The sequence below is a fragment of the Adiantum capillus-veneris genome, chromosome 1 (genome assembly GCF_014529385.1).
Source record: "Adiantum capillus-veneris isolate H3 chromosome 1, ASM1452938v2, whole genome shotgun sequence".
In the NCBI taxonomy this organism is placed as follows: domain Eukaryota; kingdom Viridiplantae; phylum Streptophyta; class Polypodiopsida; order Polypodiales; family Pteridaceae; genus Adiantum; species Adiantum capillus-veneris.
In genome coordinates, this window is record NC_140931.1 from 183158787 (window position 1) to 183302965 (window position 144179).

Genomic DNA, 144179 nt, shown 5'->3' on the forward strand with positions numbered 1-144179 from the left:
TGGGGGACTGATCTATCACCTCCTTGTACATGTTCACATCATTCACTCTAGGGGGGTTTGTTACACTCACGTGTCCCTCGGGTAGTTTTGATGTGAAGCGTTTCCCTATACACGGGAACTTTTTACTCTAGTGCTGGCTACAGGTTTCCCCCCCGTGTAACCACATATACACAATATACGCATGTGTGGTGGTACGTTGTACTTAGGGAGACTCGTATCTTTCTCTCATACTCACACTTGAACTTTTCATAACAAAGTGAGGGAGCTTCAAGCTATCTAGCTTCTTGCTGTGTGTGTGTGTATCTACGGGTGTGTGTGCGCGCATCTATAGCTTCCCTCACTACCTTCTTCACCCAACATTTTAGCCCGGAATGACTTAAAGGAAGTTGGACTATTGTTGCCCGCACCCAAGGAAATTAATTTTTCATAGACGGGTTTGCATCTTGGCAAGGAGGAAACCTAGCGGAAACACTACTAGACTTTTTTAAATATGCAAGAATTTTGAATTGTTTTCTTGTATATTTTACGAGTTATTCTTGCCTTTACCTTGGTTTGCTTGATTTTCAAATGGTTCAAGGCTAAGGTGAAACAAACTTTTCCCAAACACTGCTTGGCCTACATGTCCCATTCAAAACAAACATGCCCATTAGCCTTGAAAAAATCATTGGCCTACATGTCCTTGGAAATAAGAACATGTGGAGGTCCATCATGTCAACCCCTACAACAATGCTTCTATAAGGTTCTAACATGCAATGCTTTTTGCTATCAGTATGCACATTTTTTCCCCATTTAAAGTAGGGAACGAATTTTAAGAGCAGCCAAGATTTGGTGGATTAGAGGGCGGAAAACCTTTAAGTTAGCTATTTGTGATGGCATTATTCCATTGAGCCAAAGACTAGAGGTCTATTTTTGGACACACCTAAACACGCTAGGTCCTCCCACTTTGTCATAAGAGCATGTAAAGCTTGAGTGCAAAGAAAATAATATGGGAGAGCATGTTTATGCTATTGATCATGAGGGTTCTTGTTCTACAAGGTTGTTCTATCTACTTCCCCATTGCAAAGCGATGTCAGTTTCAAGATTTCACCAATGTTTATCAAAGATGACCTCCAAGACAACGTTCATCATCAGGCATTGTTGTTGATATGGTAAGATGCTTGCCATTGCATACGTGCTGGAGGAGGAGAGCCATAGGCCTGAGTATTTTATAATCATGAGAGCACTTGGTGTATTTGGGAGTGGTGAGCCTGAAGGTTACACTTCACATCATATGTGGCCTGAGATACTTGTTAGATGGAGATCAAAGCTAACAAAATATTTTCAAGACAGGATTACACATGGAAGAAGCATGCAAGCCACATTGGTGTAGGAGGTAATTCTGGTCATCAATGCTTCACATGTGTTTCGTGTTAGTACAATTGGGCCATTGAAGAAAGGGTTTACTTATGCTATCACCCTTCCCAAATTTCCTCATTATATTTGTGAGGATTTCTAGAGGCGGGCCAACAAACATGCCACATATGTGCCTTGCAAACACATTGATCTACTTCATGTTCTTTCACGTCTTTAGTTTGGACTCCATTGCCCATGAGTTTGTGCAACTTGAAAGGCTACACTTAAAAAGGTGGAATTCTTTCAAGCCTTGGGAGGTACCCAAGTAGCCTCATAGACGGTGGAAGTTCTAACCTTTTTTGGTGTTTTTGACACACTTGTAATTAACTGCTTTATATGCACTTTTGTGACTTGGGGATTTTGTTGGGTCCTCATGTAAGGAGGTTTGAGATTTTGAAACCTCCACTACTTTGTGATGATTTTGGATGTATGGCCCTTTTGCGTTGAGGTGCTGATTGAATCTAGCATGACATGATATTTTCCTCAATATAGCTTACGTTTGCATCAATTTTTCAAGGGTGTTGCTCATATTTTCTCAAAAATTAGTTTCGCTCGATTTTCTTTGCTTGTTGATTGGGAACCCTCCTTCTTGAGTTCATTGAACCTCCTACTGAACTATGTTCTAGTGAAATGGACAGGTGGATCCATGAAGGATGCCACTATGGAAAACATTATAGCTTGTGCTCGCATCAAATTTTTTAGGGTGTTGCTCATATTTTCCCGGAAATTAGTTCCGCTCAATTTTCTTTGCTTGTTGATTGGGAATCCTCCTTCTTGAGTTCATTGAGCCTCCTATTGAACTATGTTCTAGTCAAATGGCAGGTGGATCCATGAAGGATGCCACTGTGGAAAACATTAGTGTTCTTTTGAAGATATTACCACTTTTGTTTTTGAGGATGAAATTCTCTCTAAGGGAGGTGTAATGTCAGGCCAAGGGTCAGAGGCCAGGAGGGCTAGTCTAAACCAAGCTCAGGGGTGCCTATATAAAGGATAGAGGTTGGGTAGGGAGAAGGGTTCAACACTCCTGTGGTCTCAGAGGCCTCTATCATCCTCTCTCTTCCTTGGGTGGCCTAAGCACCTTTTACTCTTTTTAGGATCGACTTTTTTCCCTAGCTTTTTTTATTTCATATAATTTTATGTACTTGCTCTCAAAATCCACACCGTGTGGGTATTCTAATTTTTTTTTCTATTATTTGAAATCAGTTTTATTGAGAAGGGGAGGGGGACGGAGAGAGAGAAGAAGAGGCGTTTTAACCTTGTAGGAAAACTCTCAAGAGACCTCAAAGATCCTTTCAACAAGTCTTGAACTCAAGGCATGTTATTCAAGAGGGAACTAGGATAACCAATCAACCACACTTGGGAGATAGAACACATGGTTGAAAAACCAATTAACCACACTTGGGAGATAAAACGATTATTCTGGCTTTCTCTTCTTGTTCACGCACGCACACACACACACACACACACACACACACACACACACACACACACACACACACACACACACACACACACACACACACACACACACATGCTGATGTTAATACAAGGATTAAACTCCTTCTGGTTACGGGAGTGGCTTGCTGCCACGGCCTCGGTGTAATTAACTGGGGATTAGTCAAAATACCTTGTATTGACCTAGGAAATCTCCTGTAAAAAAGAGGCATGTATTTACGAGGTGAAATTCTTAATAAGATATTTGTGGGTGTACCTAATACCTAGTGAGTTAAGGAAGATAATGGGTTTTAGACAAGCTACCAGTACCAGCAATATACGAAGTCAATGAATGACTTATGGGAATAGTTGGCTACTTCTTTTGACTAGCACTGGAAATCTGAGACTAGTAATAGTATAACAGTATTATAATGGTACCATTATACCGGTAAGAGTATAGCAGTATAGAACTCATACATATTCTTGACTATACTAAGTTGATGTATGATTGTTATGGTACTAGTACTATCAGTACCAGTACTAGCGGTGAAAATCTAAGACCAGTACTAGTATACCTGTATACATATACCAATATTGTAATATACAAATACCAGTATACCACTACCAGTATAGCAGTATAGGAGTCTAGAACTCATGCATATTCTTGACTATATGAAGTCGTTGTAGCTGTACTACCTGTACCAGTACTAGTACAAAAAATTTGAGACCAGTACCGGTGTACCGGTATACATATACCAGTATTGCAATATAGCACTACCAGTATACCAATATAGAACTCATGAATATTATTGACTATACTAAAGTGGATGTATGACTGTTATGGGTATAGTTGGCTACTTCTTTTGACCCTTATCTCATGAAATCTTGGGGCTCCATACGGTTTTCCCTCGTAAACAAAACCATATTTGAATATATGATTGGATCTACCATTTTTATTATTTACCTTTGAAAGAATATAGTTGGGTGACATCTATAACATGTGGGATACCCATGCATTGCCTGCATACGGTACAAATGCTAACTAAAAGTTGTGTTGTTTCCATGGGTGCAGGTGAGGGTTACCTTCTCAACTATGGTTTTCAAAGTTCCTTGGCTTGAAGACGGTGGACTTTTATATCTTCTGGCCTTGATTTCAGTAATGATGTATAAAGGCTGTTCTGTACTATAAATGGGAATTATACCACCTTTTCACTGACATAATTTCTAGTGTCTTTTGTAAAGGATTTTTTGGTATATATGTTATACTGTTATTGGAACACACACACACACACACACACACACACACACACACACACACACACGCACGCACGCACGCACGCACGCACGCACGCACGAGAAAAGAAGATATTGTAGGATAAATCCCAAGAGACCTCACATATCTATTCGCGTGCGCGCGCACACACACACACACACACACACACAGAGAGAGAGAGAGAGAGAGAGAGAGAGAGAGAGAGAGAGAGAGAGAGAGAGAGAGAGAGAGAGAGAGAGAGAGAGAGAGAGAGAGAGGATAGATAAATTTAATGCCTTATTGTCGTCGAAGGTCAAATATGACCTATGGGATAAGCTGAAGCATCTCGTATGCTCTATAGTGAGTTGTTCAATGAATCAATATACTTGAGGCTTATTGATATGAGGGTGGCAACTGAGAGTCCATGGAGTGATTGGGAGAGAAAGGTATGTAGTAAGTGGTATGGGTTGACAATGTGAGGGAAGCAAACTTGATGGAGCATTCAAGTAAGATATGATGCTCAAACTTTTGAAAGGGGCATTGACTGCATACATGAAGGGGCTATTCAATAGTGCCCCAAAGGCCTCATCTAACATTGAAGGGACTATTCACGTGTGTATAGTCTCCTATCTCAAAAATGTTCATGCTTTTGCATTGAGAGCAATGTGTGTGGTGTAATGGATAAAGCATAAGCCTTTGGATTTTTCCCATGCCGGGATAGATTGGCATTTCAAGAAAGTCTCATTCAATGCAAGGTCAATGATGCACCATGAAACAAGTGAGTTGCATTCCATCTTCCAAAGAAATCTTGCTATCAAGCATCCATCTTGACCTTTTTTTTAAATAGAAAAATTGCATGCAATCTAGCATGCAAAACAACTCCTTGTGTGGGTGGGGGAAGGTTGTAAGGCAGAAAAAAGGTATAAAACGTTATTTTTCAAATTGAGATGTGATGCAAAAGAAAGGGTTGGGGCGGGATAGGGATGATACCACCAAAGACATTTTGTCTTAAAATGAGCTCTTTAGTGGAGGCATTTTGGCATTGAGATAGATTGGGGTGGAAGGGTGTATGGGTTTATGTAGGGGGTTTAACTTGCTTGATCTAGGCATTCTTTAAAGAGGGGAAGCTTCTCATCCCCGTCACATGACTAATTTGTGTCCCAATAAGAATGTGGCCTTGTACTTTTGGAAAGCCATTGAGAAGCTCATGTACCATACCTACATGTATATCATTTGGTAGGTCAATATGAGTCAACGTTTTTGAACCTAGTTTTTGCAGCTGATCGCGGGAGAGGATGTTGCAAAGAGATGGACTAGGTGGCTTCTAGTGAAACTTTAGGGAGAACTTGTTTGTCTTTTGGTTTATGCATACCGGGCTAATCTCATGTCTCATTAATTGATTATTGCTCTTCTTTTTTCCTTTGGGATCTTCTTCTTGTCCGCTGGAACTACCTGATTTTGAGCTCAAATCCGAATTTGAAGCTTGTGCAGATGCCCTATAACTTTGTTTGTCTTTTGGTTTTTGCACACCGGGTACTCTCATGCCTCATTAATTGAGTATTGCTCTTCTTTTTTCCTTTGGGATCTTTTTCTTATACACTGGAGCTGTCTAATTTTGAGCTCAAATCCAAATTTGAATCTTGTGCAGATGCCCTATAACTTTTGTTACTAGTGGCACTTGAGGTCATGTCTCTAAGCCATGGCTATTATGTTTGGATTCTTCTTCATCTCCAAAACTAATATGTCTTTCAATAGGAGCATGCCTTTTCCTAAATGCTTCCCTGGGCGATTGCCTTCTTACATTATGGACATGGACCCATTGTAGACTATAGTACAATGACACATTGTAAACTCACTAGTAGACTGATGTATAAAATACATTGTTAGAAGGATGTACATTAGACTGCACTGTAGTAATATGAAGGTGCGCACAAGACCACAAAAGCTTACATAGAGCACTGTCAAATGCTGTCAAAACCCCACATTAGCATACATGGAGAGATTTACAAATTGGGCAATCCTAATGTCACGCTTTAAAATATCGTACAAAAAATGCTCGGTGAGAACTAGTAAGGTCGTGTCCTGCTCCAAAATTCTGTATAGAACTTGCTCAGTGAGAACTAGTAAGTCATCTTTGACACGTCGATGGATACAGATGGTGTGGGTAGGGATGAGAGAGAGAGAGAGAGAGAGAGAGAGAGAGAGAGAGAGAGAGAGAGAGAGAGAGAGATAGAGAGAGATTGTATTATCGTCCACAGAGGTCAAATATGACCCATGGGACCAAAATAAAACATGACAGTACAATGGTTTCTCCAACTGAAGGCATCGAATGCATATCAGTTAAGGATTAAGGGTCCATCTGAAAGAAAAAGGAAAGCAAAGACAAAACCTAAGGAGGGTCACGAGGAGGGGGAGCCGGACTTGGAGTCCGAAACTCTTGAATGATCGATTTGCCCCCTGCGTAAACTGCCCATTTGCCTTGTTTGCGGGCTTTGTGCATCTTCTTAAGCTCAATTGCTTTGCGTTTGAGTTGTTCATTGGTTAATTCCTCGGCAATCCAAAGCTTCCTCCCCTTGAGGAGGCGGGATTGTCATATTAGCTTCAACCGTTCCTCCTTGTCCTTAAAGGTGATGATCCAATGCTTGAGTGGTACTCGTTTCCTCGTGTTGTTGATCCAAGAGACTGTGCTTGACTTGATGGTGATTGGTTGGAGGATGTCATTGAGCTTGGCATTGACATCTTTGAGGGAGTTCTCTTTAGTGCACTACAAAGAGAGAGAGAGAGAGAGAGAGAGAGAGAGAGAGAGAGAGAGAGAGAGAGAGAGAGAGAGAGAGAGAGAGAGAGAGAGAGAGAGAGAGGGCGGGTGGACATAGGTGGGGAAAATAAAGCTAGAGATGGCAAGTACTAATAGTGCTCCTTTTTCTAGAGAGAGAAAATTTACTCAAGCAAAGAGCACTAGATCCTAGCCATCTTGTAGCTCTTCTCGGTGCTCACAAGGTACTCCAAAAATTTGTAGCGTTCTTTTGAAAAATCCACAGATAACATCTGGTGGATGACGCCTCTGCTAATCAGTTCAAGAGGTGAATAAACAACTCTGTTGCCCTTGAGAGGTGGATTTGCAAGCCGTTCAACCACTAGTAAGTTTTACAAGCCAATCTTTTGCAAATCAATGCTTGAATCTACTCTCCAAATCAAAAGCCCAGAAAACAACAACATTACAAGAACAAGCACATAAAACTCAAGGTAAGGAACAACCCAATGCCACGTATTGAGACGAGAAACTTTCGTACTTGAGATTAGTGGGAGCCCTTGAGGGAAGGCTAAACTATGGTGTGAAGGGTTGAGCAAGAGAATGGAATTTTAGTCACACTAGATGGAGATTGCATTAGTGGATGAATGGAGAATAAAAAACTAAGATGAGTGAACAAATGAGAGACATGATAGTGGATGACCGCATGGAGAATAAAAACCTCAGATGAGTGAACAAATGAGACACATTTGGAAGAGGAAGTTTGTATAGTTTGCCTAAGTTGAGATTGAATCCCGATGTGCAAGAAAGATAGGACATAAAAAAGAAAAAGATAAATACTGAAAAGAGTTAAAAAAATCAACTTACATTGTAAACAAAGCAGTGTTTGCACTATCAACAAGATTAGTTAGAGGAACACAACAAGTCATAAATGAGGACACTGTGGTTATAGATAAGCAGAGATGAAGGTGTGGTGAAGAGAAGCATGCTGGGTGACGACAAAGGAAGAGGGGCACAAGGATTAGTTGGCCATAGTTTTAAAATTCATCTAGAGAGGATAATAGCTTGCTGTATTGAGTGATAATAACACTTTACTCTAGATCCATTTACAAGCGGCAGAAGAACACTGTCTAAAGTGGTCAATTGCAATGCTCCTTGTGGTAAAAATTCATGCCCTCTATATGGACCTTGCCAAGGGAGGACTAGCTTCTTTGCTTTTTTTTTTTGGGGTACCATACTTTATAGAGCACCACCAAGGACCCTGGATGATTTTTGGCATGCAAAGATAACGATCATGCCACGCTTTGCGATCGGGCTGCTCTGCTTGGAGAGCATTGGAAGCTAAGAATCTACTTTCTTCAAGCATGGAGAGACAAGAGATATAGGTAGATTCCACACCACAATCAACATGAATATTGCCTACTCGAGGAGAACATGAGTTGAATTCAAAAGGGGCAATGAATTTCAGTCTGAATGCTAGTTGAAAAAGGACGTGATTGGTCGTTGTTTTCATATGCCTAGAGGGTTCCTAGGACTGCATGAGCCCATGAAGTTGGATGCAAATGGCATGCTTTTCGGAGGAGTGCACTTAGAGACTTAATACTGCTCTCTGCTTTCCCATTTTTCCGCAAGTAGTTTGAGCAAGACTTACGATGGAAGATCCTGTAGTTTGTGAGCAGGATTGAGATAAGCTCATTGACAAAGTGACTGCCTTGATCACTGGTGATCTCAAAGGGGCACTTGAACTTGCAAAATATATTCTTATACAAAAACTTGGCCAGAATGATACCTGTGGAATCAATGGTAGCCACTATCTCGGCCCGCTTGATGGCATAATTTATAATTACAGAAGATACTTCCGATTGCCTAGTTGAGCTGGGGAAAAAATTGGACCAACAACATCTAAAGCCCATCTTTCAAACGGCAACCATGCCATTGAAACCTGTAAAGGATGGGTGGACTACTAGTTGGGTTTAGGTTATGGCTTATTCAACAGATAACATAGAGCATGATGTCACTAATAATGGACTAGTGAAACCCTAATAAATAATGTCAATATTTTTATAGGCCATAACAATAGTCAAACCTCCCCTTTTTGTTTGGTGAATAGGCGACTGGCATAGTGGATAGGGAAATCTAAGTTGAATTCTTTGCTAGGATGAGTCAAAATAGCACCTACAGTAGTTTGAATAGCATCAACATGCACATGAAAGTGAGAGGAGACAAATCTGGGGCAACTAAAATGGGTGCCTCAGTCAGACACTTTTTTAAATAAGCAAAATCTTGGGCCTCATCCTTGGACGACTTGTATGGTACAACAACACTGGTTAGGCGGTTCAAGGGTTGTGCAACATTGACATACATATGAATGAAGCTATGATGATAGCTTGTGTGGCCTACAAAGCTATGAACATCCTTGGGGTTGATTGGCGGTTCAAGGGTTGTGCAACATTGGCATACATATGAATGAAGCTATGATGATAACTTGTGTGGCCTACAAAGCTATGAACATCCTTGAGGTTGATTGGGGGAGGCAACCTTAGAATGGCCACGAATTTATCAAGGCCAAGAGATAAACCTTTAGCAGACACCACATGACCCAAAAGCATACCTTGCATGACTAGAAAGTGGTATTTGTTAGGATTGAGCTTAAGGTGTGCCTCTCTGCACTTGAGGAAGACTTCAGAGAGTTGAGCTATAGATGCTCCTCCAAATTCTCCACTTGAGCATTGGAGAGTCTCAAAAAATCATCCATGAAGATTCAAAGTGGATCAATGAGTAGAGGATAAAAGAGGATGTAGAGTGTACGATTGAAAGAAGGAGGGGCGTTTTTCACCCAAAAGACACTCGTATAACTAATATAACCCATGGAGTCACAAATGCGGTCTTGATCTGGTCCGCAGGATGAATGTCCAATTGATTTGTAGCCATTGAACCAATCCAAATTTCAAAGCATGTGCCCAACCACATCTTTGAGCACATGTTCAGTGAAAGGTGTTGGAAAGCTATCCGGGATTGTCACCTTGTTCTGAAGCGCGGTAGTCGATGCATATGATTTTTTTTTTGGATTGCCTCTTAGGCGCAATGACCATGAGTGATAGCCACTCGGAGTACTCCACATGCACAATGATACTTGCTTCTTGAATTTTCTCTAGATCTAGTTTGAAAGCTTCTTCATACTTGGGGTTCAACTTGTAAGCACGACCTATGACAATTTAGCCCCTTGACCAGAGGGATAGTGTGGACGGCCAGTTATAGTGTGATTCCTTCAAAATTATTATAAGACTAGGAAAAAACATCCTTGAAAGAGTGCATAAAAGAAACTACTTGGTCGAGCAGTGTCGGGTGATCCCACAACCAAGCGGCTAGAAGAATGGGCCGAGGGTTGTCAGGGTCACTGAGGTTGACTTGCTTGACAAGTTCAGGAGGGGACACTGGTGAGGTTGTCTTAGAAAAGGACAAAGTTTTCGCTTCTTGGAGCTTTGAGACATCATTAGCGGATGTCTGATCAATATTGAAATCAACATATTCTTCTTGTAACCATCCTTGTGGAAATTCATCAAAAGGAAGTTCATCAGAGATAGAAGAGAGCTTTGCCTAGGTAGTGGAGTTAGACATAGAGGAACTTGAGAGTTGGGGGAACTCTTGTAAAAGAGATTTCTTGCCTCTTCAGTGGTCTTTGATAGGCTCACCAACCCGTAGACCTTGATAATAGGAGCATCTGAGTCAATAGCTCCCATGGCCTCGACACCTGCTTTTAGGCTAGGCAGCACATTGGGCGCGACTATTGTAAGGACAGGTGAAGATGGGGTATCTTAAAGAAAATATCAAATAGAAACCACGTAATAAGGCATAGACTTTGTAGCTTCCAACCACTCAATCAGGTCCTCCTCTAGCCCATTAAGTGGGGTAGGCTATTCCAGCTCGAGGTTGGACTCGAGTAACAAGGAACTATAATGCACCACTGGATCCAGCCCCTTCAAGGTGAATAGGTGTCCTTTGGGACCCAGGACTATGTATCCGCATTGCATCATTTCCCAATCATGTAGTGCTTTTGTGTGTTATAGCCATTGCTGGCCAATGAGCAAGGGAAATCCACCCTCATTGTGGGAAAGGGAGAAAGAAATGCAATTGCAAAGGGATCTTGAATATTTAGAGAGATTGCAAGGACTTGAACAAATACATCGTATTCAATACTGCCCATTGGCAAAGGAGAATCAAGCAACAATATAGAACCATTACCAATTCAACAACCTCGACATTAAACTCCCAAACTCCACGAAGAAGGGAAAATCAAAGTTGAAACAACTCAGGTCAATGTTGGTGGTCAACAAATTCATCAAGAAACTACTATGAGTTCTTCATTGCCAAGGCTCATGAGTACAAAAGAAGATTTTTTCAATTCTTATGAACATTTGAGAGACTAAAAGGCTACAATTAACATGACTTGAACGTTTCCATAGCAAGTAGAGTGCATATAAGAAGATCATGGCTACACTGATCAACCATCCTCAAATGTCAAATGCAATCTATCTAAGACAAGACAACAAGTACTACACGATCATGTTTACTTTACAAGAGCAATTTTTAAAAGAGGTACGACTTACCTTTGCTAAGGACTTGGAAAGAGAAGAAACTATTAGGTCTTCCCAATTTGACAAAAATACAAATTCTTTCAAAACATATTAAGTGCATAAGTGAAGGGTGAGTTTAAGAATTTAAAAGACAGATGAAGGTGAAAAGTCAAAATACATATGCATGTGGAAAGTCAAAAGACGTATGAAGGTGGAAAGTCAAAAGACTTTTTGTGTCCATATAAATAGGTGTTTCTCTTCTCTTTTATTTTTCCTTTAGTATTTTATTCTCTTTAAAGTGTCCTCTCTCTCTCTCTCTCTCTCTCTCTCTCTCTCTCTCTCTCTCTCTCTCTCTCTCTCTCTCAACGTTGTATCCATCCTTCCCAGCTAATACTGTTGCATATGTATGTGCTTCATCATTGCCCGTTGCTACGTGCTATAAACTAGCGCATCGTTTTTTTTGTTGAGGGAATCTTTGAATTAGGAATACCTTTTAACTTTTTTTAATCCATTAGGAATACCTTTTGGCTAATCCTTTATAATAGGTGATGAGCAAGGAAACATTTATGACAAGTTCTTTCCACCAAAGGAAGAAGTTGATTCAACACCTTCCCTTGTAGTTTCCACACTAAGAGAGATCCAAGTGGAGGAAAGGATAGTGTCAAAAGCTTCTATTTAATCTCCACAACCAAATCTAGCATATAGTGGAAACAAGCTCTACCTCTCCTACAATGTCTATGTTCACTCCACAAGTACCGAACAAAAATCCACTTTATAAACCAAAGTACCTGTCATCCAAAGCCATAGAGAAGAAAAAGAAGAAGCAGCTTCGTCAAGCACAACACTATTATGAGGGGAAAATGGCGCTCTGGCCCCAAGTTTCTTAACCCCAAGGAACAATTGTCTTTCCAAGGCACAAGTGCTCCAACAAGAAAGGCCAACCACACTAGCAATTCTCATGATTTTCCTTCAAGAATAGGGCACCGTAGGAGCATTTCACACCAACACCTATTGAATATCAAGGGTTCTAAAGACACAAGCACCACCACATGATTCAGCTCATAAGGACAAAGCACATCTTTCCATTGGATACTATTGTACGATCTTGGAATGTGCCGAAGCTTCACAAGTCCTATCTTTTGATAAGCATGCCAAGATACCAAAAACCCAAATTGATTCCCTAAAATTGGGATGGCATGTTGTCAAAGCCAAATATCTTGTCCCAAAATGACCGCGTCATAGATCACACCTCAATTTATATAGCTACTACTCTTCCTATATATGAATGCCATTATTCCATGGATTTTTTTCTATCATTTGGTGTGTTCTATTGGCCTTGTCTAATGAGAAAGTTCTAAGAAATTTGCTCATGCAGGACAATGAACATAAGAATTCAAAAATAAGAAGCCTGTTGCTAGGGTGAAATCTCGCCATCAACATCACCGTGCCTCTTCAAATTCCTTCTTCTTGCATCGCAACCCTCCCATCATTGCCTATAGAGCTTGCATCTTTCAAGGCATTATCTATGCATTTTTTTTAACTTCTTGTGCATTGCACACTTGCATACACGTAGTGGTGGTGTCAAGACTATACCTAGTAGCAACAAGGAGAAAAAGACAAGCAAGCAAGAACAAGGATATCTATTGGAAATTAGGAAATATAGAATCAAAAAGGAGAACAAGAGGATTAAGAATGAAGCTCGAAATGCGCATAAGCACATAAAAATTTGCTATCACAAAGGGGATCCATAACGGTAAGACCAAGTGCAAAGTAGGAGAGCTTGAGCTAGGAAAGTCCAAATCAGAATCTTAAAAGACTAACAAGAAACACAAGGCCAACACTTTACCAAGGAAGCTTCAAAGTTAGAACTAGGGCCAAGCTCCACAAAATAATTTGAGGCACTTATGGCAAAAATAAGAAGGCAAAACCCAAAAAAACACAGTAGAAAGACCCCAAATACGGAGAAAAATAGTATGGACCCACAAATGGTCAAAAGAAAAAAAAAACATGAGCGACAAAGGAGGTTTATAGGGCCCTAATCAGGTCGAAAATTGCATGTAGTGTACCAAAAAGGAAGGTGATTTTTGGGGGCAATGTCAGTAGATTCATCAATTGCATTTTACCCATGTAGATGCAATAGTGTAGTTCTCTCTAAAGGGCAAAAAATGATTGGAGCAAAGGACATAAACTATCACCAATTGGGACATAAGCAAGATTAGGGTTGAAGAAACTCATTTTTGGGGATCAAACTTGGTAAAAACTTGCCTAGCAAGGGTACATGAGTAGTTGGAGATCACTTGGTGCTCACAGTCTAGTCCGCGATTTTCTATGCGAAGCATGACGATGTGATTTCTGTTTTGAGGGGGATCAAGGGAGGTAAAAAATTGTTATTTCCCTATATGTACCAAGATGAAACAAGTGCTACATTATATTGCCTTTGGCCATTTTGGTTTTTGGGGTGCATGAACACTTGTGGATTTAGTCTTGTGTCAATGTGGCTTCAAGATAGCGATCGTGCCCTCCATTAAAGTTCTCAAAGTTGGTAATTTCTACCAAAACTCTGGAAAATCTCTTTTAGAAGAGTAACACTTAACCTATGGAATAATGCTAACAAGAAACACAAGGCCAACACTTTACCAAGGAAGCTTCAAAGTTAGAACTAGGGCCAAGCTCCGCAAAATAATTTAAGGCACTTATGGCAAGGCAAAACCCAAACAAATCACAATAGAAAGACCCCAAATACCGAGAAAAATAGTATGGACCCAAAAATGGTCAAAAGAAAAAAAAACATGAGCAACAAAGGAGGTTTCTAGGGCCCCAATCAGGTCGATTTAGTCTTGTGTCAATGTGCCTTCAAGATAGCGATTGTGCCCTCCATTAAAGTTCTCAGAGTTGGTAATTTCTACCAAAACTTTGGGAAATCTCTTTTAAAAGAGTAACACTTAACCTATGGAATAATGCTAACATAGCAACATGGATATAGACTCAAGATGATAAGCACACAAAGAGGAACAAGTGGTGGAGCATCCGATGGGAAGAGGAAAGAGAGCCTACCAATGTGCCTCCCCATAATAAATCCAAGGGAGAATCTCCAACTTCTCAAGGGGACGAAGCATAGTCTATTGTGAAGGCCTAAAATCTCTACAACAAGCTTTACATTACCAATTGCTTGATAGACAAAAATGAATTAGGTCACCACAATGACAACATCTTTAGAGGATGCATCAAGATGCCACAAGACAAAAAAGTGATCACCCAATCCCAAATCTTTGACTTGGAAATTACAAGAAGCACAAGAACTTGCAGAGTGCCTCCAGCAGTTATTTAGGCTCCAAGATTATTTCAAGCTTCACCCTTGGGGTCTTGATTACCATGTTCCTTCCTTTTTATTCAATTTAGCCTTTCCCTTATCTTTTGACGAGCTGATGGCTTCTTCCGTCGGTTTGAATGCCCTTTTCAAGTTCTTTGCTTTCTTTCCTTTTACTTTCGTCCCAATTTCTCACCTCCATTTATTCCCTTTACTCTCGTCCTTGGGGTCAAAAGATAAGGGAAAGGCTAAATTGGCCTATGAACAAGAGGAGGAAGCAAAACTCTAAGCCCACAAGAGATAAGGAACTACAAACATTGCAAGACAAAGTTGTTTAAGTGCAATACACAAAAAGCAGGTTGAAGCTTTCATTGGGGAATTTAAATATCTCATCAACTGCAACTTATTGGTAGAAGAAGCTCTGAAGTTCTCCTACCATGTCAGTCAAAAAGTGAAGGATCTCCAGCACATGATTGGAAAAGAACTAAATACATCTTAAAGGAAGTGTGGCCAAGCCAAGGAGAGCCCACTTATCTCACTGAACAACAACAAATCTCAGTGGACCTTATTGAAGCCACTCAGAGCTTTGGAAAGTGCTACAAAGAAAATGAAGAATTAAGGATCCGGCTGGTGGTTACGCTGCCCAAGACGTGAAGGAGATAGCTAAAGAGGATAATGCCTTATTTTGCAAACGCTGCCCATTTCCACGAAAGAAACTCTCATGAAGGCATTAGTTGCTCACATGATAGGGAGCCACTACCCCACCCATCAGCCACTAACATTGTCAAGTCACATGTATTGAAGTTGCTGATGTAGTCCAACACTAAAGCCCTTCGGGAGGAACAAGAAAAGAAGACTTTGTCCATTGTTATTCGGAGCAGGGCAGTGGTGTTGGATCATGCGAGGACACATGCAAAATTAGGTACTAATGCTTAGATAGTGGTAGTGCTTTGGGCACTTTCTTTATTGTGAGGTAACAAGAAGTAACGATGGTTGGATTATCTCCTTGAGGACATTCAAACATGGTGTGTGTGTGTGTGTGTGTGAGAGAGAGAGAGAGAGAGAGAGAGAGAGAGAGCATATGCTAACAGCGCAAATACATCCTACATATGTTTAAATCCTTATTGCGTGATTTTCCATCAAACAACCATCAACAAGTAGCTTTTTCATCCCCTACGAGCTTACATGCATGCATGTGTGTGTGTGTGTGTGTGTGAGAGAGAGAGAGAGAGAGAGAGAGAGAGAGAGGATAAATTTTTTAACGTTGTAGGAAACTATCCCAAGAGACCTTAAATATCTATCCGACGAGGAGAGTTGTGAACTCAAGAGCGAGAGATGTCTAAACATGACCTTAAGCAAGAAAAGAACATTGCAGGGCTTACTAGTCATCATTTTCAACTTGTTGGGCTCAAATCCACTACTACATACCATAAAGCACCAACAGTTTTATTCTCTGCAGTGGTACTTTTTCTCACATTGTAAATACATAATGCCTTATCGTCTACTTCTGATCAGTCCATTCACTCAAACATAGCACCTATTTTAAAACCAAAAGAATCAGAAGTCCTCCACTTTTTTATTTATACAAAAATTTTCAACTGGCAATCTGTGTACATATGACATTCTTTCCCTTCTGGCTTTAAGCAGACAATCACATCTTTTTAAGCTGATGCAGACTGTCGTTCGAGCAAGCTGGCTTTTGTCCAAACTGGCAGATTAACCATAACCCCTCTATTTATTATTGTTTGATTCCGCCCATGAAACTCTTGGGGTTAGGACAGGAGCCACTAAATTCTGCTTGAGAAAAGTCGAACCCTGGATGCTGCGCACACAAAATGGAGTGTTAGATAAATTTACTAACATATCTGGGCAATGAGCAGAGACACTAGGATAAATAAATTCGAAATTGCAAGATTATTGAGGTATATATTATAGTTTCAAGCACCGGTGGACAAACTTTAAACTCAATTCAATAATGAACTTCTTGGTATACTCAATCGCGTAAGCAAGTTACACAGTTGGGTAGAACGGAGCCTGAATAAGCTACCATTGGACAAAAGTCACCGTGATCAAATGAATACTAATCATGCAGGCTAAAATCTTATACACGGAAGACATGAGAGTGATCAGCCTCCATTGTCGGAGGGATGACGCATCTCCGCTTTTCAGTATAAGGAATGAGCCACAGAGCATCTCTCCTGTAACAAAAGTGTGCTGCAAGCCAGAGACCATAACTGGACTGAGCACATCTCAAAACTGCAAGAAAAGCTGTCGTGTCAACCCCTCCTCTCTAGGACAAAAAGCACCATCAATACCAACCACTGCATCATGCATCTCCTGCATCGTGAAAGGAGCTGGCAAACTGTGACCCATAGCCTCCGTAACCAATGGCTGAACATGAGACCACACCTCCTCTCTGGCATGCATAACATCATCAGTCAACTGATCTGCAGCAAACAAGTGCTCAAAATAATCTGAAGCAATGTCAAGAACCTTGTCAGAATCTGTGTGCAACCTGTTTACAAAATCAGGTCCTTAAACACCTAAAATGTGCAAAGAAATCCTTATTCATCCTATCCGCCTTGGATATCCGAGTCGATACTGAAGCACGATAGGAGAATTCGCATTTCTCTGTCTGAATGTGGCTGAGAGTCTCTCTGGTGTCAATCTCGCAGTCACCAATTCGCATTTCTCTGTCTGAATGTGGCTGAGAGTCTCTCTGGTGTCAATCTCGCAGTCACCGAGAAACCCATCTCCTTGAAACTCTCAAGTTGTCTAGAAGCCTGAGATGACGCCGTAATGCAGGAGTCACCGGATCTGAAGAACTATTGAGCGACCAAAAATATCCTGAATTGTCCAAGACGAGAGCATCCTGCAACAGTGAGTCAAGAATGCGCGATCCTCGTCTAAGCATAGAGGAAGTTTGGAATCCCAAACGCAGAGAAACTGGTGCATGATCTGATAGCACTGTAGCAGACCAAATCATAACAGTCCCACCATGAGATGCTGCCCAAGTGCCAACATAGAATATATCTAATCGCTCTAGCAAGCAACTGGATTGTCACTTGAAACCCCGTGAAAACTACGAGTGCAGTGTGCGAGTCAAGGATGGAACATGCCATGCATCTGTACCAGAAATTGCAAAAAAGAATCTTTAAGGTCTCTTGGGATAGTTTCCTACGATGTTAAAAATTCTCTTCTTCTTCCTCTCTCTCTCTCTCTCTCTCTCTCTCTCTCTCTCTCACACACACACACACACACACACACACACACACACACAGAGTTATCCTCAAGTTTGAAGCACATGCTTCCATGCTGCCACGATTTTGATGTGTTTGTGTATATGATTCTCTCTCCTTGCTGATTCCAGTTGCAGATGCGAAGAGTGACCAACCAAGGGGACCTCTGCCCTTGATTGGTTGCCACTCTTCATCCTAAGACACTACCTCTTCATCAAAAGCCACACCCTTCCGATGACTAGTCATGTCATTTCACCCAATGGTTGCAGCTGTTCGCTTAAAGACACGTTTAGTCGTCCAAAGGACGCGTCTCTTCGTGATTAGTCACGATTCTTCATTCGCGTCTCTTGATCTCCTATAAAAGGAGCCTATTGTACTCAATTTCAATCAATCAAGCAACAATGTTCTAGTCTCTTGAGTCTAATTTCAGCTTTTAGTCTTAATCACACAAGCATAAAACACCAAGTAGTAACTAGAATCCTCACAGTGGCAAAGGAGCCTATTGTACTCAATTTCAATCAATCAAGCAGTAGTGTTCTAGTCTCTTGAGTCTAATTTCAGCTTTTAGTCTTAATCAGACAAGTATAAAACACTAAGTAGTAAGTAACTAGAATCCTCACAATGGTATTAGAGAAAAATTTTCCTACCCGTGGGTGACGGTGTCCATTATCCTCTCACCCATCCCCTTCTCAACCCCGAAAATTTTTCTTATCCGTGGGTGACGATGTCCATTATCCTCTTCGTTGCACTCTACCCACCCTTCTCCGGGGTTGATAGAGGTAGAAGAAAAGTGGTGGCTTTTGAATAAAATGTCACCCCTTTATGTGGCCCAACCCACTAGTTTCTAACCAACCTCACTGTGCACACCAAGAGAGAGAGAAATGAAAATGAAATGTTATATTAACGTCTTCAAAAGGCCAGAGTGACCTATGACACCAGAAATTCACCATGTGGTGGATCTGATACAAAGTCAGAGTAACAAAAAATGACAAAATAAAATACTATGGAATCCTAAACTGCTAGGTGTCAGCTAAGCAGCTAGGTGGGATAGCTAAATCACAAAAGATCCAGCATCGGTCGCTCGGTTGATTAGTGTACCTCTCGTGTGAGGCGACGAGCTCTCCTGTGGTAGTAGCTCCTACGGGTGCCCAGTGTCTGCTCTAAAGAAGTTTGTGATCCGTCTATGAGACTGGCTAGCCTCTCCCCTCATCACGCTCTCTCTGTGTCTACGCAGCTCGAGCAAAAACAGACCCAAGCATCTCTGATCCTCGTACCGCATGACTATGGAGAGTGGTCCGAAGCCCTCTCTGAACAAGCAGTGGAAGCGGCCACGTATCTCGTAGTAGACGGGGCAGTGGCATGTGTAGTGCAAGTCTGTCTCAGGCTCCATGTCACACAGGAGGCATGTCCTGGCCTCTCCCGGTACTCCACTGTATCTCCCAGTCTTGATCCGCAGCTGGTGTGAAGATGTGCGTATCTTGCCAATAACACATCGTATCCCGTGAGACAAGTGGGACCTGGGTGTCCATGTATCTGGGCCTCGCCACAAAACCGTCCTCCGCATCTCTATAGAAAGCCATCTTCGTGCCCAACTCCTGTGCTGGCTGTATCCATGTCCTCCTGGTGTCTAGCTGAGTCAGGTCCTGGCGGATGAGCCAGGTGATCTCGGACTGTGTAAGAGTTAGAGAGGGTGCATCTAGTACGGGAAGGGGGGCAATTTGTCTATGCTGAACCCATGCGCTTGAAACCATGATGTCATCTCCCCATACCAGCATGCTGTATCTCCCTGCATGGCTAACTGTTGAGAGGACTCAAGTGCAAGGCGGGCATATCTGTCTCTGGGAAGTTCCCACATGCGGTGTATGAAGGAGAGAGATCTGGTGAGCGCCTCCACCACTAGTGGAGGGGCAGCTAGCTCTGCCCGGATAATGGCACGTGGTACTGAAGCCTTGGCTCTAATGAGCCGCGAGATCATAAAGACTAGTGGCTTCTCCATGTCCCCCCATCCATCAGTGCTACCTGCCCTCCCGTGATGGGTCATGAAGGTCCCCAAACCTCAGATCCATAGAGCAATGCAGAAGCCACCAAAGTGTCAAAGAGCCAGAGCTTCGTCCGAGGCTCCTGAAACTGAACACGTGAACACATCCTCTCCAATCTACCCAATGCTGCATGGGCTCTGGTCAGTCTAGTCTCTGCTGCTCTCCTCAATGAAAATGCTGGTCCACTGAAAACCACTCCAAGGTAAGTGTAAGCATCTGTATACTCCACTTTCTCTTGGCCGTATGTGAATGCGGGCGCTGACCTCTTGATCCACTGCGGGGTGGTATTAAATACCATGACCTTGGTTTTACCAAGGTTGACAGACAAACCACTTTCATGGGCGAACCTATGCAAAGCATCCAAGTGATGTTGCATCCCCTCCGGAGAGTCGGAGTTCAACACAATATCATCAGCATATAACAATAGTGGAATCCATGTCCCTGCCAGCTGTGCACCTCTATCACCATCTCTCTCAATGTAGTCAGAAACCTCATCCACATACATACCAAAAAGAGTAGGAGAGAGCAGGGAACCCTGCTTCACCCCAATAGTGGAGTGAACCGTTGTAGATAGGCCCTCTGAGGTGCGTACATGCCCCACTACTGACCTGTATAATGCCATGACCCCCCAAATGAGCTCTGTGGGTATTCCCATCTCCTGTAATCTGCGCATCAATCAAGCTCTGGGTACTCTGTCAAATGCTTTGCGGAAGTCCACAAAGCTACAATAGATCCGTCTCCGATGTGATTTGCCCTCCTCAATGATGGCTCTGAGTGTCAAGATATGGTCAAGAGTAGAAAAACCTCTCCTAAACCCTGCATGCCCGGCTGCGCGTATCCTCTCTCTCTTTGCCCATCTGCTCAGCTGCTGCTCAAGAATGGATGCGTACAACCGTGCCAATGTGTGTCCGATCATGATAGTGCGATAATTCCCAGGCTCCATAGGGTCTCCTGACTTGAAGATAGGTACAATAGTAGATAGGCTCCAAGTATCAGGCAAGCCCTCACACATGGCACGGTTAAACATAACTGCTAGAAGCTCTACTAGTAGATCTCTGGCATGCATGAAGTGCTTAACCACTAAGCCATCATGATCATATGCTCTCCCAGTCCTCATCTTGTCAATGGCCTTCCTCACCATCTCAACGGTGAAAAAAGTACATGTGTGGGGACATGGATCGGGGGGGTCGGGAAGGGGCGGTTGTCCAGGAACTATGTACAAAGATGACGCGTAATGGCCCCAGTCCTCTGTAGAGGTAATGGCCTAGGGAGGGGGGGGGGGGGGAGTGCTCATGAAAAAGCTGCCATGCCTCACGTGAGTCTTGACTCAAGAATAGCTGGTATAGGTCCTGCTCTGGGCGAGTCAAAAATGCCCTCTTCTTCCACCGCACTAGGCGCCGAAGTCAATCTGTGACTGTTTGTGAGTGATGACCCCCAAAAGCACCTCCCTCTTAAGTCTAGCTCTAGTCTCGCGGCATTCCTCATCATACCAGCTGTTCTGGGGCATGCTCCCAGAACGGCGTCTCTGCTCAGGCTGGGTGTGTGGGTATGCCTTCGCTGCTGCATCATGTAATGTCTGTGTCAGTATAGTAGTAAGCTCCTCTAGAGGTCCCCCTGGCTCTTCTGTACACAGGCGTCTGTAGATCCCATCTATGTATACACAGTCTGTCTCCACGTGAAAGTGTAGCGAGTAGGGGTTGTTGCCTGTGGCTTGTGTGCTACACTGAACTGGAAAGAGATGGTCAGCGACACAAGAGCATGATCCACTGCCACACCAATAGGTCTGGGTCCAACCGTGAGATCCTAGATACTAGAGATGAGACTCGGCTGTGCCATGAAATATCCAATGTGCTTGCTCCATGTCTGTGTGGACACTGGAAAGCATGTAAAACCCCCCGCAGCGGGAAATCTCTGTAGGACATTCAAGATGACCAATCCATGTGCAGTCCCCATGTCTATCAAGTGTTATCCATACTCAATATATTCCCCATTCTGTGATAGTTTGGATAGGCCCGTCTCTACAACATCCAGCTCTCTCAGCATCTCCTCTGAAGTATCATAAAAAACTGTCTCATGATGGGCAATCCTAGCATTGAAGTCCCCTAAAATGATGATGTCACCATCTCTAGAGAACTCCCAGATGTCATCATCCAAAATAGAAAAGGGGGACTGTTCTGTGGTGCATACATTGACGTACTCGGGGGAAAGTACCAAATAGCAATGTAAAGATATCTGTCTGTCTCTGCTCTCAGTCTCACCCACATGTACCTAGCTTGCTCATCCCTGCGAGCTATATGTATCAATGGTTGCAACTCCACCCTGAATAACACTGCCACTCCTCCTGAGCCCTGCCCTCTGTGCTCTGATCGCGTCTCCTGTCTACAGGCGGTCTCCCATCTGTATCCACTAATGTGAGGCATAGTCTGTCCAGGGGCCGGATGTGTCTCAAAGTAGAAGATGATGTCTCTCCCACTAAAAATTTCCTCAAAAGCACCCACATCAAGACGCATAGATCCATTACAATTCCAGGTAGCAACTTTGCATGTGGTCCCATAGGTCTCACACCGCATGTGGAGCGTGGCTCCAATATCACCATTCTTCAATCTCGGTAAAAACCAATCTTACCTTTTTCCCTTCCCGCTCTAATCTCTGGCATTACCTCCTGCATATGAGCGATCTGTGAGAGGGTAAGATCATCCCCGAGAAAGATGTCCGTTTTCTTAAGAGTTGGTCTCTTCTTCAAAAAGTCCTCCTTCGCTTCCATGGAGGAAAAACGAAGGATGAGTGCCCTTTCTTCCGAGGTTTCCCCCTTGCTTCCATTTTTCTTATGCCCACTCTCCATGCTCTTGAGTGCATCGGCTCATGAACCCCCATCAAAGCCATGAGTTCTTTTACCTCTTCGTCCACATTATCTTTGTCTTTAAGGCCGCAAATTCTCACATGTAGAGAGCGCACACGCCTTCTTTGCTCCTCTTCTAGTGTCAGGTTAATTATGGTGAGTGTGGATGTTGTTGTTTCCTTACTTTTCCCTTTCTTGGCAACCTCAATTCATTTCTCGGCCTCATCTGCCTTCTGTTGAGTCTTTGTAGTAATGTCCACCCAAGAGGTCGTCATTTCTTTTTGCTGCTCTTCCCCCTCTTTGATGGCTCGCATTTGTTCTTTGATTGTGTTGAGCTCTTCTATTACTGAAGGTTGCAATTCTCCTTCTTCAAGTGTATTTCGTGATCGTGCCTCAACGAGCTCCCTCTTGAGTGACCCAATCTCTTCGTCTTGGGCCGTCTCATGATCTCCCGGTGGAGTGATCTTGCTTTCTTGGGCCAGAACGCGATCTTCAAGCAGTTTTATTGTACCTAATAGGTGGCGGTTGATCTTGTTAATGGTCTCGACCATTTCTTCTTTGCACTTTTGGACTGCGTCCTCTAAGGGGTCGGGCTTGTCATTCTGCTTCCTCATGGTTGGTCGTTACTAACAAACGAGACGAAATGTTGCAGAGATTATGGGCTAAGGAATCACTGCCGCGATCACCAGGTATCAATACCTCCCTTGAATAACCAACTGCCAAGTGCGACGTGCGACTTCAGCACAAAATTGTCCAGCCCACTAAGGTGCATTCAGTGACACTAAGGCGCTGCAGGCTGTCGAGGTCTGTGGCAACTGCAGCCTGCAATGAAGGGGGAACTCCTTTTAACCGCTGACTCCTTGGATTGCCCACATTAGCTGAAGCCTCTGCAAATCGATTCCCTTCCCCAGTTAAAATGCCCTCAAGAATCAGTTCTTCTCAACTGTACTTAAATGATATCCTGCTGCAAGCGCACACGTGTGGGAGAGGCCCCTGCTTGGCTGCATGCCTTGTGTTCCTACCTGCCCTACGCTTTGAGTGAGTGCCAGTGCACACGTGAGAGAGGCCCCTGCGCGACCTGCTTGGTTGCACGCCTTGTGTTCCTGCCTGCCCTACGCCCTGGTGGTGGCGGCCCTCTTCACTACAGAAGAGTCTGCCCACACTGCGCGTGGCTCAACATGGGCGTTTGTTTCAATAACGTGAAATGTGCGCCCAGCTTCTCTGCGCAACCTACACGCTTGGTTACCCTGCGACCTGTACGCTTGGCCCTATTGCATGACCTGGGCTACTGCGATAGTATTTTCTTGCCATAGAAGACAGGGCTGCTCACGAGAGAGAGAGAGAGAGAGAGAGAGAGAGAGAGAGAGAGAGAGAGAGAGAGAGAGAGAGAGAGCGAGAGAGGTGCCTATATTGGGCTTCCACCAATGTTCTCAAAGGCAGTAACCTCGTCCACATCTACAAATATGCCCCGGACTCTTTACATGACGAGTCCTTGGTGGCCTGTTTTTCTCTGAATGTGACTCCTCTATGCTCGTGTGGCTCTTCATCAAGAGTAACCCCTTCATGCTGGCACCCTCTGCTTGTGGCCTTTTCAACCAGTGTGGCGATTGTCCCCTTACCAAACGGCATAGCCTTTTCGGCATTACGAACCCAACAACAGCTCGCAATTTAATTGCTAGCCAATTAAAAAGCACAACGACATCAGCATTAGTCTCTTGTGTTTCAATTTAATTTGAAGTATGAGGTCTTTGTCTTGATTCTAGGATTAGCACTACTAATCCTTACAATGGTATCAGAGATTGATTTCTAGTCCGGATATGACCAAATTCGCATTCGTATTCGTGATTAGTACAAGAAGGCTTTTCATACGAAGTACGGCCATTATGAGTTTTTGGTCATACCTTTTGGGTTAACCAATGCCCCAACCACTTTCATGACATTGATTTTGGCCCTCATTTGGACAAATTTGTTGTTGCGTACTTGGATCACATTCTCATCTTCAGCACAACAATGGCAGATTACAAAGAACGTTTGAAGATTGTCTTCCCAATTTTGCGTACCAATGTACTGTACATCAACAAAATAAAAATAAAAAATCAAGGACCATCTGGAGTACTTAGGTCTTGCGATTTCTGCTACCGGAATTGCAATGGATCCCAAGAAGATTCAAGTCATTATGGTTTGGCTTTTACCTCTTACCATTTTAGATGTCCGTTCTTTCTTGGGACTCGCCAATTTTTACCATACCAAAGTACAAAGATGGATAAGCTTCAATGGTCTCCTGAAGTGGAGCAATCGTTCAAAGATCTAAAACATGCCTTAACAACATCTATCTTGGCCATAGCTGATCCCACTCAACCATTCAATGTCATGGAAAATGCTTCTGATGGATAAGCATTCGTCATGACATCGAACATTGCTCCTCCTTTGACCAAATTGACAAAGTTAGCTTCAATGGTCTCCTGAAGCGGAGCAATCGTCTTGCCACAGCTGATCCCAGTCAGCCATTCAATGTGATCATGCGTCAGGTAGGGTTCTTATGCAGAATGATTGTGTCATTGCTTTTGACAATTGCAAATTTTCAGTCATTCAAATGAAAAATCCCCTGTATGACAAATAATTTTTGGCCATTGTTCATGTTTATCAGGCTCTAAAGCAATATCTCCTTGGAGCAAATTCAGTGGTTCAAACTGATCATAATTCTCTGCCGTATATTTTCACTCAACTAATCATGAATCAAGATGGGTTGAGTTTTTGACAAATATTCACATGGTCATATTCAATTATGTGCATGGTCTTCAGAATGTGGTTGCATATGCCTTAAGCTGCATGCCTTGAGCCACAAATTTTGCCATGACTAATGCGTAGATGGAAATTCCTGTGTGTTTCAAGAATGAATACTTCACAGATCAACATTTTGAAGATGCCTTTCGAGCTCTCAAGTCTTCTAATGCAACTCCTGCAAAGATGAACATGTTCGCAACTTATATAATTGTGGATGAGTTGCTATATTATGTTTATCGTGTTTTTGTCCCTTACAATGCACCATTGAGGAAGATTTTGATATAGGAACATCATGAGGTCCCTTTTGTTGCTCACCTTGGAATCAACAAGGCATGTCGCCTTTTGTCAGCGACATATTTTTTGCCTCAGATGCAACAGGGTTTGTAAAGGCTTGTCACTAATGTCAGATAATGAAAGCTTCTCGACGGCTTCTTCAAGGGTTACTTCAACCTTTGCCACCACCTCAAGAACGGTGGGAAAGCATCAGTATAGAATTTATCACCATTTTTCCTTATTCACCCAAAGGCAATGCTCAAATTCTAGTGGTGATGGATCAATTTCAAAAATGACACATTCCTTGGAAAAAAGAAGATTCTGCTCCAAATGTTACGATATTGTTTGTGCAACATATTTTCAGATTACATGGTTGCCAAAGTCCATTGTTTTAGACAAAGATCCAAATTCAATGCATATTTTTGGACGTCTCTTTTCAAGTCTCTTTATCTGTTGTTCCATTCAACCTATCGTTCTCAAATAGATGGTTAGACGGAGAAGAGTTAATCACATATGCTTCAACATTACACTCAAATTCAATTGGCATCTTGGGAAGCTCATTTGTCACTTGTAGAGTTTGCTTACAACAATTCTCCTCAATTAGTAACTCGCATACCTCTGTTTCAAGCAGCATATGGGCATACTCCTTGTAGGTCTATGAACTTTGCTCTTCAACACAAAGTGGTGTACACAGATCAACTTGTTCAAGAGATGTAAGATAAGCTTGTACAAGTTCGAAATCAATTGGTTTATGTTTAACAGAAACATTAGAAGTAGGCCAAGAAGCATCATCATCATGCAGAATTTCAAGGTGACTTGGTTTTGTTATATGTGGAACCTCATCACTCCAAAACTGTGAAGTCAAATTTTGCAAAGTTGCGACCTCGCTTCTATGGACCTTTCAAGATTATAAAAAAGAATTCACTTGTCATTTACAAGTTGGAACTTCCGCCTTCATAGGGAATGTCACGAGTGTGATGACGTGGCATGGTCCTAATGGCCACTTAAGAAGTCGGACCGAAACTCTCAAAAGAATTGATGCGTGATGTGACTGTCGATTTTATACATGTGCTAGATGTGTGTTCCTAGTACGTAGGTACTAACAGTCAGTGTCTGCTAAGACGGTTTATGGCTTTTGTCGGTTTTGCAGGCATAATCGCGGTCGATTACAATGCTTTCAAGAGGGGGGTATGTCACAAAGTGATGACGTGGCTACGGACAGCAGAAACCCTAATTTCTGCCAGAAACCCTAAAATTCTTGCAAACCCTACTTTCCGGAAATCGCGGAGGCTTTTATGAATTAAAAAAATAATATATATTTTTTAATAATGATGAGCGACGCGAATCTTGCTTTTTCTCCATGCCATGAGAAAGAGAGAGAACTTGCTTTTTTTTATAAAAAAAAAGAGAGTCTCTAAGAGAGAAAGAGAACTGATGCTTTTTATTTTCAAAAGCTTTTGGGGCTCTCCTTTTGGGCATCCCTTGTAACCTTTAAATTAGTGGTGAGGGCCTCACTTCTCAAAGCATCTGGACGCAGAGTCTGAGAGTGAAACCCTAGCCACACTCTTGTACTTTGATCTGATTAATATAAAAAGAAATACCGAAAGGGGGCGAGTCTTTGGGGCCAGTATCTCTACGCCCGGAACTCCGCCGGGCCAGTGCAAATCTATTGTGATCTGTGAATTGTTTTGAAGTGGTTATTTGGTGCTGTCACGGTTGATTCTTGACTTGGAGTGTCCAAGTTTGTTACACTCTATCCATTCCACCTCTCTCATGAAGTAAAAGGAACCTTGTGTAGGTGCGGAGCACTCATCCTAAGCTATCACCATCAACACTTTTGCTCCACCTAACAGCCCCTCTGTACTCTTTATAAGGCTCTCTCTCTTTGGCAGATGAGCTTGGGAGCACTATAGAGAGGAAAGATCTGTGGTCGTCGTACTTTTTGAACATTCTACAGTGCCTACACCTAGCAGACACTGATTGTGCTCATGTGCAATTAGAGGGTATGCAACTAACCTAAGTGCTTGGACACGCACGTCCTGCGTGCAGGCTCACAAGGATGCTAGAACACTTCCTAGGCTATCCCAAACCGTCCACATGCACATAGGGTTAGATGTGCATGTGGCATAAGCGAAGAATAGAAATTGGAATATCGAGGAGGTATGGGCCAATAGCTGGGTGACCATGTCCTCTAAATTGATTGGCTTTTCCATGTGAAGTATCTCCCACTTGAGTTCTTGCATCTTGTTGATGTGATTCCATCCTTAATATACATATATATATAATTTTTCCATCTTGCATAAATGACCTTTAAGTTGAAATGAAAGTCTATGCCTTCATTGTCTGTGAAAATAGTGGACCTACTAATCAATGATGTTGTCAACTCCTTACCCATGGGCCAAGCCTCAAGTTGTAGTCTCTTAGTGATGGTTACAAAAATTTGTTACAAAAGCTCACTGGTTTGAGTTCTTTCAAGGGAGCTTCTCTTGCTCTAACTTGCACTAATTGTTCACCATTTGCGTTTTGAAAAGAAACAATCCCTTTTTCAAAAAGATGAGGTGGACAAAATGTTCTAACATGGTCTCCTTTTCTCTTCTAGAGTTTCTACCTCCATTTCCTCTTGCACAATTTCAAGAACTCCTTCTCAAGAGTTCCTTGTCATTTTTTATTTTCGTTTACTCTTGCACCATGTTTTTGAGAAATTCTTCTTCTTGAGAGTTCCATGCCATTTTCTGTCTGTACCTCACTCTCTTCCTACAAAAGCTCTACTAAAATCTCTATCTGGCCAAGGATAGAAACTGCGCTCTGATACCACTTGTGAAGGCCATGCCAGAGACCGCCGGCTGCACCATCTTCAAATGGATACACACGGCTACACCATCTTCAAATGGATACACCACGGTTCTTGACATCTCTCCCGCTTGAGACCGACACCAAGACAGGACTCCTCCTGCTCTTCGATGCCAACTCAAGGGGGTGATAACATTCGCTTTTTTCCTACACGGATCCCTTAACCCCGAAATAATTTTCCTAATCGATTCAAACTGTCAAATCGAAGCCATCAGACTAAATTTGAACTCTATCTTCCAGGGTCAACTGTTGAGAGTTCTCTAATTTACCCTTGATTCAAGGTCACTGACGCTTTTTTCCTGGTTATGACCGAGCATAGCCATTAGTGCGTTCCCCTAAGATGAGTGCATTTACTAACTATACGAATCTCTTGTTTCCAAGTTTAATTCCTACTCCGTAGATCGGAACCCCTTTTCCCATTCTTGACCTAACTAATGCACAACATAAAATTGGATTCAACTTTCTGACCAACAATTAACCCTCCGAAATCTACCCTCCCACCGAACCATTTGATAAATGCACATTTTCAAGGTAGTAGATGTCACCAGCGTGTGACTACTATCTATCCTTTTTGTTGATTTCTTTCTTATTATCTATTTACTTTCACTTTTTGGAAACACCCCTCGGGAAATCTAACTGCCCTGCATTGCATAGCTAGTGTGGAACTGTCCAGAGGGAGTCCGGGCCTGAGGGCAAGAGAGCACTAAGGTTGGACAAGGACTATGGTTAGCCAAGTGGGGTCATTGACTAGCCAAAGTGGAATCCTTTGCTACAGAGGCTACATTTCAGTTTTGGATGTGGCCACAGTGTACAAAGAGGGTCGGATGACCTAGAAAGATATAATGGCAGCATCTCCTAAAATTTAGGGAACTGCTATTTTGGGACCTGAAAATGTCTTCGCGTCATTACGTGCAGTTTGACATGGGGATCATTTTGTTACTCTGTGGCCAAGTCAACAGAGGCTGCAGGTGAGATATTTTTAGACCCGAGGGTCTAAAGCGGGAAAATGCACAAATGAGTGACACTTGGCACTCTGAGGCCAGTTTACTACTTATAGAGAAGGCAAAAACGTGATTTATAGCTGGGAGGCTCATTTTGCAAGTCTCTGTCACAGGTTAAGAGCTATGGAGTGCTTGCTTTCCCTCTTATGCACAGTGCGGTGCCAGGAGTGATGCCCTGCACGCTACGCACTGCCCTCTCTCTCCCCTTTGGCAGTATGTTATGCCCCTCTAGTGGGCTTTTCATTTGACCAATGTACAGTTGTGTGGGTTCATGCGCGATTGCCGAGGCAAGAGCCTCTTGCACAGGTACTGGATTAGCTAGCGGCTAATCCCCCCGCAGGTACAGGTGAATTCGGAGAGGTTTCACGCCAGAAATCTCGTCCGATTCAAAGGGCAAGTAGCCCTACAGGTGCGGGAGCTCGAGGACTTGCTAGGGATGCGACCGGCACGCGAAACGGAGCCCGAAACAGTGAATTACAGCCTGCTGTGTATTTTTGCAGGTTTAGGGTTTTGGCCCTAAACGGACCCTAATACCCCCAGGAGGTTCGGGGACGCAAGGGGACCGCTGTACAGGCGATCTGGCGTATTTTCAGGGCTGAAAACAGAGAATTCAGCGTGCTGCAGATTCTCGCCAGGTTTTGCAAAGTGCCCGTAGGCGTCGGGAAAGTCAGTCAATGCGTGGGAATACTGACCGTGAAGGGTTCTAGTACAGTTATGCTGCCGAAATCAGGCTGGAACAGTGGAAATTCAGCCGAGTTTGTGCGGGGCAGCTTGTAGGGAACCACAACGTTTATTCCCTCTTTTGAACAATAAAGAAATACCGAAAGGGGCGCCTAAGTTAGGGGCCAATCTGGTGTCCGTCTACTCATACAGGTGCAATCTAGCAGCCTGTATCCCTCTCCCCTTTGTTGTGTCTTGAAAGTACAGGTAAAATAGACGACTAATAATGGGTGAAAGCTAAATCAAGGTTTAAAGTAAAGTCTACCGCCCTTTTTGGATTAAACAGGCCGGTTTCATGGTTCCATCGACGGGACTAAATCACTTTTTCCCATAGAAGTGAGCCTTGGGCAGTTTTCGGCTTGAAGACACAGGGGATCATAGACGAGACACAGGGAATTGTAATTATGGCTGACAGACCAGATGATGTGACTGAAGAGGTTTCCTCTTCACAGGGTCAACAGACACATGAAGTGGGTGAGTCCTCAAGACCACCACAGACTGATGATGATATATTCAGGACCCAGTTGGCTACTGCTGTGGCTATGTTCACACAAGTAATGCAGAATCCGAGGTTTTTAGCCTTTCTGCAACCTCCTGTTCCGTCTCAGCAAGTTGGGTCACTGGATCATATTCAAAAGCCTGTTAAGGCTCGAGCACAGGTGATTCATACCGCACAGTCAATGGAAACACCTGTACACTTGACGGAGAACATGCAGTCTCCACAACGTATGCCTAAGGTGCAAGAACAGGTGGCTGAGATGCCAGTTTTTCAAGCTGTACCAGTTCAGCCCGCCACCTTTCAGCAGCCTATAGCTGGTTCTAATGGGCAGGGAAGTAACCTACAGGCTATGCAACAGGTCTTCCCACCACCTTCAGTACACCCTGGCTATTTTGGAGGTGGATCGGTATTTCAGAGCATGGCTGGTCATGCACCTGGAAATCAGTTTTATACGCCAGGAACAGTGTTTGGGGGTGCTCAAACGATGATGCCTAACCCCATGTACAGTGTCATGGGTATGCAACCAGGGTTTCAAAGCACTCAGGGACAATTTGGGATGCCACAAGCAAATTTTGGTATGGCTGGAATTACAAATCAGCAGCCAAATATGGCATTTCCAGGTCAAGTTAATAGCGGCCAAGGAACACAGATGAACCCTAATAGTGTTCCCATGTTTCAGTCACTTCCATATGACAATTTAACGCCGCTGGAGAGGCCAACTCCATACAAAGAAGGTGGCAAAGGTGTGTCATTCACAACCTTTACAGGGTTTGATGACAGGAAGAAGGCTCTTTCATTCCTCCAGCAGTTTGACAAGGCCTATGCAGGGGGAAACTTTACAGAGGCTTCAAAGGTCCGCAAGGCAGCCACTTTCTTGACAGGGAATGCGGGACAATGGTGGACAACTTTATTGCTTCAAGGGCAAGCTCCGTCCACATGGATTTACTTTAAGCAGATTTTTGCAGCAGCTTGGTTATCTGATGATTTCGAAGCAGATGTCATGACAGAATGGCACCAGCTTAATGCTGCCACTTGCAGAAATCTGGATGATTACAATCGGAAGTTTTGGAAAGCTCTACTTCCAGTAACTTCCTATAGGTTTGTGCCATTGACAGAACAGATTGAAAAATACTGTTGTGGCCTACCTAAAGGATTGAGAAAGTACTGTACGAAGACAAAAGTCACTACTTTGACGCAGCTCATCGAGGTAGCAAACACTGGCAATGGTTTGCTCAAGGGAGAAGATTGTGAATTTAACACTGGCGTCAAGGCAGGATCAGGCAAGAAAAATTCAGCCAAGAAGCACGTTCCCAATGAGGCTCCTAAAGGGACTCAGGAGTCGGCCAACGCAGGGAAAGACAAAGCTACGGCTGAATCAGAAAAAGGACCCGCAAAGAAATGGAAAAGACGTTTTCCTCGCAAGTCAGAAGAGCAAAAGAAGGTCCTGAGGACAGAGAACAAATGCTTTATATGTGAGCAGCCTGGCCACATTGCTTACAACTGTCCTACAAAGAAAAGGCCAGCTGATTCTGAAGACAAGGAGGACAGGAAGGGAAAGAAGCCCATGGCTGGTCTAGTGCCAGATATGGTGGGCGACAAGCCAAATTCGGATGCAAGTGAGCTTTGCAGAGCATGGGGAAAGGTCAGGGATCAAACAGTGCTTATCTTCTTTGATCCAGGTGCCAAAGCCAACTTTATTTCCCCAGAATTGGCTTCAAAGTTGGGAATCAGACCTGAAGAGATGGGGTATACAGCAGAGGCAGGTTTGGCATGTCCTGGCCATACAGAGGCTGTGACACCCATCATTGGAAAGTTGCGTCTACATATCCAGTCCTATGTAGATGCTGAAGAATTTTACATCATGCCACTGGACGGATGTGATGTGTTGTTAGGTATTCCTTGGTTATTTCGTGTACAGGGAATCATGGATGCCTACAACAAAAAGATCACTGTACAGAGCAGGGGAAAGACTCATATTCTGGATGTAAAGCTTAAAGGGGAGTCTATTCCTACTGTATCAGCTTCTGCTATTACTTCTGTAATGAAAAAGCATCTTTCTGCGTACTTGGTTTTTGCACGTGAAGTGTCAGATTGTGATGAATCAAATTTATCTGTGCTAGATAAAGAAAGGTCAATGTTTTTACAACATTATAGTGACTGTTTTTCCGATTCATTACCGTCTCAATTACCGCCAGAGAGACCCGAGGACCATGCGATAGATTTGGTGCCAGGCTGTAGCCCACCAAATAAGCCTCCGTACAGGGTTAGTGCGGCTCAGCAGAAAGAGATAATGGGCCAAGTACAGGAGCTGTTAGAAAAAGGGCTGATTCAGCCCAGTTCATCTCCATTCTGTTCTCCAGTATTGTTGGTGCAGAAAAAAGATGGCTCATGGCGTATGTGCATCGACTACCGTGCACTGAACAAGAATACCATCAAGAATAGGTTCCCTATACCTAGAATTGATGATATTATGGACAAATTAGAAGGAGCAGCTATGTTTAGCAGGATAGATCTAAAGAGTGGGTATCATCAGATCCGCATTAGATCAGAGGATGTGCACAAGACTGCTTTTAGAACAACGTTTGGCCTTTACGAATTTTTAGTGATGCCCTTTGGTCTCACAAATGCTCCTGCTACGTTTAATAGGATGATGGACAGAATTTTCCGTCCACACCAGCAGTTTGTTGGTACGTTCTTTGATGACATGATAGTCTATTCAAAGAATGAAGAGGAGCATAGGCATCACTTGGCCATTGTGTTCAAAGAGCTACGCAGTCATAGGTTGCTCATCAATGCAAAGAAAAGTGAGTTTTTTCTGGAAGAGATTCACTTTCTGGGACACATTGTCTCAAAGGATGGTGTCAGAATGGATCCTGCAAAAGTCGAAGCGATCAAGTCATGGCCAAATTTGAAGACGGTGCATGATGTCCGAAGCTTCTTGGGACTATGCTCCTATTACAGAAGGTTTATCCGAAATTTCGCTGAGATTGCTTCACCTTTACATGCTCTTCAAAAGAAGGCAGTCACCTTTAGATGGACACAAAAAGAGATTTTAGCTTTTAATCTCTTAAAGGAAAAGATGACTTCCGATCCAGTCATTGTGTTGCCAGATCTTAGGAAGTCATTTGTGGTCCAGTGTGATGCCTGCGGTAGTAGCATTGGTGCTGTGCTAATGCAAGATGGCAGGGTAGTAGCCTATGAGAGCAGAATTTTGCAAGGGCCAGAGATGACCATGCAGGTCTATGAGAAAGAGTTACTGGCTGTGATTCATGCGCTCTTAAGTTGGAAACACTACCTGCTAGGTGCAGACTTTGTTGTCCAAACGGACCATCAGACCTTGCGATACTTCTTGACACAGACAAAGTTATCTGAGAAGCATATGCGATGGGCAAATATCTTGTCCATGTTCCATTTTCAGATTGTGCATGTGGAAGGCAAGAAGAACGTTGTGGCTGATGCCTTGTCAAGAAAGCCACAAATTTCAGCTGTGTCGATTCCTTATCATCATGAACTTGATGATATGAGAGAACAGTATGCAAATGATGAAGATTTTGCAAGGGTCTTCGAGCAACTAATGGATGGACAACGTCATGAACACTATCTTCTTAAAGACGGGTTCATGATGATGCATGGCAGATTGTGTGTCACAAAGCCATTGCGACGCAAAGTTATGGAAGAGAGTCATGTCCCACCGTATGCAGGGCATCGTGGTATCGATGCTACAGTGAAAGCGGTTGAGACATTCTTCTATTGGCCTACATTGAGAAGGGATGTGGATGCCTTTGTGCGAGAATGCCTAATATGCCAAAAGGTCAAGTTTGACAGGCAAAAGGCACCAGGGTTATTGCAACCACTACCTATTCCAGATAAACCATGGGAAAGTATTGCTATGGATTTTATCTTTGATCTTCCGAGAACGCAGACAGGAAATGATGGTATTTGGACCATTATTTGCAGATTCAGCAAACAGGCTCATTTTATTCCTGTCAGGAAGAAGATAAAGCCAGATCAGATGGCACGCTTGTTTATGAGCAATATTTTCAAGTATCATGGCATGCCACAGTCGATTATTAGCGACCGTGATCCACGCATGACTAGTTTGTTCTGGAAAGGCTTGTTTGAGAATATGGGTACCACGCTCAAATTCTCTTCGTCATTTCATCCTCAAACAGATGGGCAGTCAGAAGAGGCAAATTCTACTGTCCTAGATCTGCTGAAGTGCTATGTGTCAGAGCATAAAGGAAAGTGGGAGCAGTATTTGCCATTGGTGGAGTATGCATACAATAATACAGTGCATTCATCAACTGGCAAGGCACCTTTTGAGATAGTTGAAGGTGGCAAGAAAGTTCCTCCCATACTGCATACAAAGGATAAGATATTTGAAGCAGATAAGTATGTTCAAGACATGGATGAAATGTACAAGAAGGTCAAAGTGGCCTTAGAGAGAACTCAGGCAAAGCAAAAGAAAGCAGCTGATCGTCACCGTCGTGAAGTGGTATATTCACTTGGTGATTGGGTGCTTCTACGGTTTGAAAAGGCAAGGTTAAAGAAAATGAAGGGCAAGGAAAGAGTGTTTCCAAAGCTCAGCATGCGTTACTATGGGCCTTTTCAAGTGTGCGACATAATCAGTGATGTTGTATATAGGCTGAAATTGCCTGACAGTTGGAAGATTCACAATGCGTTTCATGTGAGTCTTCTCAGACCCTATGTGGGTGATGTGCCAGAAGATATGCCAGCTGAAGATCAGCCGGAAGTCGAGGAACTTGACGAGATCTTGGTCCCTGAACAGATTTTGGCACACAAAGAAAGGAAAGTGAAAGGCAAGGTTGCTAGGCGTTACTTGGTAAAGTTCATAAACTATCCACCAATGGATGCTAAGTGGATGGAAGAAGGTGAACTTGCAGAGTCACCAACTGTGTTATCACTTTACCTGGAAGCCTTCGATTTGCAACCTACCTTGACCCCTTGAGTTTCAAAGCTAAATGGATTGTCAGTGTGACAATGGCTTTTGAAACAAATGATGTACATGGTATTTAAAGTGAGCTCAAATCAAATACCTGTTACATGAATGTTAGAGCTGTACAGATTGTCAGTTTGGCAATTGCTCTTATGGAATGTCCAAAAGTTTGGTTAGTGCTATAGAAGTGAGTATTTCTTGTCAGTTTGTCAAGGATACAGTGATTGCTTCTATTGAAGAGTACATGTGTAACTGCATTCTTAAACTATTGGTTTGGGTATGCTCGAAAGTGTTACGGGATCCAACGTGTACTATAAGACAGTGGCAAAATGTGCAGCTACCATTTTGTCATTGGAAAGTTCGTGACTCAAAGCAATGGCAGAGTGCGAAGCTACCACTATGTCATTGGGACAGGGTTCACACGCAGGCAATACATGAGTCGACGAGGTGTTGAATACACCAGGGTTGACAATGAGCATGTATGTGTCGTATATGTGTCGACAGGTGTTGAATACATCAGTGTTGACAGTAAGCATGGACGACATAGATGCAAACGAGGACGTTTGAGATTTCAAGAGGGGGGTATGTCACCAGCGTGTGACTACTATCTATCCTTTTTGTTGATTTCTTTCTTATTATCTATTTACTTTCACTTTTTGGAAACACCCCTCGGGAAATCTAACTGCCCTGCATTGCATAGCTAGTGTGGAACTGTCCAGAGGGAGTCCGGGCCTGAGGGCAAGAGAGCACTAAGGTTGGACAAGGACTATGGTTAGCCAAGTGGGGTCATTGACTAGCCAAAGTGGAATCCTTTGCTACAGAGGCTACATTTCAGTTTTGGATGTGGCCACAGTGTACAAAGAGGGTCGGATGACCTAGAAAGATATAATGGCAGCATCTCCTAAAATTTAGGGAACTGCTATTTTGGGACCTGAAAATGTCTTCGCGTCATTACGTGCAGTTTGACATGGGGATCATTTTGTTACTCTGTGGCCAAGTCAACAGAGGCTGCAGGTGAGATATTTTTAGACCCGAGGGTCTAAAGCGGGAAAATGCACAAATGAGTGACACTTGGCACTCTGAGGCCAGTTTACTACTTATAGAGAAGGCAAAAACGTGATTTATAGCTGGGAGGCTCATTTTGCAAGTCTCTGTCACAGGTTAAGAGCTATGGAGTGCTTGCTTTCCCTCTTATGCACAGTGCGGTGCCAGGAGTGATGCCCTGCACGCTACGCACTGCCCTCTCTCTCCCCTTTGGCAGTATGTTATGCCCCTCTAGTGGGCTTTTCATTTGACCAATGTACAGTTGTGTGGGTTCATGCGCGATTGCCGAGGCAAGAGCCTCTTGCACAGGTACTGGATTAGCTAGCGGCTAATCCCCCCGCAGGTACAGGTGAATTCGGAGAGGTTTCACGCCAGAAATCTCGTCCGATTCAAAGGGCAAGTAGCCCTACAGGTGCGGGAGCTCGAGGACTTGCTAGGGATGCGACCGGCACGCGAAACGGAGCCCGAAACAGTGAATTACAGCCTGCTGTGTATTTTTGCAGGTTTAGGGTTTTGGCCCTAAACGGACCCTAATACCCCCAGGAGGTTCGGGGACGCAAGGGGACCGCTGTACAGGCGATCTGGCGTATTTTCAGGGCTGAAAACAGAGAATTCAGCGTGCTGCAGATTCTCGCCAGGTTTTGCAAAGTGCCCGTAGGCGTCGGGAAAGTCAGTCAATGCGTGGGAATACTGACCGTGAAGGGTTCTAGTACAGTTATGCTGCCGAAATCAGGCTGGAACAGTGGAAATTCAGCCGAGTTTGTGCGGGGCAGCTTGTAGGGAACCACAACGTTTATTCCCTCTTTTGAACAATAAAGAAATACCGAAAGGGGCGCCTAAGTTAGGGGCCAATCTGGTGTCCGTCTACTCATACAGGTGCAATCTAGCAGCCTGTATCCCTCTCCCCTTTGTTGTGTCTTGAAAGTACAGGTAAAATAGACGACTAATAATGGGTGAAAGCTAAATCAAGGTTTAAAGTAAAGTCTACCGCCCTTTTTGGATTAAACAGGCCGGTTTCAGTAGAAAACAATATTCAATCATGTCAAACCAAGAATCCATTTCAAGCATTTGAAAGCAGCATGCAAATTGTTGCATACCCTTGCAAGTGTGCATTTATCAAGTCGTTCTCATCTTTTTCCTTTTTAGAATATTTTACTTAAGTATTATTAACGTTAACTAATTATCTTTCAAGCAGTCACATATATTTCTCCAGACATATCCCTATCCTCGTCCTAAGACTCGGATATCCTATCTCCTCCGCCACGTGTGGAGAGGGCCACCTTTACACAATTTTCAATTCTTATTTTTCTTTATTTTGTTTGAGAAAGGCTTACAAAATTAATCTATTCTATGTTTCTTTTGGATAAATAGTCCAAAAAGCAAAGCAAAGATCCAACTGATGAGGACAAATGCAGCATAGCCCACTTAGATTCCTAGCCTTTCCAAGATTCTTTTTTACCAAACAATTAGAAGAGTTCCTTAATTAAATCACATCTTCTTCCCTTATCCGATTCCTTCTTGGATCCATTTTCATTTCTCCATTTACGTCGGCATCAGGCCTACCCGGACTAGGCCGATTTCCAAACGCATCCGTGGATCCTCCCACCCGGCCAAGATTCACTCCTATCCAATCCAAAGTTCCAGGGCCTTGAATAAACCCGAGCTCAAAATATAGACCGACAGTTATCAGTCCTAGCCAGGAAGGACCATCCCTCGTTGCATCCCACAGTTAAATAACTGCGCCGGCCTTTTTCCAAACATTTAAGTTAAATTTCAAAGTTAAAACTTCCATGTTATGCTAGGGCTATCCACGTCAAATCTTCTCGGTAAAGTTTTGATCGCAGTTGAAATTTAGATTAAGTTCATTGAGTTAAAATCTCTTCGTTTCTATCTTCTTTTAATATCTATCTTAAAAAAACAATCGACGTAAGTTTCAAGTTAACCCCGTTTTAGACGAATCCCATTTGTTTTCTATGCATCATTTGCCATCCATGGAACGTCTCCATGGAAGCGATGTGAGTTTTATGTTCAAACAACACGGTTGTCACTTCCATGAAGCTATCCCCTTACCACTCCCTCCCCTTCATAATTGCAAAACAAATTTGAAAGTTAAAAAGCTTGAAATAAACAATGCATATACTCTCTACAATGACCTTTGCTTTGGTATGAACCATGAGTTGTAGGCCCCTCGGCCAATGCTTCATAAGAATGCTTCATAAGTTCTTCAAGTCAAAAGGAGATTCGGTTTTTGATTCCTAACCCCCTTTAGGACTCTTGCCTAAATCTTCAAGGTTTAACTTCTTCTGTTATGCTAGATTCAGTTTCTCTTGTTCTCTTGGCCATTTCTTTCTAGTTGGACACGCCATGTCATCACTTTGTAACATTCCCCCTTCTTGAAAGAATTATAATCGCCTTCGATTATGCCTGCGAAACAACCAAAGGACAGAAACTTTCTTCAGTAAACACCAACTCTATGTACCTAAGTACCAGACTCCACCAATCAAGCACTTCTACATAGACACCATCAATCACATTTCTATCGAGGGTCTAAGATACAAATCATGATCATTCTAACCATTAACTAATCACATCTAAACTGCGCTGATCTTTTCACGGATACCTTGATCTACTAAATCTTGTTACTCTCAGATTCATATCCTTTCTTTTCACATTTCAATCAAGCAAACCATGTCCATGACCATTCCCACAAGACAATACATCCACATAGCATGCAATTCACAAAATCACATACTTAGTTCACACTGTAACAAACTTAGACACCCCAAGTCAAGATTCTGCCGCGACACAGCACAGATTCACTTCAAACTAACTGACAGAATGAGAAAGATGACACGGCCTGGCGTAGTTCCATGCCAAGAGGTATTGGCCCCAAAGACTGGCACCTCTTTCGGTATCTAGTTTTATATTAATCTGTGTGCAAAGTACAACTAAGTCCGCGGGTGCTCACTCTCAATCTCTGCGTCTAGATACTTTGAAGAGTGAGACCCTTGGGCTTATTTATTCTTACAAGGGATGCCAAAAGGAGAGCCCCAGAATTAGTGAAACTCAAAAGCAAAAGTTCCAAAAGCAACCAGTCTTCAAAAACTGCCAAAAGTAGTCGGTGCATTTTGCGAAGATCCCTGTGCTACCACGTCAGCATGTCAGCGTGTTTTGTGGCGTCCGTACTGTCCGTACACTGTCATATTAGCAGTCAGTGTATATCCCGGATGGCTCTGCCACGTCACCGGTTTGTGACATACCCCCCTCTTGAAAGAATTATAATCGCCCTCGATTACGCCTGCAAAACAGGCAGAGGCCATAAACTCTCTTAGTAGACACTGACTGTTAGTACCGACGCACTAGACACGACACAGCTAGCACTTGTACACAACGACAGTTACATCACTTGACATCACATAACAAATCACATACAAATTCATTCCAAATCTAAGACCATGACCATCGGCAACGTATTTAGTAATCGCATCTAGATCCATTCCGGACCTCACGGATGCTCAATTAACTAATCCTTATTGCAATCGTGTATATAGAGATTTATGAGACCGAAATGCTGCAGTCATTCCGTCTTTCAGTTCCTGCACTCAAACAAGTCAAGTACAAATCAATCATACTTATTTTCGAAAATTATTGTCATAAAGTCATACCACAGAATACTACTCAACCCATTAGTATCCCTGAAACCCAAAGGGGACATCAGTGACTATTCAAAATCGGGGTAATCCTTGACAAAGGAGCAGAGTGACTCTCCTCTTGTGCAAACCCGCTACACTAGATTCACCCTCACTGAATTCGGGGTTCTATCGGAGTAGACTATGCTAAAAGGTAAAGTTCCTAAACAGAATGCTTCAAGGCAAAGTTCCAAAATCTGAGAAGTATCTTCTAGGTCCTCTCCTCCATCCACTTCGCATCCAATGCAGGACAGTTCTTGAATTTAACCAAGAACTGCCTAACCGCTTTACCTTTTATCTTTCTGTCCTTGTGTGCCAAAATCTATTCTCGAACGAGTATCTCCTCGCTTTCCTCCACTTTGGGTTGCTCGTCAGGCTCCCCATCAACTGGCACATCCCTTTTAAAAAGCTTCAATAGACTCACATAAAATGCATTGTGAATCTTCCAAGTATCGGGTAGCTTGAGTCTAAAGGAGACATCATTTATCTTTTCTTTTATCTAGAAAGGGCCATAATACCTCATGCTAAGCTTTGGAAAAAGATGCTCCTTTCCTTTTCTTTTTCTTCGGCATGCCTTCTTAAAACGTAAGAGCACCCAATCGTCTTCCTTTAATTTCAAATCTAGTCGATGATGATATGCTGCCTTCTTATTCGTTCTTGAGATTTCGCTGAAGCCTCCCGGAACTTGGCAAAAGCTGTGTACTGGTCGGCTTCAAAAATATTATCTTTAGTGCTAAGGAAGGGCGGAACCTTCGGAGCACCTTCAATGATCTCAAATGGCGCCTTCCTCGTCGAAGAGTGGATCGTGTTATTGTAGGCAGACTCCACCAAAGGCAAATTTTTTTCCCATTGAGTCTTCTGATAAAAAATATAAGACTTCAATAAATCCAATACAATTGAATTTGTAATCTCATATTGCCCATCTGTCTGCGGGTGGAATGATAACGAGAATTGCAACCATGCGGCGTGTGCCAATGTTCTCCCAAATAGCCCTCCAAAACAAACTCGTGAATCGGGGATCTCTCTTGGAGACTGTTGTCTCAGGCATGCCATGTAGTCTAAAAATCTGTGCAATGAACAATCTCGCTAAATGATCTGGCTTGATTGTTTTCTTCACTGGAATGAAGTGAGCTTGCTTGCTAAATCTGTTGATGACAATCCAAATGCCATCATGCCCACTCTGTGTCTTCGGGAGATCAAAAATGAAATCCATTGCAATACTTTCCCAAGGGCGGGTGGGAATGGGTAAAGGTTGTAACAATCCCTATGCCTTATGCATGTCAAACTTGACCTTCTAGCATACTAAACTGATTTTTGTCGGAATCCATAAGTGTCGCGAGAAAAAGGATTGGATTTTCCGATAGAAGAGAAATCAGTCGTGCTCTGATACCACTGTAACAAACTTGGACACCTCAATTCAAGCTTCTGCCGCGACATAGCAAATATTCACTTCAAACTAACAGACAAAACGAGAGAGACGACACGGCCCGGCGTAGTTCCGAGCCAAGAGATATTGACCCCAAAGACTAACGTCCCTTTCGGTATTTATTTTTATATTAATCTGTGTGCAAAGTACAATCGAGCCAGCGGGTGCTCACTCTCAGTCTCTATGTCCAGATACTCTGAAGAGTGAGGCCCTTGGGCTTAATTATTCTTACAAGGAGAGCCCCAAAATCAGTTAAACTCAAAAGCAAAAGTTCCAAAAGCAACTAGTCTTCCAAAATTGCCAAAAGCAGTCAGTGCGTTTTGCGGAGATCCGTACGCTGCCACGTCAGCATGTCAATGCATAATGTGGACGTCCGTACTGTCCATACACTGCCACGTCAGCACTTAGCGCATATCTCGGATGGCTCTACCACGTCACCACTTTGTGACACACACTGAACACAGTATTTCAATCTTTCAATCTAGCCATCTCAGCTCGTCCAGAACTCTTGATGTACCTAGATCACTGTGCAACCATCTCATCCTTTCCGAACGCTGATGCACTCACAACAATATCTAGTCATCTCATCCAGATAGACTCATTTAGTTCTCATTCACTTAGCCATCACATACAGACCTCGCTCACCTCTAGCAGATGTCCAGATACACTAAGTTCAAATCATTCATCAAACAAAATTCTTCAGATATTTCATCTTTCTCTACATGTCTTTAACAAGATACACATGAAAGATGTCAGGCGCAGCGGAATAAAAATGGTGAAGATCTAGTTTTACACTTTCACAAAATCCTTTCCTTCTTTCCTTGCGTTAGTGAATGTTTTGTGTTTTATGTTCCCCTGAAGAGAGGGGTTGAGAGAATGCAATAGAGATGTGTAGAGGGAGAGAGAAAGAGAGAGAAGAAGAGAGCGACACCCGATGGGGTCCAACCAACCCTCTCAAGGGCCCCCACATTGTTACCGATGTAGTATTTGCTTTAGATTGCGTAAATGGAATGTATACACAATGCAATACCTCAATGCAGACTCTACCGACTCGATTAGGGAATGTCGCCGCGGTAACTCCTCAAGATGAGGCACCTCCGGGGCTGATTTGATGCACCTTGGATCCTTCTCGATGTGGGAATTGCGGATGACCACCACAGGCTGATTGCACTTCCGATGTGAGTAGGATGATGGGCTGAAAACGCAAACCTCGACGAGGCCGATGATGGACAGCAATGGAGCACTCGATTTCGGCGAGGGAATTGCCGAGAGGAGGGATCAATGGCTGCCGAAGTACCGGACCGCATCCGTCAATGAGGACCGCTACGGATCTCTTGCACACCCGGCGGGGGATGGGCTGAAAACTGAAAAACGCAGGGCTGATCTGCTGCTGCTGCAGCGCTTGGGCTGGAAACCAAAAACGATGGCTGGTAGGGCTGAGAATTGCCGGCGATGGGCTGAATTCTAGAAACGCTGGCTGCTGGCTGAACTTTGCAAAAACGTTGGATGTTCTTGCGGAGAAAACGCTGGCTGAATTGGGCGCTTCCTCCTCCTTGCTCCAAGTGTTGGCAGATGATTTCCTTTATAGGTGGGGAATGGGCCTTAAGTAATTATTAAGGCCTAGGTAGGGCAACTGTCCACCAGGATTTCCAACAAATAAATCATAAAAATGATTTATTAGAAATAAGTCAAGGGGGTCCAAATCTGGGTGCAACTGTCGCACATCCGCCCACCCAGGAATCCGATTGACGTGCGGTCTGGCACGTCGGATTCCTCTAACCTAGAACTATATGCTCGTCATGCCAGATGCCCACCGTAGTGTAATAACATATGTCAAAACGCGTATACAAACCATTTATGCAAGAGGGTTCCAAACTGGAAAACCTAATCTAATGGATTTGTCCGGACATGCAGGTCCTGCAAACAGGCTCACAAAATTGCTGGTACTAATCCCCCTAGAATTCTAGACATCCCTATCTAGGAAGGGGAAAACTGGCTCTGGAAGTCGATGAAGTATGTCCACGTGGCACACAGAGCCATGTGCACGTGACATCCCCTCCTGCTTAAGGTGAGGTACGGGTACCGATCTGCATGGCCTCCTTGTATGAGGCTAGCAAATCCGGGTAATCGATGAAGACCACCCACGCCGCTTCATATGTCCCTCGATCCTTGAATTTGAGGAAATATTGTCATGCTTGCTTCTTCATGCCGTGCTTGAATCGATGAAGGATCTGCTCGGACTCCATCACCTCGGCTTCATCAACAATCTCCGGTTGGTCCTCGTCAGGAACGCTCCTTGGAGGATCACCCTGGAACAATTTAAGCCAAGAAACATGGAAAACATTATGCATTGTCCAAGAAGATGGCAAACGTAATTGCATGGAAACATCATTTACCTTTTTTACGATTGGAAACGGACCATACATACGAAAAGAGAGTTTAGGACACCTCTTACCAACTTGCTTGAGTCGTTGCTTCATGATCCTTAAATACACCCAGTCACCTTCCTTAAATGAGACATCCTGTCGATGCCTATTAGCATGCCTAGAATAGGACTCTCGAGCCTTGCTAAGCCTAAGCTTAACACTCTCGAGTACCTCCGCATAGGTTTGACTAACACAATTAGCATCATTAACCTTGGAAATTGACCTAGTCAACAATGATTGCAAAGGTCGGCCAAATACAGCCTCTTATGGAGTGCGACCAATAGCACTAGAAAAAGAATCATTGAGGACAGCTTGAACTAATGGCAAATATTGCTCCCACTTAGATTGCTTATCATGCACATACGATTTGAGAACATAAATGCCAATTGATTGTAAATTTCAGTTTGTCCATCAGACTGTGGATGAAATGCAGACGAAAAATTCAACTAAGTGCCAAAATTTTCAAACAAAGCACGCCAAAAATGGGATGTGAACTTAGTATCATGACCCGACACAATAGACTTGGGTAGACCACACAATGGATACCAATGCTTGATGAACAGTCGTGCAACATCTTGTGCAGTAACATTAGCCTTGCAAGGGATTAACATGCAAAATTTGCTTAACCGATCAATGATGGTTAGACATTGCGTGTTCCGTGCAGACGTGGAAGGAGGTAAATTAGTTACAAAGTCCATGCTAATGTCCTCAAATGGTCCGTCAGGGATAGGCAACAGAGCAACCCTTGTTGCTTACCATGAGGGACTTTAACCCATAGTTACAGGGGACGGGGGGGACGGGCCCTAGGGCCAGGGAACGGCCGTAACCGGGCCGGGGACGGAAGGGGACGCCTTGGGACGGCCGGGACGGACCAGGGACGGCCGGGACGGACGGGGTCGGATGGGGTCGACCGGGAACGGCAGCAGTCAGGCGGGCTGAAAGTCACCGTTTATGACCGTTTTAAACGGCTCTTTGCAGCCCAACTGCCACATTTTGGGGGGCCTTGGCCCTTGGGAGGCTATAAAAGGCTCCCTTGGGCCTCTTAATACTCATAGTCTCATTCCAATTGGCAATTTCCCTCAAGCTCAAGCTTTCCTCTCTACTCAATGCTCATTGCTCAAGCCTCATAGCCTCATTGAGTCATTGCTCAAGACTCAAGCATGACCATTGAGTCTTGACTACTCTACACTCTAGTATCTACCCTTGAAAGTTGAGTCTCCACTCTCAAGTCTCTCCCTCTTCTACCCACTTTGAAGTTTGAAGCTCTCCTCTCCCTCTTCTACCCACTTTGAAGCTCTCCTCTACTCTCTCCACACAAGCTCTCCTCTAACTCCTCTAACTTCTAAGCTCTACTCTCTCGAGTCTCTCCACCATCATGTCATCTCAAGCCAACTCCACTTCTCAAGCCGGTTCTTCTCGAAGGAGGCCCGCCATGCAAACGTGATCGTGGTGGGATGAAGTCGACTTTAACACGCGTGGCAAAGGTGGCGGTGCAAGACCTTGGACATGCAAGCTATGCCCATACAAGAGAACGGGTGGTTCAAACAAAGTGTGAGCCCATCTTCTTCATAAACCCGGTCACGAGGTGAAGTTTTGCCCTCATGTAACTCCCGAGAAGAGGTTGGATCTTCTTGAGAAGCTCACGGTGTATGAGGTTGCGGAAGCGGCCAAGAGGGGCCGTTTTGTTGCCGTTGATCCCTTCGCCACGGCGACACCGCGAGAGCAAAGGGAAGCCAACCTTGACGACATCTCTCGAAACTTCAAGAGCCATGCATCTATACCGTCCTCTTCCGTTCCGCATCGCCAAAGCACTCTCAACGAAAATTGGAATTCTAAATTGAAGGAAGAGGTGGATAGGTCGGTTGCCCGATTCTTCTTCCACGACCACGTTGCCTGCCATGCTTCGCGGTGAGTTTCCCTTGGCATATGCACATTGCAATCTTCCATTTTGTATTCATAATGGGTTATAACTTCTCGACTCTCGACTCTCCATACTAACACAACATGCTCTATTTTGTGTGGATAGGTCTCCATACTTTCGAACCATGGTTACGAAAATAGGGGAATATGGCTCCTCTTATGTGCCACCTTCATCGGAGAGGCTTCGCACCACCCTCCTTGACAAAGAGAAGCTTGTCGTGGAGCAAGCGGCCCAAGCAACAAAGGATTTGTGGGAGACCCATGGCGTCTCCCTCCTTGTAGATGGATGGAGCGACATCCGCAAGCGGTCCATCCACGGGGTGGTGGCCTACTCTCGAGGAGAGATGTACTTTGTGGAGTCACATGATGCATCCGATAGTGGCAAGGCCGCCGAGATGCTTGCTGCGGAGTGGACAAGCACCATAGAGATCACCGGCCCGGAGAATGTCCTTTGTATGGTTGTAGATGGAGAGGCGTCAAATAGGGCAGCCAGAGCTATCATTGAGGGCATGTATCCCAACATCCATGTCACATTTTGCATGGCGCATTGCCTCAATAACCTCCTCAAGGACATAGGGAACTTGTCATGGATTTCACCCACCATTGGTGACGCCTCTCGAATTGTCTCCTTTGTGCTCAACCATCAAAAAGTGCGCCATGAATTCTCAAAGAGGAGCCACTTGTCCTTGCTCAAATATTCAGAGACAAGATTTGCATTCAATTGGCTTATGCTAGGCCGCTTGTCTACATGTGGCGGAGCCTTAAGGGGCCTCTTTCTCAGTGATGAGTTCCAGGCCATGCCGGAGTCTACATCAGCAGTAGGATTGAAATGCCGAGAATGGGCCGACGACGCCGCTTGGTGGGAGGAGGTGAAGACTCTTGACACCATGGTCAAGCATATTCTACACCTACTTCGAGTGGTGGATGGCTTGCAGCCATGCATTGGCAAAGTCTACGAAGCCATGGATCGGATGATAGAGGCACTTGAGAAGCTTGTGCCTAACCCTGTTCAGTATGCGGAGATTCATGGCTTGTGTGAGTCGAGGTGGAATGGATACTACTCTCCACTTCATGCAGCAGCTTATGTGCTTGACCCTGAGTTTCAGGGAAGGCGTCAAGAGACCGACAAGGAGGTGAGCAAAGGATGGCGGCTTGCATTGGAGCGCCTTGAGCCTAGCAGTGACATTAGGCGCAAGATTAGAGACGAGCTACTCAACTACAGGCAAAAGAAGGGCTCCTATGGATGTGTAGATGCACAGCTTGATCGCAACAAGATTGGCTCGGTTTTGTGGTGGGAGGACTATGAAGGAGATGGCCCACATTTGCAGCGCTTGGCTGTTCGTGTCCTTAGCCAAGCATGTACCACTAGTTGCTTGGAGCAACTATGGAGTGTGTACAGCCACATTGCCTCTAAGAAGAGGAATCGCCTTGGGGTTCAGAGGGCCAATGATTTGGTGTTTATGAGCACTAACTTACGCATGCTTGCCAAGAGCGTCACACACAAGGCAGATCCTTTCACTGAGTGGGAGATGGCACAAGAGAATCCATCTATGGCCGATACTCTTTTGGAGGAGCTAGAGGAGGACTTCGAGCCTCAACGCGAGCCTCCCGAGCCCTCATACGTCGCTGACGACCTCGACTACGACGACGATATGGAGATTCAGCAGGCGAGCACTTCTTGAATTTGATGATCATTGATCACTCGACTCTCAAGTCTAGACTCTTGAGTCTACGACTCTACCTACTATATAGCCCTTTGTACTTTTTGTTATCCTTGAGGCCTCAGGCTTGTCCTAAGTCCTTTAGGCTTTTTGACTCTTGAGCCCTTGTGGCATGCACTTCTCATTTTGTATACATCGATCATCGATGTTTTATTAGCACATTTCAGCCTATATGACTCGTGTTCTTTGGTCTATTTAAAGTAAATTTATGGTCAAAGTGATGCTCTATGTGTGTGGCATGTGCGTAGGTCAAAAAATGCCAAAAAAACTTTTTTTTTTTTGCCCATTCCGACCCTCGTCCCCGTTTCTTGACTTTTGCCGTCCCTGCCCTGTTCTCGACCCCGACCCCGACCCGCCGTCCCATGTAACTATGCTTTAACCTTTTGACACACAGCACACTTGGTAACATAAGCATACACATCCTTGCGCATCTTTGGCCAATAGAAAAAACGTTCAACCTTTTCTAATGTAGCATTAATACCCCCCTGTCAAAGCATCATGTGCGTCATGCAAAATGGGTGCTCGGTGAGAAGACAACACACACAAGCAGTTCCTGAAGAAAAGCCATCTATCACGAATGAGATAATTGCACGGACCTTGTGCATTCAATGCTTGTAACCAATGCTTTTCAAACTCAAAACCCATGTAATTGTCTTTAAGATCATCAAAACTAACACCTTGAATAGAAAGAAAAGAATGAGACTCGAGAGAGAGAACTTGTCCTTTCCTACTAAGTGCATCTGCAATGGGGTTAGCTTTTCCAGGGACATACTCAATCATACCACCAAACTGCTCAAAAAACTGAGACCATCGTGCTTGCCTATCACTCCAATGTGCACCAGGCATAGATTGAAGCCATTTAAGTGCTTGGTGATCTGTGCGAACAACAAACTCACGCCCATAAATGAAATGCTTTCAATGCTTTAATGCATGAATGACAAAGAGAAGTTCCTTATCATAAACATAATAATTCTTCTCAACACTATTGAGTTTACGAGAGAGAAATGCCACTGGATAGTTGTTTTGCTGTAACACTGCGCCAAGGGCAATGTTACTAGCGTCAGTCCACACCTCAAAAGGCTCATCCCAAGAGGCGAGGGCGAGGCATGGCGCCTCGGTTACTGCTACTTTAAGCGCTTTAAAAGCACTCTTAGCGGCATCGGTCATGGCAACGCGCTGACGGCGTGTCTTGACACCTTTTAACAAGTCAGATAATGGTGCGGCAATATGTGCAAAATGCCTAATGTGAGAACTATATGCTTGACACAAACCCAAAAATGAGCGAACATCATATGCTGTCTCAAGCATAGGCCACTCTCTTACCTCACTTAACTTTGCGGGATCATGTCGAATGCCCTCGGGAGAGATAATGTAGCCCAAATAGCATACAGTAGTAAAAAAAAATTCCGACTTCTTTGCTGCAATATAAAGACAGTTAGCATCCAAGCGGGCTAAAACTTTCTCCACATCAATAGCATGTTGCTCCCAAGAAGAGAAGAAAAATGAGAATGTCATCCAAAAAGAAAAATACACACTTACCGACCAAATCGATGAAGATACGCATCATCATGCGATTGAACGTACCTGGTGCGTCCGTTAGACCAAACGGCATAACAATGAACTCATAGTGCCCGCGTTCGGTCCGAAAGGCGGTCTTGTAGATGTCTCGCTTTGCGATTCTTACCTGGTGGTAGCCACTCTTCAAATCGATTTTTGAAAACACCACTGCCCCATCGAGACGCTCCAAAATGTACTCGATGCAAGGCATAGGAAATTTGTTCTTGACCGTCATCTTGTTGAGGGCCCTGTAATCCACACATAACCGCGATGAGCCATCTTTCTTACGAACAAAAAGAATAGGAGCAGCAAAAGGACTTACACTGAGACGTATAAAACCCCTATCCAACAACTCACCTAGTTGTCGCTCTAATCTTCTTCATTAGCCTTGTTCATACGATATGGAAACTTACTTACAAGTTGTGCTCCGTCCATTAGGTCGATGACACGATCTTCGGGTCACTCGGGAGGGAGTGTAGGGGGTAGATCATCCTGGAGAAATAAATGCTCAAACTTTTCAAACAACTCACCATACCTGTCGAGAATACCCAAGTTCCTGGATGTGGGGTTGACATAGATGACCGCCGCTTGGGCTCCTCGACATAGCTCTCTTTTAGCCTGGACAAGAGAAATGAGAGGGAGAGAGGGAATGCCGCTCTCGCCGTGAATGAGGACTGGCTGCGACACATTGTGATTGATGAGAAGCGTGTACTTCTCCCAATCAACAATGGGCTTAAACATGCGAAACCACTTAATACCCAAAATGACATCACATCCTGCAAGTTTAGAGACTACAAAACGACGAGTAAATTGAGTTTGTTAAACAATTAAATTGACATCATTAACTTTGTGAGAGAGAGAAGCGTCCATGCCTTCAGAAAATCCTTGCACCGGGATGGTGGGGATTGGATTTGACTGAAGACGTGCACGTTTCACAAGAGATTCACTTATGACATCCTGAGAACTTTCAGAATCAAACAGCACAATGACCCTTTGACCATTAACATGTCCATAACATTTTATGAGTTCATCCTCTTCGAAAGTCCCCTCCTGCTTAGCTTCTTTCTCTACCACACTCATAGCATTCACCTGAGGGGTAGCGTCAGAAGTGGACGCAGTAGAGATTTCCTTTTTAGATTCTTTCTTAGGACACTCTTGTTTCATGTGACCTACGATTGAACAATGGAAACACCTACGTTCTTTTGCATACAATGCTTGTTCTTCTCTACTTAATGAACCACCTAAAACCCTTTGGGCAATCTTTTCATCAGGTGTGAGGTGAGGCTTATTCAATTTTCCTTTACCCTTATCCCTAGATTTATCGCCCTTAGATTGAGATTGAGAGATAGAAGTAGATTGAGAAGAATTTGGAGAGTTCTTTTTATTGTTGCCATTCCCATTAGAATTCTTGTCCTTTTCCTTAGACAGAGTCAGGAGAGAAAGGAGTACCATTACCTGAGGCCATCTTAAGCTTACCCTTGTTGTGCTTCATCTCTTGGAGTTGAGCCAAGCAGATTGCTTCTTGCAATGTCTTTGGATCACCGGCCTCCACGTCAAACTTGATCGAGTGGTCCAATTCAAAGAGAAAAGCCTCTAACCTCTCCTCATCCGATTTTTGCAATTGTCCACCTAGCTGTGACACACGGTTAGCATACGACATCACTCGTTTACCTTGTTGAGACAAAGCCCGAAAATCTTCCTTCAAACGCTTCAAGTATTGTGGAGGGAGGAAGCGAGTCTTGAGATCCTCCGCGAACTCCTCCCAACTAAGCTCGAGAGGGAGAACGAGGTAGGACTCGGCATGGGCAGCCACATGGGCCACCTCTTGCTTCTCCATCCATTCATCCTTCCAAGTGATGGCATCACCCATGAGATGCATGGAAGCCAAGAGAACCTTGTTATTTTCAGACTTTCTAACAACCGCAAAATAGGATGTAAATTGATGCAACCACGAGTAAATGACAAAAGCATCCATCTTACCGTCATACTTACTGAATGTGACCTTCTTGGGAATTGGATCACTGGTCGTCCGTGTAGCAATGGCTACCTACGCGATGGTCTTGGCAAGCTTTTCGTAATCGGGCTCCTAAGATGGGGGATTGGGTCGCGCCGCCAAGGTGGTGATGAGATCACGCATGGAATCCCTTTCCAGCCTACGAGCCTCGGCTTTGGCCGCCAATCGATGCTCCTTGCGCTCCACCGCTTCTACATGCTCTTGTCGCCGAGCTTCGTCTTGCCGCCTCATCATCTCCATCAACATGCGCATCATAGCATCCATGGGATTTGATGGCGAAGGTGGAGGATTTGGGGGAGGGCTTGGAGGATCCATAGGTGGCTCTTGCTTGCCTTCTTGATTTGGGGAGGTATTCATACCGCTACAAGTCTTGACCATGCAAGGATTTCTCCTCTTGGTTCAAGGAAGGTCACAGAATAATCTTCGGGAGACTTATCTAGCCCCTCGTCGACGCACCCCGCATGCAACACCCGGTATACAATCGGTTGCTACTTTCCGACGCTCAAGGCGCACAGCTCTACGCGCAATGGTAGGCCTACTGTTCCAAGAGTGGGAGGAGTATACACCGAAGGACTGCCAACACAACCAAAAAACACGAGAGAAAAAAACTTCTTGTGGATTAGCGGATTAGTGCAAAATCTTCAAAGCTCTGATACCAATGTCAGGTGCAGCGGAATAAAAATGGTGAAGATCTAGTTTTACACTTCCACAAAATCCTTTCCTTCTTTCCTTGCGTTAGTGAATGTTTTGTGCTTCAATGAATGTTCCTTTTATGTTCCCCTGAAGAGAGGGGTTGAGAAAATGCAATAGAGATGTGTAAAGGGAGAGAGAAAGAGGGAGAAGAAGAGAGCGACACCCGATGGGGTCCCAACCAACCCTCTCAAGGGCCCCCCACACTGTTACCGATGTAGTATTTGCTTTAGATTGCGTAAATGGAATGTATACACAATGCAATACCTCAATGCAGACTCTACCAACTCGATTAGGGAATGTCGCTGCGGTAACTCCTCGAGATGAGGCACCTCCGGGGCTGATTTGATGCACCTTGGATCCTTCTCGATGTGGGAATTGCGGATGACCAACACAGGCTAATTTGCACTTCCAATGTGAGTAGGATGATGGGCTGAAAACGCAGATCTCGACGAGGCCGATGATGGACAGCAATGGAGCACTCGATTTCGGCGAGGGAATTGCCGAGAGGAGGGATCAATGGCTGCCGAAGTACCGGACCGCATCCGTCAATGAGGACTGCTACGGATCTCTTGCACACCCGGCGAGGGATGGGCTGAAAACTGAAAAACGCAGGGCTGATCTGCTGCTGCTGCAGCACTTGGGCTGGAAACCAAAAACGCTGGCTGGTAGGGCTGAGAATTGCCGGCGATGGGCTGAATTCTGGAAACGCTGGCTGCTGGCTGAACTCTGCAAAAACGCTGGATGTTCTTGTTGAGAAAACGCTGGCTGTCCTTTGCTAAAACGCTGGCTGAATTGGGCGCTTCCTCCTTCTTGCTCCAAGTGCTGGTAGATGATTCCCTTTATAGGTGGGGAATGGGCCTTAAGTAATTATTAAGGCCTAGGTAGGGCAACTGTCCACCAGGATTTCCAACAAATAAATCATAAAAATGATTTATTAAAAATAATTCCAGGGGGTCCAAATCTGGGTGCAACTATCGCACATCCGCCCACCCGGGAATCCGATTGACGCGCGGTTTGGCACGTCGGATTCCTCTAACCTAGAACTACATGCTCGTCATGCCAGATGCCCACCGTAGTGTAATAACATCTGTCAAAACGCGTATACAAACCATTTATGCAAGAGGGTTCCAAACTAGAAAACCTAATCTAATGGATTTGTCCGGACATGCAGGTCCTGCGAATAGGCTCACAAAATTGCCAGTACTAATCCTCCTAGGATTCTAGACATCCCTATCCAGGAAGAAGGGGAAAATTGGCTCTGGAAGTCGATGAAGTATGTCCATGTGACACATAGAGCCATGTGCACGTGCCAAAAGAGCACATTTCCAATTAAAGGCACATATTTTCATAAGGTAATTCCGCAAAATACTGTCAGCCTCTCAGTATTCCTAGTATCTCAAAGAGAAATTATGTCAGTATTCCTAATATCTCAATGAGAAATTACTGACTTTATTCAATCTAGACAATCTATGACCAAGGAGTGAAGTGCGTCCCCGCTTGTGCTGTCCGCACCGCACAAGGTTCAACCTGCTGATTCATCGATAACTTTTGGCATAAACACTCTAAAAATCCAAAAGCTTCGAAGTTCAAGGTACACCTCTCTTTGAAGAGACTTTGCGATGTTCTCCTTTGCATTGAGGGCCAAAAACTACCTTCACCAAATTATCCAGTGGACCTAGCTTATCTTTCTGTTCTTTTCTTGTGCCCTGTGACATGTTGGTAGCCCCGTTGGCCTCCCCTATCCACCGGCACCTCAATCGTCGAAATTCTCTAATGAACCATCGGTAAATTCCCTTGCTTCGTCGGAACCCTCGGATGCACTATCATCTCATTCCCTTACTTCTCTGGAATCCTCTAATGAATTTTCATCCGGTTCCTTGGTTCTTTCTCTTCACTCGAAGACTCTTGCCCTATTGAGATGGACACTCGCTTGTCCGTAGGATATGTCAATGAGCCGGCATGCATACCAAAACCTTGCTTAGCATGTCCCATAAGTCTATGAATGGAGTCAGACTTTAGTTGCAATAATACCATCAAATCTCTTTTGGCAATCCAAAGCAAAACCGCTCAATCTGGTCCTTCAATGTGACCCTCTGAAACAAGGACAATGGTAAATAGGTATCCCAAAACCTCTCGCAGTAGTCATCCAACGTGTCTTTTCTTAGTCATTCTCAAATGATGCCAAGCCGTGATGACATATTCTTCCATTATCCACGCAGAAGTGAAATTTCTCTTACATTTTACCCACTTGTTAGGTGCTTCTCTGAGCAATAACAAAGTAGACCACCATGTCTGTGCATTTCCTTTCAAGTAAGACACCGCCCTTCACACCTTGGAGCGTTACGGAAAATGTCCTCCCGAGAAGGCGACGCCAAACTGCTACATAAATTCAAGGGCTCGGTTGGTGTCCTAGTAGCCTGAAAACGTGTCAAGACTTGACAGCTTGACCCTCCATCCTTCATTGTCTAAACTGTCAACAGAGGATGAAGTCTCCTCCAATAAACTACTAGTAGATGGCTCCCTATGCCTACTAGATTTTTTCAGAAATCTGCTTTTCTTGCTTTTTTCCGCTTTCTTTTGCTTTTTCTCATCCTCTTTGGAACTAGAGGACGACAGACTATCATAACTCTCTGAAGACATAAAAATCTAGGTCATCCTCGAAATGAACACGCTTCTTGGATCTTCTTACCATCTCGAAAGTTGACTTCCGACCCAAATAACCGGAAAAATATACTGATTTCTTCTTCTTCTAAGAGAGCTAAAGGCGTTTTGTTAACTAGTTCTTCTTTTCAAGACCTTTGTCAAACTCTTTCTGCAAGTACAACTTCCACTTTTCTGCACCCAGCTTTGCTTTCTGTTTCATTACCGTCTTATGAGGAGAATCAACGCCCTCTCGCCATCTAAAGTGAATCTCATCACGCGGGTAATTCTTCAGATGGTTCACATGTTTCGGATCTTTGAAGTACTTGATCAATCTTTTCACACACATATGTCAATCTGCAATTGACGTTTGTACTCTGCTCTGTCAAGATTCCCTACCGAAAATAAAGCCAAAATCTCCATTGGTTTCATTTGTTCCCACGTTGAGACTCGGCTTTTCTTCATCTCCCAGAATACCAAAGGTTAGAGGGGTATCGTATCTATCAGATTCACCACGAGAATCCATGTGTGCTGCAGAAAGAATCGGATCCTCCGTACAAGAAGAATCATTCCGAGCTTTGATACCACTGTTACAGGCTTGGACACTCCAAGAGAGAAATCATTAGCAACACACAAACTGAAATTGCAAAATCATTGAACTTGAAGACTGGCCCCAAAGATTCGCGCCCTTTTTGGTTATTTCTTATCATTGCTCTTCACAAAGTACAACTCTCGAGGGACCAACTCTCTTCGAGACTCTGCCTCCTATCGGCCATTTCTTTCCGATTGGACACGCCACGTCATCACTTTGAGACATAGTCGTTTTAAACTTGTTGAAGTCTTATATCTTTGACTACAAGACTCAGTCTGCGAAGTATTTGGGTCTTTTCGAGTTTGCTCTATAGGGCAAGTGCCATCTAAGATTGTCGAGGGTGGCAGAAAGGTTCCACCACTATTGCGCACAAGGACAATAATTTGGCAGTAGATCGGTACACGTAGGATCTAGAGACTGCTTTTGCCAAGGTAAAGGAGGCTTTGCACAAGTCTCAAGCACAACATAGGAAGACAGAGACGAGCATCGTTGCAACGTGCAATTAAGGAGAATGATTGGGTGCTACTTTGGTTTGAGAAAGCACGCTTACGGAAGAGAGAGGGTAAGGAGAGGCTTTTTCCAAAGCTTAGTATGCAGTACCATGGCCCCTTCCAGATTTAGGAAAAGATAAACAATGTATACTTTTGACTGCACTTGCCAATTACTTGGAAGATTCACAATGCTTTCCATGTGAGTCTCTTGAGACCTTTCAAGATGTTGTGCACACAATTCCTTGTTGTTTGCTAGATTAAAAGGATAAAACTTACAGCTCATCAAAAGTTATGGGAGATCCTCCAATCTAAGAAAACTCTCTCTCATCGGAGCACATGCCTAAAGCAAGCCAGATTAGCACCAAGGACTTAGTCACACCAACTGAGAGCGTGCGCCTGCATTTATCATGATTGTAACATTGTATAGCATATCTTAGCTTGACCCTGGATAATAAGAGTAGTTTAAAAGCTAATTAAATACATGATACACAATGTGCATTCAGGAGATGTTTGATAGGCCTCATATACATTGCATGTGTCAACACTCAAGCTTGTGGCAGGGATTTCATAAAATGGTAAATTCTGCTACTGTGTTGAACATTTTGAAAAGTCCTATAATACAAGGAGTGCACCTCTTCTTGAAACCTCTGAAGCATCAAGCGGCGTTGCTCCTGATCAGCTGTAAAAGGATCTAATTCACCTTGCCCAACTATTGCTGAAGACCAAGGTTGCCCTTTGTCCCTCTTGTGCAAAAAGATATGCATGATATCATCCTCTGTAGAAACAAGAGACTAGAGCAAGTAAAAGAACTGATCAAGCGGCCATAGCAATTTCTTTCCCAGAAATCTACTGTTGCTTAGACACCTTGAAACATCAGCTGCAAGCACCTTCATCCAGGCACACTTACCAATTGTCCAAAATGAACTATCAAGCTTCACAGGGCCCGCTAAATCATGCTGCAATGAGGATGAAAATACCTTGATTATTTAATTGCGATAAAAAATACTCAATAAGGTCTCATTAAGTAAACAACTCGACTCAAAGATTCTTCTAAAGAAGGTAACCAGAACGAAAGAAAACATTTATCTAGCCACATCGAAATATTTCAAAGATGAACAACTAGTCACCATCAAATAAATAACAATGGGACCTGGCCAAGAAGATGTTATGAAGACTTAAAAGCTCCTCCTTAACGAGGATGAGGATGATGAGAAGTCGCCAAACAAATGATACCAGCAAGAGTATGCAGCATACAACACATCATACGACTGGTGACAACAAATGTATGTGGGCAAGGGGACATAGTGAATTGCCCAGAATGGTGTGCAAGGTAGCTCAGAATTACTATTCTGGAAAGACGAGCGAAGTTTGTCAGCTAAGTTTTGCACGATCCCTATATGTTTACAGCCATGTGGAGAAAGCTTTAGTTTCCCTAATGCAAATCCCACCTAAAGCAAGACAAAAGCAATTGTATGCCTTGAGAAAACTATTTTCATAACAAAACCGTGAATGTAAAAATGCTTGTTACAGCACAAACACTGTTGCATAGCATTTGATGTTTGTGGAGTATATCGACCACACAAAGCGATTGCCTCAGTTGATCATGGAGCATCATTAATGATAGAGCAAGACTGACCCTTGACTAGGGTTATCCGTGGCACCAGGACTTAACATACACGGGAGAAAAGTAAGGCTTGGAGAAAAACTAGAAAACTGCTTACATTCAGATAAGGAGGATTGCCTTTGATGCCAACTTCCAGGTGAGCAGTTTTGATAGTGCAGGAGAAGAGCTTCTTGGGAACATCTTTGGGCAGCGTTATGTATATGTTCACTTCTTCTAACGTTTGATCCCATTCAAACACTGTCTGGCCTGATGTTCACATGGTCACACACGTGCCAGAGCTCCATAAGCAAGCAAACTTTGTATGTATGTTGATGCGGATTGCTGTGCTTGCAGAAAAAAGAAGATGTTTTTCCAGCCGGTGTGTGTGTGTGTGGAGAGAGAGAGAGAGAGAGAGAGAGAGAGAGAGAGAGCATGCTCACGCAAAGACAATCATAAAATGTAAGAAGAAGAGATTTGGAACCATTGTGTACGAATTCGTGGCGCTTCGTGGGAGCCAGTTTCTCCGACATCGTTCGCTGAGAGAGAAGAGCACACTTGGCAATCACCAGGTCTTGTTCAGCAACGGGTGAGTGGAAGTCGTTCGCGTGCGTGAGGGAGGTCGACCCCTGCAAATAAGCATAAGAAATGTAAGAAAAATACTAGTAAAGGTATAGGTGAGGGGCTTTACGAGGTCTAGTGTGTGGGCACAATGTTGTAAAAATAGCTAATGATTGCAAAGAGATGGCCTCTCTTAATAATGACTAGATGAGGATACAACAAAATTGTGACATATGTCACTTAGAGATTGGGGGGAGGGTGGGTAGGGGAGGGTGGCCCATTTACCTGCTTCTCAAGCATCTCACACCTAGAGAGAGAGAGAGAGAGAGAGAGAGAGAGAGGGAGAGGAATTTAAGTACAATCATCAGTATGGATTACTTATTGCTTTCCTTATACCCTCAATCATGATTGCCATATGGGAAGAATAGAGAGATCCCAATTTCTCTTTCCAGACTTCCCATTTCCTAGACTTTTGAACTTCATAGGTGAGGTAGCAAAACCATCTTTGATACCATTTTTTTTGGAAATATGACTACAAGAAGGCAAGCAAAGGTAGAGAAGATGAAGGAGAAGCTCAAGAGCATACAACACTAGAAGTAGTATTACTAAGTGTGATGATACAAAGGTAAGGCTTTCCCTAGAGTGATGGCAAGCCGAGGGAAAAAAATCCAATCCCTACTCAAGAGGTGGCAAGCCCTAAAGCTAGGGGGATGAGAGAGAACACACACACACACACACACACACAAAAACACACATACAAGCAAAGCCCAAGCCTCAAGAGGCAGCAAGGACACATGTCAAGCCCATATCCATGTTGTCCTCATGGTGTGTCTAAAGCCTATTGGTTGGCCGCCCAAGGGGTCCAATAATAAATTAGTTAATTTGATTAATTGTTTTTGCATTTATCAAGTCCTCTCTCTCAAAGGGGAAAGGGGGACACTAATTTATTATTGGCCGCCCAAGGGGTCCAATAATACATTAGTTAATTTGATTAATTGTTTTTGCATTTATCAAGTCCTCTCTCTCAAAGGGGAAAGGGGGACACTTGTCCCAAGGCTACCCTTGTTGTTTGTTATGCATTATGCATGTGATTGGCCAGGCTTGCAAGGGTCCAATAAGCTTCTTTCATGAGCTAGGAGAGGGGGTCGACCAAAGCAAGAATGGGGCTATCTTGGGGGGTATACTCTCCCACACACACTCGCACACTCTCTCATTGTGTGAAGTGCAAGGTGCAAGAGCTCCATCTCCTTCTCCAAGCTAGTAGAAAAGTTGAGAACCTACACCAACACTCTTGGCTATGGAATGCAAATCTAAGCAAGATCCGTGCTTCAATGCTTAAGCTTGCCATCTTCTCCATCTTCATTACTATGCTATTATATATGCTAGCAAGAAGAGTGATGATAAGTGAGGAACTACCATGTTTCTTCTTCCTCTTCCCTACCCTCATTCCCCGCTAGCTCTCTCCACCTTCGAAGGTGTTTGAGGCCTTGGGACTGAGGCTTGGGATAATTAATGTTTTTTACAAAGTTCATGTTATGCTTGTGATGCATGAAGCTTTCCATCTTCATTGCATCACCTAGGTCACAAGGAACGCAAAGAATGTATTGTACCAAGTCTCTCTTAATGGGAGAAACTATAATACAAATGCCTGTTGGAGGGGGAACCAGCTCCACATAAATCCGGTCCTCAAATGTTTTCAAGTTCTCTAAACTCTCTCTCTTGCAAAATCATTGTTCATGCCAAGTTACTTAAGTACCATGTTTATGTTGCTACCATCAATTAAGTTCACCATCTATGCTCTCAAAGTAGTCACACAAAAATGTTCTCTCAAATTCTCTTAATTCCGCTATTCTCAAAGTTCATAGGCCATTTCCATTACATTGGTATCAGGGCATTTGGTTTCTCTTTTCTTGCTTAAAAAGAGAAGTCCTTAAGTAGCCTATTAATGATTGATTTTGTTGATTATATTAGGGTAAGTGGGACTGAGATCTATTATCGGTTTTGTTGAGCCCACTGTGTGGGATATGGTGCACACCTCGAGAGATTTGGTCTTAGTAATGAAGTATTTTTAGACTTTCCTACGGCTTTACCATTCTTGAGCAATAAGAAGTCTGAAAGGAGCTATCCCTCGACAACTCTACAATATTAGACCCACTCCACTACTCTCTATAATTAACCAATTTGAGCCGTGGGTGTAGATACTTAAGTGCTGATTTTCAAAGGCTAAGAGGAGTAGCAACTAAGGTTTTGAATTGCCAAAGAATACACTAAGTAAACACATAAGTATAATTAGCATGGTTGACAATAACCAAGAAAGTAGAATGAACATTCATAACTTTGATGTTGCACATGAAGGTGCTAATTATGATGCCCCCATGTTTATCAATTATCTTGTTGCTAGATTACATCAAGCTATGGGCAACCCTGCTTTGCAAGCCGAAGTTACTCAAGAACTTTGCGCTTATGGGATTTTCCTTCCTCTCCAAGAGGAGAGAGAGCTTAGGAGGCCTCTTGATAAGAGCCCCAAAAGAATACTCTCTCCCATATGAGAGAAGGAATCCAAAGAACAAGAAAGTAATGAATCCCTAAGTTCCTTTGAAGATGTGGCTCCACAAAGACAGTGGTCTAGACGGTTTCCAACTTCTTCCAAAAAGAAACGTTCAACCCACAGTCCTTCTCCTCGTCACTCCGAAAGGGAAGAGAGGAAACAAAGAAAGAAAAGGGCAAGAAAGAGGTCACCCTCTTCTCCTTCCTCCTTACCTTTCTCCTCTTTCGACGAAAGCTATGGCTATTCTCCTAGAGAATACAAGAGGGAAGGACATTGCAAATCATACTCTACGTGGCGAAGGTCACAAAAGCTCAAGAAGTCCAAAGAGGGAGGAAAGAGTATCTCTTTTCTCACCTATGATGGCACCTTTGGTGCTACCGACAAAGTATTGGCTTCATCCAGCAATTTGATGCGGCCTTTGGAGACGAGGGCTTCACAGAGTCCTCCAAGCTACGCCATGTAGCTATGCACTTCCAAAAATCGGCTCATCAATGGTGGGCTAGCCTTCGTGGCAACGGCGAAGCCCCAAAGACATGGAAAACTCACGAGTTTCCATCATGAAGCAATTCCTTGCAAACAATGCAAAGGACAAAGTGCTAACTGATGGCGTAGTTTGAAGCTTCTCTCTCATAACTTTATCCACAAATATGTAGAAAAGTTTTGGGATTTACATCTCAAGGCTACTCTTTTCCAAAAGATAGACTTCATCAAGCAAAAGTAACAATTCTGTGTGAGATTACCTGAAGAGATGGCCGAGTACGTCAACTCTCAACGGCCTCGTTCTATCACCAAAGTAATCCACTACACCATGGTTTCTTCGCGTATCAATTTCCAACAAGGGGCTAGATGGAATGTCAAGCCCATGGAAAACAAAGACAAAAGTCATGCAAAGGGGAAAACCAATGCCCAAATTTCTTCCCAAGGCAATTCTAATAACAATAACAACAACAATCGGTGCAAGGAGAAGGGAGTTTACAAAGATAAAAACAAACTCTCTCCTGAAGAGCTTGAACCTTTAGCAAGGACCATAAATGTTTTAAGTGTGGGGAGCAAGGACATGGCTATCGTTCGTACACCAAGAGAAATGCTTGCAAAGAGACTCCTAGAGCTTCCACCATCGAAGCTCCAAAAGAGGATGCTCATTGTAAAGGATCACCTCTCTCCTATGCTTGAGGAAAGGTAAGGGAGCATGATGCCTTCATCTTGTTTGACCTTGGCTCTACTCACAACTTCATATCAACGGAGTTGGCCACCAAGTTGAGCATTCAAGCTTTCGAGATGGGAGATACTGTAACGAAGAAGACTTTTTCATCTCTCATCTCAAACATGAGGATGCTATCCTAGGGGCACCATGGTTCAACCGCATGGCTGCCAACATAAAGTTTCTTGAAAGGAGAATCTACTTCACCTACAGGGAAAAGAGCATGTATATAGATGCTAGTGAGTCTGGTCATATTGTACCACTTGTAAATCCTCCTGCTTTAGATAAATCAATGAAGAGCTCACTTTCTACGTACATGATTTTTGTCAAAGAGTCCCTAAAAGGTCCTAATGTTTCATCAAATGTAAATAATAAGGATAGTGGATAAAGATATCCTAAAGACCGCGTTTTGCACAATGTTTGGTCTTTATGAATATCTAGTCATGCCTTTTGGCTTGACTAATGCATCAGCCACGTTCAATCGATTAATGGAGAAAATTTTTAGACCTTACCACAAATTCACTGGAGTATTCTTTGATGATATCATTATCTATTCCAAGTCATTGGAGGAACATAAGCAACATCTCCAAGTGATTTTTCAAGCATTGAGGGAGAACAATCTTTTTCTCAACCAAAAGAACAGTGAATTTTTCCTTCCAGAGATTCAATACTTAGGTCATATTATCTCTCAAGATGATACCCGTATGGATCCATCGAAGTTAGAGGTAATAAAAGCATGGCCTAATCCAAGGAATCTACATGAGCTAAGAAGTTTTATTGGTATGTGTGCATACTATAAACGCTTCATAGAAAAAATCTCTCAAATAGCAGGACCAGTACATGAATTAATAAAGAAGAACGTTAAGTATTCATGGACTGCTAAGGAGAAAAATGCTTTTGACAAGCTCAAAGAGAAGCTTACCTCCCAACCAGTCCTCATGCTTACGGATCTCTCAAAGCCATTTGAGGTCCAATGTGATGCTTGTGGTGATTGCCTTGGAGGAGTCTTGCTTCAAGAAGGGCATGCCTAGAATATGAGAGCCGAAGGCTCAATACGGATGAACGGATCTTAGGCATTCATGAAAAAGAGCTTTTAGCTGTTCTACATGCCCTAGACACATGGAAGCACTATTAATTGGGAACTCCATTTATTCTACGAACCAACCACCAAAGTCTCGAGTACTTCATGACGCAAGCCAAGCTTTCGACAAGCAAATGAGGTGGAAAAAAATTATTTCGCAATTTAATTTTCATATTGCTCACGTTGCTGGTGGCTGATGCACTTTCACAATGACCAAAAGTTAATGTGGTGTCTATAGCCCCTCACAATGATCTATCTTCTATGATAGATGAGTTTGCTAATGACCCTGACTTTAGAGACATAATGTCAGCCCTTGCTTTGGGGAAGAAAGAGGAACCATTCACCTTGTAGGATGGTTATCTTCTCGACAGCAGTAGGCTATGTATTACCCACTCCCTTCGTGAGAAAGTTATGTATGAATCTCATGCTCCTCCCTATGTGAGGCATAGAGGCATTCAACTTACTCTCTAAGGAGTAGAGACGTATTTCTATTGGCCTACCATGAAAGTGGCCATACAAGAGTATGTTTCAAAATGTGTGGTATGCCAAAAGACCAAGTATGATAGAGGGAAGAAACTTGGATTACTCTAGCCATTGCCTATCCCAAATTCAACATGGGAGAGTATATCCATTGATTTTATCCTTGGATTACCCAAGTCTATCCATGGGAATAAGGAAATATGGACAATAGTCAACAGGTTTAGCAAGAAAGCACACTTCATTTCTGCCAAAAAGACTATTAAGGCACACCAAATGGCAACTCTCTTCATATCACAGATTTTCAAACACCATGGATTGCGAACATCCATCGTGACAGATAGAGATCCACAATGACCAATAATTTTTGGAAAGGTATCTTTGAAAATCTAGGAATATGATTGAATTTCTCTTCGGCCTATCCCCCACAAATGGATGGCCAAAGTGAGATAGTCAATCTTACGATACTCGGTCTACTAAATAAAGACTTATATTACCAAAGTAGATCAACGCTCACAATGGGAAAAGTACTTACCTCTTGTAGAGTTTGTCATAAAAATCTAATATCTAACCAACCCAAATGATTTTTTCATATTAAATGTACATTTAATGTGGGAGAATACACAAGAACAAGGGTTAGAATATAGACTTGTGCTTTCGGGTCTATCTCGACACCGAGCCAATAGTAAAGGGGTCCAAATGAGAGATGGTCTGTCAAAGAGCAAGGCTAATCAATGGAGCTTAAAAAGCATTAGGGTTAGCTTCATCAAAGACCTCCAAAGGTTAGTGTTAATAGTTCTTTGACCTTAGGAAAGCTATGTTAAGTATGGAGTCTGATTTACCCCTTGTAATTTTTTGTGGTAAAAACGCATATTTGTAAGGCCCCTATTATGAGGAGAAGTCATTGTGCCTGAAGGAAAATTACTAGCCGGAAATAAAAATCACTCACCGAAAACCAAAATTTTTGCTAGAATATTCCTTTTCCTCGAAATATTATGGCCGGACGACGGCCGGAAAGTGGTCGGAAAACGATCGGTCGGCTGGTTGGTGGTCGGAAGTCAATGGCCGGTGGACGAATTCAAAAGCGGACTTGTCTTCTCAAGGGCGGTCACAAATGGGCAGATTGGAGGGTCCGATTTGGACTTATCTACACAAGGGCGGCTACACATGGCTGCCTCTCATGAGAGAGGGCAGCCCTTTTGGCCTATAAAAGGAGGCCATTTCTACACACATTTGATAGTGTGAAGTTGATGCAACAAGGTGGGTGTGAGGTGGTGAGAGTGAAGCAAAGCGGGAGCTCTATTAAGGGTATAATCCCTTTGTAAACTACTTCTTGTTTTGAAGTACTAAAGCCATTGAGTGGTTGCTTCCCCGTGGATGTAGCTCACATTGGGTGAACCACGTACATCGTGTGTACTCTCTCTCTCTCTCTCTCTCTCTCTCTCTACTCTATAATCTCTTGTGTGTGAAATCTATCTCTCTCCATTAAATAATCTACTCAAAATCTATTTAGCTACGTCATATTTCCTAACAAGTTAGGGGTGAGCTTGAGGTGGAAGCCCGGCCCAAGCTTCTTCAAGTGCTTATCGTGCTTGATGACTAAGGTGCTTGAGGTGCTTGTTGACTAAGATGCTTGAGGTGCTTGTCGTGCTTTCCGACTAGGGTGCTTGAGATGCTTGTGGGAACATTACCCAAGCTTGAGGTGCTTTGTCATGCTTGCTGACTAAGGTGCTTAAGGGTAAGGTGTTCCCCAAAGTCAACAAAGGTCCCTACAAGGAGGAGGCGAGCCCTACAAGGAGGGGCTAGAGAGAGAACACAGACACCCTCACATAAGGCAAGCTTGGTACAAAGAAAGGCAAAAGAACACATGTCAAGCTCCTCCTCATGTTGCCAACATGGTGTGCCTAAAGCCTATTGGTTGGCCTCCAAAGGGGTCCAATGATAAATTCATTAATTTAATTAATTGTTTTTGCATTTATCAAGTCCTCTCTCTCTCAAAGGGGAAAGGGGAACACTTGTCCCAAACCTACCCTTGTTGCTTGATATGCTTCCTGTAGGTGATTGGCTAGGCCTAGAAGGGTCCAATGAGATTCAAGCATGAGCTACAAGGGGGGGGGGGGGGGGGGGGTCCAATGAGATTCAAGCATGAGCTACAAGGGGGGGTCAACCAAAGCAAGAAGGGGGCTAGCTTGGGGGGTATACTCTCCCACTCTCTCTCTCTCTCTCTCTCTCTCTCTCTCATTGTGTGAAGTGCAAAGTGCAAAAGCTTTATCTCCTTCTCCAAGCTAGTAGAGAAGTTGAGAGCCTACACCAACACTCTTGGCTATGGAATGCAAATCCAACCAAGAGCCATGCTTCAATGTTTAAGCTTGCCATCTTCTCCGTCTTCATTACTATGCTATTATGTATGCTAGCAAGAAGAGTGATGATAAGTGAGAAAGTACTTCTTTCTCCTATGGAATGTTTCTTCTTCCTCTTCCCTACCCTCATTTCTCGCTAGCTCTACCTTCGAAGGAATTTGAGGCTTTGGGACTAAAGCTTGGGATAGTTAATGCTCGTGATGCATGAAGCTTTCCATCTTTATTGCATCACCTAGGTCACAAGGAACACAAAGATTGTTTTGTACTGGTTGATTTTGTTAATTATATTAGGGTAAGTGGGAGTGGGATCTAATATCGGCTTTGTTGAGCCCACTATGTGGGATATGGTGCACACCTCGGAAGCTTTGGTCTTAATAATGGAGTCTTTTTAGACTTGCCTACGGATTTACTATTATTGAGCCTTAACAAGACTCAAAAGGAGCTATCCCTCAGCAACTCTACAATATTAGACCCACTGCACTACTCTCTATAATTAACCAATTCGAGCCGTGGGTGTAGATACTTAAGTGTTGATTTCAAAGGCTAAGAGGAGTAGCAATTAAGGTTTTGAATTGCCAAAGAATACACTAAGTAAAAACATAAGTATAATTAGCATGGTTGACAATAACCAAGAGAGTAGAATGAACATTGAAAAATTTGATTTTTCACATGAAGGTGCTAATGATGGTGACCCCATGTTTGTCAATTATCTTGTTACTAAATTACATCAAGCTATGGGCAACCCTGCTTTGCAAGCCAAAGTTACTCAAGAACTTCGCGCTTATGGGATTTTCCTTCCTCTCCAAGAGGAGAGAGAGCTTAGGAGGCCTCTTGATGAGACCCCCAAAACAAGACTCTCTCCCATACGAGAGAAGGAATCCAAAGAACAAGAAAGTAATGAATCCCTACATTCCTCTGAAGATGTGGTTCCACGAAGATGGCGGTCTAGACGGTTGCGAACTTCTTCCAAGAAGAAACGTTCAACCCACAGTCCTTCTCCTCGCCACTCCGAAAGGGAAGAGAGGAAAGAAAGAAAGAAAAGGGCAAGAAAGAGGTCGCTCTCTTCTCCTTCCTCCTCTTTCGATGAAATCTATGGCTATTCTCCAAGAGAATACAAGAGGGGAGGACATCACAAATCATACTCTACATGGCGAGGGTCACAATAGCTCAAGAAGTTCAAAGACGGAGGAAAGAGTATCTCTTTTCTCCCCTATGATGGCACCTTTGGTGCTACCGACAAAGTATTGGCCTTCATCCAGCAATTTGATGCGGCCTTTGGAGACGAGGGCTTCACAGAGTCCTCCAAGCTACACCATGAAGCTATGCACTTCTAGAAATTGGCTCATCAATGGTGGGCTAGCCTTCGTGGCAACGGAAAGCCCCAAAGACATGGAAAACTCTACGAGTTTCCATCATGAAGAAATTCCTTGCAAGCGATGCAAAGGACAAAGTGCTCACCGAATGGCATAGTTTGAAGCTTCTCTCTCATGAGTCTATCTAGAAATATGTAGACAAGTTTTGGGATTTACATCTCAAGGCTACTGTCTTTCAAAAGATAGACTTTGCCGAGCAAAAGCAACAATTCTATGCGGGATTACCTGAAAAGATGGCCAAGTATGTCAACTCCCAACGGCCTGGTTCTATCATCAAAGCAAGCCACCACACCATGGTTTCTTCACGCATCAATTTCCAACAAGGTGCTAGATGGAATGTCAAGCCCATGGAAAACAAAGACAAGAGTGATGCAAAGGGGAAAACCAATGTCCAAAATTCTTCCCAAGGCAATTCCAACAACAACAACAACAATCGGTCCAAGGAGAAGGGAGTTTACAAAGGTAAAAAAAAACTCTTTCCTGAAGATCTTGAAGCTTTTCGCAAGGACCATAAATGTTTTAAGTGTGGGGAGCAAGTACATGGCTATCGTTCTTGCCCCAAGAGAAATGCTCGCAATGAGACTCCTTGAGCTTCCACCATCAAAGGTCCAAAACAGGATGCTCATTGCAAAGGATCACCTTTCTCATATGCTTGGGGAACGATAAGGGAGCATGATGCCTTTATCTTGTTTGACCCTAGCTCTACCCACAAATTCATATCAAGGGAGTTGGCCACCAAGTTGGGCATTCAAGATTTTGAGATGGGAGATACTGTAACGGCCAACACCGCTTTCAAGGGACAACAAGCCTCCGTTACTCCCTTGATTGGGAAGTTGAGGCTTCATATCCAAAGCTATGTTGACAAAGAAGTTTTTTTCATCCCTCCTCTCAACGTAAGGATTCTATCCTAGGGGCACCATGGTTCAACCGCATGGCTGCCAACATGAAGTTCCCTGAAAGGAGAATTTACTTCACCTACAAGAAAAAGAGCATGTGTATAGATGCTAGTGAGTGTGGTCGTACTATACCACTTGTAAATCCTCCTGCTTTTGATAAATCAATAACGAGCTCAATATTTGCGTACATGAATTTTGTCAAAGAGTCCCTAAAAAGTCCTAATGTTTCATCAAATGTAAATGGTAGGAATCAAACAGAGTTAGACTTGTCTAATTTTTCTAAAAGGATTCCAAGATGTGTTCATCGATGATATCCCTATGGACTTACCTCCAAAACGAGGGGATGATGACCATTGAAATGAGCTCCTACCAGGAAGCTCACCGCCTAACAAGCCTCCTTATCGAGTTTTCGAAGGTCAACAAGAGGATATCATGAGGCAAGTACAGTAATTGGTTGACAAAGGGATGGTGCCTAGTTCCTCTCCCTTTTGTTCTCCAATCCTTTTAGTGTAAGAGAAAGATGGTACATACCGTATGTGTGTGGAATATCGAGCGCTAAACCATATAATCAAAAATAGATTTCTCGTGCCTCAGGTAGAAGATCTGTTTGATAATCTACAAGGCTCTACCTACTTCAATAGGATTGACCTTAAAAGTGGCTATCATCAAATAAGGATAGTGGATGAAGATATCCTAAAGATCGTGTTTTGTACTACGTTTGTTCTTTATAAATATCTAGTCATGCCTTTTGGCTTGACCAACGCACTAGCCACCTTCAATCGTCTAATGGAGAAAATATTTAGACCCTACCGCAAATTCAATGGAGTGTTCTTTGATGATATCAGCATCTACTCCAAGTCCTTGGAGGAACACGAGCAACATCTCCAAGTGATTTTTCAAGCATTGAGGGAGAACATGATTTTTCTGAACCAAAAGAAAAACGAAATTTTCCTTCAAGAGATTCAATACAAAGGTCATATTATCTCTCAAGATGGTATCCTTATGGATCCATCAAAATAGGTATTAAAATCATGGTCTAATCCAAGAAATCTACATGAGCTAAGAAGATTTATCGGTATATGTGCATACTATAGATGCTTCATAGCAAAATTTTCTCAAATAGCAGGACCATTACATGACTTAACAAAGAAGAACGTTAAGTATTCTTGGACTCCTAAGGAACAAAATGCTTTTGACAAGCTCAAAGAGAAGCTTATCTCCCAACCAGTCCTCATGCTTCTGGATCTCTCAAAGCCACTTGAGGTCCAATGTCATGCTTGTTTGGTGATTGCCTTGGAGCAGTCTTGCTTCAAGAAGGGCATGCCATAGCATATGAGAGCCGAAGACTCAATACGGATGAACGGGTCTTAGGCATTTATGAGAAAGATCTTTTAGTTGTTCTACATACCGTAGACACATGGAAACACTATTTATTGGGGACTCCATTCATTTTACGAACAGATCATCAAAGTCTCAAGTACTTCATGACGCAAAAAAAGCTTTTCGACAAACAAATGAGGTGGGAAAATTTTATTTTGCAATATAATTTTCATATTTCTCACATTGCTGGTAAGCACAGTCAAGTGGCCGATGCACTTCTTTCACGACGATCGAAAATTAATGCGGTGTCTATAGAAACTCCCAATGATTTATCTTTTATGATAGATGAGTATGCTATTGACCCTAACTTTAGAGATATAATGTCAACCCTTGCTTTGGGGAAGAGAGAGGAACCATTCACCTTGCAGGATGGTTATCTTCTCCACGACAATAGGCTATGTGTTACCCACTCCCTTCATGAGAAAGTTATGTATGAATCTCATGCTCCTCCCTATGCGGGGCATAGAGGCATTCAACCTACCATCAGAGGAGTAGAGACATATTTCTATTGGCATACCATGAAAGTGGACATACTAGAGTATGTTTCAAAATGTGTGGTATGCCAAAAGACCAAGTATGATAGAGGGAAGCAACTTGGATTACTCCAGCCATTGCCTATCCCAAATTCACCATGGGAGAGTATATCCATGGATTTTATCTTTGGATTACCCAAGTCTATCCATGGGAATACGGGAATATGAAAAATACTCGGAGAATAGTCGACAGGTTTAGCAAGCAAGCACACTTTATTTTTATCAAAAAGACTATTAAGGCACACCAAATGGCAACTCTCTTTAGATCACAGATTTTCAAACACCATGGATTGCCAACATCCATCACTTCAGATAGAGATCCTAGAATGACCAATAATTTTTGGAAAGGTCTCTTTGAAAATTTAGGAACAAGATTGAATTTCTCTTCGGCCTATCAGCCGCAAACGGATGGCCAAATTGAGATAGCCAATCTTATGATACTCCATCTACTAAAGACTTATGTTACTGAAGTAGATCAACGCTCATAATGGAAAAAGTACTTACCTCTTGAGAAGTATGCATACAATAATATTGTACATACTTTTACGGGAAAATCACCTTTTGAAATCATTCAAGGAAGCCCTAAAACTCCCTTGCTACTTAAAGTACATGGGAAGATCTTCGCTGCCAATGAGTATAGCGTATACCTACAAGAATCATTTGAAACCATCTTTCAACAAAGTCAAAAAGCTGCTGCTGACAAGCACAGAAGGGCCTTAATGTTCAAAGAAAATGATTGGGTCTTACTTAAGTTTCCCAAGGCTCGATTGAGGCAAACTATGGGAAAAAATCCTACGGGCCATCAAAAGTATTATGCTAAATTAGCAAAAAGATACTATGGTCCTTTTCAAATCTTGAAGCCAATCAATGAGATGGCTTATCAACTCAAGTTGCTCAACCATTGGCTTATACACAATGCTTTTCATGTGAGCCTACTTAAGCCCTACAAGGAGAGCCACCAAGTGAACCAATTATTGAAGACCCTTCGGGTTGTAGCACCAAGAAGAGGTGCTACAACCCGAAGCTATCCTTTGGCATGAAGACAAGGTACTACGACATGGTAAGATTATCCGACGGTATCTTATTATTCAAATATTATTATTTTGAAGATGCTAGATGGATGCCAAGGAATACAGCTTAAGGATGCTATGAACCTTGTCAATGCTTACAACGCTACATAAGAGTAAGCAAATGTACAAATTTCTTTTAAATGACCAACGTCTTTCAAGACTAGTTCTCTTTTTATTGTGCACAAATTTAAATAGTATGCATGCTTAGAATCATGTTTATGATGACGAGTTTCTCAAACACCAAGTAGAATTTGTCACTCTACTTGAGAGAATGAAACAGACTAAAGAGCAGACATGCTTGCGGCAACTATGTCTCCCAAGCACCAAATGGATTAGTAATCCATCTTTGAAATATGTCGTAGGGTAAAAAGGATCCTCTACCCGCTAAGCAAATTGACTAATGACTAAGGATTTATCTCTTCTACCTCATAGTCGGGGACCACTATGATTTCAAGAGAGGTATAATTTCATAAAAATCTAATATCTAACCAACCCAAATGATTTTCTCATATCAAACTGATCATTTAATGTGGGAGAATAGGGGGGTCGACCAAAGTAAGAAGGGGACTAGCTTGGGGGGTATACTCTCCCACACACACTCACACACTCACACACTCTCTCATTGTGTGAAGTGCAAAGTGCAAGAGATCCATCTCCTTCTCCAAGCTAGTAGAGAAGTTGAGAGCCTACACCAACACTCTAAGCTATGGAATGCAAACCCAACCAAGAGCCATGCTTCAATGCTTAAGCTTTCCATCTTCTCCATCTTCATTACTATGCTATTATGTATGCTAGCAAGAAGAGTGATGATAAGTGAGGAACTACTTCTCTCTCTTATGGAATGCTTCTTCTTCTTCTTCCCTATCCTCATTCCCCGCTAGCTCTCTCCACCTTTGAAGGTGTTTGAAGCCTTGGAACCGAGGCTTGGGATAGTTAATGCTTTTTACAAAGTTTATGTTATGCTCGTGATGCATGAATCTTTCCATCTTCATTTCATCACCCAGGTCTCAAGGAACACAAAGATTGTATTGTACCAAGTCTCTCTTAATGGGAGAATCTATAATACAAATGCATGTTGGACCGGGTCCACATAAATCCGGTCCTCAACTATTGTCAAGTTCTCTAAACTCTCTATCTTGCAAAAGCATTGTCCATGCCAAGTTAATTAAGTACTATGTTTATGTTGCTACCATCAATTAAGTTCACCCTCTGTGCTCACAAAGTAATCTCACAAAAATGCTTTCTCTAATTTTCCTAATTCTGCTACTCTCAAAGTTCATAGGCCATTTCCATTACAGAGTATGCGTAATAAAATTATCCATACTTCTGCGAGAAAATCACCTTTTGAAATCATTGAGGTAAGACCTAAAAGTCCCTTGCTACTCAAAGTACATGGGAAGATCTTTGATGCGGATGAGTATGGCCGTAACCTATAAGAATCTTTCCAAAAGATTAAGGAGGCTATATCCATCTCTCAACAAGGCAAAAAGTTGCTCTTGACAAGCACATAAGGGCCTTAACGTTTAAATAAAATGATTGGGTCTTACTTAAGTTTCCCAAGGCTTGGTTGAGGCAAACGATGGGCAAGAATCCTACGGGCCATGAAAAGTATTATGCTAAATTAGCAAAAAGATACTATGGTCCTTTTCAAATCTTGAAGCCAATCAATGAGATGGCTTATCAACTCAAGTTGCCCAACCATTGGCTCATACACAATGCTTTATGTGAGCCTACTTAAGCCCTACAAAGGAGAGCCACCAAATGAACCAATTATTGAAGACCCTCCCGAAATTGAAGACCAAGAAGAGGTGCTACAACCCGAAGCTATCCTTCGGCAGCATGAAGACAAGGTACTATGACATGGTATGATTATCCAACGGTATCTTATTAAATTTAAAAACTAATCATTTTGAAGATGCTATCCTTCGGCAGCATGAAGACAAGGTACTATGACATGGTATGATTATCCAATGGTATCTTATTAAGGATAGTATGAACCTTGTCAATGCTTACAATGCTACATTAGAGTAAGCAAATGTATACATTTCTTTTGAATGACCAATGTTTTTGTCTTATAAGACTAGTTCTCTTTTTATTGTGCACAAATTTAAATAGTATGCATGCTCAAAATCATGTTTGTGATGACGACGTCTCTCAAACACCAAGTAGAATTTGTCACTCTACTTGGGAGAATGAAATGGACTAAAGAGTAGACATGCCCTCGGAAGCTATGTCTCCCAAGCACCAAATGGAATAGTCATCCATCTTGGAAAGATGTCGTAGGGTAAAAATGGATCCTCTACCCGCTAAGAAAGATTGACTAATGACTAAGGCTTTATCTCTTCTATCTCATAGTCAAGAAGGAATATGATTTCAAGAGAAAGGTAATGTCATAAAATCTAATATCTAACCAACCTAAATGATTTTCTCATATTTAATTGATCATTTAATGTGGGAGAATAGACGGGAACAAGGGTTAGAATATAGACATGTGCTTACGGGTCTATCTCGACACGGGGCCAATGGTAAAGGGGTCCAAATGAGAGATGATATGTCAAAGAGCAAGGCTAGCCAACCGAGCTTAAAAGACCTTAGGGTTTGCTTCATTAAAGACCTCCAAAGGTTAGTGTTAAAAGTCCTTTGATCTTAGGTAAGCTAGAGCTGAGCTTGAGGTGGGAACCCGGCCCAAGATTGAGGTGCTTGTAGTGCTTGCTTACTAAGGTGCTTTGTCATGCTTGTTGACTAAGGTGCTTGAGGGTAAGGTGTTCAAAAAGTCAAATCCAATCCCTACTCAAGAGGGGGAGAGACCCAAAGCTAGGGGGATGAGTGAGAACACACACACACACACACACACACACACACACACACACACACACACACACACACACACACACACACACAAGCAAAGCCCCAGTCTCAAGAGGCAGCAAGGACACATATCAAGCCCCTACCCATGTTGTCCTCATGGTTTGCGTAAAGCCTATTGGTTTGCCTCCCAAGGGGTCCAACAATAAATTAGTTAATTTGATTAATTGTTTTTGCATTTATCAAGTCCTCTCTCTTAAAGGGGAAAGGGGGACACTTGTCCCAAGGCTACCCTTGTTGCTTGTTATGCATTATGCATGTGATTGGCCACGCTTGCAAGGATCCAATAAGCTTCTTTCATGAGCTAGTAGAGGGGGTCGACCAAAGCAAGAACGGGGCTATCATACTCTCCCACACACAGTCGCACACACCCTCATCGTGTGAAGTGCAAAGTGCAAGAGCTCCATCTCCTTCTCCAAGCTAGTAGAGAAGTTGAGAGCCTACACCAACACTCTTGGCTATGGAATGCAAATCCAACCAAGAGCTATGCTTCAAGGTTTAAGCTTGCCATCTTTTCCATCTTCATTACTATGCTATTATTTATGCTATCAAGAAGAGTGATGATAAGCAAGGAACTACTTCTTTCTCCTATGGAATGTTTCTTCTTCCTCTTCCCTACCCTCATTCCCCGCTAGCTCTCTCCACCTTCAAAGGTTTTTGAGGCCTTGGGATAGTTAATGCTTTTTACAAAGTTTATGTTATGCTCATGATGCATGAAGCTTTCCATCTTCATTGCATCACCTAGGTCACAAGGAACACAAAGATTGTATTGTACCAAGTCTCTCTTAATGGGAGAATCTATAATACAAATTCCTATTGGAGAAGGGGCTCCACATAAATCTGGTCCTCAAATGTTGTCATGTTCTCTAAACTCTCTCTCTTGCAAAATTATTGTTCATGCCAAGTTAATGAAGTACTATGTTTATGCTGCTACCATCAATTAAGTTCACCCTCTAAGCTCTCAAAGTAGTCACACAAAAATGTTCTCTCTAATTCTCTTACTTCCGCTATTCTCAAAGTTTATAGGCCATTTCCATTACATGCGGATCTAGTAGATCGTGTCAAAGACTATCTACTACACTGTGTCCTATCAATTGGAGCATTGCTAGTGGAAGGTACGTCACTATTCTTAGTTTTCACAGATTTTGGGGCAATGTTCTCAAGTATGACTTTTCTATAAAACTCTTTGATAGGTCCCTTGTGCATCTTTGACTCTTTGAAGATAAAATGTGAACTACAAAGTAGTTTTTTAGATTTTTGGTACCAAAGACGGTATCCCATCTCTCCATCTACACCATAACCAAGGAAAATGCACTTGTGTGACTTTGGGTATGGCTTTTTCTAAAGCTCTTTGGACACATGTGCATATGCCTTACATCCAAAGACATGCAAATGATCATAATGTGGCTTCTTTGTGAACCACAACTCCTCTGGAATTTGGTAATTCAATAGCGTATTGGGTGACCTATTAATGATGTGTACCACCATCAGTACTACCTCTACCCAAAAAATCTTAAGCCAGATTTGCCATAAGAAGCATGAATGTGACTCGCTCCTGAATTGTTCGATTCATTCTTTCTATAACTCCATTCTGATTAGGTGTGTAAGGTACAATAAGTTGCCTCTTAATGCCTCTCTTGCTACAAAAATTCTTAAACTCCTTGGAGACATATTCTCCACCATTATCACTCCTCAAGATTTTGATCTTCTTGCCCTAATGATTCTCTACCAATGCTAAGAATTTTTTGGAAAATAGAGAAGACGTGATCTTTATGATGAAAAGAATAAACCCAAACCTCCGCCATTATTAGTCCCTAAGCTTTTGGTCTTCTTGCCATACTGATTCTCTACCAGTGCTAAGAATTTTTGGAAATCAGAGAATACCCAATCCTTATGACGCAAAGGATAAACCCACACCTTTCTAATGGAATTGCCTATAAAAGTCACAAAATAGCTAGCTCCCTCTAGAAACTTGGTTAGCATAGGACCGTAAATGTCACTATGGACAAGCTCTAGTGGATGCAAATTTTTCATATTCAATGGTGATAAGGTGTTCCTAGTTTGTTTACCATAGATGCAATGCTTACTCATAGAAAAGTTGGAATAACTTAACACAATCAAGTAGCCAAAATGAGCTAGTGTTTTCATTCCCTTTTGGCTCATATGGCCTACTATGCCACAACTCAATAGATGACAACTTGGGATACACAATCCTTTTTTACGCACAAAACAAACATAGAGTAAAGCATTTCATGCTTTTGAACCCTAAGAATCACGAGATTTTCCTTTCTTATCGTCCATAATCCATTTCAAAAGTGGTCATGTAATCCAAGTTATCAAGTTGACCAATAGAAATCATACTCTTTGCTAACTTAGGAACATGCTAGACATTTTTTACTATGAATTCCATCCCAATATGTAAAACTAGCTTAATGTCTCCAACGACATGGAAGCTCACAAGCTCATCGAGCTTGCCTTTCTCATAAATATGTATATACGTAAAGAACCATTATCTATGGGGTGTTACACGAAAACTTGCACCACCGATGACCCAATTTTGATCAAAGCTAGCATCTTGTGCAATAAGAGCATTTGGACTAAGATTTATTGTAAAGACTAGAGAACCTGAGGAAGTTTGGACCTCCTACACACCTACAATCTTAGGAGGCTCTAGCACATTGAGCTCCTCAATATTACCTTTGCCCTTATAGTCATTATAAGATTTCTTGTTGTCTTGAGGCTTTTTCTTGCCTCTTTGTCATGCATGACCATATTTTTTTAAATGTCCTTTCTTGTGGGAATGATAGCACTCGACATTGTGTAAAGAACCTTTATATTTTCTTCAAGAATTATTGCGATCCTTACTTGTGGAACGGTTATGAGTCCGACCTCTCCGATCTTTGCCACTGGCAATATATGCATCACCTTGCTTTGTAGGGTCCATAGATTTCATGCGTACCTCTTCATTGAGTAGACTTGAAACTATAACATCATAGGGCAATTTTCCTCAAGTGTAGAGTTGCTAATTGCTGTGCAAAATATGTCCCATGAAGAGGGTAGAGAGCACAATAAGAAGATAGACCGCACTTTATTGTCAAACTTCAATCCTTGTGATATCAATTGGCTATGACTAGAAAACTTGGTGAGATTTTGATAGAACCTCCTTTGTAATAGTAGAGAAATCTCAAGCCAAAATAGTGCTCAAAGTTTCATAAAACACATAGGTAGACTCGCGAGAAAAATATGGTAATCGGGGGTCGAATGTCAAGAATCCATTGTCGATGCTACAATGGCATGCAGGGAAAAGTTGCGACCAAGTGTCGATGGTAGGTTGAGAAAGGTTGCTGATGTCGAAGTTACGAGAGGTCAATGGCAAGGCTACACTGGAGGAGATCCAGGTTTTGGCTCTCTATGTTGAAGCCGGTGAGCTATGCACGGCTAGAGAACTATGCTCTCTCTCTCTCTCTCTCTCTCTCTCTCTCTCTCTCTCTCTCTCTCCCCCCCCCGCCCCCCTTGTGCCGAAGTAGGAAGTTGAATCGCCAATGTCAGAGCTCTCAATGTTGAAAGTGATAGCCGATGGAAGGGTGGCAGGATGTTTAAGTCAATAGAACTGACCGAGGACGATGAGAAATCAAAGAGAAAGTCTCTCTCTCTCTCTCTCTCTCTCTCTCTCTCTCTCTCTCTCTCTCTCTCTCTCTCTCTCTCTCTCTCTCAATCCGGATAATGGATGGTGCAAAGCCTCCATGAGAAGCCGCTTTGTCACAATCTAAAAAGCTTCCCCAAGCTCTGGAGTATCTCTACTAATCCCAAAGAATTCTCTCTGATGTCAAGAATCAGAGAGATTGTAAAGAGCAACGTCGTAGCCAAGAGTTCTCTCTCCAATGTCAAAATTCAAAGAGAAATGGAAAAGATGTGCAAGTATGTGTGTGTGTGTGTGTGTGTGTGTGTGTGTGAGAGAGAGAGAGAGAGAGAGAGAGAGAGAGAGAGAGAGAGAGAGAGAGAGAGAGAGAGAGAGAGAGAGAGAGAGAGAGAAACAATGTTTTAGCTCACACATAAGCAATAAGCTTAATCTAAGTCTTCCCAATTTTAAGCTTAGGTTACTGCCCTTGAATTTAGTGGTGCCTTTGAGCTTTTTTGCATACTGCACACTTCGAAAAAACTTCTTGCCGACTTTCGCTGAAATCTCAAGCACTACTTAAATGTGGCTACTCCCAAGCTTTCCTAATGTTAAACACGCTACTTCAATTTATCAAGCCTTGTTATATTTAGTGTCTGCCAGTTCCTTGCTTGCAAAGCCAGTGTTGCTTTGTTGGCAGTACCTTTCGGTAGAAAGTGAGTGTAAATACGAGGGAATTTCAGCTCGTGTACAACGGAACACCCTTCCAATTTTTGGAAGGTATGTTTTGTTTTTCTCATTTTAATCTATAGTCTCTCTTCTTCTTCATTCTCTCTCTCTCTCTCTCTCTCTCTCTCTCTCTCTCCCCCCCCCCCCCCCCCCCCCCCCCCCTTTCTTCAGTTGGAGTAAAAGGCAATGCCAACGTCTATCTCTAGACACCTTGTTTTAAAATGCTCACCAAATTTGCTCCCCCATTTTGCACGACTTTGCAAGGTTTTCTAGTCAAGCTTTGAAAAAATCAATTGTCGCAATACTATAAGCCTTCAACCTCTTTTGATTTCCTACAATGATCCTCCTACTGAAGGCTTTGATCAACTTGGAATTTTTTCATTCCAAGCTCTGTTCCAATTCTCTCACCTGCTTGAGATATGCTACAGTAGAGAGAGAGAGGCTCTCAATTCTCTCTCATCCCCTTTTGCTTTCATGCCTGTATTGCAGATCTAAGAAAACTTCTCCAAGGCCTCAATCTTTTAAGATTCTTCATTGCTTTTGTGGCTACCGTGCACCGACGGGGGGTTGGGAGGCCAGGAAGGAGAGTTGATACCGATTGTGAGGGGCGGAGTGCCCCACGCACATGTATGTGTGCGGGAAGGGAAAGAGGAAGAAGGGAGAGCTTGCTTTGGGGGAACCACACTCAATGAAGGCGGGAGTGTGTGTGTGTGTTATTGTATATATGAAGAGTAAATGGTAGAGTCAGAGGTAATAGTTGTAGGGTCAATCATTGCGGACAGACAACCATAGGCCTTTACCCCAACAATTGGCACTTGTTTTTGTGCCCTTTCAACAAAACCATGAGGTTTCACTACAAACAGTTCCTTGTGCAATCACCATCCAAAAAGGAAATCTTTATGTCCAATTGAACATTCCAAACATTGTGAGTTGCCAATGAACAAATGTTGTTGGAATCGGGGTTGCAGGAAAACATACACAACTTATAGAATATGAAGGAAGCTCAAGGCACACAAGAGAGAGTGTATTACTTGGTGTGTAATGGAAAGATATGACAGCCCTAGAGTGATGGGTGTATATACAATGCACAGGGGGAAAAACCTCCTAGTGAGGGAAAAATTCCTCGGCGGTCCTAAGTGTGTTCACACACATCACTACTACATGTATATGGTAACAAATCCCCCTTGGGAGTGATGCAGTGAACAAGAGCTGGCATATAAAGTATAGGGAAGTGCCATGACTCAAGGACATGATCACTCCACAAAGGAGAGTAAGCCCAAAGCTTTGAGCTTCTCACGAGACAATGCCTTTGTGAAAAGATCTGCGAGGTTGTCCTATGTTGGCACATAAGCCAAGTTGATCTATTCTGCTGAGAGTCTCTCCCTGACATAGTGGTAATGCACCTCAATGTGCTTCGTGCAAGCATGAAAATTGGGTTCCTTGCAATTGCCAATGCGCTCTAACTATCGGTGTAGATGATTTTGGCAATGTCCTGTCAAAACATCCAAAGCATCTATAAGGTGTTTGAACCATACACTCTCAACTTTAGCTATGAAGACTACCTTGTACTTAGCCTCACAACTAGAAGTGGCCACAATAGGTTGCTTCTTGCTCAACCATGATATGCATGAGCTGTCGAGCATGAAATAGAAACCACTTGTGGACACTCGCGTGTCAAAACAACCAGCCTAGCCTGAGTCTAAAATGCTTGACAGCGTGCCAATGCTTAGACCCTAGGGTATGCATAAATCTGCTGACCTGTGAGACTACAAACTGAATATCTGGCCTTGTGTCGCATACATAAATAAGGCAGCCAACAACAATTTGGTAAAGAGTGACATTAGCAGGATTACCAACATCATGAAGACTCAGTTTCAAACTTGTTTCTAAGGGAGTAGCAATAGGTTTGCAATTCTCAAGTCCAAACTTACATCACAATGTCTGTATGTAGCTTGTCACAAGGCAATACCACCATCACACTACTTAAACTATAGGCCCAAGTAATGATGCAACATCCCCAAATCTTTCATCTTGAAAGTAACAATCAAATTAGCCTTAAATTCAACAATATGTCTCTCATTCGGTTTAGTGATCAGTAAATCATACACATAGAGAACGACAATGAGAAGTACATCATCCTCACGCTTTACATACAATGTGCTTTCTATCGGACTGTTACGAAAGCCTCATTTGACCAAATGAGTATCAACTTTCTCATACCAAGCACGAGGAGATTGCTTCAACGCATACAAAGCTTTCTTACATTTGCACACTTTATTTTCTTGTCCTTTCTTGACAAAACCACGAGGCTACATTACATAAACTTCCTCAAATATGTCACCATTCAAGAAAGCAGTAACAATATCTAACTAATGTTCTTACCAATCAAAATGAGCTGCCAATGCACATAGAAAATCCACAGTAGTCATACGACAAGTGGGAGAAAAAGTATCTTCCTAATGCCTACCTTTTTGAGCCTTGTAGCGATCAATCTCACCATCCGGCTTGCATTTCAACTTATAAACCCACTTTGTACCAATGGCCTTTTTGCCAGGAGGCAAATCACAAAAAGTCCACGTGTCATTTTCTATAAGTGCATCATATTCTTATTGCATGTAAGCCATCCAATTTTTAGAATGTTGTGCTTCATCAAAAGATAGAGGTTCTTCAACATCACATAAGCTAGACACAGCCAAAGCATAACAATCCGATGCATAAGATGCATGGAGAGAACCTGAACGAGTATGACTAGACAAAGGTGCATCCAATTTACTGTCACGCAAAGTATGCACTAGCCATTTTGGCATACCTCTAGCCTCCTCATTCTCAGCCCTTGCCTCATCAAGTACATCATGTACATCTACATTAGTAAAATCGGCTAATCTGTAACATTTTCAAAAACCCCCATAGGTTGTACATTTGCTTTAGTTGAATTTAAATTCAAACTTCCACCAGTGAAAAGAGGCAGAAAATGGTCATAAATGTCATGTGAGCTAACATTACTGTCTCTAGTACATGACAACAAGGGCTAAACAGAATCTTCCACACAAAGACAACATCCCGTGAAACCAAGATACGCTTTGTTTGTGGATGGTACACCCTTTATTCTTTTCTTTCAACGCCAAACAACCAACCATGCATGTACTCAATAGACGGCTTTCTATCATGACATGCTTCATATGGATTCATAGACTGCATAGCTTTCGTATGACACGTGTTAAGTACATAAGTGGCACACATGATGACCTGTTTTTCCTCTCAACAATGCCATTTTGTTGAGGTCCATACGGCATTGTACATTGGTGTTTTATCCCATGACTAGCCAAAAATGCATTAAATTCATGAGACATATACTCCCCCCCTCGATCGGAATGGAGGGTGCCCATAGTACATTTTGAGACATTATCAGCCATAGCAAGAAATGAAGCACATAAACACTTCGGACTTTGCCTTAAGTGGATACACCCATGCATGCCTGGAGTAATCATCAATGAAAGTCACAAAGTAAAGGTAACTGCCCAAGGACGGGGTTTGCATGGGCCCACAAACATCACTATGCACAAGCTGCAACTTGCTTGTATTCCTAACTAAACCATCCTTTGGAAACTTTTAATGTTGCATCTTACCCAAAATACAGCCTTCACAAACATGTTTGGCAGGTGCTTCAAGAGGTGACAAAGAAGAAACCATATCAGATTTTGTCAAACGTGGTAAACTGGTAAAATTCAGATGCCCAAAACATGCATGCCAAAGTTTTGTATCTGAAACAGCCTTTGAATCCAGAATCGCATTTGTAAAATTCTACCCACACTTGTCATACAAAGTGAGCTTCTACAGCCAACGGCATAAGATACCAGATGAAACAATTTCATCACCAAAAGTAAGATCATGTATTGTACATTTGTCATCCATAAATTTGACTACAAGACCATGGTAAGTGCATATACAAACAAAAGGTTCTTTTTTATCCCAGGTACATACAATGCATCAACAAGTGTGAAAGAACTATCGTTTGCAGTAGTCATCACAATCATTCCAACTCCGTTGACTAGATAAGAGACATTGTTTGCATAAGTGACTATATTCCCGTGAGATACATCCTTAAGAGAGGTAGACAAGTCACGATGAGAGGTAATGTGCTTTGTAGCACAACTGTCAAAGTACCACACATAAGCATCTACAACAACTGACTTACATGCATCATGGACAAAAGGATCATAACTACACTTTGCAATAAAAGCCCATTCTGCATCTACATCAACATCACAATCTCCTTTCATAAAAGACTCAATAATAGCTGCACTTGCAGTGGAACCAACCTCTTTCTGCTTAGCCTCTTTTTCCTTCAATTTAGACACTGCTTGATCAAGTGATCATTAGATTTACAAAATGGCAACACATCTTTTTTTTTTGCCCTTTTCACAAAACAATTTAGACCATGTGCTACCAGCAGAAGCATTAGGAACCGGTGCCTTTCCACTCGCACAAGAACCATAAGAAGTGGTTGCATTACTTTACCACTTTTTATTTGAGCAGCAATAATGGCCTATTCAAATACACGTTGTTCAACCTTGTTTTTCCTGAAAAGTGACTCTTGCAATATTGCATAAAATTTGACAACTTCAATATTTCCTTGGGTCATAAGTCTCCAAGTACTAGCAAAAGTCTCCGAGAAAATCTTCGTTGCAGATGAGTATAGATGAGACCTACAAGAATCTTTGCAAAAGATTAAGGATGATATCTCTATCACAAAGCAAAGGCAAAAGGCTGCTGCTGTTAAGCACAGAAGAGCCCAAGCCTTTAAAGAAAATGATTGGGTCTTGCTTAAATTTCCCAAGGCTCGATTAAGGCACACCACGGGCAAGAATCCTACGAGACACCAAAAGTACTATGCTAAGTTAGCAAAAAGGTACTATGGTCCCTTCCAGATTCTTCAACCAATCAATGAGATGGACTATCAACTCAAGTTGCCCAACCATTGGCTCATACACAATGCTTTCCATGTGAGCCTACTAAAGCCTTACAAAGGAGAGCCACCTCAAGAACCAACTATTTGAAGACCCACCGGAGATCAAGGACCAAGAAGAGGTGTTGCAGCCCGAGTCCATTCTCCGCCGACATGAAGACAAGGTATTAAAAGGCGGTAAGACTATCCGACGGTATCTTATTAAGTTTAAGAATTATCCTTTTGAAGATGCTAGATGGATGCAAGGCATACAATTAAAGGATAACCTAAACCTTGTCAATGCTTACAATGCTTCCCTAGAGTAAGAAAATGTACAAATGTTTAAAATAAACAAATTTTTTGTCTTATAAGACTCTCATCTTCTTTATTGTGCACAAATGTTAAGTAGTATGCACGCTTAGAATCAACTTTGTGGAGACGACGTCTTCCAAACACCAAGTAGAGCTTGTCACTCTACTATGGAAGATTGATAGGACTAACGCGCAGACATGCTTGCAGCAGTCTTAGGCTCTCAAGCGCCAAATGGATTAGTCATCCATTCTGGAACGATGTCGTAGGGTAAGATAGGGATCCTCTACCCGCTAGGAAAAGGACTAATAAATAGGCTTTATCTTAACTACCCCATAGTCGAGGACAACTATGATTTCAAGAGAGAGGTAATGTCATAATAACTAATATCTAATTCTCCTAAATGATTTTCTCATGTTAAACTGATCATTTAATATGGGGAAGTACCAGGGGAGAAAAATCTAGATTATTGGTAAGGCTAGCAGACTGGTCACAGTAGGGATCCAAAGGGGGACCATCTGTAGAAGAGCAATGTGCAAGCAAAGGGCTTCAAAGACCTAAGGTTCAGCGCATTAAGACTTCCAAAATGCTAAGGTTCCAAAATTCAAAGGTTAAGTCCAATGGTCATTCCTTAGGAAAATTGGATGCTTTGTAGTGTGCAAAAAGTCTTCAAAGACTCCTAAAGAGGAGGGGGCGAGCCCTGTAACAAGTAGGGGATGAGAGAGAAACACACACACACACACACACACACACACACACACACTCATGCAAGCCCCTTCACACAAAGGGCATAGTGGAGACACATCAGCTCCCTAGCCCAACTGCCCACAAGGTGCATTCAAATCCTATTGGATGGCCATAGAGGTGGACAAATGAGAATTAGGCTAGAGTAAATCTAGTTTAATTCATTTAAAAACACTTGATAAAAGAACCAATAAGAATTAAGCTCTCTAGAAGACTATTGGACAGTCTCCCAAGGGGTCCAACAGCCCAATGGCTTGCCTGCTTCCTATTGGCCAGAAGACAAAGGGGACCAATGAGAGTTTAATTGCATTAATTAATTACCTAAAGCTCTCACAAAAGGGGAAAGGGAGACACATGTCACAAGGCGATCACTTATGCTTCACAATTATGATTGGCTAAGCTTTGTAGGGTCCAATGGGATACCAGCATGAGTAAATTGCAAGAGGGATCGACCAAGAGAGAGAGAGGGGGCTGATCTCATGTGTGAAGTAAGAAGACTCTCTCTCTCTCTCTCTCTCCTTCTCAAGCTTTAATGGAAAGCTCATCATCTACTCCAAGCTTGTGAGAAGGGAGGCCTACACCAACAACTCTTGGCTTTCTGATGCAAATCCAACCAAGAGCCAAGCTTCAATGCATGCTCATCTCCTCTACCATGCTAGTTACTAAGCTATGCTAAGCTATTATGAGTAATTATGTGAGGAGATATACTTTTTTCTCGTAAGACTACTCCTTCTTCCTCTCAATCTACTCTCATACCCCGCTAGCTCTCACCTTCTTCGAAGGTGTGTGAGGTCTTGGGTCTGAGACCGTGAGGGAATCGATGTTGTGTTTCATAAGTGTGTCCATGGTGCTTGAAGCTTCCATCTTCATTGCACCATCAAGTTATTGAAGGAAACACAAAGTATTGTATTTGTAAAATGTCTCCCTTGATGGGGGAAACCTATAATACAAAGCCTTTTGGAAGGGGGACCGGCTCCATGTAAATCCGGTCCTCAACTGTTGTCAATAGCTTAATTTCTCTCTCTTTTGAAGTATAGTTCATGCCTATCTAACTAGGTGTTATGCTTTCTGCTGCTCTCTCCATCCAAGCACTCTATGCTCATTAGGAATCTATTCTAATGAAATGCTCACTATGTTTATGCTATTTTCCGCTACACACAAGTTACTAGGCCATTAAATGTTACATTGGTATCAGAGCACAAGGTTTTTCCTTTCTTTCTCAAGAAGGGAGGTCCTCAAGCTAGCTATAAATGGTTGGTATTATTAATAGCAATTGAGTAAGTAGAATACGGAATTTTCAGCCTTGCAGTGTGCCTACCTTCGTGCAGATAACGGGGCATCACCGTCGAGAGCTACGGTCTTAATAGTGGAGTCCTATGGGGCTTGCCTATGGTTTAACTACTATTGAGCTATTAGAAGCTTGATAGGAGCCGGTACTATTTTGGTGTTGAAAGACCCTCTCTTCTACTCCTTGCAATTAATGATATTCGAGCCACGGGTACAATAGCTTGAGTGCTTTTCTAAAGGGGTAAAGAGGAGCAACAACTAGGGCTTGAAGTGCCAAAGTACACCTAAAAATATTACACCTAAAAGCTTTTAGAATTGCTGACAATAGCAAAGAGAGTGAAATTAATGTTGATAGCTTTGATTTTGCTAATGAGCAGGCTACTAATGATGCCCCTATGCTTGTTAACTACCTTCTTTCTAAGCTTCAAAATGCTATGGGCAATCCATCCCTCTAAAATGAAGTGCAACGGCAGCTACGTGCTCATGGGATTCTCCAAACTCCCCACCATGAAGAGAGAGTACCTAGGAAGCCTCCTTGTGAGACTTTCAAAAGAGGCCTCTCTCCGATTCGGAAAGAAGAAGAGGATCCATACTTCTTGATGACGCATCTCCTTCCCAAAGGAGAACTCAAGAGCCCCCACCAAAGGAACAAGAAAGAAGTGAGTCTCTTGCCACCTGAGCGGAGATGGTTCCACGAAGATGACGGGAAAAACGCTCTCCATCACCTCCTAAACAGAGAAGACCATCACACACTTCTCCACACCATAATTCAAAGAGGGATGACAAAAAACAAGAGAAGAAAAAGGCGAGAAAGAGGTCACCCTCTTCTCCATCTTCTTTATCCTCTTCCTGTTATGAAGAAAGTAATGGTACAGACAAGGAGGAACAAGGCGAGAAAGAGGTCACCCTCTTCTCCATCTTCCTCAAATTCTTCATCTTTTGAACAAAGCAATGGTGCAACTTTTGAACCATCAAAAAGAAGAGGCCATAGGAACTCCGATGCCGCATGGAAGAGGTCGCCCAAGCTCAAGAAGTTCAAAGAGGGAGGAAAGAACATCTCTTTCCTTACCTACGATGGCACCTTTGGTGCTACGAACAAAGTCTTGGCCTTCATCCAACAATTTGATTCGGCGTTTGGAGATGAGGGCTTCACGGAGTCCTCTAAGCTACACCATGTAGCTATGCATTTTCAAAAGTCTGCCAGGCAATGGTGGTCTAGTCTACGGGAAAACGATGAAGCCCCACAAAGATGGAAAGCTTTAAGAGCTTCCATCATGAAGCAGTTTTTGGCCACCAATGCCAAAGACAAAGTACTCACCGAATGGTGAAGCTTGAAGCTCTATCCCTACAAATCAATTCACAAATATGTAGACAAGTTTTGGGACTTACATCTCAAAGCCACTGTTTTCAAAAAGATGGATTTTGGAGAGCAAAAACAACAATTTTGTGTGGGCTTAACTGAAGATATGACGGAGTATGTCAACTCCCAAAGTCCATGCACCATATCTGCAGTCATATACCATACCGTGGTGGCTTCATGAATCAATTTCCAAAAAAGGGCTAAGAGAAATCTTAAGCCCACAGAAAACAAGAGTTCCAATGAGCCTAAGGGGAAGGAAATTGTCCAAAAGTCTCCTAAGGGCAATTCCAATAACAACAAAGCTAAGGAGAAGGGAGTTTACAAAGGCAAAAACAAATTCTCTCCTGAAGAGCTCGAGCGTTATCGCAAGGATAAAAATTGTTTTAAATGCGGCCAGCAAGGGCATGTGTATCGTGCTTGCCCCCAAAAGAACGCCCGCCATGAGCCTCCTAGAGCTACCTTGGTCGAAATCCAAGAAGACGAAGCTCACCATAAAGGATCTCCTCTATGCCGTGCTTGGGGAAAGGTAAGAGAACATGATGCTTTTATTCTCTTTGACCATGGTTCTACTCACAATTTCATATCCATAGAGTTGGCCACCAAGATAGGCATCCAAGCCTATAAGATGGGAGATGTCCTACCCGACGATGGTGCTTTCAAGGGGCAAGAAGCTTCAATCACTACCTTAATCGGGAAATTGAGGCTCCATGTCCAAAGCTATGTGGACAAAGAGGACTTCTTTATCTCTCCTCTCAAGCATGAGGACGTAATCCTAGGGGCACCATGGTTTGATCGAATGGCTGCCAATGTTAAATTCCCTGAAAGGAAAATCTACTTTAGGTTCAGGGAAAAAGATATGTACATAGATGTTAAGGAGTTGGGTAACACCATACCCATTGTACATACGCAAGCTTTCAATAAGTCAATAAAGAGCTCTATTTTCGTGTACATGATTTTTGTTAAAGATTCTCAAAATGAACCTAATGCTTTAGCAAAAGACAACATAAACAATCACAAGGAATTAGGGTTATCCAATTTTCTCAAGGGCTTTCAAGATGTTCTTATTGACGACATCCCTTGTTAACGCAAAAGAAAGAAGGCACACATCGTATGTGTGTCGACTATAGAGCACTAAATAGGATCACTATCAAAAATAGATTTCCTGTTCCACGGGTAGAAGACCTATTTGATAAGCTGCAAGGGTTGGCTTACTTCAGTAGGATTGACCTAAAAAGTGGCTACCATCAAATAAGGATAGTTGGTCAAGACATTGTAAAGACCGTATTTTGCACTACGTTTGGTCTTTGCCAATACATTGTCATGCCTTTTGGCTTGACCAATGCACCATCCACATTCAACTGCTTGATGGAGAAGCTATTCAGGCCTCAACGAACCTTTACTGGAGTGTTCTTTGATGATATCATCATCTACTCTAATTCACTAGACGAACACAAGCAACACCTCCAGGTAATATTTCAAGTCTTACGAGAGAATAAACTTTATATTAATCGAAAGAAAAGTGAGTTTTTCTTATAAGAGATTTAGTATTAGGTCACATTATCTCTCAAGATGGCATCCAAATGGATCCATCAAAGCTAGAGGTAATAAACGGATGGCCTAATCAAGGGAATCTTCATGAACTAAGAAGCTTTATAGGTATGTGTGCATACTATGGATGCTTCATAGAAAAGTTCTCACTAATAGCAGGACCATTACATGACCTAACAAAGAAAAACGTTAGGTATACATGGTCTGCCAAGGAGAACAAGTCTTTCAAAAAGCTTAAAGAAAAGCTTATCTCTCAACCTGTGCTTACATTGCCGGATCTCTCAGAGCCATTTGAGGTCCAATGTGACGCTTGTGGTGATTGCCTTGGAGCTGTTTTTCTCCAAGAAGGGCACGCCATAGCCTATGAAAGTCGAAGGCTCGACCCTGTTGAGCAAGCTCTAGGCATATATGAAAAGGAACTCCTTGCAGTTCTACATGTCTTAGACTCGTGGAAGCACTATTTCTTGGGGACTCCTTTCATTCTGCGGACGGATCACCAAAGCCTTAAGTACTTCATGACGCATACCAAGCTCTCCGACAAACAAATGAGGTGGGAAAATTTCCTTTCGCAATTTCATTTTCATATTGCTCACATTGCTGGCAAGCATAATCAAGTAGCCGATGCACTCTCAAGATGGCCGAGGGTGAATGCGATTTCCATAGCAACTCACAATGATCTATCTTCTATGATAGATGAGTATGCTATTGATCCTGATTTTCGAGATGTGATTTCAGCCCTTGCATTAGGGAAGAAAGAGGAACCATTTACTTTACAAGATGGTTATCTTCTCTATGGCAATAGACTATGCGTTACTAACTCACTACATGAGAAAGTAATGTATGAAGCTCATGCTCCTCCTTACGTGGGGCATAGAGGGATTCAGTCTATCCTAAAAGGGATTGAAACATATTTCTATTGGCCTACCATGAAATCAAACATACAAGAGTATGAATCTAAATGTATCGTATGCCAAAAGACGAAGTTCGATAGAGGGAAGCAACCTGGATTGCTTCAACCTTTGCCAATTTCTAATTCACCATGGGAGAGCATATCCATGGATTTTATCTTTGGATTGCCTAAGTTTATCCATGGGAATACGGGAATATGGACGATAGTAGACAAGTTCAACAAATAAGCTCATTTTATACCGGTCAAAACACTATCAAAACCCATCAAATGGCAACCCTCTTTATATCACAAATCTTCAAGTACCATGGCTTGCCAATGTCCATAGTGTTGGGATAGAGATCCTAGAATGATCAGTAATTTTTGGAAGGGTCTCTTTGAGAATTTAGGGACAAGGCTAAACTTCTCTTTGGCCTATCACCCCAAACGGATGGCCAAAGTGAAATAGCTAACCTAACAATTCTTGATCTACTAAAAGCCTATGTAACGGAAGTAGATCAAAGTTCCCAATGGGAGAAGTACTTACCCTTAGTGGAGTATGCCTACAATAACACTGTACATACTTCCACGGGAAAAGCACCTTGTGAGGTAATTGAGGAAAGATCCAAAAGTCCCCTGCTACATAACGTACATGAGAAGATCTTTGTTGCAGATGAGTATAGCCGAGACCTACAAGAATCATTCCAAAAGATTAAGGATGCTATCTCTATCACATAGCAAAGGCAAAAGGCTACTGCTAATAAGCACAGAAGAGCCCAAGCCTTCAAAGAAAATGATTGGGTCTTGCTTAAATTTTCCAATGCTCGATTAAGGCACACCACGGGCAAGAATCCTATGGGACACCAAAAGTACTATGCTAAGTTAGCAAAAAGGTAATGTGGTCTCTTCCAGATTCTTCAACCAATCAATGAGATGGCCTATCAACTCAAGTTGCCTAGCCATTGGCTCATACACAATGCTTTTCATGTGAGCCTACTAAAGCCTTACAAAGGAGAGCCACCTCAAGAACCAACTATTGAAGACCCACTGGAGATCGAGGACCAAGAAGAGGTGTTGCAGCCCGATTCCATTCTCTGACATGAAGACAAGGTATTAAGAGGCGGTAAGACTATCCAACGGTATCTTATTAATTTTAGGAAGTATCCTTTTGAAGATGCTAGATGGATGCAAGGCATACAATTAAAGGATAACCTAAACCTTGTCAATCCTTACAATGCTTCCCTAGAATAAGAAAATGTACAAATGTTTAAAATGAACAAAGTTTTTGTCTTATAAGACTCTCGTTTTCTTTACTGTGCACAAATGTTAGGTAGTATGCATGCTTAGAATCAAGTTTGTGCAGACGATGTCTTCCAAACGCCAAGTAGAGCTTGTCACTCTACTATGGAAGATTGATGGGACTAATGCACAAACATGCTTAAGGCAGCCTTGAGCTCTCAAGCGCCAAATGGATTAGTCATCCATTCTGGAACGAGGTCGTAGGGTAAGATAGGGATCCTCTACCCGCTAGGAAAAGGACTAATGAATAGGCTTTATCTTCTCTACCCCATAGTTAAGGACAACTATGATTCAATTCTCCTAAATGATTTTCTCATGTTAAAGTGAACATTTAATATGGGGAAGTACCAGGGGAGAAAAGGCTAGATTATTGGTAAGGCTAGCAGACTGGTCACAGTAGGGATCCAAAGGGGGACCATCTGTAGAAGAGCAATGTGCAAGCAATGGGCTTCAAAGACCTAAGGTTCAACCCATTAAGACTTCCAAAATGCTAAGGTTCCAAAATTCAAAGGTTAAGTCCAATGGCCATTCCTTAGGAAAATTGGATGCTTTGTAGTGTGCAAAAAGTCTTCAAAGACTCCTAAAGAGGAGGGGGTGATCCCTATAAGTAGGGGATGAGAGAGAAACACACACACACACACACACACACACACACACTCATGCAAGCCCCTTTACACAACGGGCATAGTGGACACATGTCAGCTCCCTAGCCCAATTGCCCACAAGGTGCATTCAAATCCTATTGGATGGCCATAGAGGTTGACCAATGAGAATTAGGCCAGAGTAAATCTAGTTTAATTCATTAAAAAAAACTTGATAAAAGAACCAATAGGAATTAAACTCTCTAGAAGACTATTGGATAGTCTCCCAAGGGGTCCAACAGGACAATGGCTTGCCTGCTTCCTATTGGCCAGAAGACAAAGGGGTCCAATGAGAGTTTAATAGCATTAATTAATTACCTGAAGCTCTCACAAAAGGGGAAAGGGAGACACATGTCAAAAGGCTATCACTTATGCTTCTCAATTGTGATTGGCTACGCTTTGCAAGGTCCAATGGGGTGACAACATGAGTAAATTGCAAGAGGGGTCAACCAAGAGAGACAGAGGGCTGATTTTGGCAAGGCATTATCACACACACACACACACACACACAATCTCATGTGTGAAGCAAGAAGACTCTCTCTCTCTTTCTCAAGCTTTAATGGAAAGCTCATCATCTACTCCAAGCTTGTGAGAAGGGAGGCCTACACCAACAACTCTTGGCTTTCTGATGCAAATCCAACCAAGTGCCAAGCTTCAATGCATGATCATCTCCTCTACCATGCTAATTACTAAGCTATGCTAAGCTATTACGAGTGATTATGTGAGAAAATATACTTCTTTCTCGTAAGACTACTCCTTCTTTCTCTGAATCTACTCTCATATCCTGCTAGCTCTCACCATCTTCAAAGGTGTGTGAGGTCTTGGGTCTGAGACCATGAGGGAATTGATGTTGTGTTTCATAAGTGTGTCCATGGTGCTTGAAGCTTCCATCTTCATTGCACCATCAAGTTTTTGAAGGAATACAAAGTATTGTATTGTAAAATGTCTCCCTTGATGGGGAAACCTATAATACAAAGCCTTTTGGAGGGGGGACCGGCTCCATGTAAATCCGGTCCTCAACTTTTGTCAATAGCTTAATTTCTCTCTCTTTTGAAGTATAGTTCATGCCTATCTAACTAGGTGTTATGCTTTTTGTTGCTCTCTCCATCCAAGCACTCTTGCTATGCTCATTAGGAATCTATTCTAATGAAATGCTCACTATGTTTATGCTATTTTCCGCTACACACAAGTTACTAGGCCATTAAATGTTACAGATATATACAATACACAAGGAAAAAACCTCCTAGTGAGGGAAAGAATGCCCCGGCAGTCCTAAGTGTGTTCACACACATTACTACCACATGTATATGGTAGAAAATGATACAAGTGGTCTTCATACAACAAGTGAAAGTAAAATTCGCATATTAACCATTCCCTTTTGCCATAGTTTAGCCTTAGCAATCAAGACTACCATCAAGCTTACATTTAACTTGAAAACCCACTTAACAAAAATGGCCTTTTTCCAAGATACAAGTCATACAAATACCATGTGTCACTCTTCACAAGACCATCATACTGAATTTGCATTGTAGCCAACCAATTTCCTAAATTTTGTGGTTAATCAAATGAATAGGGTTCTTCCTCATCATACATACTAGACACAACCAAAACATAAAGAGGCGTGCTAAGAACATAAATAACTACAACTAGACAAAGGTGCACCCAATTTATTGTCACACATGATTTACACCATCTATTTCATCATACATGTAGCCTACTCATTTTCAGCACTATTGTCGCGTATGGTTTAGAGGAGGTATTTCAGCAAACCTCTAGCCTACTCATTTTCAGCCCTATTGTCATATCATCTACAGGGTTGGGACCAAGGAGTACAAATGGCATACATGGATAGGTGCATAGAGCACACCGTGTACATAGAGCACACCGTGTACAGAGAGGTCAAGTGTGGAGTCCACACGGGGATTGAGGAGGCCTACATGGTCATGGGGTGTGCAGTACGAGTATGAGTTATATATCACCAAGTGTGAAAGGACAAGGACTTGTCTACTTATGCATGGGAATCTTCTGATTGGGAGGACACTTCTATGCAATGATTCTAGGTAGAGAGCTCACATGAGAGGCATATGTTGCCTATGTATCAATGGTATCAGAGAAGTAATGATTGCCTATGTTTATTGCACATAGGATTGATTCTTTGAAAATGATAAGTATCTGTTAGCGGGTCGTCGCGAAGAACGTCTGTAGCATAGCTCTTTTGTACTAACATAATGTCAAATGTAAGGAAGCAACTTGAAATGGGGCACTAAGACTAAATGAGACTGTCAATCTCACCAAAGTGAACTCAAAGGGCTACTCATACTACGACAAAAGCAAATCAACCACTTCCTAGTCAGAAAATCAGTGTGCGTCCAATCTCACCGCTCTAGGTCATCATGCCTTTTCGGCATCCAATCGAATTCAGAATGCAACGAAACTTAAGTAGAGGTATTACAACACCTAGGGGCACAATCCTATCAAATTCTACCACCATCTAGGAAGGTACATAAATCACGATCCATCACAAAAAATGTGCAAAAAACTGAAACAGAACTACTCGGAAAGGTCCCCCTTAAGCATAGAAACACTTATCCATGGTCAAAACATCAAAAAACAACCATTTTAACCTTCAAATCAATGCATTTAGCTCACAAGCAATGCGTCACGAGCCACAACAAAATTGAAAATGGTTATACTTAGATTGTAGAGCAAGAGACAAGGAACACAATGTGCTATTTGGAAATGAATTCTGAGTACCAGTCCAGGAGAAAAGAGGATTACAATTTGTAGCAACAAAAAGCTCTCACAGTGAACGTTCAAAATCCTTGTTGCTAATGATACCTCTTTAGTCTAAAACCAAAAGTTTTGACTTAGAGGTTAAGGGGCTTTCCCACGGCCATTCGGCCACTTACAAGGGTGTAGACTCAGAGAGGCTGAGAGGGTATGTCAAATTACATTACAATTACAAATCATCATAAGCTGAATTGCACGGCTTCTTTCAAAAAAGTGAGCGAGTATTTACAGGGTTTGGTGTGCATCCGCCTGTCATGTGTCGGATCGTTGTTTCCACCAAACATTCCCCCCTTCCTATTCATTTCATGTCCTCGTCCAATCTGTCTCTGAGTGTAGTCTATTGTCTTGTCTCGAGCATTGCAGTGAGGTGTCTGAACTTTTGTGCTCTTGCCTCAATCTCTACTTTGGTGGCCAGCTCTCTGAAAGAGTTGTTGCTAAGAGTACTTTAATATGCAATATGGCGTGCTAGCAGATCTTTTGTCATGGGATTGAATATGGAGGAGTCCACTTCGAAGAAGCCGTCATGAACGCCTCCTCGAAAGTCTATATGTAGTGGGAGGGCAGGAACATGACTCTTCCAGACAATCCCATGATGACGTTCTTGCTTGGGATTTCTATCTCCATATTCCAGCAAATCCCTCTTGTGCCTTCCACGAAAATCTGACAGGGATGCTCTGCTACCTCTATATCATTAAAAGTTGTGATGCAGGTGATTAGCATCTTCGCAATTTTCACGAGCATCTGGCATGCGAGATCCGAGATCTCATTCATCATGTTAATCACCCCTTTGAGAGTCTGAACCATATACTGCTCGGATGGTGGGTTGTTATTGAGTGGCTTTGTGATAATTAGGTAGTTCAACATCGCCGGTCTTTTGCTTTGCCAAGAGTAAAAGATGTCCCAGGATCGCCTTCTGTTGATGGGACAGTAAGTTGGGTTGATCTTGAGGTGCTGGGGAGCGTACCTTAAGTTTCATCTGTTGGTCTTTGCTCAAACCATTTCTTTCGCCAGAGGGGTTGATTGTCAATGATGGTTTGAATCTGAATTACCATGACAGGAACATCCCTGTAATCCCCTCGACTGTTTGGTTCAAGTTCTAAATGCTACCATAATCTAGCCTTTTGCCGTATCAGTGGCATGGCGATCATCTCATGCCCAAGGTTCTTTACCACCTCATCTGGAGTGAGCATAAGAAGGGCAACCAATTCCAAAGATATGCTTTGTGCGAGGGATCCTTGATTTCTGTGATGCAGCGCTGAATTTCCTCCTTGGCCGAATCCGAAGTGGATGTCGTGGTTGAATCTGCAGATTCTTGCGTTGCTTTTCTAGTGTTGGTAGTTGGCACCTCTGTTTGGTGAGCCTCAAATGTAGACTGCTGAAAACCTCCTTCTTGCTCAAAGTCTACTGGGGCTGTTTGTTGATGCTTTGCCTGATTGGCCCTCAGAGTCTCCAAGTCCCCTCGTGCCTCAACCAACTGCTTCCTTGATTCTTCAATTTCTTCATCCTTGGCTCGTTGTAGGGCCCTATGTCCTATTGTCATGATCTCTCTATCATACTTTTCCTGAGCCCAAGCTTCTTTTAAATCTTTAACTCTTGGTTCAAGGAGGCTGATCTTGCAGTCACCATTGAGGAGGTGGGGGTCTCTTGTATGGCTAAGAGCTTAGTCCACAACATATGAGCCTTGCAGCTTCTCATTCTGCTCGCTTTCTTTGGTTAGTTCCTCCTCAAGGCGTTGCTACTTGACTTGCAGTGCGGAGTTTGCCTCGTTAAACTGTTGCACCTCCTTGTAATAGTAGGCTACATTTTCTTGTTCCCTTTGCACCTCAGATTGGGCTTAGAGCTGTGCCCTCTCTAATGCCTCTATTCTTCGCTTTAGCTGCAGAGCATCTTCAGCTGCCTTAGACGCATCTCTTTTAGTACCGTCCAATTCAAGTCCCTGCAGGTTGTAAAGAGCCCTTTGGCATTGAAACTAGAGCTTGAGCATCAATGTCAAATGACTGGATTATTTTTGCTCCTTCCTCTATTACAGCTCGTGATCGAGGTGATCTTGGCCTCTGGTGGCTTTTTTGGCCCTGATCTGATGTTTCAGCCTCATGGGTTGTTTTTTCTTTTAGTTTCGGATCTTCTATAGCTGCGGAAGTTTTGGTAGGCTTTGGTTGTGTTGCCTCCATTTTCTAATCTGTGTTTTGTTCCGACTACCTCTTCTCCGCTCCTTGCTCTGGTAGGTCTTCAATTTTTTCTTTCTCTTTTATTGCAGTCTCTGGAGGTACCCCAGTGTCCTTGGGAGAATCAAACTCCTGACCCTGGTGGTCATGCGTGCCTTGTTGTTCCTCCCCTTGTGTGTTATCTTCCTCTTTTTTACTTTGAGTAGATTTGTCTGATGATTCGAGATCATCGACGCATGGTTTCTTTGCTTCTTCTTTCTCCCTTTGCTCCATCTTTTGCTTGAGCTCGTTATGGATTCATTGCCACATGGTGCTGGCAATCTCTTGTTTTTCCTCAGCTTCCTGTCTTTTCTGCTGTTTGATCCTTTCCAGAGCAGCTGCCTGTCTGCGTAGCAATGGAATATTTTCTTCTTGTTCTTCCTCTTTTTCATCATCAGCCTCTGTTCCTTGGGTTCTTTTTTCTTTATGCTTCTGTTGGCGGAGCCTTTCCCTCAACGCCTGCGCTTCTTCCATTGTCCTCCTGACATGAGTAATTGGGATAGCTTCTGCCACGTGCGCAATTTTCTTCCTCAATCATGTATATCCGAGAGAGTACTAGATGTCGTGCTCCTCCTCTAAAGACTGGTACTCCGAAGGAGTGTCTCTCTGTTGGGACCCAGCTTCCTGGCTACTCCAAGCATCCGACTCTGTCTTTTCGCTGTCAGAATCGTTTATGGTTGCGCTTTGCCTTGTTTGCTTAGCTTTTGGTTTTCGCCTGGTGGAAGGTCCGGCCAGAGGTCTTACTGCTCTTTTAGACATGTGAATCAGATCTATCTACACTTCTACGGGTGGTAGATCATCAATCATCCCTAGTGCCTGATAGGCAATCAGTGTCAGCATTGGTCCAGCATTCATGTAGCCCTTGCTTTTTTTGCTCCCCTTTAGGTTTTCTTTGACAATGTTGTTGAGGAGGTAATTTCGAAATCGTAGCTGACCACTCTTTTCTCTGCCAAGCCCATTGCCATTACTACCGCCATGTGCAACAATGGTTATGTATATCTAGGTGGCTTCTGCACTTTGAAGTGTTGTGATATGAGGCGCAACGGCAATTCAATTTTTGAGTATATCAAATCCTGATATGTTAGCTTGTGGCCTCTTTGCTTCAGGAAACCTTTATCGTTCTCTATTGCATTTGTCTTTTGCAATAGATTGTGCATCCCTTGCTACAAGTGGAGGGCTTCATTGGTTATTTCTGCTGTGATCTTTACCTTGACTACTACCCCATCTTTGTCAGTCAGAGTGGCTTCCCCATTGTACTGAATTGAACTTATGAGCTCATGAGCTCATCTGAAGTCTGTTCCCCAGGGAGGTAATTGTAGGAAGTTGTCTAACTGTAGGCATTTGCCCCCTGCTTGCACTTCTGGCTTTTGGTGCAGTGTCCACATTTCCCGTGGGAAGATAGTGGCCTTCACTATTTCTCCGTCTGCGACTTGAAACCTTCCGATGAAGATGTTAGCCGGTATTGCTTCGAGTACTGTTCTGTGATACGAGCTTTCTCATTTGAGGAGATGTCTGTTATCTCAGAAGGTGCAACATTCCACTCCCTTTGTGCTTTCCTTCAAAGCATCCTGTGGTCAATTTTAGCATTGAAAATAGGTTTTAGCCATTGATCAGAACTGTCGAAAAGTTGCAAACTTGACCATAAAATGAAAAATGAGCATAACTTTGTCAAAAATACCCCAAATTTGACCAAATTTCACCAGTGCGTCTAGCATTACTATAGGCACAAGGATATAGTGTAACAGATGATTTCTGGAAAAAAGGAACATGGATCGCGATCCATGTTGGGAGGAATTTTGAAATTCCAACTAGGGGAAGTTGTTCCTGGGCATATGGAGATGCTACTGTGCAATTTTCTATGGATTTAGGGTTTGAGGTACATGGATCGCGATCCATGTTGGGCAACATTTTGGACTCTAATGATACCATCTGGTAGGGTTTATCTAGATGATGCCTTGGTCCAAAATTTTGGGATTTAGATCAATGGTTTAACACTTGGGCTAATTTTTCAAAATCTTTTACAGACTTTGAGAATTTTGGCATTTGAAGTGGATTTTGGAATTCAAATGGCTTGAAACTTCATGGCTTGGTTTTCTTGAACATACTGGATCAGATGGCATGGGTTTTTCTTTGATTGGGCAAAAAGGTACATGGATTGCGATCCATGTTGGGAGGAATTTTGACACAGTTTCTTTGCACATATGTTCCTATAGGTCTTCCTAGTGCACTGGTGAATTTTTTTCAGAGTTGGACATGTTTTTCCTTAGTTTACCCCATTTTCTAGTTTATGGCCGTGTTTTTTCGGTCTTGACCATATCTGTTTCTTGGAACCATTTTTGGGCACATGATTTGCCTAATATCTGTTATTCCCTTGATTCCCGATGATTTGGGCCTGTAGTTCATAGCTTTGCCTGGATCCCTATCAAATTCCATCAGAATTTGAATCCATTTGAGGAGACAAATTGATTTTGGCAGATTTCACCATTTTGCAAGTTGTTTTTTGCTTGGTTTTGATCCGACAAACATCCTTAAGTTACATTTCCTTGTTGATAGGCTTCAAGGAGAGTGTGAAGTTTCCTGAGTAGCTTAAGCAGCAATTTAAAAACTTCTCAAGAACTGTGCTTTTAACCCTTCTTCATAAGTTTTGCTGGCATCCTACCATTTGTCTTTTCCCTGAGTTTTTGTTGGAATCCTACCCCCTTTTTCTCCAAAAATGACCAAAAGACCATTTGCAGACTGAAGGTGGCCAACCAGGAGGATTTGATGATCTTAAGAGCAATTTTTGTGAATATTTCTGCAACACCAGTCATATTTTTGCATTTCCCAACTAGTGAGCCACTCCTACCCTGATTTTGGCAAAAAGGAACATGGATCGCAATCTTGGGATGCATTTTGAAATCCTTCCTATAGGAGTTTTTTCTTAACCACCTATGGGTGCTCCTGAACATGGATCGCGATCCATGTTCCAACACCTTTTGCTGTTGTTTTTGTCCTGCTTGATTCTGCGAGCTATTTGGGGTCTACTGGTGAAAGGTTTTTGGTTTTTTATGAGTTTTGAAATTCCCAATTGGCCCTGTTAGTTTTCCGATTTTTGTGACTTTTTTGATCTGTTGTTTTGGCAATGTTGATGCAATATGGGACATACACACACGTTCTTGCAAGGTTAATGATCATACCTATGAAATCTGGTGTAGTAAGATCTACCAAGGTGGTCATAGGGGGCATAAACAAGCCCGGAAACTCTATGCTTTTGTGACTCTCTCTCTCTCTCTCTCTCTGAATGCAAATGAGCTTATGTTGCCCCATTTGACTATATGTTCCTAGTCTACCTGGAATGCCCCATTCATACTTACCTCCATTGATCATATCTTGTTGTTCATATCACCTACAATTCAAACCGTTCTTCCATCTGATGCTCGACTGAAAATGGCGTTCGATCTGCAGTTTTGATCCTTTAGAAGTTGGCTCTCATTCATCTTGTGCCGAATCTTTCCATATTTGCCGTGTTCGAAGTCCTTGCTTTGAAGTTTTGGCGTTTGCTTTTAGAAGTCAATTCTGACTTTCTTGGCTTGACTTATCAATTTTTGTTGCTTATCTGTCATTTTTTACTTTTTTGTAAAAGAAAATTATTTACAATTATTATTAGTTGGCAAAAAATTAGCCAAAATTAGTGTAACCTCCCCTACATACATATTCTTATCCTGGTATTAGATGGTGTCGGTATGGCTCATGATTATGCCGGCTAAGAGTTTATAAGGCTCTGAGAAACTCGTTTTATTAGAAAAAGAAAGGAAAAGAAAAGAAATAATATGATAATAATAATATATACAAATGATAATCTTGTCGCATTTTCCCCCCGTCCTAGAGTGATTCGTCCCAGACGAACATGTGTTAGAGTGCATGTGAACAAAGCACGTGTCTATGCATAGTCGTATAGTGTGGCTCTATGATGCTGATGGAGGATATGCATGGGGAAACAAAATGCTGTGCAAGAGAGGATGTTGAACAATATGTTCATTGGCTGCTGATGGCGAGGTCACATTGAAGTTGCGTGGTCTGAACAGTAGTAATTGTAGAAGACGTGCCCTATGTTTGATGTGACTTGCAGAAGTTGTGATGCTGCTGGTTGTTTTGCTTGAGGGCTTTGTTTTGGTTGCCACTGATTTATGTGTCCCAGACTGTACATTGTGCCTTTTTTAGCTACTTTGAACCCCATCGTGTTTGGCATTAGAGGTTCCCGCGTGATTTTTCTGAAAGTGGAGTAATTAACAACATTAGCTCTGGCCCCAGTGTCCACTAATGCTTGCTCGGTGGTGCCATCAGCAAGTTGTAAATTAATGCATAGATCCATTCCTCCTAGCCATGTAGTTGTCGTTTGTATGGATGCTATCGGAGTAGTATCAATACCATCATTTTGATGTGCTTTTCTCTGAAACTTTGCCTGCTCCTTCGCTTTAATATTTTGATTTTGGCTTCCTGTTGTGCCTACTTCCGAGTGTCGTGTGCTTGATTTCTGTGCTGAGTTGCTGCATGTATTGTTTTAAGTTCTTTTGGTGTCAGTGGAAGAAGATATTTCTTTAATCTACAGCCACTCGTCTAGTTAGGCATCTCCTCACCTGCTAATGTTGCAAGCTTGGTGGCACCGCTTTGTGATATATCATGTATTACAAAAGGCCCCATCCTTTGCTTTTTGAATTTTTTGGAGTGTTGTTTGAGGGTATACATTAAAACGCAATCCCATTTTCAGATCTCCTTGCTAATCACGTGTTGATCATGGAAAGCCTTCATTTGTTTTTTCTGAGCATACACAAGCTATCGCTCTAAGTCGGGTTTCATCTAATTGTTTGAGGGTGTCTAGTCTCTCTGATAGCTCATGGCCCGTCCATCCTATTCGTGTTGCCACTCGTAGGGTTTTGATTAAGAATTCCAATGGTAGGATCACATTAATCCATAATACCAAGTTAAAAGGAGTCGTCCCCATGGAAGTTTTAAAAGTTACTCTGTAAGCCGATAAGGCTGTGTGTAGCTTTTGATCCCAATCAATTCTTGAGTCACTAACTATTTTGGTGAGTACAGTGCATAAGATTTTGTTGGTACTCTCTGCTTGCCCATTAGCTTGCGGATGATAGGGTGCTGATTTGCGATGGACCACCATCAATTCGTCAAGGAGGCTTTCAATGACGTCGTGTAAAAAGTGTGTTCCCCTATTGCTCACTATTTCTATGGGTAGACCATATCTCATAAAGATGTGTTTGAAAAGGAACTGAGCTGTAGTTCGTACATCGTGTTTTTGGGTCACCTTTGCTTCTACCCATTTTTTCATGTAGTTTGTTGCTACTATGATGTATTGTGCGTGAAATTTGTTCCCGGAGGTATGATGGGACCAATGAAATCAATGTCCCATTTGGAAAAAGCGTACTCCCATCATTGGCCTTAGTGGCATTTCATCTCTCCATAGGGATGGTTTTGTGCGTTGACATTCATCACATTGTTTGACATAGGTCTCTGCATCCATAAACAAGGTTGGCCACCATATGCCTGAGTGTAGCACGAGCTTTGCCGTTTTATCAGCAGAGAAATGTCCCCCTGGCGGTCGTGAGTGTGCTTGTTCTAAGAGAACGTAATATTCGCTCCTTGTAGCACACAACCATAGTTGATTGTCATTTCCCCGCCTATACAGTTGGTTGGCAATGAGCAGATAGTGTTTAGCCTCTTCTTCTACAATTTTTATTCTTGCCTTGCCCCATCCATCTGGGAAGGTCTTGTTTTTTAAGTACTTAGCTATGTGAGTACTCCATTTGGGTGCTTGTACTACTCGAAACAGGGTGGCATGTTCCACTAGAGGTTGTTTTGTACAGCTATCACACAATTTTACATATGTATGGACACCGTGTGCCATGTTTGACCAGTAGACTCCCAGCCTCTTTAGCCGTTGGCCTGTCTGTATTTCTCCATTGTGAAATCCCATATTTTGTATATGAGCCTGTTTGAAGTAGTAGGTGGATTCTTCAGGCTGTACAAATAGTCTCAATATCCCATCCTTACCGTGTTTGTACAGTTGTCCTGCTAAAAGCTAGAGATTTCATGTTTGATGTATAATTGATGGTTGTCTTTCTATCTGTAATGACCCGATTGTGAGTAGAGCAATGACCTCTTCACTCCACCTTGGAACCATTTCGATGTTAAACAGATAAGAGTTGGGAAGATCATCATCGATACCTTCAGATGCTTCCCCATGAAACAATCGTGAAAGATGATATGCTCGTGTGTGTGTGGAGTCCCATTTTTTACGACTACTGTGAAGTCGAACTCAAGCAATAGTATAAACCAGCGAACAATTCTTCCAGTGTTGCAAGGTTTATTACTAGATATAGCAGTGCTTGGTGATCCACAAAGAAAACAAACTTGTTTGCAAGAAGGTAGTGTCTAAATTTTTTGACAGCATATATATATCATTCCCAAACCTTCTCTTTCCGTAGTGGTATAATTTTTCTCTGCGTTGTTTAGCTGCCGACTAGAGTAGCAAATGCAAAAATCCATTTTTTTCTCTCTTGGCTGGGCTAATATGCATCCTATGGCATAGGCTGATGCATCAACATGAACATGAAAGATTTTGCTCCAATCAAGGGCTTACAAAATTGGAGCAAAAATTAATTGTTGCTTCAAGTTATGGAAAGCCTACTCGCATTCTTCCGTCCATTCGAACTTAGCAATGAGGGCATACAACGGCTTAGCTATTACAACATACATATATATGAAACACCTATAGTACCCACAATGCCCCATAAATACTTGCACTTCCTTCATCTTCGTTGGTCTCGGTAGTGCGGTAATTATTTGTACCTTGTCTTTATTAGTGAAAATTCCGTTTTTGGACACAATGTGGCCCAAAATTTTACCTTGTCTTACCATGAAGACACATTTTTCAGGGTTTAAGCAAATACGATACGTTTTGCACTTTTCAAAGACTTTTTCTAGATGAGTTATGTGGTCACTTCTTTGATGAGAATGAACACAAAGATCATCCATGTATATCTCTAGAAATTGTCTGAGATATTCCTTGAATGCATGACTCACTAGTCTTTGGAATGTAGCAGGGGCATTGGTCAGGCCAAAAGGCATTACCTTGTAGGCAAATATACCCCATTCTGTTGCAAAAGCTGTCTTATGTTGATCTTTTGCTTTAATTGTCAACCAATTGTAGCCTGAGAACCCATCCAGAAAACTATAGGCCTCTTTTCCTACTACCCTCTCAATAACATAATCCGTTACTGGCAGTGGATAGTTCTGCATTTACCTGTTTGAGGTTTACACAGTCACGTAGTTTGCCATTCTTTTTGGGTACTACCGCAATAGGGGACACCCAATTGGTGCGTTTAATCCCGTAGATAAACTCGGTATCCTTCAGTTTGTCTATCTCTTCCTTAATTTTCTTGGCAAAAGTCTCATTGTATGTGTAAGGATGTTGTCTGCGTGGTCTAGCATCACTCTTAGGGGATATCGTGTGCTGACAGATCTCATGATCTATCACCTTTATATCTTTGTATGACCATGCAAAGAGATCTTTGTATTGTCTGAGCGTATCGACTAGAAGTCTATCCTCTTCGTCAATGAGGTCAGTGGTGATCTATGCCGGTTTAGGCTCCTTACCTGGCTCTGCTAAGTTGATGCATTTGGCTTTTTCAAACCCATCTTATGAATTTCCTGGTTCTTTGGGATCCCGTTTGGGTTTCTGCACCACAATTTTCCTATCTTGAATAGTATACTTCTTATAGTGGGAAGGTGCATCGAATTTATTATCGTTTGATTCCTCGTCAGTTTCCATTTCTGTTGTCCAAACTTCCTTCAAAGCTTGTTTCAGTTCATTGTATTTAATTTTGCGCTCCATTTTGGACAAATTCGTTGATTTTTCGGAATTGCTCTTTTTTTTTGTGTGTGTTCTTCTTTATCATTTTTGGTTTGGTTGAGTCAGGTTTCATGTACCTCTTTGATATCCTGTTCTTGAGGCAAACAGTTGCTTCTACTAACCTTAGATACTGCATTTTGTCGGTTAACATAGGTACTGAGTCTTCGTTGGGATTGTTTTGGTTGTTTCTCCGTTTGTTTCGATATCTACTCTGTCTTTGAGGATTTTGGTTCGGGAAATCATAGTAGATCACCCGTCGATCCTTCTGTTTGATGTTCTAACTTGAGCTACTAGATAGCTTGTCGTCTGTGTTGTCCTCTAACAGCTTATCAGTCGAGTCATGGAAATCATCTTTGTCCGTTTGGTCAAGGTCTCTTACTGAGATTTCATCCACTACGCTTAGGCACTCGACAACCCCCTCCTCGTCAGGGACTTCCCATTCTAATTTTGGATCTAGGTTGACCCCAACATCTGGAATGGAATGATATCATATCCTTCCTCATCGCAGAATTTGGTGAGGGTCACTTCGTTTACACAAACATCAAGAGTGGCTAGTATCTGTTGTAATCCAAAAGGGTCAAACATCTCTTCTAGAAATTTCAATGGTATATATGCCTCGTCTTGTGTAGTCCTATCAAGAATGCCATCTTCCCTTTTTAAACTTCCACCTTCGAAAGCTTGTCCTGTCCACTGGTGAGCTTTGTTTTGCAGCCAAGCCGATATTCCCCCTTCTTGGTCAGTTGTGGAGTTCAAGTCTTCTCCTGGGGTTCGTTCTACATCTCTATAGCTATGATCTATGACACTAATTTTTGTAGTGACATCCTTGTTCCTTAGATAGATATAGTCGTAACCAATCTTGCACCATTTTGAGCTGACGCATGAATTGTCTGCCCAATATGATGTCAAAATTGCTGCTTTCGTCGAAATTCATAATAGCAAACGTGTGTTCATATGCAATTCCGCAAGAGGTTACCACAATCTGCTCTAGGATGCTAATTGGTCTTTCCAGATACCCATCTACTAATTTAAGTTATTCTAGTCTTTCGGAGAGCAGGTTTCGCCCATTTTTCCCACATTGCTTTGGTAGCTATGGCTATTCCAGCCCCACTATCCCATATTGCTATCGACTTAACCTCTTTGTACTCCACCGGCAGGGTAGTAGTTTCTTCTTCACCTTCACAATAATCCCCTACCTTGTTCACTGGTACTGGCTCATGTTTAGTTTGTTTCGAGGCTTGTGTCTTCAGTGTGTTTGGAGAACCATTGGGTGGCGGAATTATCAGCCCTATTTTTTCCAAATTTTTCCCGACCTCCTCCCAAAGATGCAGTCTGATTTACAGTAACTCTAACAGAGTTAGCGTACAACGGATAGGGGATGACATCAACTCATGAAGAGTTTTGGTATCCATCATCTTAGGATTGGCCTTCCATTGAGATGGTACTTTCTTCACCTCCGATCGGGTTTCATGGTTACCAATAAATGAAGGTAAAGTCTTCAATGACTGTGGTTTATTGTCTTCCGATATTGCTGTACCTGCATCGCCATACAGTGATTTGATGTCATTTGGGTAGAGCTCATGCTCCAAGTGGATCTATGTGATGGGAGCTGATAGATGTGTAGCACTTTCATCTTTTCTATTCTTGATCTGTTTCCATAGCTCCTGAGGCCATTGTTCTTCTACTTCCAAAATTGGCAGTGGTGCTTGAGATACATTCCATCTGTCGTATTGGCTGCCACCCTCGTATCCAATGGTGTTTCGTTTACAGAATCTGGTTGGTCTTCCTTTTCAATTCCCCGCCCCTCTAACTCTTGATTTTTTTCTAGGATTAATACCTCAGTTTTTGGAGCAGTAGGAATTGATGGTTTCTATAAGCGCTTGAGCGGCTTGGATAAGCTCCTTGTACATCTTTAGCCTCTCCTTTTCATAGCCTGGATGAGGGTACGTTAACCACCTATCCTCGTGGGTTTGGTTAGGCTTTAACCTTGCATCATAAGCTTTTAAAATTGCGTCCAAGGGTTCAAAAACCTTGTCTACCAAGACAGATCCTCCCGATGGTATAACCGATGGGTTTTTTACCTCGTTGTTTCACTTAAGGTCTCTTTCCCCTTGCAATTGTTCCTCGGTTTGCAATAATTGGTTTCCAATGCCGTTTTTTCTTTTTCTCTTTTGGCTTTCATCTTGTCTCGTTTTGCCTTCCAGGATTTCCTAGGGGTTCGGACATACAAATTTTCTATCTCTGTTTAGCTGGCTGGGATGTTCCTTGCTGCCTCATATGCTTGGGCTCTCGTTACAACGTTTATTGGAACGGTTGGTTCTGTTTCTGATCCACTTGAGCTTGGCACAATTCCCATCTTATTCATGGTTGCTTTCCCTTTGTTGTCAGGGTTTTTTGGAAAGTGTGGAATGAGATGGTCACTAGTACATCCATCACACAACCCAAAAATTTTAACCCGTTCTCCTTTGTTTGGACAAACCCTTGCCCAATGATCACCACCACATTCATAGCATGGTCCTACAGGTGGTGGAGAAGCTTGTGGAGCCCCCATCAATTGTCCTGCTCTACGAGGATACCCCCTAGGATTGTAGCCCTGATTTTCCATGAACATAAGCATATTTTCATCCAACAAATAATGGTTTTTAGTTGTCTTTGGTATGTACGAGGGCTCGGGCATCTCTTCAAGAATTATCCATGGAATGTGTCCCTCCGGAGCATACACATTCCCATCAAATCCCCTCTCGTAGGTATTGTCTGAATCTTCCCGATATGAGACTACTTGGACCATACTCTGATCGAAAATCCTTACCATAGCCCTATTTTCCTGGGGTAAAGGAGGTTGATGTCCCAACATAGGTTGAGGTTTTTCCTGCCCTTGGATTGCATTATTTGGCCCTACTTGGTATCTTGGGGGGGGGGGGGGGGGGGGGGGTGTGAAAATTGTTGCCCTCCATGTGGTCTGTATTGTCTCTCTCTAACATAGTTCCGATTATAGAAACATTCGTGGGTTTCATGGTTTGCCCATTTTTGTTCGGTAGCACACCACTTCAGTACTCGCGGTGCGTTTACTCTTGGTCTTGTTGAAGGTTGCTCCACTGGGTAGGATGATCTCCTCCACAAGTGTCACATTTTTGGGTGAGCTGTTGTCGTGTGTTCGGGTTCGTCCCGTTTCCTTGGTTTATCCTCCTAATCACTTCCTCGATCATTTGATCAACGTCCGGCATAATTGGGTTTTGCCCACCGAATTTGATCATGGACTCACTATTGGTTGAAGAGGTACTACTCGGTCCCTGATATGTGTCTTCAGTCACCTCCCCATACGCCTTGCAATTATCTACCAGATAAAACGCCTCTTTTGTGACTTGATCAAAAGTTACGCATGCCTTCAAGTGCAAGTCCTTTTTTAGCGTGTCATTTCGCAATCCTTCTATGAAAAGGACCGACGGTCTCTCATCCTGAGTTAGTTCTCAAGCAGGGCAGCTTTCTATATACTACTTAAGACAAAGCGATGCTTCCTTCACCTTTTCTTTCTCGTTTTGCCTAAATGCATAGATATGGGAGACAGTGTTATGCTTGGTTCCCGTCTTTGAGAATTCCTCAGCGAACTCTCAGAGAAGTTGCTCAATACTTGGGAATTCCAAGCTGCTTAATGGTTGGAACCAAGTCAAAGCAGTCCCTTCTAACGTCAATCCAAAACCTTCATATTGAGTATGGAAATCAACTACCTGTTCCTCTCTCAAGACTTGTTTGAAGATCGAAACATGGGCATACGGATCTCTTGATCCACTATACTTTTTGGGTACGCGTTTTTCCACTTGAGATGGTCTCATTCGTCTGGCCTCCGCAACCATTCCGTCAACACTTGGTCCTCCTGTTGTGGCTTCTCTAGGTTCATAATCTCCTCGTGGTACAACCAGTGGTATCCTATCCGCTATATGTTCGTCAAGTCGATCTCGTATTATAGTCGAAGGGATTGTAATGGTGTAAGTGACATCAGGAACAATATGGCCCCTATATGTGTTCATGGAAGCCCTAGACCCCGTTGATCCTAAAGGTCCTGTGTTTGGGACTCTTTCATGTCCAAAAGACTCCTCCACCCTGGTTCTCACTGGGCTCACATGTACAGTCTCAGGTCTTGTGTGAGTAGTCGTGGTTTTTACCTCTTCCGGATTTACATAGTATTGGTGGAGTGGTCCCCAAAATATGTATATCTCTCTAATTCCTTACGATCCATTGGAGAGTACTTCCGGCCATACTTGTCTATTATGACCACTTGAATACTTCTCCCCTTCGTGTACGTGAAAACATACAAGTTTTTACGATCAATCAGTTCCTTGATGTGGGGTTCGTCACATATGTACCAGAGTGTTTGCTCTCCATTATTAAACTTATATAGCCCCACATACTTGTTGTCTGTATTAAGGCGCTCTGTCTCATTGGTGCGTCTGAGCATCGCGTTTTGTTTCTCCATTTTGGGTGGCTCATCAGCCAGCTCGTAATCTACCTTGTTCTTAGTGCCAGTCATCCCCCATTTATCCGCAATAAAGGGATTATGAACCACTAGGTACATCATTCCCTCTCGATTGAAATATCTTTCCCCGTCATAATCAACATCTACAAGGTCTCTGAACTTGCTCGGCTTATTTTCCCAACTTAACACAGTAGCGGTCCATTCCATCCTTATAGATTTTGGCCTTAAGCACATTTTCAAATTTGAACTTCAAATGCGACAATTTTACATCAGATGCAAGTTGAGAAGGACCTGCCCCCATCGAATCTGTTCCCTTAGGGTTTGACTTGTTAGAATCCTCGGTCATGAGGCTGTATGATCTTTATGACGAAGTGTCAGAGAAGCTCTCCTCTAAAATGGGTTCTAAAGGCAGCCTGGTCTCTGATTCACACTTTCTTCTCTTGAGTGATTGCTCCCTTGGTTAAAGATGCTAGGATTCCTATTCTGGTATAATCTTTCTGATCGCAAAATTCATGAAGAATTGGTATTGCAAAATCTAAATCGGTTACCTTAGTAGTTACTTTGAATCCCCCGTTTGATCTTACTTGCTGGGTAGTATCCTCTAGTACCTGCAACCTATCAAAAATTGTTTGATAGCTGTGAGCTTACAGCCGTTCTTGTTAGTTCTAGCTTTTAATCGCGACAAAATTTAGCTAGGTTTTTCAGTAGCCCACAATTTCTCACACAACATCAATAATTTAGGTCCAATTTCAATTTTGAAAGCTCTTTGGGTGGTGAAATTCTCCTTCTGTTCTGACTCAGAGGAACATGGATCGTGATCCATGTTTGGAAGCCAAATAGACTTTTCTGGATTCCATCAAGTTCAGCATGATTAGGAGGTCTTATGGTATCAAAAGTTTGAGAAATGAACCTCTCGATTGGAACCTAGGTCAATTCTGTCACTTTGCCAGAGTTCCTGCCAGTTTTGAGCTTTTGGGATGGTTTTTTGCATCCAAATTCAATTTTGGAAGGGCCACTAGACTCTCTTTGAGTGGGAGAATAAACGAGAACAAGGGTTAGAATATAGACATGTGCTTATGGATCTATCTCGACACGAGGCCAAAGTTACTGGGCCCAAATGAGAGATGGTATGTCAAAGAGCAATGCTAGCTAATGGAGCTTGAAAGACCTTAGGGTTAGATTCATTAAAGACCTCCAATGGTTAGTGTAAAAGTCCTTAGACCTTAGGTTAAGCTAGGTTCATGTTTTTAGTATTAATAATTAAGGTGCTTGACATGCTTGATAGCTAAGGTCCTTGGCCAAGCTGGCCCTGCGCTTGAGGTGTCCAAGTCCAAATCAAATATGAGCCCTACAAAAAGGGGGCAAGCCTACAAGCTAGGGTCATGAGAGAGAGTGAACCCATGCTCATGGTAAGCCTATACTTGCTAACTAAGGTGCTTGAGAAGCTTTCTCATGCTTGGAAGGTGAGGGCTTGAGGAGCTTGAGTCAAAGAGATGTCCTACAAAGGAGGGGGCAAGCCCCAAAGCTAGGGGAAATTTTGACCAACCTCTCACTCACCCAAAGGGCAACCCTTCCTCAAGGGGCACAAGGACACATGTCAAGTTCTCCCTATGCTTAGCCACATGGGGTGCTTGAATCGTATTGGCTAGGCTAAAGAGGGGTCCAATGAGCATTTATTTATATAATTAATTGTCTAAAACATTTCCAAGCCCTCTCTCTCTAAGGGGAAAGGGGGACACTTGTCCAAATGCTACCATGGTTACTTGATATGCACTATGCATGTGATTGGCTAGGATGGCAGGGGTCCAATCAAATGCAGGCTTTAGCTACAATGAGGGGTCGACCAAAGCAAGCTGGGGGTGTGCTTGGGAGGTATACTCTCTCTCACACACACTCACATGCTCATTCTCACTTGGACAAAGTGCAAGAACTGCATCTCCTTCCCCAAGCTTGTTGAGAAGTTGAGAGCCTATACCAACACTCTTGGCTATGGAATTCAAATCCAACCAAGAGCTATGATTCAATGCTTAAGATTTCCATCTTCTTCATCTTCATTACTATTCTCTACCTTCGAAGGTGTTTGAGGCTTTGGGACTAAGGCCAGGGATGGTTAATGCTTTTACAAAGTTTATATTATGCTCATGATGCATGAAGCTTTCCATCTTCATTGCATTACCTAGGTCACAAAGGAACACAAAGATTGTATTGTACCAAGTCTCTCTTCATGGGAGAATCTATAATACAAAAGCCTATTGGAGGGTGGATCGGCTCCACATAAATCCGGTCCTCAACTGTTGTCAAGTTTTCTAACTGATCCCTCTCTTGCAAGATGGTTATGCTGCTACTACTAATTAAGTTCACCCTCTATTTTCTCAAAGTAGTCTCATGAAAATACTCTAATTATTTTAATTCTGCTATTCTCAAAGGACACCCCTTCCTCAAGGAGCACAAGGACACATGTCAAGGTCTCCCTATGATTAACCACATGGGGTGCTTGAATACTATTGGCTAGGCTAAAAAGGGATTGAATGAGCATTTAGTTATTTAATTAATTGTCTAAGCATTTTCAAAGCCCTCTCTCTCTCTCTCTCTCTCTCTCTCTCTCTCTCTCTCTCTCTCTCTCTCTCTCTCTCTCTCTCTCTCTCTCTCTCTCTAAGGGAAAAGGGGGATACTTGTCCAAATACTACCATGGTTGCTAGATATGCATTGTGCATGTGACTGGCTAGGATGACAGGGGTCCAAGGGTGGATGCATGAATAGGTGGACCAAAAACCTTGTCCTGGACAGAGGTTTTATAACCGGTACATAAAACCATCTCTATTAGTTCAATTCGATATATTCTTTTGAACGGATTTTTAATTAAATATAGAATTTCCACAGCTTTTTGTTAAATATAGAAGACGGCTCTGTACCTCTTAACTATGCACGTCAGCCAGCTCTTTACACCATTACTATTTCCATGTCTCTTTTTCAAATATAGAAGACGGCTCTGTAGCTCTTAGCTATGCACGTCAGCCAGCTCTTTGTCTTCCCGCTCTCTCGTTTTCCTATCTCTCTCTAACCTCTGTGTAGGAGCACAGATTGTTGTTTTACTTTGTAGGCCTATCACACATCTATTGCTGTCATATACTGCTCTTGCTCTCTGTAGGCCTATCACCTCGCTCAATCTCTCCCTCTCTAGCATGGAGCAAGAATCTCACACTGTACGTGACTGCTCTCAGCCTCATTGTGAACTGTGTGCTAGGTATGCTGCTGATGCGGTCAAGGAATATCATGCTAGGAGAAAGAGGGAGCAGCGTGCTAAGAACAAGCTTGAGCAGGTAGCACGTGAGGAAGATAATGATCAAAATGGTGCTAATTATGCAAAGCGTCAAAGACTTTGCAATGACCTTGTTATGCTCTTCAATCGGCGTACAAAGACCCTCGATGTTGCATCACGCTCAGATATTTTGTGCAAGTTTGTCAATCATCCTTCTCTTGGAGACCTTGAAATGCCCAAGGCACAAACAACCTTCGTTGAAGCCATACGCAACACAATAGATGCAATCAAATTACCCAAGAGCGGACAGGAGCTCTTTCTTAAAAGGTTCATCATCACAATGCTTATGAATGTTGAGTGTACATCTACCTCAAAAGTGAATGTTTCAGCTGCATCTAAGTTGCTAAATTTGCACAAGAGGAACTTTATAGCTGCAAAGAATCGGTTGAGGGCAGCAGGTGATGGCAATTTGCCAATCCCTTTGTGTGCTCGACAGCCCATGGATCGTGGCTTCATAACACCTGATGAGAAAGAGTTGATCTTCTCTTTTTGGATGTCTAACACTCGTGTTTCACCCAATAAGAAGGATGTGTGCAGAAAGCGTATTGGAAGAAATTCATATGTCAAACATCCTGTGCATCTTCTTGAACAATCTCAGGTAATAACTTGCTTCACTATATCCATTTTTGTTTTCTAATATTTGCATTCATGACCTATATTCTCTATAAATGGGTTGATAAGAGTAGATATGAAATCGGATATGAAGGAAGTTATAAATGGAAATAAGGGGAATCTGTATTTGGTCCTAGACTAAGAGTAGATAAATATTGGATGTGAAGGAGAATATAAATGGAAACATAGTTTTTATCATACGCGTATGTTTGTTGAAACATATGATTGTAGACGCATACTTTCACACGCGTATGATATGTATAAACTGGTTAGGTAAAAAACTGGTTTACATAACCAGTAAAAATCTTTTAACACCTATTTCTCACTGGTATACATAGTGGTTAAGTGTTCACATGTACTCGTCAAGTGTTCACATGTACTGTTTGTCATGTCAGATAGGTAAAAAACATATCTGTTTGAAAGGAAAATAGTGGTTTACATATCCAGTAAATTTTTTTGTACGCTTATTTCTCATTGGTATACATCGTGATTAAGTCCTCACATGTACTGGTTAGGTAAATAACATATCGGTTTTAAATGAAAAGACTGGTTTACATTAGCAGTTAGAACATTTGAACTGGTTGACACTTATATACCACTGGAACGTACCAAGGACATGTGTTCATTTTTTTTAACACATTTTTCTCACTGGTATACATCGTGGTTAAGTGCTTACATGTACTGGTTAGTAAATAACATAGCGGTTTTAAATGAAAAGACTGGTTTACATCAGCAATAAGAATATTTGAACAAGTTGACACTTATATACCACTGGTATGTACCAAGGTACATGTGTTAATTTCTTTTAACACTAATTTCTCACTGGTATACATCGTGGTTAAGTGCTCACTTGTACTGGTTAGGTAAATAACATACCGGTTTTAAATGAAAAGACTGGTTTACATCAGCAGTAAGAACATTTGCAGTGGTTGACACGTATATACCACTGGAACGTACCAAGGACATGTGTTCATTTTTTTAACCCTTATTTTTCACTGGTACACGTCATGGGTAAGTGCTCACATGTACTAGTTAGGTAAATAACATACGTGTTTTAAATGAAAAGACTGGGTTACATCAGTAGTAAGAACATTTGCACTGGTTGACACTTATATACCACTGGTACGTACCAATGACATGTGTTCATTTTCTTTAACACTTATTTCTCACTGGTATACATCGTGGTTAAGTGCTCACATGTACTGGTTAGGTAAATAACATACCGGTTTTAAATGAAAAGACTGGTTTACATCAACAGTCAGAACATTTGAACTGGTTGACACTTATATACCACTGGTACGTACCAAGGACATGTGTTCATTTTTTTAACCCTTATTTTTCACTGGTACACATCATGGGTAAGTGCTCACATGTACTGGTTAGGTAAATAACATACCGGTTTTAAATGATAAAACTGGTTTACATCAGTAGTAAGAACATTTGAACTCGTTGAAACTTATATACCACTGGTACGTACCAAGGGCATGTGTTCATTCTTTTTAACACTTATTTATCACTGGTATACATCGTGGTTAAGTGCTCACTTGTACTGGTTAGGTAAATAACATACCGGTTATAAATGAAAAGACTGGTTTACATCAGCAGTAAGAACATTTGCACTGGTTGACACTTATATACCACTGGTACATACCAAGGACATGTGTTCATATATACTGGTTTACCTAACCAATTAAGTGAAAAAACATAGTGGTTTGAAATAAAAATACTAGTTTATAGTAATGTAACAGTTTTCCTCAAAACCTGCAGTTTTCTTCAATGTTCTTTAACCATATATGTCTTTCATTGTAGGTGGAGCTCTTTCTCAACTTCAAAGAACAATACCCTAAAATTGTAATAAGGCAGCGGGCGTTTGAGTACATGAAGCCATATTTTGTGCGGAAATTGAGAGATCGATATACTTGCTGCTGCATTTCACATGTTCAAATGTCCTTCCTAAAGGATGCCATAAATCACATGCGAAGTTCTGTATTCGGTCTGCATGGAAAAGCTTGCCATTGTCAATGCAACATATGCAAAGACAATGGTGGATGCAAGGCACCAAAAAACCCTATCAAGAGTGTAACAGCCTTATTGGACTCTATACTGTGTCCTAAATCAGATACGTCCACCTTCCATGCCCTTGCCTGCTTGAGTGGTCAATGTAAAAGGTGTGGCCCGGATAAGTTAGACTTTTGTGCTGCAGAGGCTTCATTTATTGCTAAAAAGATTGTGGTGAAGATTTTTGAGGACCTAGAAGTAGGAACTACGCGTGACGGTCTGAAGAAGAAAAGGAAAGTCTTGTCGCATAAGGAAATATCATGCCAGGATCTCTCAGTCATGTTCAAAGACCATCTTAAGAAATACATAATGCATAATTTTGTGTATAGATGGCAAGCAGAACAATATAAGGAATGTATACAAAGCTTTCCAGAAGATGTTGTTGTGTCAGTTGTTGACTTTGCTGAAAACTATACTTTCAAAGAACAAAATGAGATTCAGTCCATGCACTGGTATTCAAATCGAGTAACTATTTTTGTGCACATAACATATTTCCGAATTGCAGGTAACGACATCACCCTAGATCAGTATTATTTCTTTGGTATTAAGCCTTCAATAATTTTTGATTTTTATATTATGTAGGTGACATCCACAAGACAATTCACTTCTTCATTTCAGATGACAAGCAACATGACACACATTTTGTTCAACACTGTTTTCTGAAACATGCGGAATGGCTAAAGCAATTTGGTCTAAATATAAAACGTCATTGGGTATGGTCTGATGGAGCAGCTTCACAATTCAAAGCAAGAAGACCATTCTATTTCCTTGCCAGGTATACCATGTTCTAACAAACATTATCTGAAGGTGGTTTTAATATAGAGACCTATCATAGTGGCATTAAAGTTGTAATAAAATGCTTGTCTAACATCAGTAATATTATAATACGTGTTTTTTTTGGTAAATTTATCGTGCCAAGAGTATATTCATCTTCTTCTATCCATTGAATAAATTGCAGGTACAGTGTTTTTACGGGATGGAAAATGTCTTGGAACTTTTTTGGATCCGGACATGGTAAGGGAGAACACGACAGTGCGGGAGCAGTGATAAAAAGGTCTTTAACTCAATACCAATTGCAGCCAAACTGCCCAAAGATAGACTGTGCTACAGATGTTGTGGCATTATTGAGACGGACCTTGTCAGATGGTGCTACAGCCACCTATGCATCCCAGGCCTGTTATGTAAGCAGGATTTTTTGGGTGATTGAATTGGGAGATGTCGAAAGGGGAAAAATTTGGGATGTGAAGGCTGTAAAAAATACCCGCTCAATGCACTTTGTTTCTGCATATTCATAGCATGATACAATTGCTTTGAGAACACGTTCACTGTCTTGTTTCTTTAGTGCATGTAAACAGGAAAAGTGGAGGAGATGTGTGAGCAAGTCACACGTTCCTTTCTGGACATACCTTATTTTGGAGCCTACAGAAGAAGGGGAAGACGATGACGAAGAAATAAATGAGGATGCAGCATATGAAGGACACTATGACACCCTCAATCAAGCTCTTATTGTTGGTGATAATTTTGCTGTTCCCGCACCAAATGACAATGAAGAAAAAGTGGATTTCTATATAGTGAAATGCACTGCAGCTATTCAAGAGTTTCATTCAGACGCTGAAGATGACTGGGGCAATATCATTGGGCGAGGATCCTATGCTATCAAAGGGTTTTACTATCGTATGATAAATGAGCACACCTACGAGCTTTTGGACAAAAAGCCAGATGTGTTCATATATTCACATCTTGTTCGGGCAATCAAAATCCCCATGATACCCCATCCCAGCAACTCAAAACTATATACAATATCACTTGATGTCAGTGAGTCTATCTACAATAGTATGCCTTTTGAGCTGTAACCATCTTAAGAAATGCATAATGCATAATTTTGTGTATATCTACCTATTACTGTAAACTGAATTGTCTCCCTCTCCCTCTCTCCCTCTCTCTCTCTCTCTCTCTCTCTCTCTCTCTCTCTCTCTCTCTCTCTCTCTCTCTCTCTCTCTGTCACTTCTCAGTATCATTTCTGTATCATACCAGGCATTTCTCAATATCATACCGGTATCATACCAGTCAATTCCCAGTATCATACCGGTATGATACAGTATCATACCAGTCATTTCCCAGTATCATACCCATATCATACATTCTCTCTCTCTCTCTCTCTCTCTCTCTCTCTCTCTCTCTCTCTCTCTCTCTCTCTCTCTCTCTCTCTCTCTCTCTCTCTCTCTCTCTCTCTCTCATTTCTAAACATCATACCAGTCATTTCTCAGTATCATACCGGTATGATACTGAGGAGTGACTGGTATGATATCGGCATTATACAAGTTCCTTTGTCTTTCTCTCTCTCTCTCTCTCTCTCTCTCTCTCTCTCTCTCTCTCTCTCTCTCTCTCTCTCTCTCTCTCTCTCTCGCGCGCGCTCTCTCTCTCTCTCTCTCTCTCTCTCTCTCTCTCTCTCTCTCTCTCTCTCTCTCTCTCTCTCTCTCTCTCTCTCTCTCTCTCTCTCTCTCTCTTTGTCATTTCTCAGTATACTCTCTTTGTCATTTCTTAGTATCATACCAGTCACTTCTAAGTATCATACCGGTATCATACCAGTAACCCTCAGTATCATACCGGTATCATACCAGTCCCCTCTCTCTCTCTCTCTCTCTCTCTCTCTCTCTCTCTCTCTCTCTCTCTCTCTCTCTCTCTCTCTCTCTCTCTCTCTCTCTCTCTCTCTCTCTCTCTCTGTGTGTGTGTGTGTGTGTGTGTGTGTGTGTAACGTCTCAGTATCATACCGGTCACTCCACAGTATCATACCGATATCATACCAGTCCCTCTCCCTCTCTCTGTCACTCCTAAGTATCATACCGGTCACTCCTCAGTATCATACCGGTATCATATTAGTCACTTCACAGTATCATACCGGTATCATACGAGTCACTTCTCTCTCTCTCTCTCTCTCTCTCTCTCTCTCTCTCTCTCTCTCTCTCTCTCTCTCTCTCTCTCTCTCTCTCTCTCTCTCTCTCTCTCTCTCTCGTCACTTCTCAATATCATACCGGTCACTTCTCAGTATCATACCTGTATCATACCAGTCACTTGAAAGAATCATACCGGTATCATACATGTCACTTCTTTGTATCCGACTCTCTCTCTCTCTCTCTCTCTCTCTCTCTCTCTCTCTCTCTCTCTCTCTCTCTCTCTCTCAGTATCATACCAGTCATGCCCAGTATAATACCGTTATCAGACACTCTCTCTCACTCTCTCCTTTTATTTGCAATATACTTCAAATATAGAATACAACGTATTTCCGTGCAACTTGCTTGTAAATGTATTATACATGAATTTTGTTACATTGATTGAGCCTTTTGGCTAAGTAATTCTCCATTTACATCCATCGACAAAAAAATACATCAACAAAAGTCGCCCACTTCACAGACTTTATGAAGCTTTCTTTTTATATAAAAAATCTGTTCCTTTCTTCTTGAAAAAGTCAATCCGCCATTTCCAATAAAAACGACGCACATAGGTTTCGTCAGGTTGTGCGTCTGCACAAATTACAGTCCTCTTTGTATACTCAATTATGTCCTTAGAGTACAACCAGTGTGCCAGCCAGTTTATGAAAGTGGTTGACAGAAAACAGGCGCTCACTTCTTTAGACTGCTTTTCTAGCTTGGGAAAAACAAGAAATGACCCCAATGGATTAAACATTAGCTTATATCCAGAATCATCAAAGATAAGTGTGTCAGGTGGTAGGTCAGGAAAATTTTCGAGATTCTTGTGGAACACCGGTTTATATGTCGCGCCCAATTTAAAAGGGGCCCTTGTGCACTGCGCCTGACTTACCACTCTATTGAATCTTTTGTGGTGGTCAGGGAACATTGTCGCTAGCGTGCGTTTGAGCTTCTCAAACTCGTAGCAACTCCATATCCACACTTCGAACCATCTGAAACAAAAATTCAGAAACACTTCTGCATTGGGCCTTACCCAAAACTGTGTATCCCCTTCAACAACATACCGCATTTCTGGCGAGTGGGGCAATTCTTCACCATATTTTCCATCAAATTTCTTGAGCAGTAATCCATTAAGGTCCAAAATGAGAACCCTACACTGGACGCTCAACGGAGGTGGTGGCCTTAGCCATATCATTGGGATTCTTTTAATTATTCTATACCATAGAGGAAACACGAGCACTGCAGGAGACAACACGCAATTCCATATTGCGCGAAGGTCAGCCCTGCCATTCTGCTTGTCAGCCCTGAACCTATCTGCAAGGCGCCATTCTTCAACTGAAAACATATCTCTAGATGCAAAATTACACAAGACTCAAATTTAAATATGCAATTAGGACATATCTATAGATTGAAATCATACAATAAAAACACACAATGTTCAAAAATTAGGCACAAGATGAAAGAGACGTCGAATGGAAAAGAAAGTTATATTAATTTCAGAAGTGGTTACATAAAAAGAAACATGGGGGGGCAAACTATAATCTTTTGCATGCTCTCGGTTTAGGGTCAGAACTTGTGCCGGTATTCTGCATCTCCTTAGTGTCTTCTATGTCCATCTCCTCTTCTCGCTGCCCCTGGGTCTCTTCCTCTTCCTTGGCTTTTTGCTCCATTTCAGGCTTCTCATCTCCAGTCTTCTCGATTTTTTTTCTTTTTGCCTTTCTTATATGCTGAGCAAGGGTCTCCTCGGGACTTCCCTCCAGCCTGACATCTACACGACCATCAGCTTTAGAAAGTTGTGCAACAAGAGATCACTTATTAGAGCCATAATCAATGAAAAAATTTACTCTTGCCACGTTGGCCTCGTTTTCTCGGGGTCTTTGATCTTGTCACCCGCACGCTGTCTAGCAACACATCGTCTTCCTCATTCTGGGTTTTCTCTTCAGCACCAGTCGTACTCTGCTCCTTTACCTCAAAGTTTTTTTCTTCTTCTGTTGTTTCCGAAACAGGTTTCTCAGCATTACCAGGGACATTTTCATCAAGCAATACCTCCATAGGTGTCTTGTATGCAGGCGTCACTGCATCGTTCCCTGTGTCTTTACCGGCAGTAGTTCTGAAGCAGCTTGACTCTGAAAAAACATCAGAGAAGACAAAAATCAACCACCTGAAAAAACATCAGAGAAGACAAAAATCAACCACCTGATTACCCATTGAAACAATTTTCTCACCTGTTTTTGGGCATGGTTCAATTGGCTTCTTCTTTAGAAGGGATTGGTCTTCTGCAGAAATAACTCGGAGGCAATTCTTAAGCATGCACTTTCCTTTCTCAACCAAGTGAGCATAGCAGAATGCATGGTATGCATGTGAACAAGGCAATAGAACAACATAGCTTGAGCGATTGTGATCATGAATTCTTACACCACAAGCATTGCACACATCAATGAGAACAACACTATGTCTAGGAGCTGTTACTCGTGCAGGCAAGACTATGGTTTCAAGTAGCATTGGTTGACTAATCATGCCTGTCACAAAGGTGACATAGAGACCAAAGGTTTCCTCACGGTCCAAGCATTTGGATAATTCTTCCTGTAGGCAAGAGACCTCTGTTATCAGACAATGTCAAACAGGTATAAAATCGGTATGAATGCTTGAAAATCGGTATAATGATGTTATCATACCGTTATGATTACATCCTGCTGGTATGATGTTATCCCACCGGTATAATGTTATTATACTGGATAGTATAACATCATACCAATAGGATAACATCCGGTAACATCATACCGGTAGGATAACAGTATACCGGAAGCATAACATCAAACCGGTTGGATTTTATCATACCGGTTGGATCTAACCATACCGGTCGGATGTAACCATACCAGTAGGATGTTATCATACTGGTAGGATTATCTCCTAAATCCTACCGGTAAGATAACATCCTATCGGTAGGATATAATCATACCGGTAGGATGTAATCATACCGGTAGGGTATAATCCTACCGGTATTGTCATCTACCCTTACCGAATATGATATAATCCTACCGGTATGAAAAATCATACCGTATGGTACTTTGCATGTATTATACTACAACCAGATGGAGTTAAAAGCATACCTGTGCCTGCTGTAGGGTGGCTTTTGCTTGGTCAAATTTTTCTTGGAGGCTGTCAAGCAAGCCTGTTGGTACATTGGCATCATCTGGGAAGTGCATTCGGATGGTGTCAAGGGCACCCTCGCAACGGTGCACATCAGCAATAGATTTGACCACTGAATCCTTAGCCTTCTGACACTCGGCTGATACATTGTCATGAGATTTTCTAACCTCAACAAGAAGTTCTTGCAAGGAAGTGGATACTTCAACACTAAAGGCAAACTGAGTGGTCGCAAAAAGTCCACTTCCGACTAGTGTACTTCCGGATGGGGTATTTACTAAGAAGATGGCAGAACCACTTGGGATACCTGTGGATACTTGGGAAGTCTCTAAATTCCATTGTTCTCTTTTCCTATCTAAGTGACCTTCATTGGTAACATTCTTCACCACCTCAGATGCAAACTCAGCCCACTTTACCGGACCTGTGCATACGAAATAAACATATCCGCGTGCAAACTTGACTCCCAACAGATAGTTTGGTGGTTTGGATTGGTACACCTGCTTGTAGAGCTGGTAGAGTGCCTTGTAGTGATCCGGCCTTGCTGTTTTTATCGGCACTTTTTTCTCCTTCACTGGAAGGCACGTGAAAACTTTCATCCAGTCGGATATGGGCACATCTGCATCTGTCAACTTCCTAACATCTTTCCCCTCAAGACTTAACCCATATTCCCTGTGAAAATCCTCCTTTGTCGTGCAGAATGCCTTTAATGGCACCTCCACAACCTTGGGGTGAACAAAGCGGTTTATTTTGGGAGGAGGCTGTGACTTCTGTCTATGAAAGGAATAAATCCATACTCATTACTCAATGTATCCACACCTCAGTACTCTACTACACACAGGTCCGTTGTACACAACATAGAGAGAGACAGAGAGAGGTGACATACCTTCGTGGGAGAATGTCGGGTCTTTGTGGGGGAGACCTGTCGGGATGCATTCCTTGGGCTCATTCTTAGGTTGCTATCCATAGCGAAGGATAAGCAGCGTGCACAGGGGACTGTAGAGCGAGCTGAGAAAGGCGCAGAAGAAGAAAGGCACAAAGATACAGAGAAGTCACAGTCATGAAAACATTCGACTGAACATTCGTTCTGACGTGGGCTCCACATGTGTTTTTGAATCCTCCACATGATTTTTAAGATTTTGTATCCTCCACACGAATATTTAATTCAAACAATTCTTTCCCATAACACCAGTTTCATGCCCCCTAAATTTTAAGCCTCCAAAAGAAACTTTCAACCGGTTAAAACCGGGCCACCTATTCATGCATCCACCCCCAATTAAATGTAGACTTTAACTATAATGAGGGGTCGACCAAAGCAAGCTGCGAGTGTGCTTGGGGGGTATACTCTCTCTCAGACCCAGTCACATTCTCATTCTCACTTGGACAAAGTTCAAGAACTCCATCTCCTTCTCCAAGCTTGTTGAGAAGTTAAGAGACTACACCAACACTCTTGGCTATGCAATGAAAATCCAACCAAGAGCTAGGTTTCAATGCTTAAGCTTGTCATCTTCTTAATCTTCATTACTGTGTTATTATGCTATGCTAACCAAGAAGAGTGATGATGAGTGCGGAACTATTTCTTTCTCGTATGAATGTTTCTTTCTACCTTCATTCCCAGCTAGCTCTCTCTACCTTCAAAGGTGTTTGAGGCCTTAAGACCGAGGCCGAAGATGGTTAATGCTTTTACAAAGTTTATGTTATTCTCGTGATGCATGAAGATTTTCATCTTCATTGCATCACCTAGGTCACAAGGAACAGAAAGATTGTATTGTACCAAGTCTCTCTTCATGGGAGAATCTATAATACAAAGCCTATTGGAGTGGAGACCAGCTCCACATAAATCCTAGCCTCAATTGTTGTCAAGTTCTTTAACTTTCTCTTTTGCAAAAGTATTGTTCATGCCAAGTTAATTAAGTATAATGGTTATGTTGCTACTGCTAATGAAGTTCACCCTCTATGTTCTCAAAGTAATCTCACGAAAATACACACTCTAATTCTCGTAATTCCACTATTCTCAAAGTTCATAGGCCATTTCCATTACAGATGATTAGTGTTGTATTGTGTTAACCCTCGTGGCTCACGGATACCCTATCGCCTACGACGGACGCCGTATTATTTATTTAGTAGAGTCAGGCACCGGGCTTGTCAGTCCAATAGGAAAAGGGTAGAGTGATCGCCGATGAGAAGCGCACTCTAACTGGAACACGCAAGGGTTAGTTGGCTAAGCATGGGCGCCCAAATGTGAATGGGGCGAGCTCATATAAAAGTCACCTAAACCTAAAATTGACCTATTCTCTAAGTGTGCAATAGAAGAAGTGCTCTTGCCCTATCTCCATCCCCGTCTCCATTGTGTGCTCACAAGTGTGTGTGTGTGTGTGTGTGTGTGTGTGTGTGTGTGCTTGAGGGAGAGAGGGAGACAGTGTGTGTGTGTGCGTGATCGAGCATGGCGACGGCGCCTGCGGCGGCGGCGAGGCAGTTGAGCGCAGTACGACGGCGGCTACCTCTTCTGCGCGGCGAGAAATCCTTCACGGCGACAAGCGCAGGGAGGTGAGTGACACACCCCTGTTCTCTGTGAGCTTGCTAGGCCTGCTAGTTGTGTGCTTGCAGCCTTCGTGGCTCGCACACGGTGCTCGGCAAGTCCCTAGCTCCGACACGTGCGACAGATGCGCACATTTTTGGCGCCATTGCCGGGGAGTTGCCCTGCACCAAGCTCCGGGAAGCACTCTGTGCTGCCCCGTGGAGTCACTAAGCTTAAGTAGGAAGGAAGACAGAGAAGCGTGGTGACTGTGTGTGCAGATCTGGTGTAGATTTGCAAGAGTTTTGTGTTGTGGGTTAGTGTACGAAAGGTCTATTTATTTGCACAGTCTATTACAGTTCTGATGTATCTCACACAGTTCTGTTTGAGCTCACAGCAAGTTTGCACATTTCGATTTCTGCTTACAGTTCGATTCAGCACAGTCAGTTCAGTTCGTTTTCGGTACATCTAGTTCAATTTGTATTCTGCACAGTCGGAACGGCTTAGATCTGGTTTACACGATCCTGTTATCCGCACTTAGTTTAGCTCAGTGCGCAGCAGTCTCACGGACCACAGATCAGCACGTTTTCGTCAACATTATCTTCCAAAAAACAGAAAAGAAAAAAAAAGCAATTGTTTTTTTTTTAAAGAGGAAAAATAAAAATAAAAATTTGGGTGAGGTTACATGCGCGAGGCTCTCTTGTGAGGGAAATATTTATTTCCACCCAAAAATTAGTTGTAAGTTTGTCCCAAAAAGATAGATCGGGATCATTTGATGAGCTTGGGCTTGGGCTTGGTCTTGGTCTTATGATATAAGGTAAATGCTATTCACTATATATAGGCTAGTCCTCAAGTGAAAGGACAAAGCATGTGGGGCAAAGCCTTCATCATTCCCTCCACAAGTCACCCTTCAACTTTCTATTTTAAGCCATGTGTCCAATAGAAACTAGGAGAAATTGACTGTTTTAGGGACTTTGGGAGCTTCCGATAGTCAAATAGTGTTCTGTAAAGTGCGCCTAGATCTCCTAAGCGATACGCTCGTTTCGAGCTATCACACATCCCAATCCATTTTTCGAACCTCAAAAAACATCAAAAACAAGAAAAAATCAAGTAGAAAACGGGGTGCAAAACACCCACAAAACAAAGCAAGTAACCTTTGAGGGTACTTGCCAAAAGCACATGCATCTACGCTCTGGTCGTGTGCTAGAGTCCGAACAACTAGCTAGTGCTTCGATTTACGGGGGTACTCACTATCCTTCCACGCTAGGGTCTACGTCCTCGGCGGGGAGCCAAGGTAGTGCAACCCAAGACCCAAAGATAGCGGCTAGCGACTCTTCCTCTGACTACGATATTATGGAAGAGCATTTTACACAAAGTCCCGGGGGAACCACTGAAACCATACCTAGCTGGGCCCAACAACCTGGAACTAGTGTTTTTAGCCGTTGTTAAGGCGGTTACATCGCTAGCGGAAGCTAAATAGCGAGAACTTAACCAACAACAGAATTTGTCAGACGAGGACGGAGCTTGACCCGCAGGCGCATGGAAACAACTAGGTGGGTGTCAAATCACCTACTCGACCTTCTAATGACAATCACTACTAAGGAAATCAAATCTAAGTTCTAAAATACGCAAGTGACTGAAATCCGTACTACGAACGAATGCTATACGAAACAGGATCTAGAATCATTGAATCGATCTCAAACTCAAGGGGAAGTCTATACACTAGGTAAGAACAACACCCTAAAGACTTGAACTGCAAAATCAACCTATAACCACTCCGTGCGGTAAACGCGTATGAAGAGAGGCCGAAAAATACAGGTGATCGAAACTTGACTCCGATGGTACTAGTGCGTAGCTCTACTCGTTGTGGTTCTATAGATATGATGCATGCTCAATTCCGACACACGAGTTGGAAGAAAACTCACACCGAAGCTCGTAGGAACTTACCACACATAGAAGCCGATAGCACGCACTCTTGGTATCTGTGCGTAGCTCTCACCGTTGCTAACACAATGGCGGTGTTGCTTCTCCAATGGCAGCTCCGTAGCTCGCGTAGCAAGTAGATAAGACTCTCTCTCTCTCTCACTCTCTCTCAGACACAGTCACGGCGCTCAAAAACTCACTTTGATTAATAATCTGAATCCCCTTAGGTTACAAAAACTTTGGCTTATATACCTCAGCCTTGGAGGTGAGCACATCTCTAACTAATTACATCAGCAAGTGAAATTACTTCGGGATTACAAGCTGGAAACTCAATTGAGTCCCGTTACTTAATGAATGGCTCAAATCAAAATTAATGTCGGAAAGACATTTATTACAATCAATGGTTAGAAAATGATGAGTGTGAGCAAAAATGTGGGTGTGATCCTCTGCTGGCTCAACACTCCCCCCCTCCGCGTTCATGTCGTCCCTGACATGACTTTTATGCTTGGTCAATAAAGTCCTATCGTCTTGAGCATCTGCAAATGTGATTCGTATCGTAGGTTGCCGATGGTCAAGGTTGGGCCGAATATTTTGCTTTCGTGGGTGAAAAAGCCGGTGTAGAAAGCTTCTTCGAATGTTTGCATGTGGAAGCTAGGCAAAAACATAATCCTTTGGTATATGAGGTGTAACACTTTTGGAGAAGGCTGCAATGAAAGATCGTACATCATATCAGTCACTGTGTCGGCCGTCGATACTAGACTCGAGGTCGTGGCTTTATCTGGCGCGAACATTTCAATGCAAGCTAAGAGAGTCCTGCAGATTTTCTTAAGCATCTGACATGAAAGGTCAGGAGAGCCAATAAAGAGCTTGATGGTGCCCGTTAGGGTTTTCACCATGTAGGCTTTACCTATTCTCTCTCCTGCCTTTGGTCCTGGCATCCTGGGATAATTAAGCCAATTTGGCTTCTTTTCTGCAATCCTGCCATGCTCTCGGACTCTTGGCACCGGGCAGAAGGTTACATCCTCCCGAATCTCCTTTGGTGCCTCCACCAAGTAGATGAGGTAGGCTGGGTATTTGTTCAGCCAACCTTTCCTCCATCTAGGTTGTGAATCTACTATCTTCTTGGATTGTTCCTCCTTTGTGATGTCGCCTTCATAAAGAGCGACATACTGCTCCTCCTCTATTCTCTTTTTCGTCTTTAGCACTTCAAATTTCATCAAAGGGAAAGGCAGGCTGGGTTGCATCCACTGTTCATGGAGCACTTTTGTGTCTAGTCCCTGAAGTCTAATGGAGATTAGGAGTCTCCTCTCCCATTCCATTTCCGCCTTGGCACTCTCTTCTGCTGACTTTTCTATTTGGTCATGGAGCCTTTGTTCTTCTTCTTCAGAGATTCTTGAAGTCGAGGCCACCTCTTGAGCTGGGGCTGGATCTTCAATTGTGGTCGCCTCTCCAGTTTCTGGTAGCTCTATGGCTGCTCCACCTATTCTTCTTGTGGTGTCTCTGTCTCTCTTCTTTGTTGCTCTTGTAGATCCTGGAGCTGTTTGCGGAGGGCCTCATTCTCTGTCCGTAGTGTTTGATTTTCTAATGTGAGCCTCTCCTCTGCGGCCAATGATCCCTCCGCAATGTGCAACCTTTGCACTTGCTCTAATCTTAGCTCTCTTTGTAAGCTTCGGACCTGGTCTTCCAAAACTGGTACAATAGCTCCCTCTTGTTCGGTTCCTGCTCTGCTAGCTCTAGGGGTAGTCCTGAGTCTAGTGATTGTTCTTTCTTGGAGCTCGACTCTCTCCCTTAGCTCAATGAGCTCATCCTTAGCCATCTCCAACTCATCCTCTATCCGCTCCCTTGCTTCCTGTGCACTTGTTACTTCTCTTGAAGCCTCGGCTAGCTGGAGTATCAAGCCGTCTCTCTCGTTTTCCGCGTCATAGAGTGATGCTTTATGACTTTCAGATTCAGTCATAGCATTCTCTAATTTTCTCTGCAACTCCGCTTCCCTTTGTTTGGCTGTCTCAATCTCTACTTCCTTTGCCTTGGACCTTTCTTTTATCTTGCTGAGCAGTTCATGCACCATGTGCATGTCTTTTTCATCTTCATCTGTCAACACCTCCACTGGCTTTGGCTCTTCTAGTACTTTCGGTTCGTCCAGTTTCTCTTCACTTTCTTTTTTACTCTTTGTTTTTTCCTTCGTTCCTTTCCGTTCATCTTATTTTTGTAGGGTGATCCCATAAACTGCCTCAAGGGCCTCTTCTTCGGTGTATCCTATCTCTACCAAATCCTCATAATCATTTCTCTTTTGCTGAACTGGATCTATCTTCTTTTCTTTGGTCTCGGCCTCTGGCTTTTCCAAATCATCTGTGTCCACCTCTACTGTGGTCTCCTCCACAATTTTTTCCGTCTTCTTAGGGCTTGGTACATCAGTCATAGAGGGATATCTGTCCTCAGCTTCCTTGGATTTCCCTTTGTCGGCTTGCCCATCTTTCTCTTGAGGCTTAGTAGACTCATCTACTTTCCTTTTCCCCTTGTCATCTTTTTTCAGCTCAGCTTTTAATTGTTGTACCTCCGCTTCAGTGTATGGCTCGACAGGTTGCTGCTCCAGAATAGCCTCTGACTCCTCATAAGCTTTAATATATTGATCGTATTGATCAATATGTGGCCTGGCTGAGCTAGTTCCGACTTTAGTGGGGTCTGGCACCCAATTTTCTTCAAAGTCACCCTTTAGAGCTCTTTCCGCTCTAAACTGCTCCACTAGTCTTTCCATTCTTGCCGCTTTCTGACTTTTGGTTTGCTTGGGAGCAACCTTCTTCTTTACTTTCTTCTTAAGCGGCTCGTCCACACCCTCTTCAGGTTCTGAAACTACTTCTAGTTTCCGGCGTGCTCTTGTGGATGCCCTCTTGGATACTTCGGGCTGTTCTTCCTCCTCGTCGGCTTCTCTAAGCCACTCATTCTGGGAGGGAACCTTTGGCCACTGATCTCTAGCTCCAATAGCTTCATAAGCTATTCTTGTCAGAATTTCTGTTCCTCCTATGTACTTTGGCTTCTCGTTGTGCATGGCAATTACTTGCTCGTGGATGTGTTGAGCGTAATTCACCTCTTTTGGCATATTGCTCTTTAATGCCCATGTGATGGTGGTCGCAATGGCATGGGGTGGTGTCGTATACTTTTGCGGTCTTTTACTGCAAACATGAAGAAATTGATTGTACAGTCGGCAAAGGGTTGCCGCTCTTGGGTCGGCCATATCTCCATAGGTTGCATTCTGCTTCTTGGGCCCATAGACCTCTATGGCCTCCCTTCTTTCCCTGACCGAGCTCCCTTTGTTATGCAGCTTCAATGCGTCTGCAATGAGCTGTGGAGTGATCTGTACTTCTACTTTCTCTCCATCCATGGCTGTCAATGTGGCTTTTCCATCCTTCTGAATGGATGTTGCCAACTCGTACACTCTTCTTGTATCCACACCTGATGGTCTCGAGGTGAAGAAACTGTGCAAGTCTGCCCTTTCCAGGTACCTGCTGATGTCTTCTGACTTGCTATAATCTACCAATTCTTGTGGGATCATCGGTACATCCACTGCTTGCCCTTGAGGATCTCTGAAAGTCCCCTGGTAGATCTTTATTCCCTCTTTCTCCAATGCTGCTTCCTCCACCCAAGTTTTGGTTGTCTTGAGGGTTTCTGCTGGAATGTCAAAGGGTTCCGCTTCTGCAATAGCATCTTTGATTGTCGGTCTTTTTCTCTTTGTTGCCGATGACTTGGCGGAATCCATGGATCATGCAACTCCAATTTCAGAAGTTAGCGTCTTTTTAGTACTGAAAGCCGAAATGAAGCTTTTAACTATTCAAATGACTTGAAAATTGAAACATGAGCTATTCAGGGCCTAAGGATGCAAGGTAGGTGAAAAAATATGCAAAATGGGCTCAAAATCATGCTGGAGACATCATACGCGTATGATGTCTTTTGTGTCAAAAAGACTTCATATTGGTTGTGCTTGTAGCTGATAGTGTATACATGAGTATCATATGCTTGGATTTGAGTTTGGATCCCATTTGGTCAAGTTTTGGCCAGTTTAGTCCAGTTCCGGCTCTTGGCAAAATTTTGAAAGGGATTTGGATTTTATGATCCAAATTGGATAAAACTTGGTGGTTCACTTTCAAATGGCATGTAGATCACTTCTGTTTGGTGGTTGAAGCCCTGAGGTGCCAAAATCACATAGTGAGACATCATACGCGTATGATGTCTTTTAGTGTATTTTTGGACCAAATTTCTCTATAAGCTTGGATTTGGCTTTAGATAGGCTTATTCAATGGATTTATGAAGTTTGGATAGATTTTGGATTAAAAATGGCTTTGGAGACATCATACTCGTATGATATCTTTTTCATCAATTTTGCATGGGATTGGTTCTATGGACTCCCCATGTACTAGTGAAGGACTGTTCCTACTCAAATCTTGGTTTGGACTTGAATATGTTGGATTTGGGCCAAAAATAGGCTTTAGGAGAAGGATTTTCCCTCAATTGGGCTAATGGGGTGATCCTCTTGACCAAATGGTTCCAAATTTCATATGTAGCATGTATTAGATATATATAATGGATGTATGATGACAAATGAGCAGTTTTGGCTCTGTAAGTGCAAATAGACATCATACGCGTATGATGTCTTTTGTGTCAAAATTGTGCTTTTTGGTTCCAGATAGCTTGTAGATGTATTAATCAACAATCCTACAAAGTTTCAATGAGTTTGGAGTTATTTTGACAAAATTAGGACCAAAAATCAATTTTATGGCCTACTTTGCGTTTTTTTGGTTTTCCTTGGGTTTTCTAACTCCAATTCTCATGATACTTGGTTCATAGGATGTGATTAACATGTGGAATGAGGCTATGCACTCAAATGTTGAAATGGATGTGAAATTCATGTTGTGAGACATCATACGCGTATGATGTCTTTTCTTGAAATGTTGGTCTTTTTGTGCAAAGAATGCTTTGTGCTAGTGCCCTAAACCCTGCTAACTAGTTTTCAACTTAAAAAGTCATCAGTTTAGCTAAAAAGCCCCCTTATAGGCATTTCAGTCTCCGAAGTCGTCTTTTTGCCTTGGAGTTGAATTTCTTCAACTTTTCTTCTCGAGAGTTGCATTTCCAGCTCATTGGATATGTTATGAAGCCATCTATTTGGTCGAACTTGACTTTGGCTCCCCGTTCTCCATCTTTCTCCTTTTGGTTGCCCGAAAGCATCTTTTTCACCATCGGTAAGTGAATCAGCTTTCTTTTGGGTTTTGCTTGCAAACATAAGTCATCCATGTATATTTGAAGCTGCTTGTGAAGTTTCATTTCATTCGGTCGTCAATTTCAGCCGTTATGCCAAAATGACGCTTTGTGTGTCCGAAGCCGAATCGGTTGTTCCGACCTACTTTTGGTGGTCCAAACCTGGAGATACTCCATGGTTGCATTGCCCTCGATGTTGTTAAGCTTCCTGAGAAGTTTTGTGTCGTTTCGAAAACTTTTTCCTGTTTGCCTCTTGCAGGCTCTGTTGACCTAGGGTTTTTCAGTCGTTCTTTCTCGAGCTTTGAGTGTTAGAAACCCATCTTCTATACTAGGGTAACCCACCTATAAGTTCTTGCAAGGTTTGGTTAGGCGGTTGTGCCACTACCTAGCATTCTACCGCATTCCCCGTCTGCTCTTGTTTCTTGGTTTTGCTCAGTTTTCGCGACAAAAGTTAATGATAAGCATCAAAAGCTTATGGCAACGAGTCTACCTCTCATGTCTAGTGTCCTCTGAGCTCTCGTAGCAGTCGTAGAAGGCTGTAGAAGGTTGGATGCTCCTGTGTGCTCTTTGCTCTCTCCAAGTGGGTAATAGTGCAAATGAGCCTGTAAGTGAAGTCAAAAATACTTAACTTTGGACTTCTTGGATCACTTGTTACCAAATTTGGCATGTGCTCCTATCTCGTCGTGAAATGCACTTTAGGATTTGAAATTTCTCAATTTGGACTCTGTTTGACCTGTTTCTGAGAAACCTGTACACTTTGCCAAAATTCTGTCATTTCGGACTTTCCGTAACTTTTCCCGAATTGTACTCGATTTTTACCATGGGTTTCCCTTGTCATTAGTATCATCACCATCTATTCTTTTCTTTTTTCTGATCTCGTTTCACTTGTTTTTTTATTTTTCTTTTACTTTTATCAAGAAAATCATAAAAAATAAAGAAAAATAGCAAATTGAAGCCAAAAAATTCCAAACATACATAATAAATAGCTGGTAACCCTGTGTATATGAATATACACTTATTTGTGATTTCTGGACTTGGATTACCACTTTTTAGCTCCAAAAATACTCTTATTTAGTGATATTTACACGTCTAGAGACCCAAATTCATCATTTGATCTCTTCTTGTTGCAAAAGAAGGTATATAAGGACATAAATATTATCAATATCCGCAATCAAACATAAAAATTGTGAAATCATGTAAGACACTGCCCTTGTAATATAATTTTTGTTTTTCTTTGTTTTTGTCGCTTGTAGCTGCTTTGTAGCTCCTGTATACCTGTATACCTCCCCCCCTCCTAGTCTGAGTCCTCCTGGACGACTATGAAGTGTCTGTGGGCGAAGCATTGTAGTTGTTTTGGTCATAAGTTCCCAATGCAATTGTAGAGCGATGATACAACAGTCTTTCCAATAAAGCTGCTCTTTGTTTGATTGAAGGATTGGTGGTCGGGTTTTGGGTTGGTTTTGGCACTTCGGTAGTAGAATCAGTAGATGGATTCTTTTTTACCTTGTTGTTCTTTTTCACAATCCAAATCTGCTTCCGCTTCGCTTGTGCTTGCCACAAACTCTTTGCGACCCAAACCTGCTTTGTTCTTTGTGTTGATTTCCTCGCGTTGCAATACCTAGGAGTTTCCGTGGATTGTACTGAAGGGAGTTCCTGTTTACAAATCCTTGGGATCCAAATTTGCTTGCTATAGGTTTGCGCCGTCATGAACTTCTTTGGAATCCAGATCTGTTTCAAAGTCCTTGATTGTCTGGAATCACTCTGTTGTCTGGTATTGAAGACTCTGTTTTCCACCTTTGTGTTCTCTAGCATAACCTTTTTTGGTCTCCATACCAACGTTGACTCCGTTGTTTCCCTAGGTTGAGCCGTTATATTATTGCTTGTCTTCCTCTCCAATGTTGAGAGTTCCTCGTCGAAGAGCAATCCAGCTGTATAGAAACTTTTGGTTGTCATTGCTTCTTCTTTTTCTCTGGTTGTTGTTTACCTTTGTTCTTGGATTCTTCCTTTGGAGTTGGCTCTGCTCCTTTGGTGAACTTAACTGATTGACTTTCACCTTCGTATTTGATAAGCACTGATTTAGAACTCCAGTCAATCATTGCATTGTATTGCTTCTGCCATGGTTGTCCTAGCAATAATGGATGTTGTGTAGCTTGGTCTTCAACCACGTAAAACATATGAGGATACACATACTGGTTAATCTGTATATGTAAAACTGTGTATCCGACAGTTTTGATTGAATCCTCAGAGTAACTCTTTAACTCTTGCTTGGCAGTTTGTAATTTAGTGTCATTTGTCAATTGTCTATACAAACTGAGTGAAAGTAGGTTAGTTTGAGCTCCTGAATCCAATAGTGCTCTGGCTTTGATTTGGTTGGTTCCTACTTTGCATTCAATGATGGGTTCTTCTTTGTCATTATCCATTTCTGTTATACTGACTGTGTTTATTCGTATTGCTCCTTCATTGCGTTGTTTCTGACGCAGTAGTCTTCTTTTCTCCATTCTTTCCTTCGCCTCGGCTTGCGCTTTCTCCACAATCTTTTTCTTTTTCTGGACACGCAGCTTTTCTTGATGTATTTTGAGAAGCATGTCTTGGGTTAGCGGCAAAAGATACTATTTCACTCTGCATCCACTAATCCAATTGGGCATTTCTTCTCCGTCTAATGTAGCAAGCTTGACGGCTCCACTTGGTGATAGATCTTTAATCACCAGAGGTCCCATCCCTCACTTTTTAAACTTCTTAGCATGCTATTTCAGAGTGTAAACTAGGACATAGTCCCCAACCTTAAACTCTTTAGTCCGCACATGCTTATCAAAAAATTCCTTTTGTCGCCTTTTTTGAGCGTAGATAGAAGTTACTGCTTTTAGGCGAAGCTCGTCTAGCTTTTCCAGGTCATCTATTCTATCAGTTTCTTTTTCGAGTGTAGTTCTCAGCATGAAGTACGGAACCAAGTCGTACCCGTCCTTGTCGCAAAATTTCGTTGTGGGACCATCCGGAATTGCACAAACATCTAGGGTTGCTAGAATGTGTGTCCATTCTAATGGTTCAAGTGTGTCCTCTGGAAAGGGTTCTCCTACATAAGTTTCGTCTTCGATAGTCCTTTCTAAAGCACATTCTTCTCGCCTCAGACTTCCACATTTCGAGGCTCCACACATCCATAACTCCTTGGGCTTACCTAACCAAGCTGGAAATTCGGATCCCGCCAAAGTAGCTGAATCAAACTCCTCTACCGGTGTTCGGTTCACATCTTTGTAGCTATGGTCTCTCAGGTTCACACGTGTAGTGGTTTCCATATTTCTCAGGTATATGTGATCGTAGCCCCAATCCTGGACCATTTTCAATTGTCTCATGAATGGTCTTCCCAGTATGATATCATAGTTATTCTCCTTGCCAAAATCGACAATAGCAAAAGTATGTTCGTATTCAATGCCGCAAGAAGTTACTACGACTTTCTCTAATAACCCCATAGGTTTCTCCATGTGTCCATCTGCTAATTGGAGTTTCAACCTAGTCTTCCTTATTGCTGGTTTCCCCCATTTTTTCCAGATTTCTTTTGTAGCAATGGCTACCCCAGCTCCGCTGTCTAGTATTGCCATCGTGTTCATGCCTTGGAATTCAACTGGTAAGGTTGTATTCCCCTCTTCACCTTCGCAATACTCTCCGACCTTGTTTAAGGGTACAGGCTTAGCGTTCTTTTGTGGTTTGCTCAGCTCTTGTATACCCTCTTGTAGTCTCGATGTTGGGTCTTTTATCCCAAATTTCTCCAAGCATTTTCCTACAGTGGTCCACATATGTGGTCTTAGCCTCAAAAGCTCAACTAGAGTGATAGTGCATGTCACTGGTGTTGACAAGATCTCTATCAATCCTTGCAAGTCCATGACTTTTTCTGATGAGATTCTTCGTGAGGGAAGTGCTCTAATCTCGGATTTTGCTTCATACTCTCCTAAGTATGAAGGTAAGGTATTCAGTGAATGAGGTTTGCTCTCCATTGTTCTAACAGAGCCCCCGTCTCCCCAGCAAGATTGCAGATCCAAGTCTACTTGAGATCCTGCCTCAAATTCCACTATGGGAGGATTCCTGATGTCCTTTTCCCAATTTGTCTGATTAGCTTGGCAACTTAGCTCGTTTGCAAAGTTTGCCTCTCTCACTTGTTTCCAAAATTCATTGTAATCCTCATCTCTTCCGTAAGACCTCTGTATGACTGGATGAAAACTCTCTATCTCCTGATCGGTTGTGTTCAATACTATGCGGTCATCCTTGTGTGTATCTTCAGGCTTTTGTGCATTGGGAGTCTTTTTAGCTACCCGTGAAATGATAGTCTCTTGCTGAATTGGGTTTTCCGTTCCACAATTCATTGTTTCTCTTGGTGGTTCTAATAAGGCTTGTGCAGTCTCGATCATTCTCTGGCACATTTCAAGTCTCTGCTTTTCCAATTCCGCGTTTGGGTATGTCATCCACCTCTGTTCTTGTGTTTGGTTGTTCTTTAACCTAGCTTCGTAAGCTCTCATCAATGTGTCCAATGGTTCGTGTACTTTGTCGACTAGCACTGATCCCCCTGAGCTTAAGCTCGTTGTCTCTTTGATACTCTTTTGTTTCGTTCTTTCCGGGCTCATCTCTCGTTTCCCGTTTTGACTCTCAAGTTTTTCTAATCTATCTTTAGTTTGCTTTAGTTCCTCAGCTAGAATAGCGTCTTCACGTTCTTTTCTCAACTTCATGCGTGCTTTTCTAGCTTTCCATGTGTTTCTCTGACTCCGCGGTCCTTGACTAACCACTTCAGTCGCTAACTTTCCATTCTCAGGTTCTCTAGTGGTTTTCTTAGCTTGAGCTCTAGTAACAACTTGCGTTGGTATCAGAGTTTCATTTTCAGACCCACTGCTGGTAGGAATAGTTTCTAGCATATTCAATGTCGTCTTTTGCACTTTGTTTGGATTCTTTGAACAATCCTTAATGAAGTGAGTAACCCCACACTCAGTGCAATAAGCGTTAATTCTAATGATTTCCATATGTGGACAAACATTCATCAGATGGTCACCTCCACACTTGTAACAGGGTCCTAGTGTTGGTCTTGGTCCCACTTGATTCGTCCTTTGTGGATAGGGTGGTCTTTGTCCTGTTAACCCTCCATGAGCTATGAACATTAATTTTCTTGCGTCCAAATTGTATCTCTCTTCATCAGAAGCACTTGTAACTGTTGGTGTTCCAACATTCCCAATCATGCCCCATGGTTCTAGTTGTTTGGGTTCTTCTGGTGGGTAATACACAGTTGGAGACATGTGTACACCAGATTCTTCATAATAGGCTTCAATAGGCACTAAGGCTTGTTCTTCCTAATTCTCTAAGGTTGGTGCATATCTAATGCCCACTGGTCTTGCTCCTACTAAAGGTGGTTGTTGTCCCAATACCGGTTGCGGTCTTTCTATCCCCATAGGTGCTGGTACATTTCCCGTTGGGTATCGAGGTACTGGATGTACCTGAGGTGGTGCTAATTGAGCAGGAGGTGCATACTGACGCTCCATTACATATCCTTTGTTGTAATAGCACTCCTCTGTTGGATGGTTTGTCCATTTTTGTTCAATAGCACACCATTTCAGTGGTTTTGGCAATGGTTTTTGGTATGGTGCCATCCTTTTTAGAGCATCTTCTATCATTTGCTCTACATTTGGCATGGTTGTTGTTTGAACATTCTTTTTAGTGGTAGTCTCGCTCGCTATGGAGGAAGAGCTACTGGATGCAAAATCTGTATCCGCTGACACCTCTCCATAAACCGTACAGTTATCCACTAAGTACAATGCTTCTCTCGTTACTTGCTCGAAACTTGTACAAGCTTTCAAGTGCAAGTCCTTCTTGAGAGTGTCGTTTCTCAATCCTTCTATAAAGAGAACAGATAGTCTGTCATCTTGTGGTCATTCACGTACTGGACATCTCTCTCAATGTATTGTTTGAAGCGAAGTGAAGCTTCCTTCACTTTTTCGTGTTCTCTCTGTTTAAAAGCATATATTTGTGAGACCGTATTGTGCTTAATCCCTCGTTTTGAGAATTCCTCAGCAAACTCTCTTAGCAAATGGTCAATGTCATGGAATCCCCCTCTGTTCAGTGGTTGAAACCATGTCAATGCCGTACCTTCTAGAGTAAGACCAAATCCCTCGTATTGTGTATGGAAATCTGTTATCTGCTCAGCTCTTAAGACTTGCTTAAAGAGTGACACATGTGCATACTTCTTTGGCATACACTTGGCTACTTGAGATGGTCTCATACGTCTATGGTCTGCTACCAATCTCATTGCTCCTGTGTCCCGGCTAAAGGTTTCTCTAGCATCATGGACTTCATGGGTTACCCTTGTCGGTTCCCCTGCCCTGAGTCTACTACTAGGAGGTAAATGTGATGGTTCCGCTTCGAACCTTGGACCTGGAGTGGTATATGTGGGGATTGGAACTGCACTACCTCGATTCGTATCCATTGACTCTCTGGAATGTAATGATCCCATTGGTCCGGGCTTCGAGTACTGAGGTTGTCTGAAAGAGTCAGCAACCTGAGTTCTTTGTCCTCCTGTTGTCATTGGGTTTTGCACTCCATTTGTTGGTGCTGGTCTTTGTGAGCTAGAAGTAACATAATACTGATGTAGTGGTCCCCCAAAGTATGTATATCCTTCTAATTCTTTCTTGCCCATTGTTGAGTATTGCCTCCCATACTTGTCGTAAGCGGCAATTTTCACTTCCGATCCCTCTGTGTAGGTAAAGACATAAAGTCTTTTTTGGTCTGTCAACTCTCCGGTGTAGGGTTCTTTACATCTATAATAGAGATCTTGCTCCCCATTATTATATTTGTATAGCCCCACATAGATGTTATCAGTGTTGATCCTTGTAGTTTCATTCTCTCTTCTTAACCTCGCATCAGGGAAGTTCATTATTGGTGCTTTCTCCTCAAGTTCTTCATCTACTTTGGCTTTGGTGCCCATCAATCCCCACTTGTCCACAATGTTAGGGTTTAGGACTACCAAGTACATGGTACCCTCGTCATCTAGATATCTATCTCCGCTATAGCTCACAAGCACTAAGTCCTTGAACTCACTAGGTCTATCTTCTATCTTTACACAATAGCGGTCCATTCCATCTTTGTAGATCTTGGCACCTTGCTCATTGTCGTACTGATATTTTATGAACAATAGCTTCATTGTGGCGGAAGGGTTTGATGATCCTGCTGCCATATTTTTGTTGTTGTTCAGGTTCAAGTGTTCCAAGTGTTCGGTGAAAATCTCGTAAGATCTCTCCGAAGAAGTATCAGAAACACTTCCTTCAAAGATCGGCTCTAATGGTTGCACCCAACTTTGGTTTACACTTCCCTCGGTTGATATGACACTTGCTTGTTCCCCTGGTTTTGGTTGGTTATTCTAGAGATTTCTGCCCGATCTCAAATTCATCAATTCCCCTAAAGGACTTTAACTTTTCCGTCTCGGCAATTTGTTTTCCCAAGTTTTTGTGGTCAGAATTGATCCAAACTGATTGATACTTGGTCAATTGTTTAATCTTGTCAGTTGGACAACTTCTGTTTCATCAAGTGAGAATTTTGTTGCAGTTATGCTGAAAAAGACATTATACGCGTATGATGTCTTTTTTCACAGATTTAGACTATTTTGGTTATGCTCACTCTCAGTAGCCCCCTTATGCTCTGTCCACTCACAAAATTCAGTTTGAACTCTGTTTAAGCAAGTTATGGCTGATTTAGGCTTTTCTTGGCAATTTTCTGCTTTTGACTTGTTTTGGGTCAATTGTGATCCAATGGGATGAAACTTGAAATATAACCTCTAGACAGCTATTACAATGGATCTGTGTTGGCAAAGTATCAAAATATGTCCAAAATTAGGTCAAAGACATCATACGCGTATGATGTCTTTTTCATTAATTTGGGTCAAGACTTGATATTTATGCTTTCTACAGTGTTTGTAACAATCTTGTCAGGTCAGATATCAAAAATAAGCAGTGGATGTGCTAAAAGACATTATACACGTATGATGTCTTTTGTCCTAGATTTTGACTATTCTTGGTTTTAAGCCTTCTCCAATGTTTATAATTGAGTTTCAAGTGTTTTTGTCAGGTTTGAATGTAAAAACAAGATCTGAATCCAAAATTTCTTGTTCTTTGCGTTTCTTGGGCTCCAACTTGTCTTTTTGGGTTTCTTTGAGTGTTAATGCTCTTGTTTTAAGTTGAAATTAGGGTATAACCCCCCTTTTGAACACTTCGGTAAAGTCAAAATTTCTGTTTTGGTCTCTGTTTGGTCATTTATACATCATACGCGTATGATGTCTAAAGTTGCAGATTTCTAGTTTTTTGGCACAGAATCCTTCCTAAAGCTTTCTCAAGTGCTCAGCAACTCCCAGATACACAGAAAATTTCTCTGACTTTTGTTTATTGCAAGTTTCACTACTAACTCGACGGTTTAGTGATCTAACATGCAATCAACCATATCAAGCAAATACTCCAATGATTACTAGCTCTAGATCAGGATCAAATGAAGTCCTACCTAAGCTATTCCTAATCATAAAATGGGTTTGGTAATTGTGATTTTAAAGAGATCCATTGCCACTCACGGACTAGCAAATTCTTCTTCTATCAACAACTACTCAACACCAACAAAACAACAAACAAATCTAAGCTAAACTAAAAATACTGTCAACACGGAAGACCCAAGAATACCCCACTTCCTAGTATCTCTCGAGATCTTCGGAGTCCACCACTCCTAGATCTTTTCTAACTAAAGTATACAAAGTAGTTTATACGACTCACCTCGTAGGATTAGTCTAAGGTCACCTACTTAGGGCTCTCGTCCCCGACAGCGGCGCCAAATGTTAAGGCGGTTACGCCGCTAGCGGAAGCTAAATAGCGAGAACTCAACCAACAACAGAATTTGTCAGACGAGGACGGAGCTTGACCCGCAGGCGCATGGAAACAACTAGGTGGGTGTCAAATCACCTACTCGACCTTCTAATGACAATCACTACTAAGGAAATCAAATCTAAGTTCTAAAATACGCAAGTGACTGAAATCCGTACTACGAACGAATGCTATACGAAACAGGATCTAGAATCATTGAATCGATCTCAAACTCAAGGGGAAGTCTATACACTAGGTAAGAACAACATCCTAAAGACTTGAACTGCAAAATCAACCTATAACCACTCCGTGCGGTAAACGCGTATGAAGACAGGCCGAAAAATACAGGTGATCGAAACTTGACTCCGATGGTACTAATGCGTAGCTCTACTCGTTGTGGTTCTATAGATATGATGCACGCTCAATTCCGACACACGAGTTGGAAGAAAACTCACACCGAAGCTCGTAGGAACTTACCACACATAGAAGCTGATAGGGCGCACTCTTGGTATCTGTGCATAGCTCTCGCCGTTGCTAACACAATGGCGGTGTCGCTTCTCCAATGGCGGCTTCGTAGCTCGCGTAGCAAGTAGATAAGACTCTCTCTCTCTCTCTCTCTCTCTCACTCTCTCTCAGACACAGTCACGGCGCTCAAAAACTCACTTTGATTAATAATTTGAATCCCCTTAGGTTACAAAAACTTTGGCTTATATACCTCAGCCTTGGAGGTGAGAACATCTCTAACTAATTACATCAGCAAGTGAAATTACTTCGGGATTACAAGCTGGAAACTCAATTGAGTCCCGTTACTTAATGAATGGCTCAAATCAAAATTAATGTCGGAAAGACATTTATTACAATCAATGGTTACAAAATGATGAGTGTGAGAAAAAATGTGGGTGTGATCCTCTGCTGGCTCAACAGCCGTTTGATGGAAACTTTTAGTATAGCTACGCGAGCTGAACCTACGACTAGTGAAGTAAATGAAGGGGGTGGGAAAGTAGAATCACCATTCACATCTCCTCTAGACCCCACACTCCCTCAGAGTGTCCACGTGGACATTCTATTTACCTCATTTAATGAGGGCCCTACTGAGCTACCACCTTCCAAAGTCGCCTCTAAGGTAGCGATGACTAAAAGTCAAAACATCGGAAGCAACCTTGCATCCACCTCACGGCAACCCTCTAGTACACCAAGTTTGGACGGGGTATTTCTCAATGAAAATTGGGAATATGACCTACACAAGGAGACTTTGACCAACCTATACATGGGCTACACATACCATGTGGGTTGGTTAGAAGTTGTACAATCCACATCTAGTGCCACTAGTCTAGAGGAACAACAACACATGATCTGCAATGTCATCCATAGGATTATCCAGTCCGAGAGGCAAAATCGAGGAATGAACATACCTTCGACGGGTCCTATGCGATTTTTAGACACGGGCAAAGGGAAACAACCCACTCTATCACAAATGGAGACTCCCCCAGTGAGTCCCATCGATCCCCCATATGTTGTTTCGCCAGGGGTCTCAATGCAATTTGAGCCCACAAGTGATAGCTTCACTTTTCCAAGTCTAGCTCATCTTTCCCTGGATGACACCACGGATACCATGCCTACCCCAATGATGGGCATGCCAAGAAACACACCATGGACCTCGTTTGTTAGTAAAGCACCGCTACACGGAAGCTCAATGCCTGCAATAGTACCTACAAGTGTGTACCAATCGTATGCACCTATGGGTCCACGTACTCACGTAATCCCTACCCCTCCCATTGTTTCAACTACCTATGCTCCACAACCACAATGCACAAGTTCTTATTTCCATGGGACTATACCGGCTAGCATTAGCATGTCACATCCGACATCTGCTATGCCTAGGGCCACTCATATGAACTATGGACCACCACATGGTACAACATCGTACCCAACGTGGCACCCAAGGGCTTCCTATGCGCCAAGCCCAATGCCAATACCTACTCCACATGTAGTCTCTAGCGCGCCTTCACCCGCGGTGCCTTCTCACTTAGGTGACTTGGCAACATTTGCTCAAGCTATTGGTCGATCTATTGCTGAGAATATGCGTAACACGCCTGATAGAGAGCCTAGAAGTAAGGCAGTACAAATAGCCAAGCTCACACAAAAATTTAGTGGTGACGGGGATGTGAGAAATCATATCGAAGTGTTTGAACAAATATGCGATTCTCTGGGAGAACACAATGACCTACATAAGAGCAATGCTTTAAGTCTAACCTTAAGTGGAAAGGCTGGGGATTGGTATAGAACCCTAAGGGTGGAAGAAAAAACGATTTACCCTACTCTTAGGAGACTGTTCTTAAAAGAATACATATGAGAGGGAGTGCTTTGGGGTGTAGCCTCTCAGCTCCAGAAAGCCCAACGAGAGGAAGGAGAGTCGGTGAGAGACTTTATAAGTCGCTTGAAGCATTTGAATTCTCGTTGTAATCCAAATGAGCGCTTCAACAATAACCAATTGCTCGATAGATTCATTAGGGGATTACGACATGAGGATATCTACAATGGTCTAGTCATCAGAGGTATCACCACTTGGGAAGCAGTCACCACCAATGCGATCCAATTGGAGGATAATTTAATGATTCAAGGAGAAAGAGTGTCTATTGAGCCTAAATCTATTAGCTCGCAAGTATCAGGGCATCAGCCAATGACCCTAAAGCCTATTGCTAAGGAGCCAAAGATATCTGAGATGACTTTAGCAGATCTCACCAAAGCTATTCAAGAGAGTCTTAGAGACAATCGTGCTCCGCAAAATCATATGTATCCAAGAAGGGAGCAACAATGGTGCTCAGTATGCTATGGACCGCATAGTACCAGTGAGTGCCCTACTTTTAGAGTAAAAATTCAATGGGAATTGCAATGCCTGTGGAAGGTATGGTCATCAAGCTAAGGATTGCATAGTATTTAAGTGTGTGATGGCCAATAGACCAACCTTAGCATGGACAGACACACCTCGAATGCTTGCATTGATGCCGGCCCCACCTCTTGAACAAGCAGCACAACACATGGTCCCTAGGGCCCAAAATGTTGTCCAAACAACACCCTTACCACCTCCAGTGCTAGGACCGCAACCACCACATCCGAGAATCACTTCTGTGAATCAAGTGGGTCTTGAGTCATCTATTGCTTGTTTGGAAGGCTATGAGGAAGATATAGATCCTAATATTGCCTATGGGATGGATGTGCTTGAAGAAAGTCCACAATACTACATGGAGGACTATTGGGGACAAGTCAAACCTGTATATCAAGTAGCTGCTCTTGCGGCAAGAGGCCAAAATATCAACTACACTGCTAAGAGACCACCTCTTCAATGCTATGAGTGTGGAGGTCCACATCGTGTAGCCGAGTGTCCTATTAGGCTACAAAAGAACGCCACACTAATGCAAACCAATCAAGCGAGCACGTCTACAATGCCAACACTCATGTGTAATCGATGTGGCATAGATCATTTGATTGCCCAATGTCCAAATAATCCAAATGCACCGAAGATCACGCCATTAAACTTGATTGAAGTTACCAAGGAGCCATCACCAAGTACACCCGTGGTACCAATAAACGTACTCACACGATCGATGCTCCAAAAACAAAATTATATTCTTGAGGAAAGAGACACGGCATCAATTGCCCAATCTCAAAAAAAAGAAGAAAACACGAAGAAAGAGATCGCAAAAAGCAGCGAAGTCAGACCCCAGTTCAAAGACCAACATAGGGACTGGTGACGACCCCGTATATATGAACGACGCTGAAGAAGATTCTGATTCAGGTGAAACCATGCAGACCAAAATGACCACTAACATAGAAACCAACAAGGAAGATCTTCATGAGCCACAATGGCCAGGATCCAAAAAGAAGATAGGAACTTACCCAAACCCTATAGAGGAGATTGAGCGAACCAAGAAATTAAGGAGTTTGGTAGAAGATACCCAAAGGGATCTAGAACCAGCACCTAGGAAGATCCAGATTACAGACACCATGTTCCCTACGCAACAACAACCTCACCAAGTCCATAGACCCTTGGACATACCTAGTGTCATCCAAGAAGAAAGTGACTTAAAGTCATGGGAAAGTGGGTGTACTCACTTCTTGATGGAAAGATTGTTTACAGAGGGACTACCTGATCCTATCGAAGAAATGGAGATCCCATCTTTCCCATGTCAAGAAACTCAAGGCCAAAAGGTGCCGTTAAACATTGCCAAATTGATGGATTTCATGTCTTCAGAAGTTAGAACCACCATCATGTCCAAACTATATAAAGACCCCAAGCTAGTAGTCTCAGCTCTTCGAGCCTTCCTCAATGGAGAACTGAAGTTTGGACTACCACAATTTCACAGATGGATGGAGCTGCGGAGATGCCAATAGAGGAGGAACACTTAGATCCACAACCCAACCTAGATGAGAACCTTGTTATAGAAATACCTGTTAACAAGTTAGGACAATACTTTGAGGGTGATGAATCCAATGCGACCATACCAATCACTACTGAGGGATTAACTATGAAGGAAATCCTTGATGGTGGCGCTAGGGTTAGCATTGTGACTAAAAATTGATGGGAAACTATGGGAAGACCTCACCTTGCGACCACAACCATAGTAGTGAAAATGGCCAATGGGTCCATTGTTAAACCTATTGGGATGCTAGAAGATCTCAAGATCAAGGTCTTTGGACATAAAATAAGGATTACCTTTATTGTTATGGATTTCTCCAAACACACTATGGCATCGGAGATGATCTTAGGATG

General features: G+C 42.5%; 1 protein-coding gene across 5 annotated transcripts; it reads right to left on the reverse strand.

Moving 5' to 3' along the window:
* Nucleotides 1–16022: 16022 nt before the first annotated feature.
* Nucleotides 16023–58381, reverse strand: LOC147466135 (HSP20-like chaperones superfamily protein). Of its 5 annotated transcripts, XR_015189714.1 has the most exons (8): nucleotides 58207–58381; nucleotides 57844–57992; nucleotides 57030–57078; nucleotides 56755–56897; nucleotides 49720–49940; nucleotides 49459–49553; nucleotides 39107–39377; nucleotides 16023–16530 (listed from the first exon to the last, which is right to left on the reverse strand). XR_015189714.1 is itself a non-coding variant. In XM_086524260.1 (5 exons), the coding sequence occupies exons 1-5, from the start codon at nucleotides 58253–58255 to the stop codon at nucleotides 16447–16449; spliced, it is 474 nt and encodes a 157-aa protein (XP_086380386.1). In that variant the 5' UTR covers nucleotides 58256–58372; the 3' UTR covers nucleotides 16023–16446. The 5 variants fall into 5 exon arrangements, 2 of the variants coding, with proteins under 2 accessions (XP_086380386.1, XP_086380393.1); XR_015189716.1 differs by lacking the exon at nucleotides 39107–39377; XR_015189717.1 differs by lacking the exons at nucleotides 49459–49553; nucleotides 49720–49940 and having other exon boundaries at nucleotides 58207–58373.
* Nucleotides 58382–144179: the final 85798 nt, after the last annotated feature.

Excerpts from the sequence above, each read along its gene's own strand:
- LOC147466135 (XM_086524260.1), bottom strand. The coding sequence starts at position 58,255 with ATGTCGGAGAAACTGGCTCCCACGAAGCGCCACGAATTCGTACACAAT. Across the intron at positions 56,898-57,029 it reads TAGTTCATTTTGGACAATTG|AGGATGATATCATGCATATC; the intron begins GTAAGTGTGCCT and ends TTGTTTCTACAG. Across the intron at positions 16,531-56,754 it reads TTCAGAGGTTTCAAGAAGAG|CATCCAGGGTTCGACTTTTC; the intron begins GTGCACTCCTTG and ends TTGTGTGCGCAG.